The sequence below is a fragment of the Bombus vosnesenskii genome, unplaced genomic scaffold (assembly GCF_011952255.1).
Source record: "Bombus vosnesenskii isolate JDL3184/JDL3185 unplaced genomic scaffold, Bvos_JDL3184-5_v1.1 scf7180000014056, whole genome shotgun sequence".
Taxonomy (NCBI): Eukaryota; Metazoa; Arthropoda; class Insecta; order Hymenoptera; family Apidae; genus Bombus; species Bombus vosnesenskii.
Genome location: NW_022883345.1, coordinates 48,866 through 188,853, shown reverse-complemented (window position 1 = coordinate 188,853; position 139,988 = coordinate 48,866). Strand labels below are relative to the sequence as shown.

At 35.2% G+C, this 139,988-nt stretch overlaps 18 protein-coding genes across 46 annotated transcripts; 9 read left to right on the top strand and 9 right to left on the bottom strand.

Annotated features, from left to right (window-relative positions):
* The first annotated feature begins 29,181 nt into the window (after positions 1-29,181).
* Positions 29,182-32,531, top strand: LOC117239483 (reticulon-4-interacting protein 1 homolog, mitochondrial-like). Of its 3 annotated transcripts, none has more exons than XM_033505078.1 (9): positions 29,182-29,322; positions 30,005-30,130; positions 30,316-30,556; positions 30,637-30,782; positions 30,910-31,059; positions 31,130-31,419; positions 31,765-31,950; positions 32,022-32,199; positions 32,269-32,531. In XM_033505078.1, the coding sequence occupies exons 2-9, from the start codon at positions 30,083-30,085 to the stop codon at positions 32,470-32,472; spliced, it is 1,443 nt and encodes a 480-aa protein (XP_033360969.1). In that variant the 5' UTR covers positions 29,182-29,322; positions 30,005-30,082; the 3' UTR covers positions 32,473-32,531. The 3 variants fall into 3 exon arrangements, with proteins under 3 accessions (XP_033360969.1, XP_033360968.1, XP_033360967.1); XM_033505077.1 differs by having other exon boundaries at positions 29,914-30,130; XM_033505076.1 differs by lacking the exon at positions 29,182-29,322 and having other exon boundaries at positions 29,631-30,130.
* A 126-nt stretch (positions 32,532-32,657) lies between these two features.
* LOC117239484 (flap endonuclease 1) lies at positions 32,658-35,410 on the bottom strand. Of its 2 annotated transcripts, none has more exons than XM_033505080.1 (8): positions 35,219-35,410; positions 35,020-35,068; positions 34,783-34,949; positions 33,952-34,061; positions 33,693-33,896; positions 33,380-33,598; positions 33,118-33,300; positions 32,658-33,044 (listed from the first exon to the last, which is right to left on the bottom strand). In XM_033505080.1, the coding sequence occupies exons 1-8, from the start codon at positions 35,298-35,300 to the stop codon at positions 32,967-32,969; spliced, it is 1,092 nt and encodes a 363-aa protein (XP_033360971.1). In that variant the 5' UTR covers positions 35,301-35,410; the 3' UTR covers positions 32,658-32,966. The 2 variants fall into 2 exon arrangements, with proteins under 2 accessions (XP_033360971.1, XP_033360970.1); XM_033505079.1 differs by having other exon boundaries at positions 35,020-35,122; positions 35,219-35,408.
* A 443-nt stretch (positions 35,411-35,853) lies between these two features.
* On the top strand, positions 35,854-39,361 carry LOC117239491 (probable ATP-dependent RNA helicase DDX27). Its single transcript, XM_033505093.1, has 13 exons — positions 35,854-36,020; positions 36,141-36,329; positions 36,436-36,526; positions 36,590-36,735; positions 36,840-37,145; positions 37,240-37,367; positions 37,454-37,651; positions 37,742-37,886; positions 37,991-38,172; positions 38,255-38,586; positions 38,689-38,934; positions 39,032-39,113; positions 39,224-39,361. The coding sequence occupies exons 1-13, from the start codon at positions 35,934-35,936 to the stop codon at positions 39,315-39,317; spliced, it is 2,226 nt and encodes a 741-aa protein (XP_033360984.1). The 5' UTR covers positions 35,854-35,933; the 3' UTR covers positions 39,318-39,361.
* A 1,611-nt stretch (positions 39,362-40,972) lies between these two features.
* Positions 40,973-48,117, bottom strand: LOC117239489 (sister chromatid cohesion protein PDS5 homolog B). 4 transcript variants are annotated; one of them, XM_033505087.1, is made up of 17 exons: positions 47,821-48,117; positions 46,948-47,099; positions 46,657-46,851; positions 46,353-46,543; positions 46,061-46,268; positions 45,452-45,958; positions 45,079-45,377; positions 44,654-44,996; positions 44,477-44,581; positions 43,963-44,382; positions 43,518-43,880; positions 43,151-43,397; positions 42,800-43,047; positions 42,433-42,729; positions 41,923-41,958; positions 41,751-41,801; positions 40,973-41,692 (listed from the first exon to the last, which is right to left on the bottom strand). In XM_033505087.1, the coding sequence occupies exons 2-17, from the start codon at positions 47,026-47,028 to the stop codon at positions 41,636-41,638; spliced, it is 3,648 nt and encodes a 1,215-aa protein (XP_033360978.1). In that variant the 5' UTR covers positions 47,029-47,099; positions 47,821-48,117; the 3' UTR covers positions 40,973-41,635. The 4 variants fall into 4 exon arrangements, with proteins under 4 accessions (XP_033360978.1, XP_033360979.1, XP_033360980.1 ...); XM_033505088.1 differs by having other exon boundaries at positions 43,166-43,397; positions 47,821-48,116; XM_033505089.1 differs by lacking the exon at positions 41,923-41,958 and having other exon boundaries at positions 47,821-48,116.
* Positions 48,118-48,632: 515 nt separating this feature from the next.
* On the top strand, positions 48,633-49,458 carry LOC117239493 (40S ribosomal protein S20). Its single transcript, XM_033505097.1, has 3 exons — positions 48,633-48,771; positions 48,954-49,059; positions 49,149-49,458. The coding sequence occupies exons 1-3, from the start codon at positions 48,769-48,771 to the stop codon at positions 49,403-49,405; spliced, it is 366 nt and encodes a 121-aa protein (XP_033360988.1). The 5' UTR covers positions 48,633-48,768; the 3' UTR covers positions 49,406-49,458.
* Positions 49,459-49,618: 160 nt separating this feature from the next.
* LOC117239492 (eukaryotic translation initiation factor 2 subunit 1) lies at positions 49,619-51,541 on the bottom strand. 3 transcript variants are annotated; one of them, XM_033505096.1, is made up of 6 exons: positions 51,386-51,541; positions 50,906-51,151; positions 50,586-50,817; positions 50,272-50,504; positions 50,082-50,197; positions 49,619-50,002 (listed from the first exon to the last, which is right to left on the bottom strand). In XM_033505096.1, exons 2-6 carry the CDS (start codon positions 51,141-51,143, stop codon positions 49,817-49,819), a joined length of 1,005 nt encoding a protein of 334 aa, XP_033360987.1. In that variant the 5' UTR covers positions 51,144-51,151; positions 51,386-51,541; the 3' UTR covers positions 49,619-49,816. The 3 variants fall into 3 exon arrangements, with proteins under 3 accessions (XP_033360987.1, XP_033360986.1, XP_033360985.1); XM_033505095.1 differs by having other exon boundaries at positions 51,339-51,537; XM_033505094.1 differs by having other exon boundaries at positions 51,352-51,536.
* A 186-nt stretch (positions 51,542-51,727) lies between these two features.
* LOC117239490 (ubiquitin carboxyl-terminal hydrolase 20) lies at positions 51,728-56,155 on the top strand. Its single transcript, XM_033505092.1, has 4 exons — positions 51,728-52,451; positions 52,580-54,337; positions 54,416-54,687; positions 54,765-56,155. Exons 1-4 carry the CDS (start codon positions 52,033-52,035, stop codon positions 55,064-55,066), a joined length of 2,751 nt encoding a protein of 916 aa, XP_033360983.1. The 5' UTR covers positions 51,728-52,032; the 3' UTR covers positions 55,067-56,155.
* Positions 56,156-57,080: 925 nt separating this feature from the next.
* Positions 57,081-60,695, top strand: LOC117239487 (vesicular inhibitory amino acid transporter). The gene is made up of 4 exons (XM_033505084.1): positions 57,081-57,460; positions 58,305-58,608; positions 58,747-58,879; positions 58,954-60,695. Exons 2-4 carry the CDS (start codon positions 58,322-58,324, stop codon positions 60,136-60,138), a joined length of 1,605 nt encoding a protein of 534 aa, XP_033360975.1. The 5' UTR covers positions 57,081-57,460; positions 58,305-58,321; the 3' UTR covers positions 60,139-60,695.
* A 4,428-nt stretch (positions 60,696-65,123) lies between these two features.
* Positions 65,124-66,024, bottom strand: LOC117239486. The gene is made up of 2 exons (XM_033505082.1): positions 65,920-66,024; positions 65,124-65,372 (listed from the first exon to the last, which is right to left on the bottom strand). The coding sequence occupies exons 1-2, from the start codon at positions 66,007-66,009 to the stop codon at positions 65,211-65,213; spliced, it is 252 nt and encodes an 83-aa protein (XP_033360973.1). The 5' UTR covers positions 66,010-66,024; the 3' UTR covers positions 65,124-65,210.
* A 1,161-nt stretch (positions 66,025-67,185) lies between these two features.
* Positions 67,186-69,854, bottom strand: LOC117239485 (ER degradation-enhancing alpha-mannosidase-like protein 2). Its single transcript, XM_033505081.1, is given in 2 exon segments — positions 67,186-67,659; positions 67,661-69,854. Coding segments are annotated over 2 exon segments (2,025 nt in total). The 5' UTR covers positions 69,647-69,854; the 3' UTR covers positions 67,186-67,620.
* A 694-nt stretch (positions 69,855-70,548) lies between these two features.
* LOC117239488 (putative homeodomain transcription factor) lies at positions 70,549-74,954 on the top strand. 2 transcript variants are annotated; one of them, XM_033505085.1, is made up of 16 exons: positions 70,549-70,865; positions 70,944-71,083; positions 71,198-71,409; positions 71,497-71,683; positions 71,775-71,911; positions 71,989-72,091; positions 72,184-72,396; positions 72,588-72,652; positions 72,794-72,963; positions 73,099-73,235; positions 73,339-73,648; positions 73,783-74,011; positions 74,143-74,238; positions 74,329-74,472; positions 74,596-74,691; positions 74,771-74,954. In XM_033505085.1, exons 1-16 carry the CDS (start codon positions 70,840-70,842, stop codon positions 74,918-74,920), a joined length of 2,415 nt encoding a protein of 804 aa, XP_033360976.1. In that variant the 5' UTR covers positions 70,549-70,839; the 3' UTR covers positions 74,921-74,954. The 2 variants fall into 2 exon arrangements, with proteins under 2 accessions (XP_033360976.1, XP_033360977.1); XM_033505086.1 differs by lacking the exons at positions 74,596-74,691; positions 74,771-74,954 and having other exon boundaries at positions 74,143-74,266; positions 74,329-74,456.
* Positions 74,955-76,095: 1,141 nt separating this feature from the next.
* LOC117239481 (microprocessor complex subunit DGCR8) lies at positions 76,096-80,118 on the top strand. Of its 3 annotated transcripts, none has more exons than XM_033505068.1 (7): positions 76,096-76,281; positions 77,257-77,688; positions 78,003-78,086; positions 78,218-78,602; positions 78,702-78,979; positions 79,047-79,483; positions 79,663-80,118. In XM_033505068.1, exons 2-7 carry the CDS (start codon positions 77,286-77,288, stop codon positions 79,993-79,995), a joined length of 1,920 nt encoding a protein of 639 aa, XP_033360959.1. In that variant the 5' UTR covers positions 76,096-76,281; positions 77,257-77,285; the 3' UTR covers positions 79,996-80,118. The 3 variants fall into 3 exon arrangements, with proteins under 3 accessions (XP_033360959.1, XP_033360960.1, XP_033360961.1); XM_033505069.1 differs by lacking the exon at positions 76,096-76,281 and adding an exon at positions 76,708-77,150; XM_033505070.1 differs by lacking the exon at positions 76,096-76,281 and having other exon boundaries at positions 77,489-77,688; positions 77,951-78,086.
* A 2,874-nt stretch (positions 80,119-82,992) lies between these two features.
* On the bottom strand, positions 82,993-85,696 carry LOC117239482 (RILP-like protein homolog). Of its 4 annotated transcripts, none has more exons than XM_033505073.1 (7): positions 85,678-85,696; positions 84,538-84,888; positions 84,269-84,410; positions 84,055-84,182; positions 83,507-83,877; positions 83,288-83,386; positions 82,993-83,223 (listed from the first exon to the last, which is right to left on the bottom strand). In XM_033505073.1, the coding sequence occupies exons 2-7, from the start codon at positions 84,847-84,849 to the stop codon at positions 83,100-83,102; spliced, it is 1,176 nt and encodes a 391-aa protein (XP_033360964.1). In that variant the 5' UTR covers positions 84,850-84,888; positions 85,678-85,696; the 3' UTR covers positions 82,993-83,099. The 4 variants fall into 4 exon arrangements, with proteins under 4 accessions (XP_033360964.1, XP_033360962.1, XP_033360966.1 ...); XM_033505071.1 differs by lacking the exon at positions 85,678-85,696 and adding an exon at positions 85,327-85,657; XM_033505075.1 differs by lacking the exon at positions 85,678-85,696 and adding an exon at positions 85,327-85,657 and having other exon boundaries at positions 84,290-84,410.
* A 1,844-nt stretch (positions 85,697-87,540) lies between these two features.
* On the bottom strand, positions 87,541-94,566 carry LOC117239478 (UPF0518 protein AAEL005291-like). Of its 5 annotated transcripts, XM_033505047.1 has the most exons (13): positions 94,175-94,566; positions 93,805-94,016; positions 93,436-93,687; positions 93,197-93,347; positions 92,775-93,020; positions 92,025-92,072; positions 91,042-91,209; positions 89,654-90,931; positions 89,371-89,569; positions 89,239-89,250; positions 89,002-89,158; positions 88,698-88,863; positions 87,541-88,620 (listed from the first exon to the last, which is right to left on the bottom strand). In XM_033505047.1, the coding sequence occupies exons 1-12, from the start codon at positions 94,322-94,324 to the stop codon at positions 88,701-88,703; spliced, it is 3,036 nt and encodes a 1,011-aa protein (XP_033360938.1). In that variant the 5' UTR covers positions 94,325-94,566; the 3' UTR covers positions 87,541-88,620; positions 88,698-88,700. The 5 variants fall into 5 exon arrangements, with proteins under 5 accessions (XP_033360938.1, XP_033360937.1, XP_033360940.1 ...); XM_033505046.1 differs by lacking the exon at positions 87,541-88,620 and having other exon boundaries at positions 88,654-88,863; XM_033505049.1 differs by lacking the exons at positions 87,541-88,620; positions 89,239-89,250 and having other exon boundaries at positions 88,654-88,863.
* Positions 94,567-94,625: 59 nt separating this feature from the next.
* On the top strand, positions 94,626-96,482 carry LOC117239479. 8 transcript variants are annotated; one of them, XM_033505058.1, is made up of 4 exons: positions 94,626-94,755; positions 95,578-95,623; positions 95,715-96,123; positions 96,269-96,482. In XM_033505058.1, the coding sequence occupies exons 2-4, from the start codon at positions 95,592-95,594 to the stop codon at positions 96,410-96,412; spliced, it is 585 nt and encodes a 194-aa protein (XP_033360949.1). In that variant the 5' UTR covers positions 94,626-94,755; positions 95,578-95,591; the 3' UTR covers positions 96,413-96,482. The 8 variants fall into 8 exon arrangements, with proteins under 8 accessions (XP_033360949.1, XP_033360950.1, XP_033360946.1 ...); XM_033505059.1 differs by lacking the exon at positions 94,626-94,755 and adding an exon at positions 94,944-95,072; XM_033505057.1 differs by lacking the exon at positions 94,626-94,755 and adding an exon at positions 95,090-95,372.
* A 2,492-nt stretch (positions 96,483-98,974) lies between these two features.
* LOC117239475 (spondin-1) lies at positions 98,975-126,946 on the bottom strand. Of its 3 annotated transcripts, none has more exons than XM_033505039.1 (18): positions 126,432-126,946; positions 125,517-125,785; positions 117,697-117,898; positions 107,672-107,915; positions 106,814-107,000; positions 105,759-105,923; positions 105,409-105,532; positions 105,103-105,233; positions 104,047-104,245; positions 103,730-103,892; positions 103,227-103,566; positions 101,938-102,142; positions 101,169-101,336; positions 100,704-100,826; positions 100,272-100,420; positions 100,049-100,127; positions 99,895-99,963; positions 98,975-99,760 (listed from the first exon to the last, which is right to left on the bottom strand). In XM_033505039.1, the coding sequence occupies exons 2-18, from the start codon at positions 125,517-125,519 to the stop codon at positions 99,585-99,587; spliced, it is 2,727 nt and encodes a 908-aa protein (XP_033360930.1). In that variant the 5' UTR covers positions 125,520-125,785; positions 126,432-126,946; the 3' UTR covers positions 98,975-99,584. The 3 variants fall into 3 exon arrangements, with proteins under 3 accessions (XP_033360930.1, XP_033360931.1, XP_033360932.1); XM_033505040.1 differs by having other exon boundaries at positions 103,341-103,566; XM_033505041.1 differs by lacking the exon at positions 100,704-100,826.
* LOC117239476 (interaptin-like) lies at positions 126,936-132,654 on the top strand. Of its 2 annotated transcripts, none has more exons than XM_033505043.1 (11): positions 126,936-127,321; positions 127,868-127,989; positions 128,173-128,391; positions 128,574-129,430; positions 129,492-129,611; positions 129,714-129,826; positions 130,020-130,159; positions 130,312-130,430; positions 130,543-130,891; positions 131,110-131,300; positions 132,525-132,654. In XM_033505043.1, exons 1-11 carry the CDS (start codon positions 127,288-127,290, stop codon positions 132,547-132,549), a joined length of 2,289 nt encoding a protein of 762 aa, XP_033360934.1. In that variant the 5' UTR covers positions 126,936-127,287; the 3' UTR covers positions 132,550-132,654. The 2 variants fall into 2 exon arrangements, with proteins under 2 accessions (XP_033360934.1, XP_033360933.1); XM_033505042.1 differs by having other exon boundaries at positions 131,098-131,300.
* On the bottom strand, positions 131,767-134,327 carry LOC117239477 (splicing factor YJU2). Its single transcript, XM_033505045.1, has 3 exons — positions 134,163-134,327; positions 133,321-134,037; positions 131,767-133,216 (listed from the first exon to the last, which is right to left on the bottom strand). The coding sequence occupies exons 1-3, from the start codon at positions 134,184-134,186 to the stop codon at positions 132,893-132,895; spliced, it is 1,065 nt and encodes a 354-aa protein (XP_033360936.1). The 5' UTR covers positions 134,187-134,327; the 3' UTR covers positions 131,767-132,892.
* Positions 134,328-139,988: the final 5,661 nt, after the last annotated feature.

The window sequence follows — 139,988 nt, the reverse complement described above, 5'->3', positions numbered from 1 at the left end:
AGGACGAGGCGAAACAGAAACGGGCGAAACAGAAAGAGAGGGTGTGCAGAGGGGTTGGAGAGGGCCACCGCGCCACCGGTGGTGAAACAGAACGGGGCAAAAAGAACGCCGAGAACGAGCTGGCTGGCTGGCTGGCTGGTTGGTTGGCGCGGGGCGGCAAGACGCCGGGAAACGAAAGAGCGAGAGAGGGTGGTAGTGGTAGCCGTATAGCTGGAACACGCTCGAGGGAGCCAGGCTAACGGAGGAGCAGGAGGAACAGCAGCGGCAATGGCAGCACGAGGAAGAGGCTAGAGAGGAGAGAGAAGAGAAGAGAGGAGAGGAGAGGAGAGGAGAGGAGAGGAGAGGAGAGAGGGCACCGACGAAACGAGAGGAAACGAAATGCACGGGGATATATATCGAGGGTACGAGGGACGTTGAACGAGGCCAGGGGAGAGGGGCCAGGAATTCTGACTGTGGATGCGAAAGAGCCGGTACCGCTCTCTCTGTGGTGTGCAAAACTTCCTTGCGATGCACCGAGACCGAGAGCAGCACGGTTGAACGAGAGAGCGAGTGAACGATGAAAAAGGGAAAGAGGAAGAGAGGCGCACTGAGAAAAAGAGGGAAACCGAAAGAGAGAGACGAGACCCGACCGAGAGAGTCAGGAACGGGAACGGAACGGTGGATGGGGTGGACGTGGGAAAGGGGTTGAGGAGGATAGGAGGGAGGGTGTCGAGTATCAGGCAAAGAGGGAGCGAAAGCAAGAGAGAGAGAGAGAGAGAGAGAGAGAGAGAAAGCAAAGGACGGTGAAAGGAGACGGAAGATGAAATCGTAACCTGGCTCTGGATGAGAGCCAGCATGAAACCCATGGTGTGTGCGAAACTCCCCGTGAGAGAATGGGGGGAAAAGACAGCCGCGCCGGCCGAGATAGCCCACGCACGCAGTCAGAAAAGAAAGAAATCGGTGAAACCAACAGACGAGAGGAAGAGAGAACGAACGAGAAGAGACGCTTGTTTGCCGGTATCGTAATCAATGGGTTAGGAGGATTTCAGCGAGCAGCAACCTCTAGTCTCGCGAACAAACCAGCTATCGTTGTGTCTCTTTCCCATCATGGACCAGGCCGTTCGTCCGTCTTTGTCGGAGAGCATCGGTTTTGGTACATGGGACGTCCCGTTATTGGGTAGCCCAGCCCGCAACGCCGGATTTATTTTGTTTATTTATTTATTGATTTATTTGGAATGATTTCGCCGGTCATTACCGGTCGATTGCAGGATATTATCTGCATGATAATGGGCCGTGCAAACGTTCCGGACGGTGGGCTTCATTTATCCGGCCGATAATGAGCAAGGAATCTGCGGTTTGAAATCGTATTAACCCCCCTTTCGAACGTGTCGAGCCCATTTTTCCCGTAGTTCCAATGTAGCCGAGTATTATATTGTAATATATCGAAATTGTCTTGGTGAATTGAATAGAATTAATCGAGAAAGTACTCGCGGTTCCAGTGAAATCTGTTCGCGAACGACGCCACGCTTGCCTGTATTTGGAAAAATATATATTTTAGTATTACCCCAACTTGGGCGAATGTGACTAAGATTATCTTCGAAATCCTCGAAAGCTACAGGGACGAGTCGTATCTTTGAAAATTTTGTATCCTTACTTTCGACAACTTTAACTCTCCGATCGGAGATAGAAGACGGCTCTTCTGAAATTACGATAGTAATCTGTTCCTTCATTGAAACCTAGTTAAGATCTCTGACGCGACGTTATATGGTCGACGTCATCCACGTACATAATACATATATATCTGCAGCCGAACGGATTAGATAGCTGTGGAACGGAAGTTTGTTAATTAGTCAGGAGTTTTCAACGGAAATCATGGCAGACGCGAATAAGATAAATGTATTTGTCGAAAGATGTAAATTGCAAGAATATAAAATACGAAGAAATTCGAGTGGAATTTTCTAATCCACCCGTACATTTGTTAGAATTAGATCAATTTTGATTCTTTTCCATTTCACGATTTCCTAAGGATCCAAAATCAACCTGCTCGATTTGCAAACTCTCTGTTCGTTAACGAGCTTGCATTCGGTCGGCGTTCACTTTTACGGGAAAGGGTTGAAAGGGAACTCCGTCCAGGCTCTGGTACAAAAGGGTGAGGAGTCGGCCAAGGAACGATGTAAATTTAAGCAGGCGAAAAGCGATACGCGCGCAATGGTGTGACATTCAAACGTTCGATGCTCCAGCGACCTTAAAGCGTAATGGTTTTACGGTACGTCAAAGCTGGAAGAGTACCGGAACTGTCCGGGGTGAAAATGGGGGTGGCTACAGAGAATCGAGGTTGCTCGTAGGGGGTTTTCGCTCTGACGGGGCCATTACACCCTTGATTTCATTACGGCAGCCTTGCTAGTCAACTGCAATCTCTCCTTCTGCCGCGCTCACACCCTCGTCTTTTCGTTCCATCCCCGATATTTCTCTTGGCTCCGCTGCTCCCTCGTTCTACCCCTTTTCGCTCGCCATTCTTGATTTCGCCGTTTTTCTCTCGTAACGTTGCCCTTTTGCCCTTTTTCCTTCTCTTCCAGCCGATTCCTCGTCCGTTTCTTTTCCCTTTACTCGACGTTCTTACTCGTTACTTCTCCCACTATGATTCTTCTCCTCTTCTTTTTATTTTTAATAATTTATATCACTCACTTACCCGCCACATCCTCTTCCCTCGTATCTTTTCACATTTCCAACCTATCGTTAACTTGTACTTCTATTCGACCTACATCCGTCTCCCATTCTTTTATCCCCTTTTTTTATCGGTCAAACTCTTTAACTTCTCTTCGACTTTTCCACCTCTTCCGCCCGTTTCATTCACCACACATTCTAGCCATCTATATATCCCCCATTCTACACTTTCGCCCTTCCCGTTTCATCCCTCTTTCTCCAACCCTTCCTCCGCCATACCGTCATCCACCGCCTACACCCACCCTCTCTTGATATTCCACGCCTCGAGTCATCCAGCCGCCTCATCGTTATTCTTCGCTCGCTCGCTTCTTCTTCTTATTCCTCGCCACCTCCTCTCCCCGACCTGTCTTCTCATCCTTTTCCCAGTCTCCTTCTCCCTCTACCCTCTGCTCGTCCTATCCGCCGTCCATATCGGGTCTCCGTTACGAAATTCGTTTACCGAGCGGCTAAGATCACCGCGCGATTTTCCGCCACCGTTCTCTTCTTCGCTTCTCCGCCCTTCTTTCCCCTCGTCCCTCCAACCAGTTCCAGGGGCGCAAATTGGACGATGAAGTTTTTACGAGGAGTGTTGACAGTTCGCCCGGGCGCGGGCGTCGCTCAGCCCGGCTCGAAGCGAGACGGCTTAATTGTAAACCTCGACCGGAGTCCCGTCGCCATCGACGCCGAGGGAACGATCGGAAATTGGATGGCCTCCGTTGGAGGGAGCCGTCCCACAGCCCACGGCTAGATTGAAATCATAGGCCACCCCGGTTCGCGTCGCGCTATCGGCGTCGGGTTAATCCGTCGAGCTCCGCCGATATTTATCTTGTCGAGTTCGCCCCGACAACTTGGAGCGCGCGCACGATCGCTTGATTGACTGCAGCCGAGTCGTGCGTCGGGCCTCGCAGCCAATTTGCATGAGTATTAGGAGATAATTGATAGAGAGGGCCGGATGAAGCGTGAAACGAACGCGAGACCTGCTGCTCCTCGCCGCTCGCACCGGATATGGCTGTGATTGCCAAGATTTCGAGGCTAATTAAATCGTTGACTACAGGCATGTCCGTGGTATTACGGAAAACACTGTTGTGGTCGAGAAGTTTTTTACGATCGCGAGTCGACGTACGTCGAAGCAAAGTGTACGCGATACGTCATTTTTAGAAATATTCCGATATAGTTGCCAAGATAATTTTTAATTATAATAAGTCAATAAGGGCAAGTACGGCGTTGACAATTCGATAAATACGATTGAAGGTAAGACGTCGAAAGGTTTGCTATCGAGAAATCGGACGATGCAAGAAGAATATGAACGAAGAAAAGAAAGATTTCCGGTAAAATATATTTTCATTTTTTCCATCCGCGGTTTAGTTGGCACTTGCGATCGTAATGCTGTCTTGCGATAGCCTTAAAAGCTAAAATAAACTATTCGGGCACTTAAAACTTTTCACGCCGTATCCTAGTGATATTTACATCCTTTCCTATCAAAAACATCCTTTTTTATCTTTACGGCATTTACGTCGTTTATCGTTTCAACTCTTGACTCGTGCTCGGAAACTTCCAAAGAGTACATAATCCTATCTTTATTGGTCGTGCTTGAAAAAGGACATCAAATATCGTAATTATTTCTCTCGAACGTAAGGATATACGCATTACGCGCGCACCGATGCGTGCAAAGAGTAGCGATTCTTTTATCTAATTCATTATTCGATCAACCATTTCGTTGGAACGTTGATTTCTAGACCGCAATAGCGGTTCATAGAACGTTACCGTGAATTTCACTAGCTTTTGCCGCAGCAATAACTGCATCATTTCAGCTCGCAAATTCGCGGACAATTGCCACGGTGAACGCGAATTTCTGTAATCGGCATTTTAAACGATCGTAAAAGGCAGACCCCGGTTTAATTGCGAACAACGATACGCTTTGCGTGAACGTCGAATTAATTATTTATTTCGCCCCGTTTAAAACGAGTCCTTGAAAAACTCTAATTAACTACTTAATGCCCCGTGACAACTCCACTAAAAGCGAGCTCGCAGCGCGCGGTATGCTCCGAGATCGGGGTGTGGAGGTTGAACAAAAAAAAAAAAAAGTCGCCATTAATTATCGCAAATTGAATTTCGGCAATCACCGAAAATGCAATTAACATTTTACCCCCAGCTCGCTCTTTTATCGGAAAGGTATCAAGGAGATATTGTACGCAGTAATATAAATTTGACGAAATATTAACGAAATATTGTTACTCGTGTAACGTTGTAGAACTCGAAGACGCGTTAATTATTGCTATTATTATTACCATCGATATGGCGGCTTCGCTACGCAAGTTGATTGGTTTCGTTATTTTCTGGATGAGTGGACTGATTCAAATAGTTCACGTCTCGTTTCGAGCTGCAACACTGTCTTTTAATTTCTCGAAGACATCTTCAGATCTTTAAAGAAGGAGAAACGAGATGTAAATGTATTCAAAATTTAATAAATATAAGATGTATTTAACTGTTTCCAAAATTCATTTTTGGCGCTGATGTTCTCTTTGCATCCGTGTTAGATGCTTAAAATGCATAGCGCGAATGAAAGGAAATTAAAATTAATTCGACAATGAGTTATTTTGATCGCGATCCGAGAAAAGACCGAAGCTAGATGGGACACGGATAAAACGTAGAACCCTTATCAAGTCCTTCTCCCCTTGCCAGTGTTCAGCGATTGACCTTCGACCCTCGCAACCACCCTTACCCCTGTGTCTCTGCTGCGACCACAGTTTGTGGGTGACCGCAAGTGGCTGAAAATCGCCGCCACGAGATTGATCGTCTCCCAGTGATTGCCGCTCCGTCTTCTAACGGAGAAATCTCGGTTCCTCGATTGATCTACCGCCTCTAACGATTTACGAGCCAACGTACTCTCCTTGTTCCCTTTCGTTTAACAGAGTATCCTCTTCTCACATACTTTGTTCAAAAGTAGCGTAATTGCGAAGCATACTACCATCGTATCTGGCGTACGCAAGATACCAACGTATACGAGAAAACTAAAGCACGCAGGAAAATTTTGAACACGAAACTTCACCGGCAGCCAAGCAACGAATGAAGATCGGCTAACTGAGCGACGATCGTCTTAGCAAACCGAAGTCTGCGCGCAAAGCTAATCTTGCGATCGATCGGCGCTTCCCACTGGCATTGCCTTCCTCCCCCCAAAAAAAAAAAAAGAAGAAGAAGAAAAGAAGAAAAAGGAGACACGAGCGTCAACAAGCCCGAGCGGAGGACAGTCCTCGAAAGGCCGCTGGCCACTTGTTGTCCACCCCCGACTTCCTCGAGTCGCGCATTTCCCAGAGGGTGGAACCGAGGCCGGTCGGTTGCATGTCGACCACTTCCTTCTCCGCGGCCAGGAATTATATTCCGTCCGGCAACAGGAACCCATCCTCCCTTCCTTTTCGTCCATCCTTTGGTTTCTCTCTTTCTCAGCCTGCAGCCATCGCCGCTCGTTTCCAGGGGAAATCTTCCCGGACGTTGACAGGGGGAAGGGGGTTCGTCGGATCCGGAATGAGTTGAACGACGACTCGGCAAGTAGTCCGGGACGAGGTGAAACGGGTGAGCAATCACATTACCGGGGGAGCCCACCCTAGCCCTATTTCGATATCCCCGTGTCGCCTGTCTGCACCGAACCTTCGACCCTCCTCCCGCTTCGATCCACCCCCTTCGCCGATGTTCACCCTCTTTCTCCGTTCCCTGGCCACGCTCGTTCAGCCTGGTTTCTCGTCCCGCTTAGCAGCGTGCGCGCTGGAATCGAGCCGTACTCGCCGGATTATCAATCGAGAGCCACTTTCGGCCGGTCGTGAATAACTCCAGGGCGAATCGAGTCCGCGGGGATGGAGCGGGGGTTGGTTTGCAGCCTCCGCTGGTTCCGCGGCGGGCCGAGGCAAGGAAATCGCATCGAGGGAAAAATGCGGCCGGAAGCTCTGGTCGATTTCGAGAGACGGTTTTCCGCTCGAAGTGCCGCGAGGATTTCGATGGCCGCATGCATGGTAAATGGGATATGAGTGTCCTTTTTTCGACGGAGGACATCAAGAGATCGTGCACGAAATGTTTCGAACGAAACTGCTTTATTTTTCTTCGAGCGTTTAAAATGCAGGTTTCGTGGATTTTTTGGAACATCGGATTTCGAGACCGAAACGATGGAAACGAAGAAACGTGGCGAGGTGTGGCCTTTGGAAATAATCGACAAAGTCTTATTTTTGCGAGTGATGCGTGCTATCGACTTAGAGATTGGATTTAAGATGGAATTATCGACATTTTCTTTTACCGTTGCTTTCACCGATGTCTCGTGAAAAGAATTGATGAGAACGCGATGTAGAAAATATTTAAAAATATTAATCTTGTTAGAAATAATACACGATATAGCTACGTGAACCTTCCTATCGATCGACAATACAAATTATTAACAATTCGATTAAATTAATTAACTCGATTAGCGTAGAAATTATTTCTTTTGCAAATTCATCTTCGACGCAATTCGTCGCTCGATTGTCGCTTAAATTGGTCGTTGCTCTCTATTTAGGCTTATTCCATCTTTAGTCGACTGCTCGGTCGACCGTAGAGTAGAAAAGTTCAAAGAAGCTTTGGCTTCAGCAGGTTCGATAGCTCGTAAATCGAGGTCGCGAGATCAAAAAAGCCCACGGAGTAGCTGTCAGGGATTAAGGAGTGGAAAGCGCATTCACGTAGCCGCTTACGAAGGCGAGAGAAGGTATTTCTTTGAGTTCTTCACCGTGCTTCGCCAAGGAACGTCGAGATTGCCGTAGAAAACTGGTTGCGCTTTTTCCAGCGGTGAAAGCACCTTGCTCAAAATAATTAGGCGTTCGAGTGGCCGGACAGTTCTGATGAATGGATCAGGTATGGAGGATAAAGAAAAGATACGCAGTCCAATACGATAAAACGTCGAACAAGCGTTCAACAAACGTTTCTAGTAAGCAAGTAATATTAGAAATTAAAATATATATGTATTGTATGTTAGTTTTAATTCACCGAGCAGTGTTTTCCACTCTAGTTGAGCAATGCTATTTGATCGACCTTATTTTGGTGCATTCAAAAGCACGCTTGTCTTGAAAAAGACAAAGAAATTTCAGAATATCGCTAATCAGCTGCAAATGACGTCAAACTTATTTTAGAATAACTATCTTAAAATTAGAAAGGATTGTGTCTCGATTTTTCATTAGCACGATCCATCGTTCAATTCGATCGTCATCTCCAACGTTAACCATCTATGAAACGCACTCGTATCTACCAACACCTGTGAATAGATCGACTAATCTTAGATCGGGGCAAAACTTGAATGTTCTAAAATCGCGGTCGACAACATACGCCCCATCGCCCAATTTCTAAAAGCGGAAAGATGTCGCATAAAAATTACAAAGTTTCTATTTCGAAGGTGGGAAACAGAAACTGCAAGATTCCGTATGAATTATGCGAAAAATGTTATCTAACCTCTGGCACCTCCTCCGCTCGTCGACAGTCCCCGAAGAAGCAAACAGACCGTCGCGTCTAGCAAACTCTCCGTACCGGGGATCCGTGGGCGCGATAAACATGCCTCGTGTCCGGCGGACGTCCACGAGGCAAACGCGGCACGGTCGAAAGCATAAGGTATTGGACGTGGTGCACGTCAGTGCAGTACGGTGAAAGCGGAACGTCGCACACAGGGTGGCGCGCACACACGCGCCAGGGCAGCGCGCGCGCCAGGACGGTGTCAGTTTGAAAGTGCGAGCAGGCATCGGCCCGCGGCGCGACGCATCGATCCCACTTTCCATCTCTCACCCTCTCCGAGCGTCATATCCTCTACCGGTGGCTCTCCTCCACCTCCACCTCCGCGCCACTTCCACCGACTCTGACAGCCCTCTCTCGCCCTCATGCCGAGCCTGGTTTTCCATCCTATATCCCGACCTCGCTCTCGCACCGACCATTTATACACCACCTCCGCTCCTCTTCGCCCCCGTGCTCTGCATCCAACGCCCCACACCCGCTACGTACAACGGCTAACCATGATACAGATACCAGAAATCCACTTCCACCATCTCGTGCGGGAATGAACGAACGAACGAACGCGTGGGCGTGGGTGCGCGTTTACACGCGGCCACGTTACCCGCGTGTTACACACGCCGCGTCCCATTCCACCCTTCCCTATTCCCATCCCATCCTCCCACGACTTGCCTCCGCGTCACCCCGTCTCTCTACCCTCCCTGGTCGGTCTGCACACGGTTCCTGTGTACCTGGCGCCGCTGCAACACGGCCCGCCATCATTTTAATGAAGATGTAATTACGGCCGTTTCGGCGCCGGAATCAGCAACGCGACCGCGCCGCGCCGCGCCACGACACATCGACTCGCATTATTGGCTGCCTTATTAACCGGCGCCGCGTGCACACACGCGCTACCTGGCTCGGCAGGTGCTCGCCGCGTCGTCCCCCAGGGGATGAACAACACAGAGACGCGCCAAGCTGTATGGAGCGCAGGTGGAGAGATAGGAAGAACAGGCGAACGAGCAGTGGAAGCGGCGGCCTCGAGAAGCGCTACAGGAAATTGAGCGAAGCGACTGGCCTCGGCAAGAGCTTCCATTTGAATTCATAGGGAAAATTGGGGAAACTTTGAATTGGGTTAAGTGGCAGGGGTAAAGAAACGGCGCTGTTTGCCTTCCGATCGAACGATCGCAGATAGATGGAAACTGGGGCCTTTCGAGGGGTTGGGTCCGTCCATGAATTTCAGAGGTTCCATAGCTGGATACGATCGGAGAAATTTGAACGGAAATTAGTAACGAGTGTAATTAGGAGACCATGCTGAAAAATTAGGTGACTGTAAGTTTTGAAAACGGTTAGGCCTCCGCAGAACGCGATAGCGAGTCCAAGGGGGAAATTGGGAGAAGTTGGAATTGGATAAGCCAACGGGGCCTAGAAAGCAGTTTCGTTACAGTCCATGGGGGAAATTGGAAGAAGTTGGAATTGGTTAAAGTGGTGGATTTCATACAGCGTGGCCGTTTCCGTCCACGGGGAAAAACGGTTGAATGCAATTGAAAAAAGAGTTGGATCTTCGGAATCGGATGTTTCTACGTTCGCATGGAGAATTTGGAGAAGTTCGAATTGCACGAGGTTACCGTACATAAGAATGGCATCTGTTATAGTTATCGGAAAAGTTGGCACTTCCAACAATTAAATATGCCAATAACGTTCGAGACATTTCAATTTCTTACCGTAGGCGATTCGAAGCCTCTACTTATAAAATTAGAAGAAAACAAGGTAATAAAATTTCAAATTTTGCAAATGTGCTATACCACGATAAAAATATGATAATAATCAGATATAGTAAATCGTTTAAAACATATCTATACTTTATACATATACAACGACCGAAATATCCAAAGTTGTACAAATATATTTTCAAAGATATTCTAAAAACCAAAAGCACCAAAGTATTAGACATACGTCATGTCCGATTTGCGGCAAAATCGGCGAAAACCTCGATTCTTCTACCCGTACGCCATCCGGGAAAGTGCAACGCATGGTTTTTCATCTGAGACGCGTGATGAATGTCCCCAATGTTTCTGTTTCCGTAAAAGTGGAAGCCGGATCATCGATATATACGGGTCGACGGACATTTGTCATCATCGGGACGAAGATGTAATTACGGATTTTGGCATCGGGACCGCCATCGCGCCTCCGGGTGCGACATATCAGTCGCATTATTGGCTGCTTTATTAAGCGCTGCCACGCGCACGTCGCCTGTCACTCGATTATACATTCCAATATACATACGTCGGGTATTTCGGTGTAGAAAACTGCGAAGAAAGAACGATCATCGGGACCGAAATAATTACCTCTTCGGAGTCGTTCTTCGCTAACCACTCTCATCGTTTAGGTTTTCCCTCTTCCCTTGCCTATTATGGTCGTAATTAATCAGACGCGTTTTTTTACGCGTTTTCTCCGTTTTATCACCTCGAAGAAGCTAAAAAGGAAAGAAATTTTTTAATTAATAGTATTCGTTAGACTGACAAATACGAACTACTCGTAATTAAAATTCTTTTGCATTTTTTAGAGAACGCCATGCTCTAGTTTCCATGGCTTTCGAAATGTCGTTTTATCGAATTGTTTGGAATAATATGTAGCAATCGTAGTAATATATAAGTGAAATAGAAAAAATCTTTAAAATCATCTTTAGAATTTAGCGGGGAACTTTTATCAGCCATGTATATAAATGCCGGCTCTCTTTGTAAACGATATCTGATAAATTAAACATTCCTTTGCCTGCACATTGCACAAACTAACCACAGGCACCACTTGCTACTCCTCTCATACGAGCTAAGAACCAGGAGGACTAAACAATAAAGATAATCCACCTTTGTACAGCGTTATCAAACCCGTTACACCGACCGTTCTCTTATTCCATTCTCTTGCTTCAAAAATGGCGATCAAGGATGCGTAGATAAAACGAAGTACATCGGGACGCAAGTTGTAAAATTTCTAGAATCCTTGAAACCTAAAATAAAGAAGAGTCGGTAATAATAAATCAGAAACATATACGTACCTCGAATCTCAATTATCCGGTGCTTTTGCGACGATTCGAGTATTTACAAAATTTCTGCGATCCTAACGTCTCTTGACAACGATTTGTCAAACCATCGAAATTCCTCGTCTCGAAATAAAATTCCTTCGGCTCTCCAAACTCAAATTTTCTAACTCTCTGGCAAAAATAATAATTCAAGGTACTACTGGTGAAAGGGAAAAGAGACAAAGAGAGAGGAGAGAGGAGGTAGCGACACGCTTCTCACCAGCAGCGAGTTAATTTGCCTGCGACCGAAACTGTCAAGCCATGCATAATTGCAGCGACTCCTCGGAGATAAATCGACCGGTCCATTCCAAGGTATAATTTGAAATCAGATCTTAAATCCCCGAGGCGGCGGCCTCCTGCAGCCCTCCACCAACACCGGAGACCGAAAGCCAATCGAATACCGGAGCCAGTCGTATCCGTGTGGATACAAGCGAATTGGGGTGAACATGGACAGGGATAGGGAGTTGAAAGGCGTGTGTGCGCGCGCGAGCACGCTGTGTACCGGGTAGGATTGCATAGCAACGCCAAAACCTCGCGCGCACGTTCTGTAATCCCGTTAGGGGGTCGAATCAGGCAAAGCACATTAACCACCGTGAAGGGGATAGTTGCCCTTAACTGCTCTAATTAATATAAGGGTTTCCTCCCGGTCATTCTAGTATCGAAAGCATACGTGCGTTGCCTGCCGTGTTAAGCTATTATAAACTAAACCGTGGCAGGGATATCGCTGGCGGCGTTTCAAGTTTTTACTTTTCTTTCCGATTCTCGTGTTTCCCGACGATTTCGGTAGCATGCTTCTGGAACACAGAGATACCGGTAACTGCAGTAATCTTTCGCGACGATTTCGAGTAACTGCGAGTTACAGTTTTAGAGGTTTTACTTTTTCTTATTTATTCGCTTGAGCCTGAAAACCCTTTGATATCTAAATGTAACGCAAAAGAAAGACCAACCACCGAATTATAAGTACGGTCGTTTATTCGATGGAATAATTCTCTATACTCTGACCAACCTCGCGAGCGAGAAGTTAAAGCTGTAAAAGATACGTATGCGTTAGTCTTGTGTTTGCTTTTTAAATAATTTCGAAAGAAGAGCGGTTCCACTTTCTTGACAGAGGCAACCTCGGAACAATTTTTGAAAAATTCACCACTGTAAGCTCCTCACCGTCGCCGAGTCTCCTGCACGAGCAGCGTACAACCCTTCAAAATACTTGCACGATGGCTCTCTTCGAGAACTCTAATGACGCTCTCACCACCTAGCACGAGTACCGTAGCCCACAGAATTAGGATTCCATGATCTCTTTCGTCATCTTCATTCCTTGTTTAACTACACCGAGACTATTACTGGGCATCGGATCGTATTATACAACTGTTTACGTTCATTCATACAGATCGATGTTGTATTCGAAATTATTGGAAATAATTTTCGAAATTATTTCTCGGAATATTTCGCAGAACAATCTTTATACGTAAATTGAATCCTGTTTTAATAAACGATACATGATATTTTTTAGTAATAAAACTACGCCTCTTAGTTCCTCTCATTTTTTAAAAGAAGCGCGTCCTTCTATCCTCCAACGTGATACTTTCAAAAGATAAGTGATGAATTATAGACGTCGTCTAATGCATACCATACACAGTTTCTTAGATCTCGTGCTTTAGTATTCACAAAAATACTTATCCTCTGGAAAAAATACAAGTAACGTTAAAGGGATGATATTATAGTATCATAGCTGCATTTACTTTTTACGCAGTAAACATCATTAATAATCTTAAATATTTTGAAGAACAAAATGCAGTACAAAATGAAAGTAAATATTCTAAAATTAAACATCGGAACCCAATGTGTCGCGATTATGACGCACGATACCAATTGGTGGTTTGATACAATATTTATGATTCAAACTGTTCTTCTAAGGCTTACATTGATAATTGCTACAAACATATAGGACAATCTGATATAATTTGAACAAAAGCTTAAACCTAAGACTGGAGTGTAATCCCAGTTACTACCAAGCGAGTGGTCTCTGCATCATAAAATCACTAGAAATGTAAATTTCTCGTTCTTCTCCTTATTTTCTTCTTCTCCCTTTTCTCTTTAATCTCTTCGATAATACGAGAAACGTCAAATTCCGACATTGAAACGTGCGATCATTGACGAAACTTCGATCGGATGAAATACATGGACAATCTTCTAATCGCTAAAATCTTCGCATTAAAGGAGATCATCGCATCCGACGGGCATTGTCACTGCTCGACCTTTAATAAAAAAGACAGCTCCCATTACTCTCCAGAGATTTCATCCCTCGTATCCGAATCCAAAGGGTGGGAACGGTGACCCTACTGATGAAAACTACCCCATCCAGTTCGGGGATGCTGCGTGGTCCAGCACGAGTAACCGAATCTTGATTTCGCAACCAAGGTCAATAGATCATCAACGAACTTTTTCCAACGGTTACGGGCCATCTTGCCTCCCGTAGAAGTTCTCAAAGGCTCTGAAACGAAAGTCGTACGTCGTATTGTAAACTGGGAGCACGTCGGATTAATTTCGAGCTCGGATTGCAACATTAAAAAGAATTTGAGAATGCGAATCTCAGTGAGTAAATGTATAAAGTTCGGCTTAATTTTGTTAAAAAAAAAAAAAAGAAAAAATGACACAATTTAACAATTTCAATTCTCGTGTATTCCTCGTTTGCCAAATCGACACAGTGGCCTGATGCGATGAAATGCCCACGAGGCAACAACTTGGCAAGTTCTTTCATCAAAAATATAAGGTGGATCGTCTGTAAACAAGAAAAAATACATGAGCCTCGTGGCTGGACACGAAGGATCCAAAAATTTTTGCGTATCACGCGCGGGAGTTGCGGGTGGATTCGCTCGATGAGAGTACCCTTTGAATTTTGAATGATCCCCGAGACTACTGCAGTCACCATCGGAATCGGCACCCACGGCTCTGTCCGCCTACACATTCCCTATTCACGACCTATTCGACCCATCAACCATCGCCGCGTTTCCTACACACGCTCTCCTCTTTCCTTCCTTTAATCTAAACTTCTAAAAAAAAAAACTGTAGCTTCCTCGCAAATTTGTAATAATATTTAGAGTATTCCGCGGACCCGAACAATTTTTTAGAAACCAAATTCACAGTGATATTTAAATTTCTCGGAAAATTCAGATTCCGCTGTTAACATACGAACTTTTACAGAATAAATAACATTTCGGTGTACGCTAATATTTTAAGGTATAATCTGGTATTTTTCTTTGCCGTAATCACACCTCGACAATTTATCGGTACTTAACACACTCGTCTACAAATCTTTCGTGGAAACTACTCGTTTATACACCCAAGCGCAATTTCCATGATTCTTCTCGGAAAATTTCCTTTTTCACGCAACCGGTAGAAAAACCGGCAAAGGTGACAAACAAATAAGTTTGAACGTAGTCCACGAAAAAAAAGCAGCTTGACGGAGCATAGCGACACGAACGGAGCAGCTTTGTTCGTAATTCGGTAGTTCACAGCGTGGCTAATTGCACCGCGTTCCATGGCTGGGGCTCGTAGATCCCGTGGAGCCGTCGCGCTAATTTCCACAGGATCGGGGAATTTTCCGGCGACGGAACGATCGCGATTAATTATTAAACGCGTCGACGATAGCTGGCTGGCTGGCTGGCTGGCTGGCGCACGGTGATTAGCAATCGTAAAAGACAAAACGACCGATGCATCGTCATTGATTTTCAACGGTCGACCGAGGTGCCAGTTTGGCGCGCGTTCAGCCAGGTATGATTATCGATTATCGCGTCTAACCGGGTCGAGCGGCCGTGACGTTTTCGTCCGCCGATCACGCCGGATAATTCGAATTGTAAAACCGTATTTCAGTCGTTCACGCGATACCAGTTTTTTGGCCCGTTCACGCCTTCGTTTGATAGCGTTCTGGAGAATCGTTCGATGCTGGTACCGCTAATTTCGTTTGAATCGTTTGTGTTGGAAACGTTCGTGGAACATCGATGGACAGTGATTATGTGTGTTTAACAGAGAACCAGATAGAAGTGTGGCAAACACGACGCAAGTGATTACACTGTATCTGTATTATTGCGTTCGATTTCATGGAGGTTGTAGGTCGATTCTTTTCGTAAGAAAAAACAAACTACTCGCATCCATGAGTTCATTTATTACGAAAAAACTGACATAAGTGATTGAAGATTGCAAGGTGAGTTTAAAAAATAGCGATCGCAACATTATCACTTTTTCTGCCGCTTATCAGCGTACGAAGTTGATCAATGCGGTTTCTGAATGGCTCGATTATCGTTTTGTACCTAAGTTGGACGCAAAAGTTGGACGAACTGCTGCAATAGGCAGTCAACTCCGCTTTCCTTCCTAGTGGACCTAACCTTAATCTTGAAGTAACGCAACAAAAATTAACGTCTTCCGAATCTTTGATATCGCGATAAATTTCAAATACTAAACAGCATGTACCTGAAAGAAAATGGAGGATGGAGAGAAAATGGAACTATACATATCGACAACGCTTAACGGCGACGGTCGGGTATCTGCTGCGAGCAGCTTCCGGCCGCAGCGGCAGAAATTAATTAGCAGAGCGCAACGGATCGCACGTCGCGCGTAGTAATTGGCAGCGCGACGACGCCCTTGTAGGGAGCATAAACTGCGGAAGGGATGCACTGGAGGGGCACTATCCAAGTGCATCGACGAGGGGAACGCGGATAAAGGGGCCGAGCGACAGGAATGAAAAAGAAGAAAAGAGGATCGATGTAATCTACCATCTGCTAATAATAGAGGCTTTACGCCGTCCATTCATCCGCGGCGCGGACCAACGCCGCGTGTTTACGCTTTCAACCGGTGCATCACGGCCATAATTTCCAACGATTCCGTCATAGACGCGTCGCGACGTCCTTTAAAAGTCTAGCTGCCGCTCGAATTACGTAATTTCGAAGCTCCGTGGCGCGTAATGCTGACACAAAAAGGACCGTCGAGAATACGGTTATCGCACGAGAGGGCGGCAACGATGAAATATTGAAATAAGTGGCATCGATTCGTCCACGGTGGCCCGAGTGATAAGCGGACTTGCCCGGGAAAACTGGCGAGCTTTTATTCCACGAAACTTTCCTCCCCGAAGCGAGTTAATTAGAATTAAAAAAAAACCATAGGCGGAGTTGGCAGGAATCGTCGCGTCGCGTCACCGTCATTTTTTAGTTTAGATATTTGATGATTTTGGTGATAAAAATTCACCGCTCGTAGCAGAGTATGTCTCTCTTCTTAAAGATAGAGAAACGAAACTGCTTTTATTTTTTCAAACGATATTATACGCGTATGACGTTTCGATCGCACAAATAAAGCAATGAAAAGACTGGGAGAGTTTCGTTTAGTCGCAATTGCGTTTCGAAGAATATCGTTTTATTTGCAACAAAATGTTTAAGAGACTGGCGTTTTTAATTACTGCGGCTAACAAATCCGGAATTTCAGTTGATGTTTATTGTTCAAGATACGTCCCGTGTACTTAACGGGATGGTATATTTTATGCAGATTTTTGGTTATCAGATTGAAACTGAACGCGCTGCGCATTTGTCCCACAAGTTTATTAACAGAGTCACGCGGATGGAAGGAAATATTTTTTGATATCATGATTTTCGTTCGTGCGGATAATTAGTATAAATTTTATCCATCTTCTCGCGATTCTTCGTTTCTTCGTTTATAAAAACATAGTGGCGAGGTGCAGTAAACAAATTCACACAGAGATGAAGTTATTAATCGATTACGCTCCGCTACGATTCCAGCGAAATCTGCGAACGCAAGAAGTCACTGCAACCAATCCCGTTACATTCCTCGTTAAATCGTTTCTCATGTCAGGAAATACGTTAACCAAAGTCAGGTATTCGGAAGTGGCGGTGGGTGCGGCGTCTTATCGGCTTTCAAATGGCTTTGATAAGCGTTAATGGAATTTTTGTCGTTCTCCGAATTTCGTCGAAAATAACAAATAGCCTTGAATGTGGGTGGTCAGAGATTCGGTGATTCGTATCTACAAGTTTTTACCAGTCTGTACGCATCTTCCGGAATCGTTTCAGTGTCCCTCCTATCCGGCAAACAAATATTCCCTTGACGCGAAGAGGAACCGTTTGTCGACAAAATCGATACGAAGATGCTTCTCTTATCTTTTCCGGCGTCATCGATCGTCGTTTAAATTAATTCCTCTCGTCTTAATCAGGTCTCATTCGATGTTTTAAAGCGTACGATATCGTGTCGAGTTTTTTAACGAAACGTTAAACACGCGTCACTCGATTATATAATAATTGTTTCGACTCTTGCGTATTACCCGTACGATTATTATATCGGATCACGTAAGATCGCGAAAGTGTATTAATCGCTGATTTTCTTCGCAATTTGATTTCGCTAGCTTCTTGACGTTATTTCGGGGAAAACGATGCACTTGCGTCGTCAAATTCTTCAGATAATTACACAAACACGGTAGAAAGCGACACAGGGCAGGTAGGAAGCAGGCGTCGCCGTGAGTTCCATATCACAAATCGATCTCCCGACTGCTCCTTCTTGGGCCTTCGACTGCCACCATTGCTCGTTTTCCAAACGAGATACGCACCGTACTACCGAATCGGCCGGTTTCAGAAACACGCATCGCGTGTCCCGAAAAAGGCTTAATTCTAGGCATTCCGCGGGTTGGGTCGGGTCGGGTCGGGTGACTCGACTCAGGGAAGATAGTCGGCACGATAACAGGATTCCGAGAGAGCCACGAGGAAGAAGGAGAGACCGCCGGGACGGGACCAGTCCTCTGGTGGAACTCGCCCGACCGGACGTCTATCCCCGAGGTAATTCTTCGAGGGGAGCGACAGTTATATGTATGGTCGGGTAGAGCGTACGCGCGCAAGAGGGACGAGGAGGTACGATGGAGTCACGAAAGGCCGAAGAAGAGACCCGAGGGGATCGAGGAAAGAACGACGAGGACAAGGAGGAGCTCGACCGAAGAAGAAAGCTGTGGGAGTCGAGGCTGAAGCAAAGGGAAGGGAAAGGAACGGGCGAAAGAGGGCCCTGAAAAGGAGCAAAAGAAGCGGAGGATTAAAAAAGGAATATCAATGGGGGAGGGGGGACGGGGGACGAGAAAGACGGGCTCGAGTGGGACCAAAGAAGGAGCGAGAAGACGATCCAGGAAGGCTAAGACGGTGGCGGGGATGAAATAAGGCCCGAAGAGAAAGCAGAAAAAAGATGAGTGGCGAAGGGAAGTTGACTGGAGGAGGTGAAAGAGAAGAGACCGAGCGATGCTTAAGAACTCTCACTGACGTTAATAGTGTACGAATGTTGGTCCGCGAGCAAGTGTTTTTTAATAAAATAAAACAGTTATTCTTTTCCAATCGTAATTATGGGAGCCTTCGAATACTATTTTTTCGCAAATTATCGTTAGCTCTTCTATCAGACCGATGCATGGTAATCGATAATCGTAATTTATCTTTCTGACAAGAACAAAGAAAAATCCGGTTGTACAGGGTTAAACGAGGAACGATACGAAGAACGCGAAGGAAAAAGACGAACCGCCGTACGGTATAGTAGCAGAGGGTACACCCATGGGAGTAGGAAAGGGGATATCTTTAATTCGCGGCCGAACGATTCGACGAGCCCGATTCCCGAACGGTTCGTTTGCATCGCGGAGCCTTTTCGTGGTATTTAGCCGAACGAGTAACGATTTCAGCCGTGATACTCTCGCAGGACCCATGCCGCCGATACGGAGGATCGGGAAACGAGCCAGCCCAAGAGAGAGGAGACGGGGGCGGCCGTGGGGCAGGAAACAGGGTGAGGAGGCGGGAAGAGGGAATTTCGAACGAGAGACCTTCAGCGAAGCGCGAATTAATTCAACGCACAGCTCTCTGTTCCTCCGCTTTCCGCCTCATCCCCCTCGACTCTCTCACACGAACACGATACACGCTCACGCCAGCGAGCCACCCTCTTTCCTCGTAAATTTGCCCTCGCCGCACCACGAAGGGCTTCGGGGAAAAAGAGAGAGAAAGGACGAGAGATGGGGCGGAATGACAGACGCCCAGGGATCCAGGCAGAGCGCGTGCAACGATACAAAAAAAAATGCCAAGAGATAGGGGGACGCTAGCGGCGGGATACCGTATGTTGGCGGAGGGCACCGAGGGGAACCAAACGATCAAGTGGACGGTCGACCCGGGCTATGGACAGGGGTCCGAAACTCGGGGCCCCTCTCGTGTTCCATGTACACGTGTTTTTCCTGGCTCGCCAAAGAAAAAAAAAAAGGAAACGCAATTTTCGACAGCCAAACGAAGCGAAGGGGAAAATTGGTCCGGTCGCGCGGCTTCGGTTCGGTTCGAAGATAAATAAATGGCGCGTGGTCTGTTGCAAACGGCTGAAAATTTGATATCGCCCGGTTAACTGTACTCGGCTTGCGTCCGTTTTTTCATATTCTTGCTCTCCTTTCACGAAGAACGTTAAGTTGTAAGTTTGTACGTTGTTAACGAAATTGGACATATGCCGTGTGGATATTTTGCGGGTCTTCTCTTTGTAACAGAACGTTACGTTATTTTTTGTAGATTCGTGTCCCTCCCCGGTGCTAAACGTTAACGTTGAATTGGATAAACGATGTGTAAATTATCTGGTATAATGTTTAGTATATTACGAATGACTGGCATTTCACATACCGCCGCACGAGCTGCGAAATCTACCGCTACGTAAAAATAAATTAATTTGACTAGCCAATCGATGTCAAACGCTGATATCGATGAAAAACGAAAAATTAAAGATAAACGCTTCCTAAAACCAGGTATAACTCCGTTATTTTAAGCCAATTCGATATCCTTCTAAACGATTCCGATATCCCAATAACCGAAAACCCGTCGCTATAAACAGGCTAACTACCCCATAAACGGGCCCCGTATCTCGAGGTCTCGCCACATGCGAGGGAGAAGTCCCCCTGCCGGCTGACAAAAAGAGGAAAATTCCCCATAAATTGCAATCTGCCTGCGGCCCGGTTCCGCTATCGACGGCACAGTGGAAAAGGCGTCGAATAAGAGAAACGACGTGCTAATCGGCTCGTTTACAGTCACGTGCACGCCCACCGTCCGCCTGTGACGTTCGATTTGCATCGGCCACTTAACGGGTGTACATAATATATGTATCGCGGCTGCGGCGACCGCAATTCCGATGTCTCGCCGCTTGGACCCTCGTCGATCCGTCTCTCCGTGCCGCGCTCTGTCTCTCTTCTTCGCTCTCCTAGCCATGTCGTTCCTCTCTATCGCCCACCGTTCCCCTCTATTTTTCTCACCCACGTTTTTCTCCTCGTCGCACGCGCCCCACCATCCATTTCTTTCCTCGTCCCTCGTTCCATCTTTCCCGATGGCTGTTTCACCCTGCCTGTCTCGCTCTCGCGACGAGCAGGCTGCGTCTCACCCTTGGCACGTTTCTATCCTCTCTCTGTCTGCGCCTCACCCTCTTTCGCCGGCTTCCAGCCGCACTCGAGAAAGCATTTCCACCCTCCCGCCGCGCCGGCGAGAGTAAAGTGAGTTGGCCCGGAGAAGCAAGTACGTGGGGGTGGGTCGTGGCGCGAGTGCCAGAGGGCAGGGGCAAGCCACCCCTACCTTAACAAGCAACAAGGGTGGAGAATTAATGAGAGAGGGCGCTCCGGCAGACACTTGTGGCTACCGCCCAACCCTAGCCATCAAACCGAGCACCGATCCACAGAAAACCCTCGAACTTAACGCACCACGCCCGCCGCTTTTCGATCGCGTGCCCGCCAGCGCAGCGCACCACGGCAAGGAAACTCGCTCGCCTGTTCTACACATACGGATACCTATATACAGGGGCGGGGGGAGGAGAGATAGATAGATAGATAGATAGATAGAGAGAGAGAGAACCTGAACGTACACACATGGATTCCAGGATGCGTTGGATTTTTGCTCTCTGCCTTTCTGGATATCTCCGCGTAAGTGTGGATATCTGCCAGTGTGCGCGCGTATAGTTTTTTTCGTCGACGTTTTCTGCCTCGTTTTGTTTTCACCGGTCAGGCAGAGGGTATTGGATTTTTTGGAGGAAGTTAGAACGGCACGTGGGAGGAGGGCCGTGGAGGGTCGCGAGGAGAGGAAGGTGAATTATGGCCGGAGGAAAATTAGTGGGACTTGTAGTTGTGAAAAATTGGTGCGAGTTGCGGTCGACGATAGTTCTTCGTTCTCTTTTTTCGGAACAGGTTCGTTTTTATATTTTTTCTTCTCGGGGGCACAGGCACTGCTGGCTTAGCTTTTCGAAACGCGGCTGTCAATACTCCACGATGCTCCACGATGTAATTCGTTAAGAGAAACGTTTCTGACACGATGGTCGTAGGATGTACGTACGCTCCGATTAAAACGTACGGTCGAAAGTGCTACCTACGGTTCTACTATTAGAAGGATTTCTACTTTGTACGGATTATCAGACGTCTTCGAACGACGATCAACGATTGCTTTTGTCTCCATGACGGTTCATCGTACAAATAGATCGAGCGATATCAAACGGTAATATTAAACGATATAGAAACCATCGAACCGCCAAAAGACAAACCAACCGTTCGTAAAATTTTCCACGCGCAAGAAACTCCAGAACGAAATCCACGATCCCTTCCGACGATCGCGTTTCCTCCACAGCCCCCGACCTTCGATACCGATCTTCTCGAAAGAAATCGATCGGTCGTCGCGACCCTTCCGAATAAAAAAATACCCTTTAAAAAAGAAATCTGGCGAAAGGCAGACGCGATATTCGAGAGGAGCGGTAATCTAACGAGGAGCGCTAATTAAAAGAAAGGCCGGAGCAGAAATTAGCGTGACGCTTTTCGCGGATTCCGCGTACCGTGGCTCTGGCAAAATGGCGAGTGAAACAGCGGGTTGCGGGGGTGGAGAGCGGACAACCAGATGTCCAGGCTTTCGTTGTCGGTCGCGTGACACATCGCTGTCGCGTTTTTGAGCACGAGCAGAGCCATGAATGCGACGCGCGCTGGTTAATGCGACTACCTATGGACGCATGCTTAATTGCTTTAATTAAAATTCACGCTGCGCGTCGGGACATCGGTCTCGCGAGGCAGGAGGGAGGCGAGCGATGGGTAGGGGATTGACCAAAGGGAGGGGAGGGATGCGTAGGCACGTTTATTCGAATGCGGCCAGTGTACGTTCGCGAAAGGAAACGGTACCGCTCTTTCTGCCTGGCCACGACTTCAGGCCACCGGACTGAAAAAAGGAACAAGGCGAAACCGGCGTTCGTTGGTCTCTCGGCCGCGGCCGGTTCTCTCTTGGCTGCTTCCGGTAACAGATTTTTTCACCGACGCGGTTTTCCCCGAAATTCGGAAAAGTCGAACGAACCGTGCCCGCTATGATCGACTTTGACCTTTTCACGTTACCGTAAGTTTTTAACCAGTTTGCATCAGTTTCGACGAAATGGCTGTTATCGATGGTTCGGTTACGTAACCGATAGAACATCGATAGACATATCCAACCCGAGAGAAAGTAACTTTACAAATCAGATACACATCTAGTCGCAAAGCCGAACAACACACTTTTCGTAACGTGGAATCGCCGATGCAGAGCGTTTTCAACTTTAAAATTGTTTCTCTATAAAAAAAAAAAAAAAAAAAAAAGAACGGAGAATGTGAGTTACAATGTTTTCCCCCTGTGGTCTCCGTATTCAGAAATTCCCGAACAACCGACCCAACTTCGCCTCGATAACCAGCCAACTACGATCACGCTACCGTCGATATCGTATCGTTAATACTTGACCTGTTAACCACGGTAAAACGAGTTAACCCGTTTAGTTAACGACGTCCGATATGTACAAATATTTAGAAGGTAATGATCTATTCGTTCGGATACGATTTTGGCCGATGCGCTCCTAGGTTTCAAGATATACGACGCGCAAGGATCGATTTAAAAAAGTTGATTAAGAAACAACAGATATCTCCGTGTTATTTAGGACGGCCACGAACGATTCGAGCGATAGCGAGGGATAGACAAGTTTCCTTGTCCGCCTGTTTGGTTATTTCAGTGAGCGCTGGAAGAGTTAATTCCATGACCGAAGAAGCTTCTGGTCGGGAAAACGGTCTAACCAACAGGTTAATCAACCTTATCGAAGTACCGCGATCCTACGATCAACGAAACGCAAATTTCTCTCGTGCGTCGTGCAAACGAAAGGGAAGAGAAAAAGAATCGTGCGAAGAAGCTGCGAAAGCAGGAAACGGGAACGAAAGGCAGAAGGAAGGACGAGAAAGCGTGCGAGAAAAGGACAAAAAGCGGTCGGGTTCTCGCCATATGGCAGCTGTCCCCGTGTCCCCTCGGCGGACCGTCTAATTCGTGGTCTCTTCCGAAGGGACGAAAACTGCGAGGGCGGCGAACGAGCGCCGGCTGGATCAACTGGATATGCAAAACAAGACGATTTGCGCGAGGACGAGGGCAACCGACACGCGGAGTTACCCCCCGGGGTCCCAGGAACACGATACCGAGAGGCTGTACACTTCGTGCTCGTGCCCGGCAGCACAGATATCGTATGTTCCCGGTATCGCCATTTTTCTAGCTTCCCATCGTCGTAACTTAATTCCTCGATCAGGTGGAGGAAACGACGATGGGGAGAGGGGTGGCACGGCGAGGCGGAATAGAGAATCGCGGGGGGGGGGGGAAGAGAAACGAAGATGGAAGAGGAAAAAGGAGAAAGCGAGCGAGAAAGAAGGAGAAGGGAGAAAAAAGAAGAAGAAGAGGAGCGATTCGAGCGGAATCAGGAAGGGAGTAGGATGTAAAAACGGTGGCTGGTACAAGGGACGGTACGATCCTGCTGCCTTTTCCCCGCACTTTTCGCTCTTTCCGTCCGTGTGGCTGTGCTGTACTCTCGCGTCTCGTATCGTAAAAATCGAATATTTCCACGAGCGTAGGCGAGCGCACACCGGCACACGCTAGAACCACCTTTGTATCTGTGGACGTGACTCCTGTGCCGCCGCGCCGCCACCGCTGCCTCTAGAAATATATGGTGCCGTAACGGTCGCTGGTGCGAGAGCTCGTGCATGGGCCGAGGGAGAGACAACGGCGAGCACGAGAAGGAGGGGATGCGAGAGAGGAGGAGGAGGCGAACTCGAAGCCAAAAGAGAAAGGGAGACAGCCTTATACGCCTTCCTGTCCGTTGACCCACGGGACCCTCCTGGCTCTGGCAACCCTCGCGACCCTGTTATTTGCATACGCTGACCTCCTTTGCCGATTTCCATGGACAAACACAGACATCCCGCGGAATCTCTGGCAACCTCCACCTCCGCCTTCTGTCTCTTCCTCCTCCGCCACCTCCGCCTCTTCGCGTCTTCGCCTCGTGCATCTCCTTTCGCCGCCGTTTTCACAGCCCGTGAAGCGTCGCTCGACCGTGGAAAGTCTGCCGCGCGTTCGAACGCTCGCTCACCGCGAGTTAGCGGAGCTTCTAGTCATTTCGGAGATTCGACGCACCGAGGACAAAGATCAAAGGACTCGGCGAAAGCGACGAATAGCTGGCGAGGAAAATTTCGCGTCGAAAAGAGTGGAACATGGGCATGATGAATGTTAATGGCGAAAACGTTACGTCGAACGAGCAGTGATTTGCGTACGATCGCAAAAGTGCGCGTCTGTCGTACGCGCGTACGAAAATTCGATTCCGGAAAGCATCGTTCGGACAGATTACAAGCTCGCATCGATATAGCATTTACGAAAATTTATCGAATCCGGCGGTATCTGACGAAAAGAATCAGCGAGAAAATCGTATCTCGACGGCGTAGAACAGCGCGATTTTCCAGTTCCGTTCGTCGAATAATTTCCTGATTTCGTTTGGAGAACGCGATCTGACGGAGACGCCAAGAAGTTTCGGAAAAGGATTTGGCGATTTGAAAAACTGCTAAAGTACGGTATCCACGGGCCGCGTAATGCGCAATTTGTATACGCGATAAGAAAAACAACAAGCGGACAATCCGTTCTTAGGATATCGCCGGAATCGTATGCCTCGTCTAAAATATACAAGGCGTATATTCTATACGTAACAAGGAAACATCCTATACGTACACATATTCGTATCGTCTTCCGCGAACAAAGAAAATATATCGCTTTCGTTTTTCGCTCGAGCCCGAGCTGCGATCGACTCGCCGATCAAAAGATCCAAGAAACGCCAGCTGCTGGATGGGAAACGCTATCGCGACAAATTTTTTATCGGATTCGATCGCTTCGCTATTTTTTAAATAAATAAGTATCGCGTCTACGAGGAGGAAAACGTAATTCGCGTTAAAAAAAAAAAAAAAAAGAAACTCGCATACACGACGCGTTCCTCGAGAGTATTTCGCACCGACGCAGGCGCGCCTTCCCAAACGGTCACTTTACACCCACTGTAAGCTGCCTGTCCCCGGAGAACTGGAAACTTTCTACCCAGCATGTACGTATCGGCGTGTCGTCAGCTTTTTGGCAGTGGCGCGATACCTCGTCAGCCCCTTTGTCACCCCGAAAGTCGTCGCTAGGCTGAATGCACTCGACCGCGAAACAGTGTGCGTATAATAAACCTCGTGTACGTGTGCAACACGCGCGCTACCCGACGCCATTGCTTCGCGTATCGCACAATAGACCTCGTGCACATTTACGCCATCGCTTTCCCCCGTCTCTTCAACGTCCACGAGTTTGGTCTCCGTCTTCCGCCACCTCTCCGATGTCCCTTTCCCTCGGTTCCTTCCCGTACCCTGTTCTTCCGTCGCGTTATTCACCGTTCCCCGTCCCTTTCCGTTCCGAGCCATCCAATCCTCCTCCTCGTTGGAAATACCTTTCTTTCTTCTCTCTATCTCGCCCGGTTCGTCGACTTCGTTACTCTTGATTTCTGCGTCTCGTAAGGTCTACCTTTGCTCGACGACTTCGTCGCGAGACCTTCCTTTATCGCAAATTCGCAAATCTCACGCCCTGTTTCGCCGCACTGTCTTTCTTTCGCAGTCACCGCTTCGATCGCCGTTTCCTTTTCTCGGTTTGCCCGCGCGGTTCTTCTTCCCCGATGCACCCTTTTGTCCGCGATCTTTCTCTCTCCCTTTTACCAATCCCTTGTTCCTTTCTCTCGCGGATCTTCTTTCTTTCTTTCTTCCTTTTCTTTTTTCTTTTTTTCTTTTTTTCTTTGCTACTCTGATCTCCTTGTAAAATGTTCCACTTTGGCGAAAATTACTTCCGGCCAAGTCGATTTCACGGAGTTTTCGTTCTCTCGATACACCGTTTCTTTCGACGAAGCCTTTCTGGACCGAGACGCTGCCTCGAACGTACGTACGCGGTGTCTGGAGATTCCCTGTTATAAGATTTCCCTTTCCCCGGCTTCTCTCTTTTCCGAAACGTTTCTGCCTACGGAATTTTCCGATCCGCGTAGCTTTCGAAAATTCCCACTTTTTCAAATCTGCCCAGTTTCGAGCGGTTTCCCGTCGGAGATTCTCGCGCCATCCGGCAAATTTGTTTGTTCCAATCTCGCACACCGGAGATTTCCATTTGCGAAACTTTTATTTATACATTCTTATTTCCGAAGAATTCGAGGATTCGCAATAGCGAAAGCCTCGTTCGCCGAGCGTTCTCTCGTTGCTCCTTCGCCCGAGTCACCCCTTCCTACTGCAGCCTCCTCCCCTTCTAGTTCTGCAACATCCGGCCGTTTCCAACCTAACCCCATCCTCGGATTGCCACGTTTGGCCGAAACTTTCGTCGGCGAAAAAGTGCCGCGAGATTTCCCACTTCCGGGACCTTGGCGCGTTCCCCCTGCCGAACGCGCAGACACGGTGACACCCGGCCGTAAAAGGGTGAACCGATTCCTGGAAGCAGGCCAAGGAGGCAGGAAGCGACGCGCGAGAGAAACGTGGCCCGTGTCGAGGCCGGGACGCTTGTCTCTCTCTCTCTCTCTCTCTCTTCCTCTCTTTCTCATTTTCTCTCTTTCTCATTTTCTCTCTGTTCTTAGCACGTGAAACACCTCGAAGAACGGCGGTCGCGAGCGAAACCGCGCGCCAACCTCCGAAGCAGCGACGCGTAACAGAGAGCGATCCTGACGCGAGTTTACGACTGGCCGTGGACAACTGTTCCCGGGCGCAGCTGTTTCGCAAATACGATGCAATTTTCGCGGTTACGACCGGTAGGCCTTCGACGACCAACCTTCGGCGTCGCGGCCGATGATCGACGCTTGTCAACGAGCAAATACGGGCTTCGCTCGCTGAAACTCGAAGCCGCGCGACCTCTAAAATCGCGCGAACGGTTTTTTAAAAGCGCTTTACTTTTACTTAGATTTGTTTGGAATAACGCGACAGCCCGATCGTCGGTTACGATCGTATCGCGCTCGAATGTGACGTATTTTCGATGATAACGGACCATACCGAGGGTTTTCGCGAAATGCCATTGCGTGTACTAAGCAGCTATTCTTGTCCGAGAATTTATGAAAATCGATCTAGTCTTATGTTTGGAAATAGATTGCAGGAGAACTTGGACAGAACGAAGGTAGTCAAAGCAGGTAATCGTTAGCGCTTGAATAAAAAAAAAAGTGATTTATTCTTCTAAAAAAAAAAAGTGAATTATTCTAGCAGAAATTTACTATCTAACATCGTCAGTGATACGAATAAGACCTGGCGTGGAAAACTTCCAACTATTATTCGATGACTCGATGTAACGCGTATCTCCTTTTGTCGTATGTCATCGACAAAATGTCGAACGAGAAATTTTAAGTAATTCAAAAATTCGACGAATGAAAATCGGAATAACGGATAAAGATGTGTGTAGCGAGAATAGATTTTAAAATTGCGGAAAAATCTCGACGTCCCTGGTAGTTAGTCGCGCCAGCAAAATGGTACTCTGGCGCAATTTTCGTAGATAATCGCGGAGGAATTCGATGCACTTGCCGCAACTACCGGCGATAATCCCCGACAAGAAGCGGCGTCGACGGTCCTACTTGGACGGTTCGACGAGTTTCAGTAGCCGGCCACCGTGATATCCCGTAAAAGGATAGGTTGCTCGCTGGAAAGCGGCCAGGACTCATTCAGAAGGACGTGCCTGGACGGCTACCAACTTGCTAATGTGCCACGAGCCTTGAACTCACCGTGTGAAACACACGTAGAACGCGTAGGTACATGTCGAAAACGATCTTTGGAAACGTTCGAGAACCCGCTCCTTCCGCCCGAACGATCGAACGATTTCGCACGATTCGATCAGCATTTTACAATGCGTAATATAACATTCGAATATTAACGTGTTCGGTATTTCTGCGTATATATGAACACATTGTTGAGATAAAAGAGACATAAAACATTTTTCTTGCCGAATTGTTAATTTTTTCGTACAAAGAATAAGGAAGATTCGAGGGACAAAGAGATTGCGTAATTACGCGGATAACGATTACGGAAATGAAACGCGTAAAAAAAAGTAAAATAAAGAAAAAAATAGAAAAATATAGAAATATAGCTATAATTGGTGAAAGTATATTTTTAGTCTTTCGATTAACGTTCGTACGTTATACGAGCAGTATTAAATTACAAATCTGCTTTTTTGGTATCTTTTAAAATATCTAGTTTCCTATACAGTTAGAGTAATGATTACTTTTTACGTTCCAACCGGGATTATATAAATTCTGTGCAAACAATTCTATACAAAACTAAAATATTGCCATCTAATGAACAATTTAAAAATGCCTTAAAAATACACGTAACTACTTTACCAACCGCAGCTTCATCCATACCACCGACTCCATGGTACCGACTGTGCCATTGACTCAGGACTCGATACAGTGCCCTACCATACTAATCGTTGATCTTACCGCGATTCGACTTTATCAATGAACGATAAAACACGACTATATCGATAACTATACTGATAATATTATCGACTGAGCTTTGATCTAAAATTTACTGATCGATAAAGTATGTCACTTTAAAGATATTTAAAATACCTATGCGCTGATCTGTGTCATGCCATGATCTGTGTCAGAAGTAACGAGTAATTGCGAGAACATGTATGATACGTACTGATCGCACGATCGTTGTTCATTCAACAACCATAAAAAAATGTGTTGTGAAAAATATGCGAATTAGTAACTGAAACTTTAACAAGGTATGATATACGCACACATATACGATATAATTGTATAACATATTCAAACTGTTTCTCTTTAAAAGTCAACTTTATAATCTGTAAAATACATTATATAAAATCAAAACATAAATAATTTCCTTACAAACAAATATTTGATGCTTTAGAAAATTGTGTCAAAACATTAATGTTACACAATCAACTAGTATAAATAAATCTTTTATCATACGTGTATATATGAATACCAAAATTTTCGTTTTAAAATAATCTTTGTTTATCGCGTTACTTTTTATCCTGTTGACAAAAATAAAACCATTTTTTAGCAATAAACTGCGAGATTTCGCTAGCATTAAGCACTCTCGTGCTTTTATCTCACGTGACAAAATTTCATAACAATCGTCGTACGAGTTATATCACACAGAAAACAAACGAATTTGCGTTAAATTTATGCGACTCGAGTTAACCTATCTCGTTCGACAGCAAACGGCGTTTCGTCAATTGTTATCATTCCTTATAAAATCCCTTTCCAAGTCGCCTCGTGATCGAGGCGACGACGTTTACATAATGCATAACGTAGCGATTTGAAAACTATAACTTCCAATGTTTTCGCAGTCACACTTTGAAATAGAAACTTGGTATCTATTTTGAGTTATACGAAATGTGTTAATCGTTTATTTATATAACTACTGTGCTGCATCTTCAGCTAACCGGTCGTTGTAACAGTGTGCAATATAAAATGATTTATTAGATCTGAACTGTCAAACCAGTTGTTTACAAAATCATGGATGAAATTTGGTTTCATCTATCGAATCAGGTCGAGACACTTCAGGTAATTGTAATTTTTCATCAAAATTATCAGCTGTTTTATCTTCCTTTTTCTTTTAATTTATAAATAAATTAAAAGATATATCACTATCGATTATTTGTCATATCAGTTTCCAAAGAAATGAAATATAATTGACGTTCGGCTCTTCATCTTCGATATTATATGTTAAATTTTTTGTTGGCGAGAAGATTCAAACATCGTTATTTGCACAACAAGGACAACAATGGGTCATAACATGGTTGACTCAAGCACGTCAAATTTTTTACGAATTATATGAGAACCAAACGATGCAAAATGTCAAAGACATTGTACAACATATACTTATTTGGATTGAAAATGCTTGGGAACAATTACAACATCGATACTATAATACACATTTTAATGTCAGAATACTTTACAGACAAATAAAAAGCTTATATACTAACGGAGGTAGCAAAATAAATTTTAACGTTTCGTTATTTAATATCAATATTAATTGGAAAAAAATGAAAATATAATTCTTCTTCTAGCGTCCAAAAGGGAACTTGCATTTAGTCTGACAGGTTTAGTTGTCGGTACTTTACTTGGTTATTATGCTGGAGTTAATTGGGGACACGTATCTCATCATATGCATCGTATAAAAGCTATAATATGTCACCATTACATTGGTATCGAGGTATTATATTAAGTTACATTGACGCGTAAAAAAATATATAATCTTAAGTTGATGCGACTAACTAATGTAAGTATATAACTGAAGCAATATTACTAAAGCAAATATATTTTTATTATAAACAATATAGGGTGTGTCCATGATAGATGATGCTGAAATGCCTATGATCGAAAGATCTAACGAATTATTAGTACAAGTTAAAGCAGCTTCTGTCAATGTTGTTGACACAAAAATTTGTTATGGTTATTCCAAAATTTACAGAAGACTCCTCAATTCCGGCGTACGTAAATTAAAATGCTCCATTTTATCGTATTACTTATATTTAAGTTGCGTTACTTATTCATTTTCAGAAACACAAAGAACTCCCAGTAACATTGGGCAGAGATTGTACTGGAATAGTGATAGGTATAGGACAAAGTGTTATTAATTTTGACATTGGAGATGAAGTGCTCTTAGCTGTACCTTCGTGGGCTCCTGGTACAATGGCAGAATACATAGTTGTCCCAGAAACTCAAGTAGTTAAACGACCGAAACTTTTTACCTTCGAAGCATCTGCGAGTCTTCCCTACAATGGATGTTTAGCCTGGGATGCTTTAGTTAATAGATCTGCGATCCAGGAAGGCAATGCGAAAGGGAAACGGTATAAATAATTGCGGTAGGACCCCCTATAAAGCGAGATATATTTCCGTGTTATACGGACTACGCGTTATTCGAATCCAAGAACGCAAGAAACTATAACTAAATAAATCTGTAGTCTTTTTTTAATATGAAAAAATAACATACGTTCCACGATACACACTGTAAACAACCCCTTCTTATCGCTCAACAGTATTAACTATTTTTGCATTTTCAACTCTTAATCACATTGTACGGGGACAGTGGTATTATTTTTAGTCCGCGTTATAGGGGGTCCGACTGCAGATAAACAAATAGTTTTATTATTATATGTATATAGAAATTACTTTTTAAAGTAAATATCCTATAGAGTACTTATATATGGTGGAAATACACCTGTTGGTTGTATTTTAACTCAATTAGTTAAGCTATGGGGTGGACATGTAGTTACAATGTGTAAACAGAATGCAATTCCTGTATCAAAAGCTTTAGGAGCAGACAATGTTATACCATTAGACAATTCAGATATAGAAAAAGAGTTACAATTACACGATAAGTACGTTCAATATAACAATTATTTAACGATATATTAAATTTACTTGTGTTAAGCGATCAATAAATTTTTAGATTTGATACTATATTTTATACCGGGGGTCAACCAATTAATGAACGTATACTAAAGCAGCACTTAGCATCTTATGGCTTTTATGTCTCTACAGTTCCCGAACAATTAACGTCTGACTCGTTAGGTCTTGTATTTGGAAGCATATTTGCTGGATGTGTACGAATAAAGTTACTAATACAGGTAAATGAAATTATATACGTAGTATTTTTCTATTATTCAATTTGATTTCAAATTCGATATTTATTCTAGTACGTGCTTGGATTTAATATGCATCAATGGAAAGAAGGTTCAAAGATTAACGCAACATACTTACAAGCACTATGCGATTTAGTTGATGCTGATCAATTACAGATGGTTGTAGACAGAGTGTATGGACCTCATAATATTGAACAAGCATTGTATCATATATTAGATCCCAATGCTATCGGAAGTACTATAATAACATTTCAGTGACAACTGAATATTATATGTATAAAAGTTTTCAGTTATATAAATATCGCAGTTTCTTTTATCAATACATACTATAAACAACATCCCTATCTCCTATCACTGCCAAATACCGTCCAACATTAAAATAATCTCTATACACCTAATAAAACTGTACAATAAATACACATGGTGCAAAAACCAAGACTGAATAAATATTGTAATAAAATTTACTTTATATACGTAATTACATAATTCATATAGTTCCAAATTGTAATTTACTAGAATACATAAATGAAAAGGAATTATGTAACAGGGTGTACAAGTTAAGCCATAAATATTGGACGATATATGTAAAATGAAAAATATTACTCGAATGTCTATAATTTATTTTATGAAATAAATATGAAATTATCTAAATGCATTCAGAATTATTTATAATGACTTTATATGTTGAATATTATAAATGATTCAGTATATAACACTCATAAAAATGAAAAAAGTATGAGTACTTCGAACAATTATTTTGGCTGCCTTCCACGTGGTTTTCCTGTTGTTCCTTTCTTATTTTTTTTAGCAGCTCCCTTTGTGTCTTCTGCCTGTTTTAAAATATCATAAATTTAGTAGATTAAAAAAAAATGTGTAATCTTAAAAACCGTTATTTATATTTACTTTACGCTTTGGAGGATTTGGATTTGGTAATACTTTAAAGAATGTATCTAGCCTTCCTTGAGTGGAAGTATTTCGTGCTTTATATAATTTTTTTGCACCATTCCTTACTCTTTCCTCATTAAATTGCTTATCGCCACATAAATATTTTACTAACCCTTCCTCATTTGGTTCTGTCCATTTCAGCTTATGCAAAAATTAAAATGCTTATAAATATTTCCAATCATTTACAAATGTTATACTATACATAGAATGTTATACTTACATCAATTGTTTCAGGATCTGTTACTTCAGGTTCTTGAAATAATAATCGAGCTTCTTTATAATTCCAGTCTTCAGGAATGGAAAACTTCTTAGTATCCAAGTTTTCAATAATTTTTTCAAGTGACCTATGTGTTTTAATTAACTCTATAGCTCTTTTTGGTCCAACTCCTTTAATGCTACTTGTATAATCACAACCTAACATTATACAAAGATCAATGAACTGTAAATAAGCAGAAATAACAAGTTATTAATGGCCAGAAAATAAATATTTTTATTTGTATCTTGCATACAATAAAGGTATCGATCTTACATACTTCATCATGATTTAATCCAAGGTCTTCTAATACTTTATCAAAATGAAATTCTTGTACAGGCATCTTTCTTGCTTCGCTAAATGTTAATCGCCTGAGTAAAACATTGCATCCAAAAGTAAGCGCATCCATATCTTCTGTAGCGGTTGCAAAGACCTTACCAGCCTTTACCAAAGCAGCACATTGAGCTTCTGCTTCACACGGAGCCTATAAAATCAATATATGTATTACAGTAAAATTTATAACGCCTTGTTTTACCTACATCAATGTAAGGAATGCCCATTAATTGCAATAACTGTTTAGCCTCTTCTGCATGCTCTTTTGTAACTTTTACTAATCTTCTGTTAAATTTCTCTATATCCTCTGCATTTCCTAGAAAATGACAAAAGTTTTTATTATGATATATAAATTGACGTAATTATCATATACAGGGTGTTCTGCAACTGGTGGTACAATCCAAAACTGTGACCTAAGAAGACCCTGATTATAAGAAGTCATTATACGTGAAAAAATAAGTTGATAGTACACAATAAAATTTTTTCATATAACGCTTTGTTTCCGAGGAAGTCAAGCTTGAAATTTTGTTGAGTATACTTGAATTTCACTAAGTATCAACTAAGTATGAATAAATAATCAGTAGCAGGTTACTCTACATGCGAAAATAAGGCAAAAATGTGAAATGGAATTTTTCCATTTAAAGGAATATGCCCCATTTACAAGAAAATAAAGTTTGAACATGTTTAGTAAAGAACTGGTCCAGTGCATACACGTGATACATTTTTAAATCTACTTTTCTCAAAAGCAAAGCTATATTTTTGTTTTATTTTTACGTGCAGTTTGACTCTTGTTCAACCTGAAATTAATCCAAGTATACTTGTCAAATTTTCAAACTTGACTTCAAAACTTTCCCAGAAAGAAAGCATCATATGAAAAACATTTATTGTATATTTTCAATTTAGCTTTTAATGTAGAATCACCTTCCATTCAACTGTACTGTGATAACTTATGGTTACCAGACATTCTATATAATAAATCAAATGAAGAAAAAACACAAATCATTTTTAACATGAAATAATCTAATATTTAGAAATACCAGCTTCCTCTGCTGCTTGTAACAACTTCTGTGTTTCGTCTCTTCTTTCAGCACGTTTTGCTAATTCTCCACCTTTTAGGTTCGGTGGTTTTCCATCAAACACGTATACAGGCTTTATTCCTTGCTCTACTAAACGTATTGTTCGATAAAATGTACCCATTAAATGACTATAATATAAAAAATATTAAAGTAATACAAAATATGTATTCATATGTAATTATTTGTCAAAATATATACCTTGTTGTTTCACCATTTACAGATGTAAGCTGAGCTCCTTCGCTCCGTACTGCAATAAGAAATTGATATAAACACATAGACGCATCTATGGCTACTTTACGACCTAGAATGGAAAGTGAAAATGTAAAATATTCCTTTCATAATTAATTTTGATAATTAAATGATTCAAAATTCCGAATTATCCTGATTATCTACATACCAAAATAGTGCTTTAATTCTTGTTCTTTAATAGCACTTGGTGCTATATCTGCTATTAATTTTGATAAACCTAAAATGCCCATGGTAATATCACTCAATCATTCAATCACTCGCGTTAAAGTTAGTCCAATAATGTGCGAAACGTGGAATCGAAAAGAAACGCATAACATAAGAAGAAGTTTCGCGCCAATATTACGCTGTAATAACGCTGTAATAAGAATAAGCATGCTGTTCATCCAATGTGAGAAAATTAAAGTTACTAAAACTGAAATTACTAATACCTGCTAATACCTATTCTAATACAAATTATTTGATACTCAAATTTATCCTATTATTATATAATATTTCAATATCACATATTTTATACATCTTTTTATGTTGAGTATAAGAGCTGAAATGAAATCATAAAATTGCGTATAATAGATTCAACAAATTGAATTCATATGCCATTAGTGTATATTTGAAATTAAGATGCTAATTTAATGAATAATAAGCTATACATATTATACGTATTTCGTTATAATTTGTTTATGATATTATTAGTGGAAACTTATATAATTATAATTTTCTAATTCGTATCGGTATATATCGGTATTATGTATATATACATATAGAGAGATGTTACTACATACTTACATATATACAGTAGATGTTCCACGTGGTTGAAGTATTAGGAATTGTGCATGGTTTTGTAATATGTGTATTTGGTGTTGAAAATGGATACTAATTGTGATTTAATAAAAACAATCGAAGATGATCAGGAAGTGCCAAATTTCTCTGAAGATTCTGATGTCGAAGATGATGTAAGACATAATTTAACAAATTATATTAGGTTAAATAGTACAACTTTACTCAATTAGAAAGATGATTGTTTACTGTATGATTCTTATTTTGGAAAAATAAAAATTTCCGAATTAATGTAGTTTCAGCCTAGGAAACAAAAGAAAAAGGAAAATAAGGATTTCGATAACAATTTTCAATTTGTAAATGATATTTCCGATTACAATAAAGACACATGGAATGACTTAAACAAGTATATTAAACGAAAAGCTAAGACAAAACTTGATGATAAAATTAAAAGAATTAAAAGAGGATCCGAATCTAAAATACAAGTACATATATATACATATATAACTTTGATGTTATTTCTCTTTATATATTTAGTTGTTTCAATTACATATACAACAATTACGTTACATTTATATATTCTTTCTTCAGAATGAAATAGATAACGAATCCAATATAGACTTATCTGAAATTAAAAAAGAAGATGATGAACTATCTTTATCAGAAGACGAGCTTAGAAAAGGTAACAATATTTTTTCCTTTATAATGTAAACTTGATTAAAGAAATATAAATGTTTTATTTTAGATATATTTAAAACTAAAGAAAAGAAAAGCAAAAAGAAAGTGGTTGTTAAAGAAAATGATGAAGAAACAATTAACTTTGAGGAATATTCAAATATAGAAACTCATGCAACATTTTACCAAATGAATTTGTCGCGTCCTTTATTAAAGGTATTGTATATCAATATATTATGTTACATAGATTTTAAGTTAGTATTTGATTATTAATATATATATTAATATAATATCTAATTCATAATACATATTCTTTAAAGGCTATAACAGCCATGAATTTTGTGCATCCAACACCTATACAAGCTGCTACCATCCCTGTTGCATTAATGGGTCGTGATATATGTGGTTGTGCTGCTACAGGTACTGGTAAAACTGCAGCGTATATGTTACCAACACTAGAAAGATTATTATATAGGCCATTAGACGGTCCTTCTATTTCTCGTGTTCTTGTACTTGTTCCAACAAGAGAACTTGGTGTGCAGGTGTATCAAGTTACAAAACAGTTATCTCAATTTACAACAATTGAAGTAGGATTATCTGTTGGTGGTTTAGATGTGAAAGTTCAAGTATGTTGATATATTGTGGAAAACTTAAATATTAGTAAATGAACACTATACTAAGAAATAATCCTTTATTAATTTACTACTACTTTAAAATTAGGAGGCTGTATTAAGGAAGAATCCAGATATAGTAATAGCTACTCCAGGAAGATTAATTGATCATTTAAGAAATACGCCATCGTTTTCATTAGACAGCATTGAAGTGCTTATATTAGATGAGGCAGATAGGTAAATGAAAAAAGAATATTTGCTTTATATTCCTTTTATTAATTTATAATTGGAAGATTATATACATATACTTTTTTATTTATAAGGATGTTAGATGAATACTTTGCAGAACAGATGAAGTACATAGTAAAACAATGTTCAAGAAGCAGACAAACAATTTTATTCTCAGCTACTATGACGGAAGAAGTGAAAGATTTGGCTGCTGTATCTTTAGATAAACCAGTTAAAGTTTTTGTAGATAGCAATCAAGACGTTGCTTTTAATTTACGCCAAGAATTTATTCGGTAAAATTATATCTTATGCAATTAATTGATCATGTTTATGTTCTTGTTTAATGTATGTATATATTCATTTTTTATATACTTTTAATATAGGATACGAAAAGAAAGAGAAGGAGATCGTGAAGCAATTTTGGCAGCCCTAATTTGTAGAACCTTTCATGATCATGTCATGGTCTTTGTGCAAACAAAAAAACAAGCTCATAGATTACACATTTTATTAGGGTTATTAGGCATCAAGGTATTTAAAATATAATTTATTCTAATAAATATTAAAGTATATTGAAGTTTGTAGTAAAAAGTAAAAGGTAATCTTTTAAATCATTATTATATATAATTTGATAGGTAGGAGAACTTCATGGTAATCTTACACAACCACAACGTCTAGAAAATTTAACAAAATTTAAAAATGAAGAAATAGATATTTTATTAGCAACAGATGTTGCTGCAAGAGGTTTAGATATTAGTGGGGTAAAAACCGTAATTAATTTCGTAATGCCAGTTACCATGCAACATTACATTCATAGGTATCAATATTTAATTTGATTGTGAATTTTTACAAGTACCCAATATAAAAAAAATTAATTGCTTTATTTATTTATTTGTTAGAGTTGGGAGAACAGCTAGAGCTGGTCGTGTTGGAGTGTCAGTATCACTAGCTGGAGAACAAGAACGTTCTTTGGTTAAAGAAATTATTAAAAATGCAAAAAATCCAGTAAAGAATCGAATAATACTTCCTGATATAATCGACAAATATTCTAAAAAATTACAGTCTCTTGAAACCGATGTAAATAAAATTTTAGAAGAAGAACGAAATGAAAGGGAATTAGCTAAGATAGAAAATCAAGCAAATCGAGCAGAAAAATTATTAAAAAATGAAAGTAATAAAGGCACTCAAAGAACTTGGTTCCAAACTCAGAAAGAAAGAAAAGAAGAAAAAGGTAATTTTCAATCCATTAATTTTCGTATTTGAAATTGTAGTTATTCAAAATTTCACATGGAATACATGTACACATTATCAAAATAATTTATATCATTTTTAGAGAAATTATCATTGACTGAAAAACTAAACACAAATAAAGGGCAGAAACAAAACAAGGAGCCATCAAACATAATTGAAGAAAAGAAAAAGAGATCTAAAGAACCTAAACAGGAAACAGCAGAGGATAGAGCCAAAAAAGAATTAGAAAAAATTGCAGCATACCAAGCGAGACTAGCTAAGAAAAAGAACAAACAAAATAAAATCCGGACAGTTGTAGAGAATGATAAATTTTCATCTAATAGAAAAGGTAAGTTCTAGTAATTTATTTATCTAGTAAATTATTCATTTTAATTATGAAAGATTGGATCTTATTTTTTTTTTCTATAATCTCAATTCGATTTCAGCATCGCTAAAACGGCAAAAATCTTCATTTGCTGCTGACTTAACAAATACAAGCAAGAAAGCTGTGAAAAAAATGCGTTACGAGTAAGTATATTTTATTAAAGTAAGGTAAAATAAAATATTACATATCATTATATTATATTTAGAAACATACATAATAATGCTTTTATAAGTAACTATTTTATTTATTTTAGGGCAAATGTTAAAAAAAATCAAAGTAAAAGAAAAAGTGCAAAAAGTTTAAACATAGGAAAAAAGGATAGTAGATCAAATTTTAAAAGACGTTAATTTTGATATTTGTAACTATATCTTATTAAATACATACCATTTTACTTAATTTGTTTTATTATAGAACCGTTACAATGCGTCACTTATGTCTCACAGATTGACAGATGAATAGCACTGATTAATTGGTTTTTTTCATCAGAATATGTATATTTTGTAGTCTATAACCTGTTTGAAAAAAATTGCAGTACTATGCAATTAAATACTTATAGAAGCAAATGTTTGATAATAATACTATAAGATAAAATATAATATAATCCAAAACAATTTGAATTTATAAATTATTTCAAGAAATATCAAATTAAATTTCATGAAGCTGAAACAGTAACAATGCACTGCCGATGACTTATGAACAATGCTTTGTACATATATGAAAAATAAAGAATGACCTTTATGAATGTTTAAAAAATTAAAAACTGCAAGATTTGCATTGTACTGTAATTTCAGTGAAGAGGTAATAGGTATGTGTTAATTCTATAATGTTTATATAATAAGATCAAACACACATCACCATTCACAGCCTCATACACAATTCTCATTCTCATCTTAATGTTTAATACAATTTAATGCTTAATACTAAGAATTCTAATGATGACAAAGGAAATTTTATAAAACCTAGGCCCATTTTAAATTATTTTAATGCTATTCAAATTTGTATCCAATTTCCTAATTTTTTAACAACAAAAAGGTATGAGATTATTTATTTTTAACTCTAAATATTAAGTAAATTCTATAGAATTTTACACTTAATCTATATTTATTCAAAAGTTTCATTTATTTTTGTTTACTGTAGTTATGAAATAAAATATATTTTTAAATGAATACATTATGTTTAAAGCAATTGGTAATATGTGAAATTACTATTATATAAATATTTATAAATGCAGTGAATGTTTTTCAACATCTTATAAAATACGAAATAAAAATATAAGTATTTAAACCATTCAAAGTATGTATACAATTCCTTGAGATATCGGAATAATACATTTACTATATTGTTTGTACAAATATATGTTCTGGATACAAATTTGAATTAAAGTGATACGAAAGTAAGTTTATAATACATATACAATAATGACAGCGATGGAAGAATAACTGTCACATTCGATGATGATAAACTTCAATTGATTATTGAATTAGTGGTGCATTGTCGATACTTTTGTATAACAAAAATTTTTACGTTTATTTTTTATGTTAATGCGCACTATCCGTTGAAAATATTTATATGTATACATTTATTAGATACTATTGAAGTATTTATAAGCACAGCTTGTCTGAAATAAATTAATAATTAGTGGCCGTGCGCTGACCAAATCTCATTTACATTAATTTTTGGGTTAAAATATAAAGAGATAATTTTATAAGAAAATACATATTTTCTCAGGAAATAATGGTTATCAAAATTGTCATTCTTTCAATAAAATAATTATAGCATTAAGGCAATAATCTTAATTATAATATAATATAATAATAATGATAATCAGATTAATAGAATCAAACAACTTTGGATCACAAAGCCAATTGACACACACCCTTCTGTTTAGTACATGATGTTCACAGAAATCCAACAACGTTATGTTGTTCTCTTCTGCGTGTAAAGATTTAATGAAGTGTATTATTTCGATGTATTTCATGTAATAAATGTGGTTTTCGATTACTTTTTTCTGAAAACTACAATTAAGTTTGATGATATCGTGTAAGGATTTTACTATTTGGAATAGTTTGTTACAAAAATTTTGTATACAATCTCATTAATCTATGAAGAAAAATGCACATGAAATAGTATATATAAACATTTGTATTCGTCAATGCAAAAGTGAACAATACAACAATTGTCAGATGTTTCACAAGAAAGAAAGGGAAATATTTTCGAAGATTTATGTAAAAAAGATGATGGTTAAACAGTTATTAATTATACAAAGGATTGTATTTTTTATCAATGAATGTGCCATTGTTTTTTTTAACGTGTAGAGAAATTAGAACCAAACCAAGTTTATGTTTTTTTTTTTCTTTACAATTGAAAGAAAAATATTTTCTATATGATCAGTTAGTAAATTTTTAATTTCCTTATGAAGCGATGCAACTTCATGAAGTTTCTTGACTTGTAAGCTTATATGTATCAATTATTTGACGTTAATGTATCATTATCTTAACATCTTACTGTCTAGACATACGCGAACGACAGGTTTATTAATTGTTGTACATAATCAAAATATTCTGTTTTCTAATTTGTAAAGTATTTTTAGATTCTTTAATTCTTATGATGATCACGGTCTTTCCCCTATTCCTAACATCCCTTTGAATACAGTTCATTCACTTAATTATTTATTTACTTTGTCTGATTCTCTTAATGCCCTCTTTGCTGGTGGTTCTTCAATCTGAAAAATCATATCTTTACTATATATCAAATTACAATCATAAATATGTTTTTCTTACTTCTTCCTCTAAACCAGGTAATTGAATTCTAGTTTCCGATGCTTCCGCTGGCTGTAAGTAAATATAATATATTAAATATAATACATATACTTTATATTTTTGAAATATGAAGTATAATATACTACAAAAGAGAAATAGATGTTGAATATAAATGTATTAAAAATAATTTTACCTGCGCATCAATACATTCCACTTCTCCAATTTGCAGCTTGAAATTACATATACTCATAGACTTTTTAAGACTATTATTTAGATATATATATATATATATATATATCGTTCATATAAAAATTACAAACGTAATTGAGATGAAAGGACATCGGGACCTTTCTTTAGAATGTTCGGAAAAACCCAATACCCCAATCCAGATGTTTACGACAACGACATTTAAAAAATAAGCGAAGAAATAGTTATGCGGTCACTTAAGGTTTATGACGATGGGTTTGGGCTCGAGGTGACATAATGAGTCACCGAACTGCCCTTATATAGTCCTTTTCCCACTCCTCGGGTCAATCTCTGTTTTTTAGGAGAACTCATTATGTCACCTCGAGCCCAAACCCATCGTCATAAACCTTAAGTGCTTAAGGTTCCGATGTCCTTTCACCTCCGACATATATATAAGAATCTACTCTAAATCATGCTGTGTCTAAAATTATCCTATACATTATTTTAGTTGTCTTACCCTTGCATCAGTTTCGTTCGGCCCAATGCCCACTTCCTTCTGTTGTTTTGACTTAGCCCTACGTTGTGGTCTTTCACTGACAGAATGTGTATTATGAAGAGAACCCTTTCCTTTAGGACTCGACATGTTTATCTGCATTTCAGCAGGTAAGTAATTCCTAGTGTTAGTCAATAATTCGTCCGCTCGTTTGAAGTACATGGTGGGAATTCGTGTTTCACTTGGAAATTCTTTCATATCAAAATTTGTCGTTTTTGTATATATCACATTCATAGCCAAATCGCAAACAGCCCACAATTTCTGCAAGTACATAGTAAATATAAGCTTTTTATAACTGATTCATAAATAATAAATAATTTGTTATAATTACATAATTCATGTTATTATCCTCAGGTTTTAAAGCATCCTTATGACTCTTCATTCGTTCTATGAGATTTTTATAAAAACCATAACAATAATATTCATTTTTCGTTATAAGGGGTTCTAATATAAACCACAAACATTGTTGTATCACTTTCAACTGATTAACCATCAAATGACTTGTAAATTCAGGATCATGTGCAAGAATAGGGACTGCAAATACTAGCATATAATCAGGAAGAATGTGAGGCAGTTGACCTGTAATAACAATTGAATAAAATATTTTATATTTATCTTTCTCTAATAATACGTGTTTAATAATAAAAGAATAATATTAAACAATATTTCGATAATGCCTTACTATTTAGTTTCTTACCCATGGCCCGTTCCACTGTACCCAATGACAATGTCTTAACATAATCTCTCCTTTTATTTATATCAGTTTGCATATAAGTTTTTAAAACACATTTTAATCTTTTGTCCTGTTCTTTACCAGCAAGTGCATAATAACCCATAAAGTCTAGTGGCAAACACTTATTTGGAATTCCTCTTCCAAGTCCTTTATGTAATTTGCTACCAAAAGCTTCCCTCACTTGTGGAACTTCATCCTATGAAAAAAATACATTTTCACAATATTGTTAATCAATTTTCTTTCTCTATTTACATAAAAATATGCAAAATTTATTTTTAAGAAATAAATCAATAAATCATAGTTTGGAGAAACGTACCACCATGAGCTGAGATAAATTATAGAATTGTTCTGCTGTAAACTGATCACCAACGCCTTTTTGTTCGCAGATCTTCAACATTGAACAACCAGCTTGTAAGCGCAACCAACTCATTTCTGCTTTACTTAAACGACCCTGCTGCAAAAGATCTCCTTTGTTTACTACAAATGCATTCAGCATTCTAAACGTTTTTTGTGCAGAGAGCACATCAGTCTTCAATCCTAGTAACCAGCGTGCCATGCACTTCAATCCTTCTAATCTACAACGTGTTTCTTCAGGTAATTGATCTTCCCTGCACCAGTCTCCTTCAATGGTATCAGCAGTTTGTTCACTGCTTTCTTTCACTAATAACTCCTTGACTATCTATAAATTCAGCACACTTAATCTGAACTAAATCACATTATCATAAGTTTGAAATAATAATATAATATTTAGCAGAACTTACCTTCCTAGACACCATATTTTTTATTTGTACTTGATACTTTTCTGGTAAATTATAAGCTATGTGACCTAATGTAACTATAGATGTTCGATAATATTCTGAAGTTGGTGTAAGACTATTTTTAATTCTTTCAATAATTTCAGGGAAGATAGTATCATGAATATTGGTCATATTAACAAATAAACACCTGACAGCTTGTTTTGCTTGTTTTGGTGTTCCTGTTTCTGCAAAATTTTTACATATTGGAACCATAAGGTTCATAATATCCGGTGCAACATCACATAAAGGTTTATATTTCCCTAAAAATGTGAAAATCGAAAGAACCAACGGTGCTACCATTTCATCTTCCAATTCCAAAAGATGAACAAGTTGCATCAAAATATCATTATGAAGAAAATGTGGACCAAATACAAATGAAAGCATCTAGAAGAAAAACATTTTATATACATATAAAAATGAATTAGCAACATGAAAAGCAAAGATCATATGTCTTTGTACAATAAAATTATAGACTTACCACAAGTAACCTTAAACCCTTTTCACCTGCATTGTTCGGATTAAGTCCAACTTCTTCTATTACATTGCCACCTTTTAAACAATCTAATACATATCCAATTAAGACCTGTTAAAACATAATTGATATAAAGATATGAATATAAAGACATGCAAAAATATAGCCACATGCATTACTTACCCTAATTGCTTCTTCATCAATCATTACAGAACTGACTCTTTCCAATAGCATTTTTATTGTGTTGTAATACAAATTCGTCATGACAGGTTGACCCAATTTTTTAAGAACCATACTTATTGTATCTGCACACTCTTTACAAGAAACGTTTGGTTGAACTATTGTTTCCATTCCTTGTAATAAAGCCGAATCTTTTCTCATGTGAGCACTGAACTTCTGTATAAATTCTTGAACTTTCATAGGATCTGGTAGAAAGCGAGATATCTGATGAATCTTAGCTACAAGTTCAACCATGGCGTCTGGCTTTTTTACAATTTCTAACCATTCAACCACTGCTCTTCGTACACTGAAATATAAAATTTTATATAAAAGTACAAAATGAATATATATAAGATAATAATAAAAAAAAAAGTTAAGAGTGTACTTACGCAAGCTGGTGCTTTTGTAATTCTACAAATGCTTTAGATGCATGATCATCAATTGTACCTAATAAATGATACAACTTTTTCATTCTTTCACCAGCTGGTAGTTGGTAAGGTACTAAACAAGTGTTTAGTAATCTTTCTACTAGTAATCTATCTTCCATTCCTGCCATGTAATAACCATGTAATATTTTATCTTTTATCCAAGTAACAGCCTTTTTCGTAGCTTGTGGTACATCTGCATCATTCAAATGTTTTTTATATATCATTGCTAATCCTGCCATTGCTTCTTTCCTGATTTTAAACTGAAAATTGAAACAAATATTAATATTTTTTTCATACTCATAGTTTACATATTTTCATGTAAAAAATAACATACCTTTTTATCTAATGTTCTTTCTTTAACAAATTCTAACAAATCTTCACTGTCTGACACCACTTCGAAATCCCTTCTAGCAGTGGTCACTATAGCCATCACAACTTCATATCGTACACTTTCATCTGCATCATGTTGTCTTAACTTTAACGTATCAGTAATATCCTTTCTCAGTTCAGGATGGTTTAATAAAAAATGCATTGAATACTGCACACATTTGATACGAATTGATACACTGATGTCATTAAATCTTCCTAAAAATGCACGCCACAATTGTGTGTGTTGCACAGCTAACTGAGATCCTTTCTCAGAAAACATTCTTGCTAATAATGCTACAGCACCCAATCTTTCAGATTCAGAGGAAGATTTTAGTTTACATTCTAATTGTGGTAGGACGGACAGCAAGACGCTTGGACATATGTGATTTAACTCATAAATTAAATCATACACTTTCTTGCAAATTTGTAAGCTCTTCTCCTCTTTGCCCAAGATCAGTACATGGTTAAAGAACTATGAATTTTAAAATATAAAAAGGTTTGGTATTATTAACTTTTACCTTCTTGTGTTATAGATTTACAAACAAAAAAAAAGTGTTTCTTTTATTCTACTCACTGCTTGAATATATGGTTCTAATGTATCACTACATTTGATCACCAATTCCTTTGCAAGTAAATATGCATTCTTCTTTTGTGTTTTGTTTGGTTCTACAATGTTCATAAGTATGATATCTAGAAGTTCATTGCTAACAATGTCAGATTCTGTAATAAGTGGACATAATACATCTAACATAAAGCTTTTGACTTTCCCAGAATGTTCATCGCTGAAATCATTAGAATTACAAGCAATTAATTAACTATTCATATATATATTGTATTTATGTACTGTATAATCATGTTAAACATACTTTACTATCCTAAACATAAGAGAAAAAAGTGCGCAAAAGATTTCTTGGCAGTCCTCTAATTCAAAACACATATTAAATGATTTCACATATGCTAAATTTTCCAGAAGATAAAAATATCTTTTAAAAGCGGGATCTTTTGGATCTTTTAGTCCAGCTAGTTGTTTAATCAGAAACAAGAATATTGTTTTAACCTATAACAGATAAGGGTATTAATTTATTATTAAATCCTTAAATTTCCAAAAAGAATTAGAAACATTTATATAAAATATTCTATGAAATGTTATAATTAATTAACTTATATTACCTGCTCTGCATCTTTATATGGAGCTTCTGGAGCATAAACCCTCAAAACGTCAGCAATACAACATGCAATCAAAAGTTGTACATCTTTACTCTGATGCATTAAAAAATGTTCTTCTGCCAAATGTAATGCAAGTGGTATATATTGTTGATACATCCCTTCATCTTGGCCCATTGCTTGTAATGTATGAGCTAATGTCTATTTGATAAATTTTGATATCAGTTATCTTTAATTGTTTTATCTACTGTCTCTTTTATATTTTATATAAGATATAAATCATTTTATCAGATATACCTTTAATCTTCTAATAAGTTCATCTGGACCCAGATCTTCTGTGACAGATCTGCACCCTTGCGGGTAAACTATTTCCGACATGTTTACTAAATGATTTAACCAAATATGAGAAACTTTATATCCTTAAAATAATCTAGAACACCGTCCAAATTCTGAAATATTATATGTCTCATTAGTTATTGTTCTGCCTTAAAATGTTATTTTTAATGATTTAAGTAATAAAGTCATTTTATTAAAATAACAATGTTTGTTACAACTATACAATGCAACTCTTCCAACTTCACATATATTTTGATATTTTATAATATAATTTATAATTCAATGTACAGAATGATATATTGTAATAATTTACAATATAATAATGATTTTTGTATAATGCTTAATCAATTATATAACTGAATAAGAAAATATAAAGTGTATAGTGTTAAAATGATAAAAATAAACATAAAATCAACAAATTAAAAGAGATTACATGAGTTAAAAATAAAAATAAACATGAATATTTATGTTATTATCAAACTAGTAGCTTTTATCCTCACATGCCATTATAGTTTTGATATCAACACAAATAGTAAGTAGAAGCTTCTACATACGTACAACAAATACAAATCATATAGCAAAAGTATGACTTAAATAAATTAATAAAAAGATAATATAACATGCTAATATATGTTTACTTGTATAAAATATAATACTAGTACTTTAAAACAAATTATAATGGAGCATCATAGGTTATGTCTATGATTTGTGCATAAATATAAGAAAACAATGTAAACAGTAATACTATTTAGCACACTTATAAAGCTAAAGAATTTCAAAATACATTGTTATACAAAAGATGTTGGATATTACATCCAATGGAGAATGTATTACCTCAAGATATGCATAGGCACCACAAGGCCTGTGACACTCAAAATATCAATAAAGCAAATATATGTGATGGATACACGGCACTATTTTAGTTTTTGGAGTTCACACACTTTCACGTTGTAATTATTACTAAGTGCGAATATATCGCGTTCGACGTAACTTCCTGAATTTTTTGTAAATATCTGGCATGGTAAAACGATCAAAATGTCAGCAAAAGTGTAGCGAAATCGTTTTCGTAAACGGTTAAGCGTGTCAAAGGACGCGACAGCGCATTCGATCACTTGAAGTCATCCACATTTAACTTTATTGGAGAATACTTCAGATTCAAGTAGTTAAACAACACTAACATAAAAGTACTGAAGGGAATGTAACAGTAATGCTATTGGTTAGAATATACGAAAAAACATACTGCACCAATAATGTAATGTTCTGTTATGTACATCTGGACGAAGTAGTCATAAAGAATTCTAATGAAAACAACATTTAAGCATATGCAATTAGCGGTAGAATTTAGAACAAATAATATGTACAGCTAAAAGTTTGTAATTAACCAGATAATACATATCATAAAAATAAAAATACAGATTAAATTTTTTAAACATATAATTTATTAATAATTTAATTGTATAAATGATTATAATCTGATAACGAATAAGATTAATTTTTGGAATTAATTATGGAAATTGTCTTTGATTTTGTAAATATAAATTAATATAAAATTTATTAGTATGTAATATTATTTATGTATAAAGTGAATTTCATTAAAAAAATGTATTTACTAATGCATTTTCACTAGAAATTATTAGAATATTTGAATCAAACCTAACCGGAAATCATGGTGTTTCCTATCTCTTTCAGTTTAGCACATGCAACGTGTGCCTGCATTGGTTCAGCGCTGATCAGTTTGTTTAAAAAGAAATTGATCATCTCGACCAGGAAAGCAATTAAACAATGGTGTGTGATTATGTTGTTAATTTTCACTGAAAATAAGATTTTCAATTAAATTGGTTTAACGAATTATAAGTCTTTTTATATAAGTTCTATTTGTTAGGTTAATTGTATGCCCAAACACGCGGTTTACAGCTGTATGTTTTCATTTAATAATATTAATTGTGGTTTATTCAATAATATTTTAGGCAAGTACAAAAGTTGACAACCCTGAAAAACCAGGACAAGAAGTAACTCCTATTCACAGAATTAGGATTACGCTAACTTCACGAAATGTACGCTCTCTCGAAAAAGGTAAATTGTTTTTTGTATGTGTTATCTTTAGACAATATTATTTTATATTATTATTGCATACATTTTCTTAATTGTACATGTTGTTTTAGTGTGCTCGGAATTGATAAATGGAGCAAATAAACAAAAACTTAAGGTGAAGGGTCCAGTTCGTATGCCCACGAAAATCTTAAGGATAACCACACGTAAAACACCGTGTGGTGAAGGATCAAAAACGTGGGATCGTTTCCAGATGCGCATTCACAAGAGAGTTATTGACTTGTATTCACCATCAGAAATTGTAAAGCAAATTACAAGCATTTCCATTGAACCTGGTGTTGAAGTGGAAGTCACGATTGCAAATGAATAAGCAATTTAAATGAAACTGTATAAAGTTTTAATAAAAGTATGAAAATACAAATATCTGTGTAAAATTTGTATTCTAATAAGATCAAATACATAAGTATTTTGCAATTGACATATATCGTAAACATGTAAAAGATTAAAGGATTAGAATTTAAATTTATTAAGTAAAAAATTGGAAATATATTGCCAATATGAAAAAAGATAATTTTTCTATTAGTAATTTAGACATTATTGATCTGTTTATTTCATGAAGTTCATAAAAAATTATTTATAAATTATAATACATTGATTTTTGTGTACATATTTGAAATATTCTGCATAATGTCCAACAAGGCAGTACTTATAAAAGTACAATTGTAATTTAGAAACAACTGTTAGTTAATGAAACGTGATAATTTGTTAATTTATTCTATGTTTATTCTTCTTCTTGAGAATCGTTTTCGGGTTTTTTATCTTCCTCTGCACCTTCACCGCCACTAAATCCATCCATTCCTTCCACTTCTTCTTCATCATCATCACCAGCAACCTCAGCATTTTCAAGTTCAGCTCGTTCCATTTGTCTTGCTAATTCTGCTTCATCAGTTGCAGTAACAACTTTTGGCTATAAATTAAAAAATTATTGTCATATACATAAAAGGTTCGAATATGTATAAGTTTCTAATAATAATGACAAAACATACAGCCATTTGAACATTAAATACACCTCCCAATGATGTTATTTTATTTTGTATAGCGTCAATGGCATCATTTAATGCCTTTAAACCATCTTGTTTTTCTGGTGTAGATGTTGTTATAACTAAAATAAAATAAAATTTTTAAGTTTTTATCCAGAGATGAAGATTATGCAAAAACATAAAAGTAGAGACATACCATACAGTGGTGGTGCAATTAAGTTAATTTTAATTGGAAGTTCATCAATGGAAAGAGCTAAACCAGCTTTTAAAGCAGCTTTCACTGCATCAATTCCTTCATAACCATAACAAGCTACTTCTACGTCTGCTCTAATTTTTACTGCTTGAGAAGTTAATTTTCGTTTAATATTATTTAATAATACTTCTTTTGTATGTTCATCAAGTCCACACTCTGCTAAAATAGATGGATCCCTAAAGTGACAATGTTTTATCAATCATTACTATACAAAACTAACAATATTTCATTTCACACGTTTTATTCCTTGTACTCACAAAACTGATTGCTTAAAAAAATCATATGCAGAAGCCTTTTGTTTCTTATATTTTTCTTCAAAATGCCATGCAGTTTTTTGATATAATTCCTCTAGCTGATCGTCACTATCATAATGTAATAATTCTGCAACATGTCTTAATATTGAGTTTACAGCCTTTGCTTTTGCATATCTCTCTGTGCATTTTTCTACATCTTCAGCTGATACACGACGTTTACTAAGATCAATATAACCTATATTGAATCATTTAATGAACTATTAGGTGAAATGATTAAAATAATTTTAGGATTATTTCATGCGTAAAGCTTTTATATACTTTACCTTTCTCTTTGTCAACCCTAATAACAACAACTGGTTCAGTTTTTCCTACTCTAATAAGTTTATTAATAGATCTAATACGTCTTCTAGACAATTCAGAAAGGAGGATCATACCCTCAATATTATTATATTCTAATAAATGTACATATGCTCCCATTTCAGCTATGCTACGTACATTCACCATGACTACATCTTCCACTTCAGGATACTTTTCTTTATAAAATCGACACGACAACACCATTTTTCCTACTATAAAAGGAAAAATATTACGATTTGTTTTAATCAAAATAAAAACGAAATTCATTTTTTTTCAGTGATAAATATCTCTCTTTGCGTCAAAGAACATTTAAGTCTATCAAATATTTTAGTAAATAAAAAACAGAAGGTTAGCATATAGGTTAATTTCAAGAATTTTACGAAATGTGTGATAATATACTTTTTATAGTTACCAGTATGAATATATTTGCACAAAAAATAACCAACCGTTTATCTATACTATCGAAATATGCTTAAAATGTTAAAAACTTATTGATGTGTATTAATAATCCATGTGCACTTTGCTCTCGATTTACAGTCAAGTTATTAAGAGAAATACACAGCGGTAGCCAACCTGAGGTTTGTTCACTGACAACATTTTGTCTAACAACGCGACATCTATCGCAATGGATTTAGATAAGTATTGTGATTAATATTACTATACATATAAATTATAAATTTTGGGGGCATAAATACATATTAGAAATAAAAAATTATAATAATTATTATGCGAATGTTAATTATTCAACATAAATTTAATATGAATCACGAAAACATGACAATGTGTTTATTCTAAATGGTTTCAATTCGATTATCGATTGTAACATGCACACCAACCTGTATTCTTTCTGTTACATTGGCTATCTGATTATAATACCTAATTTTCTCAACACAACTATCTCCAATGACAATCGTTTTCGTGGATAATGTTCGATCACCAAGAACGACATGACCCAGTCAGGTTAGAAAATGATTATAATATTATTCGAGTCGCGTGTAAACCAAATTTTAGACGAATGTGAAAAACTAAAGTGTACACGCGATTTCACGTCCTACGATCAATAATAATCGACAGGACGAATATCAAAATCCAAATGCCTCTGATTTCGAGGAATTGTCCTCATATCGCCAATCGCGGTGATCTCGCGTTTATTGAGATTGTTGTGTCGCAAAAGGAAAAGTTTAAAAAATGTAGTGAATGTGATACGGATGGACCTAACTTATGGTTATGCTTATTCCCTGATTGTCGTTGGGTCGGGTGTCCAGAAACACATTTGGATCATAGCATTGTACACAACCAAAAATTTCCTAATCATTGTGCTCATATGAATCTTTCCACAAATCGTATATGGTGTTACTCTTGTAAAAGAGAAGTTATAACTAGGCATGTACCATCACCACCAGTGTCACCTACTCAAGTAGATATAAAACCACAAAGTAACAAGTTTGCTGGTGATGCACCTATTAATATAGATTGTAAAACAGATGATCTTAATCGACTTATATTGGATAAGTAAGTATTTTATTTATTCTTCTTATATAATTCTCATTTATACTATATTCTTAAAAAAATAAATACTGAAAACTTTTGAGGCATACGTATTTACCAAATAAATATATTTTCTTTTTTATAAACAATAGGTTTTATGGTGAGCTTATAAATAGAGTGAATTATGAGAAAGATGGATTATTTAATGAAAAATCTGGTGATTCACCAGATAGTACAGACTCGGATGAAAGCAAAGACTTTTCTGGAAAACCAAGAGGTCTTGTTGGTCTTCAAAACATTGGTAATACATGTTACATGAATGCAGCACTTCAAGCTTTATCAAATGTACCTCCTTTGACACAGTTCTTTTTGGATTGTGGTCATATGGTTAGCTATATGTCCAAAGATAGAAAACCTGGTTTAAGCTTAAGCTATTTAAACCTTATTAGAGATATGTGGAATAAGAAAACCAGAGGATATGTTGTACCACATGGAATATTATCTGGTATTCGAACAGTCCATCCAATGTTTAGAGGATATCATCAACATGATACTCAAGAATTTTTGAGATGTTTTATGGATCAGTTACATGAAGAATTAAAAGAACATATTGAAGATGATCGCGACAATGTGTTGAGATTAAAGGGACTAGGAGAACAGTCTTCAGATGAAGATGAAACTGAAATTGATGGCAATGGTTCTAGCCAATCAGATGCCGAATATGAAACTTGTGATTCTGGAGTAAGTGAACAAAGTTCTCTTAGTGATGAAGGTGAACGTGGTACAAAAAGAAGATATTCTAGAGTATCTCAATCAGAAAAACTAAGAAGCAAATTCACGAATAGAAATATCAAAAAGTCAACTGTAGAAAGTCAACCATTTTCTCAACAACAAAGATCAACACAAAATTCACCTGTGAAATACAGGACTAAGAAACAAATGAAAACACGAAGTATCATTAGTGATATATTTGATGGAAAACTTTTAAGTAGCGTACAATGTTTAACTTGTGATAGAATTTCAACAAGAGTAGAAACTTTTCAAGATTTGTCATTACCCATTCCAAGTAGAGATCATATTGATATGTTACATCAAGGACCTTTAACTCCGCAAAAGGCAGGACCATGTTCAGATGTTGTGTATGTAACTAATCAGTCTGGTTGGCTGTCATGGTTCTTACAATGGATGCGTTCTTGGTTTTGGGGGCCAGTTGTTAGTCTTCATGACTGTCTTTCTGCATTTTTTAGTGCAGATGAACTTAAAGGAGATAATATGTACAGTTGTGAAAAGTGTAACAAACTGCGAAATGGAATTAAATTTTCAAAAGTTTTAGAACTACCTGAGATACTATGTGTCCATTTAAAAAGGTTTCGTCATGAATTAATGTTTAGTTCAAAAATAGCAAATTATGTTTCATTTCCATTAGAAGGATTAGATATGCGACCATATTTGCATAAAGAGTGTGTATCCAAAGTAACCATGTATGATTTAATATCAGTTATTTGTCATCATGGTACAGCTGGTGGTGGTCATTATACTTGTTATGCATTAAATCCTATTGTGAATAAATGGTTTGAATTTGATGATCAATGTGTCACAGAAGTCTCGCCAGAAACTGTAAAGCATTGTGAGGCTTATGTGTTATTTTATAAAAAGTGGTCACCAGAAATGTTGCAGTTACGCGACAAAACAATGGAATTGATGGAAATTTCTTCCAGAGAATTGTCTGATCTGAACTTTTTTGTATCGCGGCAATGGATAAATCGTTTTAATACATTTTCGGAACCAGGACCTATAGATAATTCTGATTTTCTTTGTCCACATGGTGGTGTTAATCCTGTTAGAGCACAATTTGTAGATAAACTTAGCATGCCTATTCCACAAGCAGTTTGGGAATATTTATATAATACGTAAGTATTACATAAATTATGTTTCAAAATTATTCCTTTAATTTAGAACTTAAATTATTGACTAAAATAATGTTTCAGATTTGGAGGGGGTCCAGCGTGTACACATTTATATGAATGTCCAAGTTGTGAAGAGAAATATGAATCATTACAAAAAAGGAGACAGTATGAGATGGAGGTATTTCAACAGCTAAACCATAACACTGACAATCCTACTGCCATATATGGATTGGCTATGGCTTGGTTACGTCAATGGCAAAGTTTTGTACGGGGTAAAGAGACTCAACCACCAGGACCAATTGATAACAATTCTATTATAATAAATAAGAATGGTCAGAATATCCTCAAAGTTGGTAAGTTTCAAATTATAGTATGTTAAAGTCTTTGTAATAAGTTTATATGTGTATCTTAATATAAAACTTATATATAGGTTCAGATTATGGACAAATACCAGAAGAACTCTGGCAATTCTTCTTAACTACATATGGTGGAGGACCAGAATTAATGTTGCATTCATGTCAAAGACCAGTTTCTGCTCAGTCTAATATATCATTACATTCCACTTCAAATTCAAATCTAGATCAGAATTTTAAATCCAGTCGTACAGAAGTTAAATCTAATAAACTCTGTATGACTAGGAGTTCTGAAACAATTTCACAACCAGATAGTGCTATTGAAAGTTTAACTTCGGATAGTGACTCACAAAAGACACAAAGGGATGTTAATGAGTAAATTAATTACTTCAACATATAAAATATAAATTAATACTTCCACATGGACATTAAAGTTATAATTGATATCCTCATATAAAAGAATTAATTTCTAACTGTCATGTCGTATAACATAGTTATGTTATAGATTATTGTTGGATCTGTAAAACAAAAGTACCTTCGATAAAACTACTTGCTACACAGTACTTCTTATACAATATTTGAACATTGTGAAACATTATATAAAAATTTTAAGAAATGTCTGTATATCTCATGGCGTTTGCTTGTGTGTCTTTTGTTTGTCACTATGTGCAATTTAATGTAAATTTGTGGGTATTAAGTGTATTTGGTGGGCAATTAGTTAGTACAAAATTTGGTATCTACGACTGTATTATTTAAAGACAAATATTTAGCTGTATTCTTAGACTAAGCTGGTGACATATTATTAGTCCTCCAACTTTGATGTTAAATTTAACATTTTTCCTCTTTGTACATTTACTATAATATCTGTGTGTCATTCCTGCATATACAAAATACCCAAAATTACATATTTTCTGGTTTATATGCATTCATTTAAAAAATGTATACACTATATACATATAAGTGGAAGACTGAAAAATAAATCGATTTAATTTAGCAAAAATTTTTAGTTAACCCTGGTAAAATATACCAAGAGTAATATATAAAACCACAACAGAATGATAGTAACAGAAGCTTCGTACTGTAGAAAATTAGTAGAAAATGTCAAATTTCTGCTGTAGTCACACACACACACACACATACAAACACACTCTTCTACTGCAGTTTAAGTTATAAATTCATTGATATGTATATCTTTAGAGTAGAAGTTAGAAGCATTTTTTGTTGTGATCTCACGGCCTTATATTGTTACCAGAGTTATTAAATTCAATAATTAGCGGTTATTTTGTATACAATATATTATAGTAAAGTATTCATATTATATGCGTGAATTGCTTGTTTGGATGTTAATGTTATAATTTGAATTACAAAACGCAGGGACACAAATGATTGTAAAGTTAATATCAATTATCAATTATCATTACGAAAAGTAACATATCTAAGATGAATAATAAACAAGTTGATTTCTTTATTTATTAAAAATTATTGGTTTTTCCCTCTTATAATACCTTTAATATTGTATCATAGTAAATAATAAAATAACATCTTATTATATACATTTATATACAAAATAATAAAATTATTGTTATTTTCAAATGTTATCTACATTACAAAATGTTTTTTAGTAAATAATTAACGCTATGTAAATAATTACGCTATGCTGTCATCTTTAATATTTATAATATATATTAATATTTCACTTTAAAGTAGGACATCATGATTAAAATTGTCATTATTATTAATATATGTAACATAACTCTCTTTGGGAAAATTCGGAAGATCCATATGTCCGTTGCTCTCATTGTTCATTAGTACTTACAAGTATTTAAAAAATGTATAATGTGAAATATGAAATATGATATTGTATTGGATGTTGTTTTTGACAATGCATAGCTTTCACAAAAAATATTCATTATTAAAAAAATGATACTAACGGTCAAAGAAGAAATCGGCAGGTACGCAGAAAAATACAAGGAAAGGCTAATAAAATAAAAACAGATTAAGGATCATTAATTGTTTACACATTTAATAAATATTTAAAAAATAAAAACAGCTCAATCTTTAAAATTCAAGCCTAATTAAAAAAGCGCTCGTTTAAATCGCGACCTCCTCTTACAAATTTCAATACCAGTCTCGTCTTGTCAAGTGACCTTTTAAGATATCAACAGGAAATACATCTTTTCTAATATGAGGAGCTCCTAATAGCAATAAAGCGACATTAGGTGCCTCAAGAAACACCTAATCGACTCAGATATTGCAATACTAGATAAGATACGCATAGTGAGTCAGTCTTTGCAATCATTCTCTTTTAATTCGTTTCAAGTGGGGAGACGTGACTTTTAAATACAGTACTGACATGTCGAGAGATGTCTCATGGACCACATCGATCGAGGCTTGCGCGTTCGAGGGATGCTGGCCATATTCTTCGGATCTTCCAACCCCTGATACGCCATCCCCGTAGTCTATGTCGCGATTAAGGGCTCGCGATTAGGGACTCGACGATCGCGGTAGACCGTAGACGACCATGCGGTGTCGTAGCCCACGTAGTTAGACGGTTTCGACCCTTTATTTTCAAGTATTTCCGTTCTTCGGACTTGCTGCTGCTGGACCCTTTTTTAATTCAAGCCTTTCGTTACGCCTGGCAAGGAAATTGGAAAAATAAAAAAAAGAGAACGGGACGAGACTCGCGCTGGAGGAAGTTGCGTCTGTCGTCGCACTGTTCAAACGCCGCTAAGTTTCCCTGAATATTTGCGGGACGAATTTTATTCGTCATTCGGTAAGTGAAGCAAGAAATCGAGACTCCGGTCGATATTTAAGAGTACAAGAAATCAGGGGCAAACATTCATAGGAGAGACATCAGATACGTATATGAAAAGTTTGGAAGCGTACATGGAAAAACGATTAAATCGATTAAGAGCTTACGGAACACAATGAGGGATTGTCATTTAAACACGGGGTTCAATTACACGTGTACAAAGTATTTCCTCGTTAATCGAATGGAATTGTGTCGCTCTATATACTCAACCATTCTTCTCATTCAAGCGATTAAAATGACCTGTATATCGTGTGTTGCATCTGTTACTCTAATTATTTTTTATAAACTGGCAGAGTTGGTTGAGTTACTCTAAAAAGAATCATTAAAAAATGCCCATAACTAATGCAAATGTCTTATTAAATTTTTTGAATACTAAAGTAATTGAATATTATAGAATTTCATTGCTCATTTCTATCCTTCATTTTATTATTTATTGCAAGATATGAACATTTATATATTTATATTACATTGATATTTCTCTATATTGAAATTTTACCAATTTTCGTAGAACATATGTATAATTCGTATAAATTGAAAGGATTCTCTAAGTATATCTGATATATAATATTTAGTATACTTAAAAACTGATAATGCTAATTGCCGAGTTACACCGAACAACATTACTCATCCGCAACAGTTGACAGTCATATTATATATGTTATATTACAAATGATATCATAATATTTGTTAATATACAATTTAAATTTTGTAAATATAATGCAAATAACTAGCAACAATCGAGTATATTGCTTACTAAGATTTTCAAATGAGGGAATGCACAATTACTAATAATGCCTACTTTCAGAAGCAACGAATTAAATAATGGCCAATTTTCGCGGATTCTACATACCATCCTTTGGGGCAACGATAAACGTTGCTTGGGAAACATTGAAAGCTAAATGGCCAGAGAATAGTCCGTGTATGGAACTTATTCGCGGTCCAGGTCCAGGTCAACGACAAACTCCAGGACAAAGTGGACATGCACAGTTCAAATCGTTGGACGAAGGTCATGATAACACGGAAATGATAACTATGAATGGAGATCAAGCATATCGGGAGCAGAATAATGTAGGCATCGCTGAGGACTCTTTCAGCTATCAACGAAACGGGTAAATGAACGTTTTCGCGTATGTATAGTAATAGATAAAAAGGACTATTATAAAGCTATTGTAAATTCGTTCTTCGGTATTCGATCGAAGAAAGATTCTTATGTAGAAAGAGCTCATACATGCGATTTAATTTCATAGGGACAAAATTAGAACAGGAAGTGTCAGTAGCGGTGAATTTAGCGAATACGACGAAGGTGGTGGCGAATTTGGTGGCTCAGGAGTAAAAATTAATGAATGGCAAGCAGCATGGAACGTTACAAATGCAATACAGGTATTGTTTATTCAACGACAGATTCTGGTATTTATACGATACCGCAAGATTAGATTTATTTATTCGATTTGCAGGGTATGTTCATCGTATCGTTGCCATTCGCCGTATTACGAGGTGGCTATTGGGCTATTGCTGCGATGATCGGTATAGCTCATATCTGTTGCTATACTGGCAAGATACTCGTTGAATGTTTATATGAATTGGATACCACGACTGGCCAACGCGTACGCGTACGGGATTCATATGTAGCCATTGCGAAAGAATGTTTCGGACCAACGTGGGGTGCTAGAGCGGTGAATATCGCTCAGATCATCGAATTACTTATGACTTGTATTTTATACGTGGTCGTCTGTGGTGATCTGATGATAGGCACGTTCCCCGAAGGTGCAATCGATACTAGGAGTTGGATGATGTTGATCGGGATATTTTTACTACCTCTCGGTTTTCTCAAATCCCTACAGCATGTCTCAGTCCTTAGTTTTTGGTGCACGATGTCTCACTTGTTCATAAACGCTATCATCGTCGGCTACTGTCTTTTAGAAATCGGTGATTGGGGTTGGTCCAAAGTAAAATGGATGCCCGATCTAAAGAATTTTCCAATCTCTCTTGGTGTGATCGTATTCAGCTATACCTCGCAGATATTTTTACCTACGTTGGAGGGCAATCTGATCGATCGATCCAAGTTCGATTGGATGCTAAACTGGAGCCACATCGCGGCCGCCGCGTTCAAATCGCTCTTTGGTTGGATCTGTTTTTTAACTTTCCAGAATGACACACAGCAGGTGATCACGAATAATTTACACTCGCCCAGTTTTAAGGGTCTGGTAAATTTTTGCCTGGTCATAAAAGCCGCACTCTCCTATCCTTTGCCGTATTACGCTGCCTGCGAACTTCTCGAGAGAGCGTTCTTTAGAGGCAGACCCAAAACGATCTTCCCAACCATATGGACTGTAGATCGCGAGTTGAAAGTCTGGGGTCTGGCGTGGCGAGTTGGTGTGATCGTTTTCACCATTCTTATGGCGATCTTCATTCCCCACTTCAGTATTCTTATGGGGTTCATAGGCTCCTTTACCGGAACAATGTTATCATTTATATGGCCGTGTTATTTTCATTTAAAGCTAAAGAGAAACTCCATGGAATGGAGTGCAGTCGCGTACGATTGTTTCGTGATCTTTCTCGGTGTACTCTTCGGTGTAATCGGAGTATACGATTCAGGCTCTGCCTTGATTAATGCCTTTGAAATCGGTCTGCCGTTTTGAACAATCACACGTGTGATTAAGCTCCCTCGATCTCCGTTTGTTTCTCCAACGGAAATAAAAACATGTAAGACGAAGAAGTACGTGTAGATATACTGCTCAAGGGAATCAAATTTTATGACACATGTATCGAATATGCACTGTACGATAATATTCGTATCGCTTTTAACGACTGCAGTGCAATCCGCTTACGTATTCCCTTGAGAACATAACGGCGTCTATATTTTTGCTGGTTTCGAACGTTTTTTAACGTTAATCGTACGAAATAATAAAGAAAAAGATTCTAGTTGTGTGTCATCGACTAGGGAGATTCTATGAAAAAGAAAAATGTATATCTCTTCGATTGTTTGAATAGATATAACATACAGATTTGTTTAATCGAAAAGGTTCGAGACATTTTGAGATTGTATATTTATATTCAACCAGAACTCACACATATCTAGCAGATGATCTATTTAAGGCGAAAAAATCTAGTAGAGAAGAAAAAATGAATTTATTCGCGTATACATTTTGGCTTCGACATGTGTCCTATCATCTTCGTTTGGGTTTATGTCTTCCTTCTCCTTGACAAAAATCGTCGACATTCAGGGGCTTTCTAGGCAACATTTAGACTATTTAGAGTGCAGTAAACGTAACAATATATTGCTGGTTGTAAGTGATCGATGTCTTCCACAATACGTTTACAAGCGAAACACACGGTGAATATTGTACGTACAAGTTAACTACTGTTACGCAGATTTCGGGATTTTATAATTACATTGCGGATCTTGTAATTTCTATCTACACGTTGACTACGCGCCGCGCCGAGGAGGCGTTGTTCGTTGTTAAATTTACAATTAGAGATATTTAGTCGGCGGAACGTGTAAAACCGAGAATAACAACGTTTCTCATTACGATTACTTCAGGATCTTAGCTGCCAACACGTTAACAACAAATTAGTCTATTCTAACGTCTCCTCGTCGTGCAAGCGAATGCAAATATGTAACCAGTTATGTACGGATGAGTACAATTAGTTATAATAATCCAATGTCTTCCGAGGCCTTTGCAGGCCGCATAGATCACACTTAATTTAAGCAATACGAATGTAGCTAATGCAGTAGTTCGGTGCTGCGAGATGTTCTTCAATTCAATTGTATCGTTAAATTCACTCAAATATTAGGTACTTAGCTTCCGAGATCTATACAATTATTACTGTTTGAGCTGCCTCTCCGAATGTCCGCCAGCAATTTTGTCCGAACGTTTCGCTAGTATTATAATTAGCTTCTTAATAAGTGTACCAGTTGATCCCTGAGGAAAAGGTTAATTTAGGGATTATCTAATTCACTTATATTCATCTAGAAGCCACATACAGCGATAATTGTTATATGCATCTTAGTGCAATCTTAGTTTTTACTACGTGAAAATATTTTATGTTTCTCGACTTCATTCTTGGTTAATGTTATAACTACACTTGTTCGTAATGAATGTGTATGGCAATTGTTGGAAATATTGCGCGGTTATAATTAAGAGACTATAAGATACAGATAAAGATTGGGCTTTTATTATTGAGTAGATTTTTTACGACCAAAGGAAACAGGTTGAATGAAATGAAAGGTAAAGCCGCCTACCGCTAATCGCACTTCCATATAATCACCACCTTAAAAGGAATAAAAGATATCAGAATAATATTAATATCATTATGACATGATCAGCTATCGTAAAAATAATATTAATGTTGTTATTTAGGAAGATTAACAGTTCTACTCAGTATTCTGTAACTTGTTATTTTTTTAATCTAGATATCAAATCTAAGGGGAAAAGGGGTAGGAGCATCTCGCAGTCACAATACGTTATTTAAATGAGATACGATAATATTCATGAAACGAGTCTTCCAATGATGTCTTCCAAGATGATAATAATAATTAATGTAATACGATCTATTGATCGAACGAAACCTTTGTCAATGATATTAAACGTTATATTGTGAGTTATAGAAGTTAAGCGTTAATTATTAAGGCTATGATCAAATTTAATGTATAAGTGAAATCATCTGCAAATTATTTCAACTAGTATTTTCCTTTCTTCAAGAATCGTTCCCTTCTTTACATCATCAACGTAGACAAATGGTAAAAAAAGTCAACGCAAGATTGATAAATTACATATGATATTGCCTTGTTATTTAAAAAAAGAGATATTGGTATCGTATATATATATATATAATGTATATGTATACATAGTATCGATCTTTTATTTTAAGAAGTATAACAAAGCTTTGATTATAATTGTCGACCAAAAAAAATAGACATTAAATAAAATTAGACAGAATGTCGTGCATGAAGATTACAATGATTACAAAAGGAAGTTTCTATTTCAAAGACTATAGTTAAAAAGAGGTTTGAATAATTATTATTCACCTTTGTGAGTACAATATTTTCAAAGAATAATACATACGTTATAAAGAATAATAAACAAAATTACACATGTTTCAATGTAATCGATGAATTTTTTTCCAACGGACCTTTAATTGATACAGTCCTTAAACAGACAATAGATATACATGTACTTATGATACAGTATTGTTTATCAATCTTACATATGCATTAATATTATTTGAATCTGGCTCGATTTATGGAACTCGATTCAAAATGATATAAAGATGTTGGATTGTAATGTACGAAATGTTCGTTTCTAAGTTGAAATAAAAGCGCTTCTTTTTGACAATATAATTTTATTAATAAACAGTATTCATCAATAACAATATATAATATTCATGTGCAGTATTTATTTTTATTTCCATTTTTTATACAGAATTCTTTTTAAGTACCATGACATTCAAAAATGTCAAGCTCCTTTTGTGTGACATTGAAATTCCCGTAACATTCTTTGCAAAACTTTAATCAACACTATGGAAACTAACAGTGCATGCATAAAAATATATAATACATTTTTTATTCCCAGAGATTACGTTCGTGTATAAATTTGTAAATTTATAACGATCACAATATTTTATCAAGAAATAATAACCAAGATTTAAAAAGTATTCACATGTTTTGGCTCGATTCATAATTTATGTACCTACATATTCTACTAAAAAAAAATTCTTTTGTTTTATTCTACAATAAAGTATATACATATGTATGCATCCGTATTTCATACGAAAAATAAACCATAAGCTTTTATGCGCTCAATAATTACGAAGTGATATTTAACGTGCCTTCATTTCATTGTAGCTGGTTGTTTAATCCAAAATCCCCATGTAGAAAACTGCTCTCCATTTTGTTCTTCATTTGAACCTCGAAATACTTTTATTTTTACACGTGGTACATCCCCTGGAAGAAAAGAAATCTAGTCCCAAAAAGTGAATTAATATGAACACTGGTGTTACGCCGGGCGACTCTCTGCTTGGCCCAGCTCACACACCGCGGGCCAGACGGACACCAGATGCCCGCTCTTCCGTACGGCGTACCCTCAATAGCCTTAAGCACTCGTCATAAGCCCGAGTCACTTGCCTGCTAAGGTCCTTCAGACCCAACAAATGTCTTTTCTTTTTTTTTTTTTTTTATTTATTTATTTGTGGAAATTACAATCAATTCTCGCGTTGAGAATTTTCAGTAATTTTTCTGGCGTGACGCAGTGACATGGCTGTTTATTTACAATAAGTTAATACTTATTATAGATAAGTATAATTTATAAGTATTATAAGTAAGTACATATGCTTAATTTGGATAACTAAATGAATCTAGCGTTTAGGTCTAGCGAGTAGTGCCTCTTCAGCCTGCGAATCTGGCCTGACCTAAAATGGCATGAACAAACCCGATGGTCCCGTGCGCTAGGCACACCCATCGCTAGCTTTCCTCCGACACAGCATCGTCACTCAACTTCACTTCTTCTACATCGTTGGAAAAGTCAACTACTAACTCTAAAGCTAACGCCTAACATGGCAGTCTAAGCATAACGCGAGAGTCGGACTCCCGTTGACGTCTCTCCTCGCGACTGCGTCTCCCCGCGATTGGTCGAGCAAACAACTGGCACTTAGAAAGATTCGAATAAACTATTTTATAGAAACATAATTCGAACAGTGGAATTCTATATCTACAACGTATAATGTAATATGCAAAAATAAGTCCTATTTCAATCAATTTATAAATTATTGTTTGAAAAGTACATGGTATAAAAGATTATATTTTTAATCTTACCAATTTCCATAGCATCACTCTGCATAGTTGTTTTTCCTCTATTACCGTTTACATTCACAAATATTATTAAAGTGAGAAAACAAAGTAAGCTGACAATTTTCTAAAATAATACACAGACATTTTCACTTATAATAAAAATCATAATACATATTACCAATATTAATGATATGCAACCTACCAACGATTTCATGGCGATAGATGAACATACAATGATATTTTCAGGTAGAATGAATCCTTTATGTAGTGATAAATAGTATTTGGAGCGTAACCGAATCAGATCTGTATGGTTTTCAGATACTTTCTGCTACAGAGAAAGTTACTTTTTAACAAATAAGAATAAAAACCTCGAAACATTAAAATAGATACTTCTTACACGTTACAATGCAGACAATAAAATTTGCGGTTAATTCTTCTTATTTCACAAAAATTAATCTTTTTATCTAAAATTTTTTTTAAATAGAAATCTAAGAATATAAGAACAGGAATCACTGAAATTTTCGTATTAAATTTAACAATTCATAAATTTCAATTTTCGTCCGTGAATTGGAAAACAATCTATCGACAATATACAGAAAGTAATTTTTATCTAATTTTGATCTAATTTTATCTATTTTATCTATTTTATTTTTATCTATTTTATCTAAGTGGCGAAACGTGAATTACAAAAAGAATAATTACATCTATTTACAGTTGCTAGGTATTACACATATACTCTTACGTACAATACGTTTTATATAATTTTTTGAACAGAATAGCTCGCAGTTTTCGTGCAGATGTTTGTTTTGAAAGGAATCACAATAAATGTAACCAAAAGTTATTGTATTAATGTGTATTTGTTGCATCACTGAAATACATTATTTTTCTATTATAATTGCATTTTACTTATACAATGCAATTAATTCAATTTTTGTACAATGGATTATTAGGATTCTTCTGATTGGAATGGTTATCCAAATCTGCCTTTGTCCCTGATCCATGATATCCTGCTTGATGTCCTGGACCAGTAGGTGTATGAGTTGGATTACATTGTTTTGCTCTATTATCCTGCGATGCTTTGTCCATCTATTGAAAAAGAAGAAAAATACAAAAATATAATTTGTTAGGCGCACATACAGAATACATGGATAGATTTTATTATGTTACTATAAATTGATGTTATGTGATATTATTCCTTTCACTGTTGAATTATATTCCAAGACAAGATGCTCAATGACAAATCAATTTTACAATCATTTGATTACACAATATACGGAACGGATTTCACCGAATATTAGGGTTTCAGCAGAGGAGGAATTAAATAAAGTAAAGTAAAATTTGTGACTTTTTTCTAGTTTACCCAAAAATATTAAAGTCAACAAATCATCACAATCATCGTTACATAATCAACTAAATCTATATAATAAAAAAAGTAATTGGCAGTTGACTAAAAATATAAGTATTCTTACAGACAAAACATACGAATTTATATTGACTTTACTAATCTAAATAATTTATTTTATATTCGTAAGAAAAATTCTAGCAACATACAAGAAGAGGAAGAAAAGAATAAGAAGAAATATATAAAATAATTATAAAAATGGTTTAAGATAAAAAAATACACTTCACTTACCTTAGAATTGCGTAGTTTATAGATATGAGTGAAATGTCTTAAAGACGCTCTTGTGTCTTCAAGTAGGTTCGATGCTTTATATATGCACATGCAATTGGGAAAGAGGGGATATGGGTTTCCCCTGAATCCTCACAGGGACTTTTACAAATTTTTATCAGAGAGGAAATGACGTTCTCATGCTTATAGTTTTTATTATTTCACAGTACAGGTGCTCCATCATGCGGCCAAATGCTGAAGGTGGTTCACACTAGCATATACAAGAACCTATAACTTTAGTGATCTGCTCTGTTTGGTTGATCATAGTTCTATACTACAAGAACCTGTTTAATTGTACGGTTCTACAAAAAAGTTCATACCTACTTTTCTATTTACTTTTCTATTGCATCATTCCACTCATCCATTATCGTTTGAAAGGGAATACTCTCTTTTTTTCTATAAAGAAATACAGTAAAGAATTAATTTCTCTTTCTTAGGCAACTTACAATTAATTTAATTTTTGCGCGATTTTGTTATTCTCATACTTATCTATTTCGGATAGAAAAGTAGATATGAACTTTCTCGTAGAACCGTACAATTAAATAGGTTCTTGTATCGTGGAACTAAATAGGTTCTTGTCTATACTAGTGTGCAACTAAACAGAGCAGATCTCTAACTTCATAGGATTTTGTATATACTAGCATGGATCACCTTCCAGTATTGCCTGCGTGGCACAGCACTTCCTCTCTGCTTTTATATCGGGGAATTTTAATTGTAGTAGCAACTGCTAAATGAGAAGTACACCAGCTTTGTACGTTATTGGGATTCCCCATTTAGCGATTGATATACCGGATGATATTTTGCCATTTAACATAGCAAATTTTAATAATTACGATGCTTTGAATTTACAATCTTTAAATTCAAAACATTTATCCGTGAAATATATATTTACTTTTAATTTAATTTATGATTTAACATAAAATTTATATTTATACAGAGCCTGCACATATAAAACATAAATTTTATATTTGTATAGTTGTTAAGTTGTTTATATACTATAAATTATAGCAGAGAGGAAATTTCCTCTTTGATCACAGATAAATAATTATTACAATTGTGTTACTTTGTAAAATATGTTTCAATTATTACAATTTGTTTACTTTGCTTCTCTCTTTTATTTAAACATATACCAAGCTATTATGTCTTATAAATATAGTATACTAACGAGCATATATAATATTGCTACCTACTGAGTAGTTATGTAAAGATTTATTTTGTGTAGATTACTCATTGTGTAGGTTAGCTTTACTCATCAGAATGCATGAAAGTTCAAGGTCACTGTTACGATATACAATAAAATTTTTATTCCAAATTTAATTAACTTATGCCATTGATTGCTAAAAATACGAAAATATAAGAATCGAAAATTCTTTCTTTTTTCAAACTGCTTCTTACGATCTATAATAACTAAAAATTTGATATTGTTAATTGTTAGTTCAATTTACGACAACTAATATTTCGCTTAGACATGTATTTGCAAATGATATGTCACAACTTCGTCGTTAAAAAGTAATTAAAATATATTCATATTTAAGGCAAAAGATTAACAGAAAATATACACATATACACTTGTATATACAATTGATATATAAAATTAAAAAAATTCTCCTATAATTGATATACGTTGTAGGAATGATTGAGATTGGCAAGATAAAAGCTGATAATTTATTTTTGCAGAATTATTTGTTGGATATAAATTCTTTTTTCGAATGTTCTCAAGCAATATTTGTGGTTCAAATCTCGATTTTATACTGTTTTGTTTGATAAACGATTCTGTGTTATTTTTCGTAGCAGAAGTAGGATAATGCCCATCAGAAGTAGTATAGGTTTCATAAGTATCAATATTTTCACTGTCATCAGCTTTATAAATTCCTGAAGGAGGCGCAGCAACTTGTACTTTCAAAGATTCTGGTTCTTCCTGACAAAGACTTCCGGACAAAGCTTCAGGATTGTTTGTGTTTATTTTACTTTCTTCTTCTATTGCTATCACTTCATCTACTTTGCCATTTATAAGTGGCAAAGGATTGATTAAATTTTTGTTATTATTATTCTCTACATTATTTACAGAAGTGTGCCTCATTTCAGATAATTTTACAATTTCAATTGGTTTATCATCGTTTGTATCTTTTATATCTTTTGGATACAAGGCATGCTCTATATTTTCCTTTTCTTTCATATCATTTACAGGAATGAATTTCCATAACGTCGCTTTTTGGTCTGAAAATAAATTCTGACTTCTATGACAACAGTACAATGCTCCAGGATCTATGGGATGTGCTTCTGTATTAAAAATATATCCTCCTGCATCTACAATACATTGACCCCATTGTGTTTCTATAATTTCTCCTTTCTGACCAGAATTATGAATAAAATTATCAGGATCAAAAAGGAGATAAAGATATTTAGTTGTTTCTGCCAAGAAAAAAGACTCCATTCTATCAGCCTTTCGGTGGTCCCTAACATCATTGATAGTTGCATAGCCACACGTAGTTTTAGCACTATGCTGCAAACTTCTTAATATATCTATTCCTACCTGTATAAGGTAAGGATCTCCTGTAGCTCTATATAAGTACATAACTGATTCTATGAGTTCTGGTCTTAACGGGTAACCTTCCCTGTTAGTACCTGCTTCTGCTTGTGGTATGTTATAAAATTCTGGTGTGAATCCAAATTGTTTCCAAACTCGATGATAATTGTGCAATGATTTCATTGCATCTCCAATTTCACCAAATAAACTCAGTACTCCGGGCCAATAGGCATCCAAAGACTGAAACACTGGCAAAGTTACTTGACCTTTTGTCATAGAAACCCATAAATGCCAATCCTCTCGTCGAATATATTTCTCAATAGCAGCTTTGTGCTCATGAAAAATTGTCGCTAGTAGTGGATCTTGGAATAATAAAGTGCCTTTTGCTAAATATTCAAAATAAGAGTCAACACCTGCACCAATTCCAGAATCCTGAGCTGTCCAATGACCTGTTAGTACGTCTATATGATTACCCACTAATCCAATATTTGATTTATAATAGTGCAATGCTTTAATAGCATTCATAGCTACTTCTTCATACAATGGATCTCCAGTTAATCTAGACAAAGTTCCAAATTCTAATAGAAATGTTCCAATCCCAGCAGTACATGTGATACTTGTTTCACCTTCAGGTACTCCATATTTCAAATTAACAGTGCCGTATGGCATTCCTGTTGGAGTGTCAAAGGCTGCAATTAAACGTTTTGCCATATCTTCTGCAAGGCGTAATAATGGACCATTACAAGGCCACCCTGGCTCTAAATTAATGCCTGCTTTACGTGATAGAAGATGAGCACTAAGTAATCCCCCCACTACTCTTATATTAGTTTCAAATACAGATACATTGATATTAGCCTCAAAATCTGCTCTAGCACTTATAATTTCTGCTACACGTCGAAATTCAGAAAAATTACCCATTACAGCGAGGGTATCCAAAGCATCGATAAGTGTCAATGAAAAACTGCCCCATGTATCAAATCCATCACAACTCAATGATCGTAGTTCGTCATAGGGATAAGCGTATGTTAAATAGCTCGAATAAGCATGATCAAACATAGATCGTACTTCTTCCCTTAGAGTAATCAAATCTTTTTTATCGTATTCACGTAGCCCATTTACCAAAGATAAAAAACCAAAACATAACCATGTATCAAAAAGATGCATCTTGATAATCAGTCCGTGAATGTTTATATCTCTTTATTAATTGAAATTTTATTACTCACAGTATATGTAAATGCATTAAAATAAAATGATCTTTTTAAACGTGGCATTACTTAACGAAGATGTTAAAAATTGTTAGAAACCGGCTTTTGTCTGATATGATATATGATACATGACTTATTCTTAAGTAATTTCTAGCTTGTTTTATTGCATGAAGTATGTTGCCTAAACTCATTAAGGGGAGGGGGGAGGATACATAATATTTATATACATAAATGTTAAGTATGTATATTTATCTAGTAATAAAAACATCCAAATACATATAAATAAACAGATTAAAGAATTATTTTACATTCTATGTAGTTTTCATTACTGTATCATACTTTATTAATATACACTTATGCATATTAGCTTTTATTTTCATACATCTAAGTATATTGTAAAATTGATTAAATTAAGTATTTAGTAAAATATTCAAATCTTTCACAATTCAATTTTTATTGTAGTTTAAAAAGGCTATTATGAATGAGTGATAATAAAATAGGGATATTTAAGTTTAATAACAAAATGAAGATAGAGATATTTAATTTTGCTATCCAAATTTTAAGGATATAATATGAATTACAAATTCAGATGAATTAGTTTTTAAAAAATATCTACAAAATTAATTTAAACAACATAATCAGTAAGTTTGATAATCAAAAGAAGTTACTGTTTTATGTATATTATTATAAGATTGGTAGCTACATTGTATTTCGCAACGCTGTTTAAAACGAAATATTATAAACGTGTGACAGTTTCAACAGCGAACGGATAAAAAATATTACATGCGTAATTATTTTTTCGCACAAGACTTTATTAGTATACATTTATAAATTAGAATTGAAAATAATCTTCTTATTAACTGTCACAGTTATTGCTAGGAATCTAGAACATTTTGTTTCTAGATAATGGCGTAAAATTATTGAATGTATTGTAAATATTCGCATTTTATATGTCTCATCTGTCGGTATATCCTGACTGAAAATATTATTTGTAAATAACGCTTGTTATATATTATGGGAGCAACATTTTCTTTAAACATACTAACAAAAGTATACGGAAAATCATCTTCCGTTCGCTCAAATATTGTCGATTATTGGTTAAGATTAAAAATTAACAGTCATTCTGTACGATTACGATAGCGATCGACAAAAATGAAATTAAACGAGCTTGTTTATTGGTAAGAAATTTATGTTTTCATCACATTTCGATCAAGATTATATGGCTGTTTGTACATTTAAAACAATTCACGGTTTAGGTATCAGAAGAAAATTGGTACTTATGATAAGCAACAATGGGAAAAAACCGTGGAGCAACATATTCTTGAAGGATTTACACATGTTCCAATGAGAACTGCAAAACTAAAAACGGAACTTATTGATGTAGATCTTGTAAGAGGTAACAATAAACTAAAAAATTATAATCAAAATTTAACTATTAAGCTATTCAATATTACGATATTTATATTTATAATCAATTAATATTCTATTTATATAATATTAATGCATATAGGTTCTTCTTTCCCAAAAGCCAAGCCAAAGCATGGATTGTCAACTGTAGCTTGCTTGGCACTTCAGCGTTTATTGCTTCTTCCTTTATATAGAAAATGGTGGATACAGCAAACTAGTTTAACAATTTTTACTTTATTTTTATTATTGTATAGTTTACAACTGATCAATATGGGTATATATTTTTGTCAAATGGCAAAGGACAATGAAAGTGATGTATGAAATGTTTATTAGTATTACAAATATACATACATCCATATATGTATGTATTTATAGATATATGTATAAGATATACATTTACAGATTATATCAACTTCAGAGGTATTAATACCTGCTATTATGATGTTGACATTATGCGTTGTTCATTCCCATATTGTGTCAACTCATTCAGGACCAACAATAGGTGATGGACAAAATAAGCAAAAAATAGTTAGACGTTTAAGACACACTAGATGTCGAATGGGTAAATCCAGGACAAGACAAAACTTGCGTAAGTTTCTTATTATATACTGTAGAATTATTTTATATAATTATCAAGTATGTGGATTTCTATTTTAGTTTATATTTACTATATCCTGTAGGTTTGCATAAAGATTCTAAATCATCTCAAGATACAGCATCTGAAAAAGCTAGCACAGTAAGTGATGAAGTATTAACATCTGTGCGATTTGCTAAAAAGGTTGTAATTGAAAATTCTTTGACTGTTAGTCGGTCACAGGTAATTATAATTTATTATTTGAAATATGTAAAAACAGATTTTTAAAAAACTTTATGCATAGTAGTTCACTTTTATAGGAATTTCTGACAGCTCAAGCATCTTGTGATAATGAGCCAATGAATGTGGCTGTGAACCATCCCTTACCCATAAATGAGGCTTCAGCTAGTCATACTCAATCAAGTTAATACATTATATACTGTACTAAAACTTTCTGTCTTATTGTTAGTTACATGCTTTTGTTTAAATGCAAAGTATACTTCTTTTTGTTATAGATGAAGTTCCAGATCCAAATATAAAAAATATACATCAGGATGATGATGGATTTGAAAGCTTAAATGGAAATGTGTCCAGTGATAATGATAAAAGTGCTGCACGAGTACCAGAGAAATTTAAACATAGACGGGAATTACTTAAAAATAACGAGGAACGCATTCTTTGGTTAGAAGATTCTACTAGTCAACAAGTTTTGCAATCAAAATTTTCAGGTTTGATTTTTGACAAATTTTATTTAAACATTTCATATAGTAACATTATGCAATACATGATACAAAGTGCTAGTATCAGTTTAAAATAATATATTTTCATATTTTAGACATATATTTATTTATTAAATCTCTCTAGCAATTTATCTAATATCTTTATTAGCTAAAATGATTGTTTTCCACTTTCCATGCAGCACCTGAATTATTAAAGTCACAGGAAAATTCCTCAAATAGCGAAGCAGAAACTTCTAACAAGATGGTAAATAGTCTAATCTTGTTTTTAACTTCCATAGTTTATTTTTCATATTGTTAATTTTTCTGTAATGTATTTCATTATATTAGATAATTATGTGAGTTACTTAAATATAAACATATTAAAATTTTAAGTTATTATTTAAAGGATAAAGATCAATGTCTAATGGGAATAGGATCAAGGGAAGGACGACAGCAATGCGAAAGTGAAGAAGAAGGAGAGTGTGAAGAAACAGTTACAAATCATTTAACAGAAGCTACAACATCTGCTACAGAATGGATGGGAGTAACAACAAATAGTGATGAATGTAGCTATAGGTGAACAATTTTTTAGAATCTGAAATGTTATTTAATTAGGTCTAAATTAATTAGACTGATATTCAGTAAAAGAGATCATCTTACCATTTATATCTTTATACTAAATTGGCTTTTTAAATTTAAATCCTTTTACAGTTCAGAACTTGAAGAATCTGATCTCCATAATGAAACCAACAAAAATTATGGGGAATTTGTTGAACATCCTTTTTCTTGGGAATTTGAATTACCACCCTCCATAATGCTTATTTCTAATTGTGCTTCATACGATCGTGGTAACATAAATTAAATTATAATAATATAGATAAAATTTAGTACTTAATTATAATTTTAGATGTATTTTCTATTATAATCTATTAAAATTTTGCTATATTTTAGTTTCCTGTACTATATGGACACGACGTGATATAAAAAAGGCTGAATTGTCGGTGCTGGATATCAGCTCGGCTATTATTGCTAGAGTAGAATCAATGCCTGAGAACATGAATTACTTTTATGGAGGCTTAATCCTTAGTGTGGTATTAGCTTTAATACCATCTATTAAGCGATTGAGTGATCATGTTGGGATGGACAACAGTAGCAATGTAACGAGTTCCTTAATACCAAATGACTTGACTTATGTCAATTTAGAAACATATAGTGATATTTTAGCTAAAGTTATAGATTTGACTTTCGGGACAACTCTCTGGTATGTACACAATATAAATCATTACATAATAAATATCTTAATGAAATAAAAACTATTTTACTATGTAATAAAATGTAGTATTGTTGGAAAAATATCTGTAGGAAAAAATTAATGAATGTTATTATTTATTTCAGGGAACGTATAGTAGTGCTTATATCAGCATTTGAAAGACTTATATTATCCTCTTTATTATTCTTTTTATTAGCAGTTGCAGAACGTACTTATAAACAAAGACTTTTATATGCAAAATTATTTTCACATTTAACATCGTCAAGACGTGCTAGAAAATCTGATTTACCACATTTTCGGTTAAATAAAGTACGCAATATAAAATTGTGGTTAAGTGTCAGATCTTATTTGAAGGTAAAATAAAAAAAAATTATATATATATATATATGAATGTATGTGTAGTTCTAAGCATATTCTTAATATATTTGTAATATTTCAATCTTTTAAGCAGTAATAATTCATTTCCAATGTATCATATATTATAGAGAAGAGGACCGCAACGTTCTGTAGATGTAATAGTATCAGCAGTATTCATTGTTACTTTATTATTGTTATCATTTGTGAGCTTGGAGTTAATTAAGGTAAAAAGATGAGTATAAAAATGTTACAGTGAGAATATACATATATATATATAACACTCTATAAGTATAATATTAATATTTGTGATATAGGACCTTGAGAGTTTACATTCCCGATATAACGTTGAAGCATTGTTTTGGAGTTTTTCTCTTGGAATATTTATATTACGTTTTATGACATTGGGTACGAAAATTAATAAAAAATACAGAAATCTTTCTGTGTTAATAACTGAACAGGTAATTAAAATAAAATAATTAAAATAAATTAAAAACGATATATATAACGTATTTAATACGTATACAAAATGTTATCCATATTTATATTTTAATTTGAAGTATTTGATATTGTTTTGTTTTTAGATCAATTTGTATTTACAAATAGAGCAAAAGCCACATAAAAAAGAAGAACTTATGGTAGCAAATAATGTACTCAAATTAGCAGCAGATTTGATAAAGGTAGTATGAAAACGCATGTCCTTGTTATTACATTTATAAAACAACTGATTCAATCAAATAATTAGTATATATTTTGCAGGAACTTGAATGTCCATTTAAAATATCTGGTTTATCAGCTAATCCCTATTTATACACAATTACAAAAGTAGTACTATTATCTGCTCTTTCGGGAGTGCTTTCTGAATTACTTGGATTTAAGCTTAAGTTACATAAGATAAAAATTAAATAAAAAGAGGGATATTATATTAAATATTTATTTCCATATAGCTACCTCATGATGTTGAATCATTAACGAAAATAACTTTGTTATTGATATTCTATAGTATTGTTTTAAATATTGAAAGAAAATATTTCATTTTCTAATTTCTTAGTTTACGTATATTACGTATCATTGTTATTTTATGATATTGTTAGGAATTCTGTTTTATAGCGACGAATTAAATCACTAAATTGTTTTTATTTGTTATAATAAAAGGTAATAAAAGTTCTGCTCATAATTATCATAGTAAACTATATCGAAATATTCTATAAAAATGTCAGAAGTAAATATTTATTTTTTTAAATTAACCGTTATTTTACAACCTATATGCAACCCGTATATATTACAATCTGTTATGCTCATAGCAAAATTTAGATATAATCAGAGAGGAAATTTCCAAATATAATTGTTCGTTTAATGCATAACAAACGATTTAAATATATATTTATTGATGCTTTATATACATATATAGAATATCTAAGTATCATGTACATATAATATTGTAAATACTGCTACAAACAATGCTTTAAGTGGAATATAAAAAATATGAAATAAAACAACTAAGTCATGTATATGTATGTATTGTATGTATATATACACATATACTCTTGCAATTATAAATACTGTGACTTAAATGTAAATTATGTGAATTTTACCGTATTCGATCTTTTTGGCGAATCTGTTTTTTAAAAAATAAAATTATATGCAATATAATCTTGATTTTCGTTTAAATACCTATATTTTTTGTCTATAATACTTATAATAATTATAATTATTATAAAATAATACTTATAATAATTATTATTTATCTATAATACATAGAAATAATAAGTAAAATTGTACACATGTAAAATTCAAATCTCAGTAATTAGTAATAAATTTAAAAATACATATAACCAAAATCAAATGATACCACCGACGAGGTAAGTACAGGTATGTCTTAGGTCCTTAATCAATAGTCAATGCCAGTCAATGGCGATCTATGGGTGAGATACTTTCATTGGCTGAGTATAGCTTTCTCAATATAACGAAAGAGAGCGTTGGAACACTAAAGTTTCTATTCTATTGTATTATTACATGAGATATAGCTAAAATTTCAAACAAAATAGATATAAATTTATCTTAAATAACTAAGTGCTGATTTAAAAATAATTTGTGTCCTAAATAAAACTGATACAGCAGTTTTTCTTTTAAATCATAAATATTAAAAAAGTGTCAGTAAACATTGAGTATCTAAGATAAACTGTACCTAACCCAACATTGTTAAATGGTCGGTGAATTAGCGTTTATAATTTTCGGAAATATACGATATTGTGATATAATAAATAAAGGTATTATTACGAAGCTATATGAAATTAATAACGATGTATTATAATATTGATTTACATTACTTGCTAAACACGAAAATCATATGCTTTCACTATCAACTTATATAAAAAGGCAGAAAGTAAATTTTTTACTATTACAATAATATAATTATCCGTATGATTATTTTATCTATCACTCAATTTGTGTGTATAGAACAAGCCTTTTTAAAAATAAAATACGTTTATTTAATGTACATGAATTAGAAAATTGAGAATTATAGTAAAAAAGTTTGTCTATTTTATATGTGTCTCAGATAAACAAGGGAGGATTTCATTATACTGTAATATATACAATTCCATTGATTCAAAACTTTTTTGTGATATATTTTTATACTTTATACATATTTTCTAAATATATTACATTTTACTAGTGTATATAGATATAAAAATATTAAACTTGCATGTAATTTATATTAGCTTACAACGGGAGCATTTGATATATTATTTAAATAAATCTAATTTTCATATCATTAGTGCATTATTCGGACTAGCAACAGGTTCAATTTTTCAATGTTGTCCCTGTCTAGTTTCGGAGCCAAGCAAGTGTGTCAACTACATTCTACAATATTCTGACAATATAATGTATTATTTGTGCAATATGTACTCATGGATATATAATAGGCCCCAAACTGCTAACACTAATGCAAATGTCCAATTTTCGTTGCCATTTTTAAAGTGGTTTCAAATTGATTGGACTTTGGCCTCATTGGTGAAAGTGGTGTGGCCATGCGACGTGCTTGATATTATTTAATCCACGGGTTATTATATACAGAGTTTGTGTTTAAGTTTATGTAACAAATTTTGCTACAAAGATAATTAAAAATTATTTGCTTGTTAGTATATGAATGTGTTAAATATTTAATCAACTATAAAAATTATAAGACATAAAATATCCTCTAAATTGAAATTTGATATGTTATTGATAATTAGATCTTACAGTATTTTAGCAGATCCTTGTTATACATATAATGGAGATTGATAAAGAAGTTCCTGAAGAAATCCCTAAATCAAATATGGCTTCTCAAAATGAAAACACTAATGAAACAATTTTGGATAATCAACAAAGCACGTTGGAAATAAATACTGATAATCAAGGTGGAATGTCAGACAGAAGCAATTGTAGTGATATAATGGAAGAAGAAACTATATCTGTTGATGATACAAATGCATACAATGGTTCTACTACCGAAGACTGTATTATGGAATCTAACACAGATAGCATTGCAGCTACAGATGATTTAAGACAGTTTGATGTTTTGGATGATTTAGAACGCCATCCAGATCAGAACTGCTGTGATATGGATTCTGATACCAATGAAAGTATGGATTCTGATGTACCTGATGAAGAAATTGAAGCCATGCTTGAAGAAGGTAAATCTTACTATTTCAAAACAATTTTAAATTCAAAATAAATATTGCAATAAATTTTATTGCTGTTTTGTAAGGTAAAGTATACAAGGTACTGAGAGAGAAAGAGAGATAATAGTTTATAGTAAGCATAACTTATATTAATATGAAAGAAACTTATAAGAATAGGCTAAATTGGAAAACTTATATGTGTCTAAAACAAAATCATAAAAAGAAGACAGAATGATAAGATCATTTGTTATTTCCTTTTATACTTCTTATATAGATCATGCAGCTGCAGAGTATTTTTTTAGTTAAGTATTATATGCTACTATTAGGTTTACCAGAAGAATTTAAAGGCAAAAGAAAAGACAAGAAGGATAGTGTACCATATGAAGAGAAAGTGAAACTCGTCTTGGATGGTGAGTATTTAAATATTTAATATATAAAAAGATTCCAATATTGTATAAAAACTATAGCTATAGTTACTTGAAATTATCAAGAAGTTATATGTAAAGTGTAACATATAAGAATATAACATTTTTTTTTACAGAAATTGGACATAATCACTTTGATGTTTTACCGGAAGGCTGGGTGCAGGTAACACATAATAGTGGAATGCCTTTATATTTGCATAAACAAAGTAGGGTTTGTACTCTTGCAAAACCATATTTCCTTGGACCTGGTAGTGTGAGAAAACACGAAGTGCCTGTTAGTGCAATACCTTGTCTTCAATACAAAAGAGCTCTTCATGAAGAAGAAGAAGAAAGAAAGAAGCAGAAAGAACGTGATCCAAATACAGAAGTGTGTAGCCTCCCTAGTGCAAAAATTGAAACAATTCAAGAAAATCGAGCGGCTCATTCATTAGATAGTAAACAATTAAGAAATTATTGCCAATCGCTATTTCGCTTTAAAGCTATTAAAGTAATGAGATTTCAGTAAGTATATATTAAATAATATTAAAGAAACAATAGTACTCATATAATGGAATAAAACTAGTTAACGAATTTTAATAAACACGCTCCATTATCATTTAGATCATGGTCAGCAAGGAGAAAATTTACAAAAAATAAAAAACATCGTAAACAACTTGAACGTCCTACTTTACCGGATGGAACAAAACTAATAACGTTTCCAGTTAGTAGTTCTGGACTAGCAGGAAGTAGCAGTGGTAATGTCGGAGATGATAGTACTGGACAAAGACCACCAAAACATTGGATAATGAATCCCTCAGGCAAAAGTTATGTTTGCATACTTCATGAATATGTACAACATGCACTTAAAAAGCAACCAACTTACAAGTTTAAAGAATTAGGTAAGTTGCATAAAAAATAATTCTTTAGCTAGTATATATTAAATTAATCTATTTCTTGCATTTTTAGAAAATGCAGCAACTCCATATTCTGCCGTTGTTTGTATAAATGATATGGAGTATGGAAGCGGTTTCGGTAGTAGCAAAAAACAAGCAAAAGCTAATGCTGCGCGGAAAACTCTTGAAATTTTAATTCCTCAAATGAGAGATAAAATTTCTGGTGATAATGGAGGAGATACAGTTTCTGGTAATAACAGTCGAATGATTAAAGCATCAAGGACAAATTCTGATGCAGATTTATCATTCTTTGATGAAATATCGATCACCGATCCACGAGTCGCAGAATTTTGCGCAAAGACAACTGAACCGTCACCGCATGCTATTTTAATCACCTGCCTCCAACGAAATTATGGTCTTGGTGATATGCATATTAATTACTCTGTAAACACATTAAAACATCAACGCAATGAATTTACAATGCGTGTCGGCAAACATGAAGCCACTGTTGTAAGTAAAATTATAATCTATTAAATTATAATTAATTCAAATTTATATAGTCCCATATTTTATCTATTTCTCTTAAAAAAGAATATGCAACATTATAAATGTGTTCTTTTTATTTTAGTTCGCTTTATTTCTCTCATAAAGTACCTTTTAATTGTAACATATATTTGAAATAATTTTAGGTATGTCGTAATAAGAAAGATGGTAAACAACGAGCAGCCCAAGCTATCCTGCAGCTTATGCATCCTCATATCCAGTCTTGGGGATCCTTACTAAGACTTTATGGATCTCGAAGCGTAAAATCTTTTAAAGAAAAGAAACAGCTAGAACAAGAAATCACGTTGTTACAAGGTAAAGCTGCTGTCAATCAACCAAATCACGCTATTCTAAGTAAACTTAGACAAGAAATGCGTAAACTGGCAGAACAGAGACAGGCAATACAACCTATCGGTAAGTTTGTACCGCCGGATTTACCAACTGGATCTGCAGCTAATTTGAACAATGTGGATTTATAACATACTAGTCAACTACTGTGTATCCTATAAATATTAGTTTATTTTGTAAGTTTTGTAAGAAAGTAAACGTTTTTGATTTACTTTATATTTTATGTTTTGAAAACAAGAGTGAAACATTTTATAATATAGTAATTTAAAAAGAAAATGGTGCTGATGCTTATCCATATTTAATATTTTGATATTTTTATTTTTTATGTATCTCGAAATCAATTTTTATAATCAATTAATACAATGATTAAGAGTATAATAAAATGCGAATGTTGGTTAAAAATATTTGGAGATTGTTTTTAAGATTTGGATTTCAAGAACAGTTTTGATATCGAGATATTACAGAATGCTACCTCAATCACATTAGTTTTCTTGCACTGTAAATTGTTAAATGTATTTGACAATATTATTTTTTAAAATCACTATTGTTTCTATACATAAAGGGAATTTAATATTACATGTAAATGATTATTAATTGTATGTTATTTTATATAGAATTACCAAACACATAACGATTCATAAAACATAATCATTTATTTTTAAAGAACTGATTACAGTAAAGTATATTTCAGTTCTATAAACATTAAGGCATCAATCTTGCATATTAATAATGGTTACAATATATTGAAAAGTATTGTAATTGTCCTAATAAATTTGCTAATAGAATTAATAGAATATAAATAAATTATCAAATAGTGCATAAAACATTTACATCACTTATCTTCTTTGGCACTTTTGTATGATTTTTTTTCTATATCACTATTATTCTTATTCTGCATTTATGTGGTATTTTACTAATTATTTAACGATACCACTGTAAAATTAATAACACAAGTATTGGAATTTATTTCAAAGTTTAAGCTTTCGTCGGAAATATTACAATGTATGTATTTCTAAATTCAATAAAAAGGTATTTTCATTCTTTCACCTTAGTATCATGATATTTCTGTAGAAAATACAAACATCAATCTTCATTATTTGTGTATTATAAATTATGGATTTCTTTTGTGTTACCTATGTGTAAATGAAATTTTTGTTTACTTAATTACAATACAATATGTTACATATAAAAATTACTATATAGATAGAAAAATTATGTATTATACTATAATATGGTGACAGTAAGTAATATGATTAATATAATATTCTAATATTCTGTTTAAAACATTGTGAAACTATGTGGAATAGATAAATTTTGTTTGGTATGTGTGTGTGAGTGAGTGCATGCGTGTTTGGTTCTTTTTATAATATAAAAATTGTTACTTTTTGAGATAATATTGTTTAAAAATATTAGATTTACTGATTGTATAGTATACAAAAGCATCGTGTAATAAACAAAATCTTAAACTTTTTATCAGCTGTTTTAAAAACCTTGTTAAATTAATGCAAGATAAATGCATTTACATATATAATAGGCATACGTAACAGGACTAGAATTATAATAATTGTAATAAATTATTTTTAAACGCGCACATGCGTGTGAAACATATTTTTATTATAAAATAAATATGTATATATCATATCCTTTATTTCAAAACATAACTTAAGTTACAGATATGTTTTATAGCTATTTGTAACTTAAGCTACAATATATCCTTGTTTTTTCTAATTTCATTTTATAGACGTTGTTAAATTGAAGCAGTTTTATTGAATACATGTATGTATACTGGTCTAAAAATACATATTTAACAAATATTAAATTTTTTATTTTATGTCATAGGATTTGAAAAGTATAAAACTTTCCTATATAAAATTTTAGAAACTTTTAATCAATTTAAAAAATTGCAATTAAAAAACAATTGTTATTTTACAATTAAATTAATAATTATATTTTCATATGACAATATACATACTGGTGTAGAAATTTTAAATTTTAAACTCAGAATATTTATAAATAATATTTTTACAGGTTTCTCCTGAGATTATTGAAATTGGGAGTGAGAACTATATTTTTATATCTTTTTTATAATTTTAATTTATATATCAATTTAACAAGAATGACTATTATCAATATATTTTATTGGTTGAATGTGAACTTCATTTTACGTGACTGCATATTTTCACATTAACACTACTATTATTATTTCTTGTGTAATTTTATATATATATATAATTAATATCTTTATATATATTATATTAAATATATCTACGTTTATGATTTTCAAATAGTATTTACAATCTATATAAGTATAATATTTGCCTTTATTTTCACACTGACATTTAATGGCACACAAATTATAAAAAATGTAAACACATTATAATATCCAAATTCTTACTAAAACTATAGAAAAAATATATATACTTGTTTATATGTAGCCAAATTTTAGTTAAAAGAATACTTATTTTAATTTAATATTTTAAATTATACTCGGACATAAATATTTTTGAAAAAAAACGAAGATATACAAATATAAATACTTTAAAAAACAATAATTATTTTTTATGTAATTATACAATTTTTATATTTATTATAACGTTAGATAGCCTATATTGATAAAGATATATCAGTACTTTTGGAATTTCATGTACTTGTAACTATTATGTATTAAATGCAAAAGAAATTATCATATTCTAACAAGATAAAACTGAATCTTTTTGTATCTAAAAACATTTGTTTTGTGTTAACTATAAATATATAATAAAGAAAAATGCTATTGCATGATTTTTATACAAGTTAAAGAGATTGTATAACTTTGTCTAGAATATTATATTTTATATCGTTACTTATATTATATGAAATATAATACCAATAGAAATAATAATATCTACCATATGCATCATTATCAACATTTTTAACTTTGGAGGCACGTCAATTCAATTGTTAACATATATTTAAATATAGTTCGTTTTAGATTATTTTAATAATTGATAAATGCAATGTTGCACATATATGAATAATCGTGCTTTTGTCTAATTCTTTTTAATCACATATAATTAAATCTTCTTAGTTATTTAATAGTTGTAATTAATAACTCAAAAAAAATGAGTTACATACTTTTAATTCATTAAACCAATTTAGATACCATTATTAGAATATAAAATACTATGAATAAACACAAAGACATTATGTTCAATAAATCTTCGTAGGATTTTAAAAATTATTCGTTGAAAAACCATTATATAGATTCATCATATGTACTGTTTCCAGAGAGAGCCATTTTTGATAAACTAGAAAGACTTCGACGTGGGCTACTACCAACTAAAAAACTACTGCTAGACTCTGAGAAAATTTTCCGGAAACTGGAAAGTAGACATTGTTATTAAAAATTAGAATTCTTAAGTTTTTCATGTATGAGTTACTTACAATTTACGAATCCCAGATTCAGATGTCTTTTTCCATGGTGCATCATCTGGTTCATAGGGAAGGGGGCCTTGAACAGGAGCATCTTTATCATCCTCAACCCTATAATAATATCAAAGACAATATAATTTCTTAAATATTGTAATATTAAATTGTACTGAAAAAATCTTATTATAATTTACGGAGCAAGGCAAATTATTATTGTATATATGTGAAACGTACGTTTCAGGCTTTGGTCGATATAATTCTAGTTCATCTTCTAAATCTGATACTCTAGCTTTCAATTCATTTCGTTCATGTAAAATTTCTTTCAACTCGGCGGTAGTAAACCTTGGTCTGTCAGGATCATCCAGATCATATATAGCCTTATTTGTTAAATCTGGGCAACCCTGTAATTTACTTAGGTCTTCATTTTCTTTTTTTGCTAAACCAAGGCGGGCACGAAGATTTATCAATTCACGATTTTGATCTTGCAATTGGGCTAAGAAGTCTGCTCGTTCCTCTACTAAACCACGTGCTTGCATTTGGGCCTGACGCTGTTTCCGCTTTAATTCTCGACCGACAACTCCGAGTTTTTCAACCTGTGCTGTCAGCTGTATAAAACGGAACAATAATTTACAATAAAATATATATTATTAGTATCTAAAAAAAAAGCAGAACAGATAATTAAGGAAATTATAAAGTATCAAACATATTACATTTACAAAAACATTACTTAATCACAATTTATATTAGTCACAAATTACATACGAACATAAGTACCAATTTACATTTTCTATTTCTGTATTTTTTTGCAGCAGCTCTTTGTCTCTTCCTCGAATTTGGTCTCTTTGTTTGTCTATCATAGATCTTAAGTGCTGCAATACTGCAATATCAACTTCTTGACTAGCTGTAAAAGCTGGAAATATATTCATGTAACTAATAAGACATATATACAATAGAACATTTATAGCATCGTGTTAGTAGGAATAAGGTTGTTAGTACTTTGTTTACTGCTGTACTGACTATCACTACGTGATTCTTGCAGAGCCTCTGATAATCGTCTATTTTCTTCTTGTAACCTTGTAACCATTTCTACTAGGTCACGAGATTCTTGACGCCAATGTTCTTCAATTTGTTCCAGTTCCTATATAATAAATAAATGTTTCTGAATAAATAAGAAAACGAGCAAGTTCTAAATATTCATCTATCAAATACCTATGCATATGCATCTGTATATATGTGGAATTTATGAATTTTTTAAAATAAAATACCTTTTCAAATCTTTGCCTATCTTCAGCTTTTTCAATTTTATCACTTTCTAGTTGTGAAATCTTTGCTTGTAATTCTTGAACTGTAGTATTTTCACGTTCATTTTTGGTTGCAAGATTTTCCAATAATTCTAATGCATGTATTACTTTTGGCATAAGATTGGTCACAGAGTCTACTCCATATGAATCTATGAGTTTTTCACATTCTTTTCCTATTTCCGATGCAATATCATAAACATCTACAACGGATATGTCGGATACTAGACCATATTCCTCCATATTATGGGTTGTATAATTTCCCAAACAAAAAGGCATGAATACTTTTTATATCAAAGTATATTATATGTGAAGCTGCTGAAATATACAATAATATATTCTAACAGAAATTATGTCAATTACTAACTAATATTAGTTTTAATATATTAATACAATGATTAATTAATTTCAATATTACAATTATTTGTAAAAATTTCAATACCTCGAAATGTGTTACGATCAATTAGTGAAATTAAAAAAGATACAATGGAACGTAACAAAATATTAATATTAATATTAATTTAATATTATCATAATTTGCGTTCAATATAACACACTTTTATATTAATTTAGGCCTGGCGTTAAGAAATTTAAATAATATTCGTTATACAAAAATATAAACGATTAGAACATATACATCGATAACAATTAATGTGTCTGAAAGTACGAGATCATGTCGATTAAGCACAGTTGCAATCAGATTCTATTTAGCGCTATATGGCAGTACTGCAGAGGTTCCACTTTTAATATACGTACATGTACATATAGACGATTTTCATCACAAGCACCGTATGTATCTTTTCGAAGTAATAAATTGAAATAGAAGAAAAAATTAAAGAAGTTTGAAATCGACAATCTAGTGATTCTGGATTAAGCCTAGTCTTCTTTTTGGTACAGCGATTTTCGCAAACTGTATCTATCGGCGAGTGTTAATCAAAGCGATACAATGATTGGACATTTCCAATCGAACGCAACAGAATCGCTCAGTAGTTAAACATTTTCATAATAATATTTTCCCGAGAAACTATAACTCAAAAGTATTTACTTATATGTATTTTTGTATTATATTCAATGTAAAGCAAAATATCGATTAATTCCTTACCTTACATGTAAACTACATTGTTAATTTTGGATGCTCTGTTCTAAAAAAATAGTAGGATACTTGTATACATAACTATGTCAACAACAACAATATATATATATATGTATATATGTTGAAATTTATAAGAATTTAAAAATTGTTTATAAAAAATTCCATATAAAATATTGAATGAATTGATTTTTATTACTCATCTTATTCTTCTTGCGATCTAATAATGATTAAGTATTTAAAAGATAGTTAAAACACAAAGTCATTTTTATTTACACTAAATACATGTATGTATGACAATTCATTTATTATTTAAAATAATAAAGTTAATTTTAAAATGTATTTATTCTTATATTATGTACTTTTAATGGGAGCATTTTATCATTATTGAATAAATATTAGTAATAGATAATAATAGTAACAATAATTAAAAACGAAAATTCTTGTTTTTATAGATTATTCAAAGATCTATTATTTCATATCCATTTTATCTTTTCAACGTTTTAAAAATATACGTATGTACGTATGTATATGAGAATTCTGTTTCATAGAAATTGTGCTATATATTTATATATGTATATTTAATCTTTTGGTATCAGTTTTTATTAAAACATTTTCTATGTAATACAATAATATATATATATTTTATTTTATATTACAATTTCAGTGTACAGTCGTTGTGTAATAAAGATATTAAATTTTTAAAATTTGAACATATGTATATTAAGTTTTGTATAGCATATAAATTCTGACATTAGTAATATCTATCTTACTAAGCAAAAATCAATATATAACAAATGAAAGTTTTCTTGGTGACCACTATAAACTTGTAAATTATACAATTTATTATAACAAATTGTTTGTAACAACATATAACATCTTCAGTTAAACGGGGATGCAAAAATATAAATTCAAATTGATTTTATCTATTTATAAAATAACTATAAAATATAGTTAAATTATTGTCATAATTTTTTTTATTAATATACTTTTAATATTAGCAACATAATTAAAAATGCAAAGATAAAGAATATTATAAACTTAAATATTTAAAATTATGCTATTGAAGTTATATATGCAATTCTGAATTATGAAAATTCTTGAATGATTATTATAAACTACTTTATTACGTAAATTTATTAACAAATTTAAACATAACAATGAACTAAATGATAAAATATTAAAAATATTACATTATATTATTTGCAATATGTTGGCAAGCATATAACATTGTTTGAAAATACTGCATGTTTTCAATAAAGGTACATAAGGTATGCTAATAATGAAATTTGCATTTAAACATTTCTTATGTAAGAAATTATTAAATTATTAATTTACTAATATTACAATGCTACAAATTCGATATTACTTGTAGTCATATAAAATAATATTATTCTACCATGCATTACATGCAAACATTTGAAGCACATTTGTTTGAACTGTTAATAATTCTTTATTAAATTAATATTCATTTAAATATTTGAAACAAAAATAAAACTAGAATACTTTAATAAAGTTCCAATAATCTAGTTTAATATCACATTGCAGTAAATATTTTATACTAAATATGAATTTTAAAATAATCAAAAAACATGTTAATTTTTAGTAATGAATAAAATACACATATAATAATATTTTAATCAGTGATCATGTTGCAATTTCATTGTCATTTAACTGTTTCTTAACTACCATAATTTTTTAATAATTGCACTCATATATTAATACTAATTTTAATGCTTGTTAACAAAAATTGAGCTGGAATAATTTTTGTATTTTAATAATTGAATTTTGATATGCTATTTATATGTAAGCAAATATTTTATAGTCATGCAGTAATATCGCATTATTGCCAAGTATCAATAGTTCTTCAGTTATTAACATACATATTGTACTAATGTTTCACTTTAAATATTGCAAAAAATTTGATATTTGTATATTTTAATTAATACAAAACTACATAATAAAATACTTTTTACTTTATATTTAACATTACGTTAGTGAAGTTAAAATATAGGATAAAATTATTACAAGATAGATGAATTGTTAATTTCAGTTAGTGTTCAATTTACGCACAGTTTCATCTAGCAATATTTAAAAATTCATAATTTAAAATATATAAATTTCTATGTATATAATATTTTGTGCTACTAAACTTTCAAATCATATTTGTGGATATATATTACTCAGTAATTATGATTTTATAACTATATATTAAGTTAAGTACAATAAAAACAGGCTATGTAATTATTACATGTTGTTAGTCAATGTAAAATTCATAAGTATGCAAATATATTTTCCTTGTTGTTAAAATAAATTTGTCATAACAGTAATTTGATTGTTAAATTTTAAATACATTTGGAACAATTTCCAAAGTGTTGATTATATTATGTAGCGTATTAAAATAATAACTTGGCACTTTCCTTTGTTTATGTAAATATTTTTAACTATTTATGATCTTGGATTAATATACATATATTTAAATATAATTTCAAATAAATTGATTCGGTTTGTAGCATATGCAATAAAAAGTTATTAAATAGTTTAATAATGTAATATGTGTATATTGTATAGGAAATTGCTCTAAATGTCAGTCTTTATAATAAGATTCGGCCGATTTTGTTTAAATATTAATAATTAATATTCACGAAGGGCCTATTTTGAATAAAACTTTCTATATATTTTCTCTTAACACAATTTTCATATAACTAGTGATTAAAACGGATAACTTCAACAAAAATGTATAAATCTATAACTTTTTAAGCTAATCCCTAATTTGCCTATCTACATTTATAAAATGAAAAAGATACTATTATTTTCATATTTATAGCAATATTCTGTATAATATTTTTACATTCTCTTCAATAACTTTACATAAACATTTTAAATTCTATAATATGATGTATTATGTATAAGTCTAGCAGCGTGTGTATATGTATATCACATATTACTTTATTAAAACCCTGTAAGAAGGAAAGAATATTTTCAATAGTTACTATATTATTAACTGAATTTTAATTTGTGTGTTCAGTCGTCTTACATATTAAACTTTAAACTCCAGATTATTTGTAAGAGATATAATGGCATGTTCTTGTGTAATCGCAGCTAACTCTTTTAGCCACTCGTCTAATACAACTGCGCATAACACCACATTTTGTACTGGACTTACTTCATTTGGAGATTCCCAGGACGTTTTTGTATAATACCTAATCGATGAAAAATTTTATAGTATTATTATAATCTTTATAAAAGAAAGTTTGTATAATATTAGTTAAATTTGTAACATATCTTTTTAACAATTTTAACTAGTGAATCTATCAATGATATGATAATAAAATATTTACCGATATCCAGAACCATGTCCAATAGCTTCTAATTGATTTTCAGATATACCAGTTGATTGATTAACAGTATTGTTTAAACTACTTGGACCAGAACTGCCACTTGATCTTCTAAGCATTTGTGTAAAAGATGATGTTAAACTCCATCTCTTATTTTCACCTAAAACGTAATTTGTTTGAATATAATAGAGAAATAATATTTATATATTATTTATATTTGTAAGCAATTATTATACCTACATCGTTTGAACACTTCCGAGAGTGCATGGCAATTATAAGCAATAATATAATATTTATGTATACTTATATATTGCATCAATAAAATATATTAGTGAAGTATAAATAATATTTGAATAATCAGAAAAATTATACCTCTTGAAAATGGTTCCCCACTCAAAGAATTTCTTTTAGTGGATACAGAATGAGCAGCAGCTTCTAATGCATTTTTTCTTGCATTTACTAATTTATCCTCGCGGTTAATTAAAAAGAGTCGTGCTTGTTCGACCAATATATCTATACTATTGTGTTGTGAAAGAAATTGATCTATTTTATGTTTTAAAGATGCAAGTACCTGATGAAAGATGAAGTTTTTTTTATAATCTTATACACTATTTGTGAATATGTACATAATAAAAATATGTATATAATTACAAACCTGAAAAAGTGATCTAATACTAGGTTGAAATACTAGAGAATGATTTAAGAGAAATGATTGTAACAAAGGCTGTGGATATATTGCTAATCTGCTGATAAGACCAGTTAGGTGTAAATTAACATATAAATTATTACTTGTCATACATTCGAGTTTTCGTAAAAGAACATCCAAAAATATACCGACATTCGGTTGTCCATTAAATACATCTTGACGGTAATTTTCTTTACTTTGTTTATTCGCTGTTAATTCTTCTGGTGCAATTGAACTTGATTCTATGATGCTATGAAGAGATAATATACCTTGTTCTTTGTTTGATTCAATTTCTATTTCGTCGTGTTCGCTTATTCGATCTTCGCTAGGCTCATTATCTGGAGTTGACTGCGATGAACCTTTAAATGCGAAGCTTTCATAGCCGCTACTTTCCCCTAACGATAAAAGTGAATTCATGGTGGTGTTTGAATCGTCATTACTGCTATCAAATTCCTTTTTATCTATTAATGACATTTCTTTAACAGAATCTGATATTCCAATATCTTCGTTTAACAATTCAGCAATATCTGCATCTAATTTTGCTTGTTCTTCTAATGATAACTCTATACCTGTTGCCACAAGGGATTCTATTTTTAACTCTTTCTCTATTGTATTTAAATCCTTCCCATCTAGCAAAGATATGTTAACTAGCATGTTATCTATTGATGAGGTTTCAATAATTTCATTAAAAACCGTTGGTTGCTTTGCTATCTCTAATGATAAAGCTTTATTTGTTTCAATTTTCTTCTGAGATTGATCTAATAATGTATTGTCATCTATTAAAGTAGTCGCACTGCTTGTAGTACTATCTTTTGGTAATTCTCCATTGTATTGATATGACCAAGTAGAACAAGCAATTCGGCAAGCTCTTATTTTTTGTCGAGCGTCACATAAATAAGCATGATAATTTCCATAAAGGCTGTCTGATAATCTGACGCCATAATTTATAGATGCTGGCAATGACTTCAAAGATTCAGATGTAGCATTTGAATATTTTTCATATGTTGTATTGTTAGGTAAAGAATTGAATTGAGAATTTATAGATGCAAATGGCGAGCAACAACTTGGTGTCAAAGACAAAAACTTTTCAGCTGCACGTCCAAAAGGATCTATATCTCTTAATCTTCTACGTTGGGAAAGCATTACATGAGAACAAGGACTTAATGCACCCAGACATAATTCTAGCATAATGTCTTCACAATTTAAATTAACCAAAGTTTCAAATAGTCCCAATGTTACTATACATAACTAAAACAAGGAATTGAAAAATTTTTATGATCTTTTATTACTTATTATACTTACTAAAAGTTATTAACATTGTCATCTTTTGTAATATGTAATAAAAATAAAATATATACCCGTGACCTAGAAGATATCCTTTGAATAAGGCTATCCAGTATTCTGCATTCATCATAATTATCTTCAAGTAAAAATCTAACAAACGAACGTAAGAGACCAGGTTCAGTTACAGAACGAAGAAATAAATCAAAATAAGCTGTGGCTGCAACTAATTCATCCACTGTTGTCTGTAATATTAGAAAATTACTTACCTATAATTTTGCATATATATATATATATATATATATATACTTTATCATAATTTAACTAAAAATTAAATAATAATTTTAAACAATTAACGATTAATAATTTTTAAGAACTTTTTAAAATGTGTGTGTCATTAAGAATTTATAATTCATGAATAAGCAATTATTAATAAAACTGCTACAATTCTATTTGATATGTCTAGATTTTAATATTCAAATTTTATTTTGTGGTAAAAGAAGGATATTAGCATTTATAGATAAACATTATCTAAAACACACAAAAACTTCAAAAATAGTTAAACAAACTCACACTAATATTAATTTAAAATAGTTTCAAACTACATATTTTTATTAGGAAAACAAATAAAGCATAAAGCATAAAACATGAAACAAAGACAGAAAACAAAAGCATAAAAAGCATAATATATTTAAATTTGAGAAATTTAATCACTGTAATTTGGAAAATTTATGTATAAAAAATATAAATTTTATGAATAAGATATATTTCAAGTATTTTATGTAAAGTCATTAAACATAAGGTTTTAGGTATACTTTATAATATAATTCATATGGTTTATAAGTCGTTTATAAAAGCTTTATATATTAAATGTTTATTGTAACTATTTGTAAGTATAGAATGTCAGTAAAAGCTTAAGCCTGCACTAATATTATATTATTATTTATATAATAAAAATCACATAATATTAAGAAGGTATTAAAACTTTCTAGAAGTATTAAAACTAATATTAAGAAAATTGAACAAGTTTACTACACTAACTGCAGTGTTTTGTACTAACCCAATGTTCTTGTGCATCTAGCTGTTTTATGGTCAAACCAACAGAATCCTGAGCACCATAAACATGTCACCGGATAGCCACCAACAACCATATCATAACATAAATGATTTGAACTTTATATTAGCATTATTATTAATACTTAATTAGTATTAGGTATTAATATTTACATTTACCATCACCACATTGACAATGTTATATGCATTTAATAACATATCTATATGTACCTATAAGAATCTATTAAACAGGAAATATTAATAAACTTTACGTACAATTCCAATTACCAATTATTATGCATTTAATGTTTTTAAATAACTAAGCAGGATATTAAAATAAGATGAAATAATTGAAATCATTATAAAATTGAGTAAAACCAGGAAAAAGTCATGTCATTAGCATATTTCAATATTTAAAAAAAATTAATTTATGAAAAAGAGAGAGGAAGTATTGTATATATGTATGTTTAATAATAACAATTTACTAACCATATTCTATTTTCAAATAAACAAGTTGCAAGTACCTTCTTTCACCACACATACATGTAAAGTAAGAAAGATATTGCAATGTATTATAAACAAAAAAGGTATGTAATAATTATCTATTATAATCATAAAATAAATACACATATTTAAATTTCTAATATAAGTTTATAAGCCATTTGCAGAATGATGCATTTCATCTAAATTAAAACGTAAGCAGATGTTTTCATTTTAAATAAATAATAAGATATATATGTGTGTATATTATATTCACCTGTAACAAAGCTGGTCCCATTACAGGTACCAAAAAGCCATGATATAAAAATTCAAGTAACTGTTTTTGTACCAAAGGATGTGCAACTTGTGCAACAGCATTACAAAAGTCTAAAGAATTCATTAAGTGCATCAATGCTGGTAAATCATTAACATCATCTGGTGTTAACCGATGCCAATCATCTGTTTCAATATCTAATTTCCTTGGTAACAATGAATATAGCCCGCTTAAACCTGTAGCTAATACCTAATTATTAAATAAATAAAAACTTCATTAGTACTTAGGTACATAACAATGTAGCATATGAATACATAATAATTATAAATTATGTTTATGTGAAACTTGTCGCAATTAGTACTATCTCTTATTAGTCATTATTTTCTTTTTTTACATAAATTTAATTTATTACAAAGATTACATACAGGACATATATTAGAATGATCAGCAATGTAGACGCCAACTTCATCATTTTTTTTTGAGAGAGACATACAGAGTAACATGGAATCACGTGCTTGTTGTCCTACTCCACCTTCTCTGTGCACATATGGTATCAGTAATGTAAAAATAATAAATCTAGAAAAATTAACGTATATCATTAAATATACATTATGCAATATACGCATAATGTTGTGTAGAAATATGTTTGAAATATTCTACTAACTTGTTTTTTCCTATTGCTGTTGGATGAAAAAATAAGTCAAGTAATGCCATGTTTTGCATCAAAGCAACACATAATTGATTTAATAACACTACTAATTTTTCTTCTACTTCTAATGGCATAATATCATTTGCACAATCTTCAAGTAATCGTAACAATGGTCTGGCAACTGGTTCATGGGCAAGAAGAGTACCACTATGTGATACTAAAAGTTCATATAGTTTTAATTGTTCTAAACGAACAGCATTATTAAATCTGCAAAATTACATATGATACAACATACAATACATATATTATAACATACAATATTATTTGTATATTAAATAATGTGAAAACACAAATTTTTATTATTTTTAATCAAAGGACTTCTACCTTCCACTATGTTTATTCCAATCGTAAAGTTTAACAAGGAGGTTTTCACTTAATAAATGCTCCAAACAAGGAGAGTGTGTTGCTGTTGTAGATTGTCGATAGTTATTGTAAAAGTTAAAATCACGTAATTCTAAAACTAAAAGAGTTACCATCTGATCTACATGATTAACAACTCCAAGAACATCATCTTGATTACATATTCCTTTCGGCGGCTGTACAAATATAATAAAAAACTTAATTACAATCCTTTCTAATTTATTATCATAATATCAAAAAGCGGAAAATACTACAGTTACAAAAATCGTTTGAAAAACTTTCGAATCTTTACTTTTTTTTACTATAAATGCTATGCTTTAAAAATTGAACTTACAGATGTGCGTAAAATGATTTCGTACGCTTGTTGCCAATGTTTACAAAAACTGTCATAGCATGCTGACGGGTCAGCATCTTTTGGCGGAGAATCTCTTGAACGTTGCTTAGTGAAACTAGTTCTCAAGGGGCTACTTCGTAACCAGCTCATTTTTTCGGTCTATATTTTATTTACTTCCACGTTCATCAGAAACCTGATTTCACGCATCCTTTCTCTTCGAAATCTCTCATATTACTAACTGGCATAAAAATAAAGTATTCGTCTATCTTCCTCAGTTTCGACTAACCAAGTTTTTCTGTCAAAATTGTCCTACTTATTGAGATAATCGCCCATCTACGCAGCAAGGACACAGTGATAATACAAACTGCATATTTATTGTGCGACTTGCGCATTACAAATACTTTGCTAACGCGTGTCAGCGTTATATTATGTCAAATATTTTGTATGTTTGATAACCAGCAACTAATCACTCCTGTATTATTATGTTAGCCCATTAAGAAATCGCCATATTTATTCAACTAAGGTTTAGAGATTAATTTTAACTTTTTTTCATTTTTCCTATTTTTCCACATTCATTTGAGGTACGTCCATGTTTATACTTCGCAATGCAATGCGTTTTGTCCAGTTTGCATTTTAGAATCATTTCGAAAATTTGTATTATATAAAAAGAAATCAGGAATCTTTATGTATCTCCCCAAGATAGTGATTTTCATTATAAAATCTTATAAAATATAATAAAAAATTTCTATTCGACTTATATATTATACAACGATTAAAATATAGATATTAATTAAAATAAAATGATGTACTTACATATTTAAGCTTTATTAAGTATAAAGAATTAAACCTCGAACATAGTACTATGACAGATGTGTGTAAATAAATATATGTAAATAAGGTATTGTTTAATTTAACCAAAGAAGATAGTATATTCATTTTACATTATGACAAAGAAATGCAATATATTAATATTCACAGTTTCTACTCTGTATTAGAATGATATATGGTCAATTTAATGTTATAGCTGTCACGAATTTTAAATGTTAATATGCATAGAATCTGGATATATTAAAAAATATGAAAATAATTAAAGTATGAAGTAAAATATGAAATTAATTTTATTAAAAAGAAACAAAAATTCTCGAAAATTTAAAAAACAATATGGTCACATAACTATATCACAATCACAATGAAAACCGTAGGCATTGTATATTTAAAAGATTAACAGTTTTATGACTTAAAAAGCTTTAATTTTATTATCTCCGATATAAAGGAATAAAACTGAAAAATAAACGAGATGTTAGAATTATTTTGTTAATTATTCTATAGTTAGCATGTTACTTAAATTTAACTGTTTTTGTACGTTAATTGTAACTTAACCTCAATCTTTTATTCTGTTTCAGTACTGAATAACTTTATGTCTGTCTTATTTGTAAGGAATATTGCTAAGTATATCGTCAGAAATGTCCAAATTTCTATTTAAATCAATTAGATTGTTTTTAATTAAGAATAACAGTAACGTAAATCAGTATGTTCAAAGTTTTAGCAAAAGTTATATGGATGATGCAGATGGGAAGGAAAAGAAAAGAAAGACTCAAAGGATTCCCAAAATTACACTTATACATACAGATAAATCTATTTCTGTTATTTCATTAGAGGACGCAGAAAAATTAGCTAAAAGGCGAAATCTTGGGTTAATACATGTATCAAATGCATCTAAAAGTGGTAGAAGTGTTTATGAACTTGAAAATTCTTCAAAGATTGACAAGATTACAAGCGATGTAGCAGAAACACATAAAAATGAACAGAAGACAAAGTCTGTTAAGCTATTTACTATAAAACAGAATATTAAGGATTATGATTTAAATGTAAAAATTAATAATATTAACAAAACTTTAAAAAGAAATTATAAGGCTAAAATATTTTTTTCCCACCCTAAGGGGCTTCAAGTAAGGAAAGCATTAATTGCAACTATCTTTGTTGTTTATAAGAGCTTGTATTCAAAATATTTGAATTATTAATAATAAGTTAAATTGTATTAATTTAAAAAATTAATTGGTATTCGGCTTTAGTACAATATCATTAATTTTATAGGAAGAGGTGATAGAAGAAATGAAACAAAAGATACAGGGAATTATCTCAGGAACACAGAAGAGAAAAGATAGTACTATACTTGTATATACTCCTTTATTAACAGATGAAAATATTTCTTCAAAGGAAGATGTTAATGATAAGTAATGTACTGAAAAAGTAGGAAAATTAATAAAAACCTTCATAACTTTATATGACAGTATATTCTAATAAATGATAAATTAAAAATTATTGTATCATATATGGATTTGTCTTGTAAAATATAAATTTGTCTTGTAAAATATTGTAACATAAATGAATATTATGTACATAGGACAAGTTAAAATATATAATATAGTAATTCTCAATTATGCAGTTCAAAGTATTGGACAATAAATTTATGTATAGAATTAGAATATTTTACATTTTTAATACTAAAATGAGATTCAAAACAACTGATTTTCAAATCAAAGTGGTTTCTTACATATATATATTACACTATATATTATATATATAGTAAAACATACTGTAACAGTACTTAACTATTCAATAAAATAAAATATTATGCTTATAGTAAAATTATTATTAACATCATAATTATGCTGCCTAAGAAACCAGAACTTTCTCGAATTTAGGATATTTATTAGGTGATCCTTTTAGATTATACAGAGAGTCTCATTTCAAATACGAATCCAGAAGAAGAAGAAAGCGGGATTGTTTTGTCACTTTCAGTATTTTAAGAACACGAGTTTTTGCAAGAATTTGATTAAAAGTGATGAAAACTATATCGATATCTTATCTCACTTATATTAATATCATATCGATATAAAAGTTATTAAATTTAGTAGTTTTAAATGATTGGGTATTATCATTGAACTTTAGGAAGATATACACGGTATTTTGCCGCCAAACGGCTATTGCTTGCCTAACTCGTCGATATCGCAGCTATATGTAATCGTATCGGTACATAATATTGTCTGAGAAGTTCTTTATAATTTTGCTATTATATAGTGTCTAAGAATACATACATATATGAAAAAAATCGAACATTTTGCGTATAAAAAGTGAATTCATCGGATCAGTGCAAGCAAATGAGCAATGGCGCCATGGGGTGGAAAATCGTGTGTTTCGTCGCAACAAAAACTTGCACTTTTTAAAAGTTTGAGGGCGACATAGCAATTCTACTTCCGAATTCGTTTTAAAATAGAATAGTTTGATCATCTAGTGGATATGACAGATCATAATTCAGTGTTGAACAATGTTATTAATATATTGGTAACTATATTCATATTATATAGGAGAGAACAGTTTTGAATTTCATTTAATACTACATTATATACATGTCGGAGTGTCATCGGGTGTAAGGTTGGGGGCGGCCGAGGTATTTCCTCGGGAATTAGCCATGGATGCGGTACGACACGGGTGCGATTTATTGTGATAAGGTGGTTGTTACACTCAGCGCGGCTACTCACGACGATTAGGTACTCCCGACGCAAATGACGATGGCTCCAGATTTGTTGACGAATCCACGGCACACGGGATGGCAAGTATCAGTGTAATAATCGGGTCGGGTAACTTCTCGATAACTCGGTCCGCACTTCGTACAGCGACTCACTAACAAACGCTCTCTCCATCCTAATGAGACTGTCCTTATATATTCCTGTCCCCACTTCTGGGGTTAATCCTTGTTTTTAAGGAGAGTCATATAATCATTCCGTACCTCTGTCAGGTACGCGTCCCTCCCGTGCCCGTGGCTACGTCCAGTGACCCGTTAGGTCACCCTAAACCCGAACCCGTCGTCATAAAGCCCGGTTGGAACATTAAAAGTTATTTTCTTATTTTTATTGCTTAAACATACAAATCTTGATTATGGTATTGGGGGTGTTCCCAGCATTCCCGACGGCAATCCCGCTGTCCTTCCATCTCCGACATATATATAGTATCATTAGTATCATTATTGTCAGATATACATTGTAAGTGAATATAGTAACTTGACTGTGTCTTGTTTAATAATGACTTATTACTATCTAGCGATATGTGACATATATACTCTTATCCTTAAGATTAATTACAGTATGCTAAGATGAGAAAGAAAGGAAAAGATTACGATTAACAAATTGTGTAAAATCAATAAAAATTGACTAACTACTACGATTATTTGAAATATAAATATTATGTATTACATTTACTTTACTTGGAAATAATATTGGATTAAGCTTTTGAATAATAGCATATATGTAAAAATTATTATTACACTCCTCATTTATAAATATTTTCTCCATGTTGATAGTATTTGCCCAATTAGTTTTACTTACATCTTAAACATATAATTTTAATAAACACTAATTGAAATTTTCGACCTTAAACTGAGATCTATATTTTCTTAAATATTATATGATAAATGCCACAAATATATATTTTATAATAATACTTGTACAGATAAACATATTTATTGCTACTATACATAGATTGGCTTTTAAAATATTTGAAAAACGGTACATTTTTTAATAATAATTTAAATATCGATTTACTACATATTTTTTCGCATAAATTGTATTTTTTCTTTTTATATTTGTTTCTTTGAACATATTTTTTATGAATAATTGGAATGCGGTTTTTTTGACTGAAAGAATTACTTACTATATGTAAACTCATATGCAATATATGTGTAATTATATATTACAATTACTCATATCACATATGCATAATATATGAAGTATTCCATATATGTAGTTTATAGCGATTTGTTATTATTTTTCAATATTGAATAACTGAAAAGAATTAAAACAAAAGGTAGACAAGAATTGTAGCACGATATTTTGTGCGTTGCATTACAATAATTTGATTTTAAAATTTATCATAAATATTTTCTATTTATCAATAAATAAAGGAATTTTTTCAATGCATATTTGATTTACTGCTAATTCATATATACCTTCCAACATGTTTATCAGAATATAATTTCGGTTTTGAACACTTTTTTATTTTAAATCTTGCGATAAAAGCGATAAAAAATTAAACAAATTCGATTTTAAAATATTATGTATCAATGCATCAAGCATCCTCAAAACTAATATTGTAACATATAATATAATCAGGTGATATCTAATAGGTATTGATTGTCAGTTCTTATTTATAGTACCATAAATTTTTGGAAAATATATCACGTCAAGAGATTGTAATATTTTATTATGTATTATAATTGCAAAAACTCTGTTTCATGTCAAATCTCTATTATGCTTGATTTAATGATACATAAATAAAATTTCAGATTCAAATGCATTTAAAGACAAAGAAATAAAATAAAAAATGGATATGTAAAAAGTATGGATGAACATTATTATGGACATTTCCCTGTATAACATTTTCTGTACTCTACCAGAGAAGGGCAAAGTTTGCCTCTTGGACCGAAAGGTTGAACTTTGACCATTCTTGTCCTGTGTTGTGCTGTTTCTCCACAAGTGGCTGTACAACGTGACCATCTAGACCACTGTGTCGTTTTACAGTCAACTGAAACTAATTTCATCAATAATCGCATTAAGATTTAAAAATTTTCTCAGAGATAGTAGTTGTGTCTGGTAACCGTATCATTAATTCTACGACCTTAACAATGGAATATTAAAAAAATATGTTTATTAATCAAAACTCACTTTGATTTTCTTCTACCTTCAAACTTTGGTCACGGTATATACGTCGCCTTGGAACATCAGCTTGCAAGGCTACGGATTTTACTTTTATTTAAACAGTTTCTGTAGTTAGTACATGTTAAATTAGATTAAATTATTTTATCTTCATTGTACTTACAACACAATGGATCTTTACGACATTTTCTTTTACGATGTAATTTTGTTGGACATCGTTTACCTTTACCTCTATGTGGTACCTGTATTATTCAAATTAAACGAAGTTACGTACGCTTTTGAAACTGTTGGAGATGGAAAACATTGATTTGTACGAATTTTTCATCGAATAAAGTAAAAAGAACATTTAACTTTCATTTTCCTTCTGATTATAAACATTTATTTACCTTAATTTCTCTCGTACTATTTTTATATCCACGACATCCTGCACACTTAGACCAACTACTCCATTCGGATACCTGACAGTCGACATCTTCCGCGTTATAAGACGATTTCATTTGACTGTCTGCTTCTATACCTCTGAACTTTAATTTCTCTGCAAGTAGATATTGCATATTGTTTACTACATTGCAAAAAACATTTATAAACCAAGCAGGTTAAACGTAGAATGTCACTAAATTGCGTTAATGTTTATACTGATAATAAGCGAGCAATTAACTGCTTAACAACATATCGAGCAAAAAATATTGAATTTCAATCAAATTACGCAACATAATTATGGCTTTCTTTTTTTTGTTGATAATATTCGAAATTGGGGCCAAAGGGATTCGTAATTCGATTTGCAAGACGAAGTAATGCAATTTGTTAGGTAGCATCACCATGGTGTGCTCGCTTTGTCTTCGTACTGCGTTGCCCCTGTGCAGGTATGTGATAGCTGAGAACGCTGCTGAGGGATACCTTATAGTTTTTCGCCATAGTCGATAAGTTAGTCCTTAAATCTTCTATATTTTTTTGATAAGCAAGCGTGCACAGAATAATAATGGAGATTTTGTTAAAAAACGTAAGCCACAAAACTTGAATTATTAAATTTGCTATATTTGATAATCATCAGAAGCTCTAAACGAGTTCGTTCGAACAGTACATATAGTTTTCTTTCCTTAAAGGAACTAAAAATCAATGAATTTTGTTAGAGTTGAGTTATTGTTACTTTTATGATACAAAAGTATGTCAATAGTATCAAAATTACTTTATCTTATCATCCGAACAACTTTTACTTCCATCGTCGATGTATTTTTGAATAAAAAAAGATGTAGGAGATGGCTGAATTACGAAGGGAAACTTACTCTGATAGCTATCGCAAACTTTTTTGCAATCTTGTTCAGTTGGAAAATTATTTTCATTTCCATCGCAGCCGGAATACTTGAACGATTTACATCCCTTCTCTTTGTCGAAATACCAACGAATGATGTTGCCGTTGCATCGTCCTTCTTCCTTCGGTTTCTTGCAAAATTCTGCAATCAGTCCAACATTCTCTTAACAATTTTCTGTTTCTTTATTTTTGAAATCATTTTTATTACGATTTACCCTTTAATCTTTTCTCACTAGCTTCTTCTATAAATAACGAAAATTTGCATGATTAATTGCTTCTCTTTGTTTCTGTTTTACGCGCTTCTGCTGCTTGTGTTGCTTCGATTTACAATTTGTATCTTTGTTTATAAAAATGCCGCATGCCATGAAAGTGTAAAGGGAAAATTTGATACAGTTCTGTGAGAATTAAGAGGGTTTTATATCTTGGTTTTTCCTTTCAACAAGCGAAGCTTTGTAATTGTCGAGAAAATAAGTTACGTTCTAATCCGTGGGTCTTGTTATTGGGAAATTATAAGAACATCCTATACTAGGCATCTACGAGATTTTTCGAAATATTTTAAAATATCAACGAGTTAAATATTAGAGGACTTACATTCTACAGCGATATGTATTAATAGGATATCATTAGACTTTTAGCGTCTCTCAAAGCTAATATAGAATGAACGCGCAAAGATTTGTATCGATTTTGTCATGTATGAAAATTGATTTTGCTCCTGGTTAGAATAGAAAATCGTTCAGTCTTACCTTCTGCCTCTTCTTTCGTGAAGTTACATGATGCAATCTTAGCTTGACAAGGAACCGCCTCGTGCCTACATTCTGTAGGATCCACGTCATCATGGCGTTTCCAATTCTCATGGGTCATTCTAAATCTCGTTTGGGTACCGCTACCGCAGCTAGAACTGCAGGGTGACCACAGGGACCATTGCATGTAACGCTCTTCGATGCATTTCTAATTAGAAAATCAATACCATGGATGAATTGGATCTTTGATTCAATTACTAAGATTTCTGTCATTTAACCATGTAGACTTATTTAACTTTCTTCGTAAATCTCATGGTTCAAAAGATTTTGACATCCCAGTAATTAATTGAATTTGATTTTTAAATATGTCCATTAACAAACAATTCTAATCTTTTATGTTCTATTAATTCTTAATAGAAAAAGTTCTAGAAATAAAACTTAATTTATTATTAGCATCTAAGATCCTTTTTTTAAACTGTTACGGCGAAAGAAGAAAAAGCTAGTCACTTTGTAACATCAAGAAAGAACGTATGTATAAACTAGATGATGTCGCATATAGTGAACGTTAGTCGATTGCATTTATTAAAAGTCGAATGTCAGTGCGTAACCATAATTCTATATGCGTGACAAAGTACATTTAACAAATGACGTTATTAAATGAAATATGAAGTGACAAATAAAATGAATAATCTAGCACTGTGAGCAAGCAGAAGAGAAATGGTCATTATTTTATAAAGAAGGCAAAAGCAATTTTGTTTCGTTGAAATATCGATTATCCAGCTTTCTTATTCATTTCATCCATTGCTTCTGACTTACTCTGTAAACGGAGAGTTAACTGATCGTTGATTTTTCACTTTTCTCCTGATTAAATCGCTTGACTTACGTGAGGATGCCAGTGGATGGTTCAGCGAGAAATGGTGCAGGTATGGTTTATAGTTACTCGCGCGTGGAACGATTATTCTGAATAATTCGAAATTCGTTAGTAATGATTCGTATATATACAGAGTGTCCTGCATAACATAGCACTAGCATAGATACTACGTTATGCGGGACAGCTTGTATATGTAATGATCTTTAAATGTAATTATTATTATTTCTGTGATGACCAAGTTCGATAATTTGTTAATAATAACATAAACAAGCGCAACTGTCAAACGGTAGTTTGTTCTACGTCTTATTTTCACGCGCTCGATGAGACAATAGCCAGAAAGTTACGTGCACGCGTTTTGCGAGGTTTCTGCCAGTTAGCTTGCAATTAGTAAATTTTCGTAAACTATCACTGGATTCTGTACTTGCGACCATTCCTCGATTCCACCCAACGTTGCTTCGTCTTCCTCGTAATCTTCTTTGTTATCATTGTCCTCATTGTTATCATTCTCCTCCTTTTGGATAGACATCTCGCTTACCTCCTCTCCATTCTTTTCATCGCACTCAGAATTCGTGCAATGGTCGGTTTGTTGAAGTTGTTGGTCGCTATAGAAGGCTTTGCACTGTTTATATTTCTTGTTCTTGAAAGCCCTTGTTCTGGTCCTGATTCCGCGGCCGCAGGTCGTCGAGCATTCACTCCAGTCACTCCATTCGTGTAGTACTTCGGACTCGCTGCATCCTTTCACCGATCTTCGCTCTCCATTGCTATATTTAACGTTATTCAATTTTATTTCCTTGCGATAGAGATAATCCGAAACGAATTTGTTACAAGTTTCTAAACCTTCTTGAATACCTATAGCAACGTGTTTCAATATTCCGAATCATATAGATTTCTCTGGCAGAGTTTTCATAAAATCATGTTAATTACCAATCGTGTCCAAGACATTGACGCCTGTCACTTAGCGAGACGTTGCACTTGTTCGCCACCGCTGCAGCTTCGTTCTCGTAATATCTTTGTCTGAGTTGAGTGCCACGACCGCACGCTGTCGAACATGCAGTCCAGTTGCGCCATGCTGTCACTTTGCAGGCTCCTGTATACGTTATAAATTATATTTTTATTAAACTTTCCTTAACTAAGGTCGTTAACTTTAAACGTTAAAACGACCACCTCGAGCAGGAAATAAAAAAAGCTAATAAAAAGAGATATTCTCTATGTTCGTGTTTATTTAAACTACTGTTAGTTACCCGTATCTGTGGACGATGGCGCATCTTCTGACGCATTCTTGCAGGCTTTCTCGTAAAGCCTCTGTCTGTTCAAGTAAAGCCTGGCAAGCGGTTTCATATCTAAACCGGAAGGATCGTAAAACGGGGACTTGGAGTCGTTTGGGTAGCTCGAAGTTATCCTACGGATGGGTTCTTGAGGCTCAGTTGGCGAATCCGGTGACTGCAAACGCAACAAATCTCTTTCATTTTACCGCCTACATAAAACGCAATTGCAGTATAAAGTAATTAAGTTACGCCTATCAAGAAATATCAAATAACGACGATATCGACAATTAAGCACGAGACATTTATCAACCTCCAAACAATTCTCGTCCTCTTCAACTTATTCATTTTATCATTATAAATCTGCTTGTTTTATGAATTTCTTTTATTATTATCGTTCGTTTCCTTTGAAATTAATGAATTATTTTTGCCTCTCTATTATTGCTCAAGATATTTGTATGCGTTTAAATTTGTGTTTCGCGAGGAATCACGAGGACATCGTTGAACGATAGATTTCGAATGATCGAAAGGCGGAAATGTTACGACGCGACGAGGAAAGTCGTTGGTCGGCCGGAAAAGCGTCGCAGGCACGATTACTTTGACGCCGTCAGCGATTTTCACGCGATCCGCAACCCTATTGTCGATTGTTAGGCCCGAGACCTGCGCTTGAATTTATTATGCGATTTTCTGCGATCGACAGCTGACATTGATTTCGTCCTCCTAAACGAATCTTTTCCGCTGGGCATCGAAAACTGCTGAAACGTCTGGGCTTTTCTCCGCCCAAAGGGGAAACCATTTTCCATCGTAAACGAAAACCTATTCGTCTTTACCTGTCATTTGCAATTTTTCATTACGCTTCGTAATTTGTTTTTTATCGGCAGCTGCTTTTCGTTTTTACTCGTTGGCAACGATCGAACTGAACCGAATGCAGCCGGAAATGAGCCAAGAGAACGTTTGGAGGATGTCTTTGCGAAAATAACTATATATCGGACGAAAGTAAAATTTAGATCGTTTGAGAAAGGAGTTTTTTTTTACCAAATACGTGATTCCATTATCAGTGCCCGCATCGTAAGGGTACAAATTCAGTTCTTTGTGTTCGATCCAAGTGCAACTATCCAAGCACAATTCCAAACCTGAAACTCCGACGATCCAGTCCGGCGAAGGATCTACAAAATCATTTTTCACATTTCATATGTTGATTGAAATTCAGTAAACTTCGATCGATCCATCGTAATTTCTAGAATCTCGCAGTGGAACTCGTAAAGCATTTCTAAGTTTCAAGAATCGTCACGTTGTCTAAGTATAAATCGGGAGAATTATTTTTCTCCAAAATGTCCTTACCGATCATCGACACCAAAGACATCAGGTGATGTTCCCGATCAACACGGAATACTGCAAAAGTTTTCCCAGTCACATTGGGATAACTTATTCCTCTGGCTTTAATTATAGTTCTGATCTTTTTACTCTGTGAAAAAATAAACCATTCGTAGATCGATATTTACAGTCGATATTAATACGAAAAGAAATTTACGCAAAACTAAAATCGAATTCTTATAATTCAAAACAAAGAACTTATTTTGATTAGAAAGTGACTGTAACTCTCCTTATTCCCTGCTACAGTTAACTTTTCATGATAGACAAAAAGCGAATTTAAAAAAATGATATAATGTTCTTGTTTTAAGAATATTTACTTGACTCTTTAATTCGGATTCTAATTTCCTGGTCGATCCAAGTTCAGCCAGTTGTTGCAACCCAGGACTAGCTAGACCATCGTATTTCCAAAATCTATAATCAACCGTATGCGATGCTCCAATTACGTCTGAAAATCGAATGAGCCATCCTTTACTAGGAAAGTCCTGGAAAAATGAAAAAAGTTCGATTAAAAATTATTTTCCCATTAAAAAATCTTATTAAAGAGAGAAAACATATTGCATAGCTCGTACAAAACTGTTGGAGTGTATGTTTTTAGTTTCAATTTTTCGATAATCACCAGCTCAATGCACGAATCTGATCACAATAGTGACTCTCATTTCAATTTGACCGAATATCGAAAATCGTTGAAACGAATGCACACGGATGCGATTCCGTATTTATGGGTAACGTTTTCCTATAACGTTGTTATATACCCGAGCCACACATGGTCGCAAGTTAAAAGAAAGTTTTGTCCAACTTTCTTTCGACCCATTTTCACGTCGTAAAGTAACTCGGTCCCCCGCAACATCGATAAAACGGCATCCAGTCTCCTTATTTAGCACGAAGAATTCCAATTGGAATTGAAATAATTCCTCTGCAATTTCAACTTGTTTCGATACTCTTCGTAATTTATCAACGTACATTCTTTATTTTAGTACAACGGTTTCGCACAAAATTAATTCGTAGTCGAATTTTATATACTCGAATTGTTCAAAATAAGTAATTTGTTTCTTACACGGTGTAACGTACGTCTAAATGTCCACGAACTAATCCTTTTTCCTTTCACCAAGACGATAATTTCATTTATACGAATTTTCCAAGAATCTTATTTCAATCGATCAGTACACTTAATTCGCATCGCATCGATTTCAATGAAAAGAAGTTTCGACGAAAAAGAGGAAGGTCGAAATAAAAGGAAAAGGAGTTGCTTCGCTTTCGTTACTCGTTCGAAGGAGTTTCTCATCGAAGAGACACGTCGATGCTTAAACAAGAAGATCGATAGCGATTCTATGCATTTCTGTTTGTCGATTTTATTTGACAAGCTCTCACGTGCCTTAGGATGAGTATTTCTAGACCAAAGTCCCTCGAAAGTAACTTCGTACTTCGCCTCGTCGCAGGCGCAGCACTTTTTCAGAACCTGCCCCTGGTCGTCCGCCTCGGCTCTCGAGTCTTGACATATCTTTAGCACTAAGTTCTGATCATCCATGTACCATGTATCTGGCGTCTCCAATATCGTTGCCCTATGAGAAAAACAAGTGGAAGAACACGTGTTACCGGGCCCACGTTCCCGAGATTCCATTAATTCGAGATGTCAGCGTTTACCGAAATGGGCCAAGCTTTGCGTTTAAATGCATGCTATTCGATGCGAAGTAGAAAGACAGATTTATTTTTCGGTCGTTTTGCCAAATCGTGCAAAAAAAAATAGCGAAATATCGTTCTATCCTTGCTATTCTAGCGGTATCGTGTAACATTTAATTCTGTTAAATTTTAGGATAAACTCCGAAATTGATAAATTGAAACATTTATCTTTGGAATTTTGTTGTATTTTAGAATTCTTGTTTTCCGATTGATCGTGAAAAAAGAAAAAAATACTTCTCCACTGAATAAGAACGAATTTTGACGAAGGAAGAATTTTCGTTACATAAAATTGAAAGATAAAATGTTCGTTAAATCGTGTATTTATTAAATTACGCGCGATATTTCCTTTCCTAACGTTGATTAAAAGATCCGTATATACAAAACAGACCAATATCTCGTTGATTTTCATTTTACAAATTCGAATAAATTACAGGATACGTAAACGACGAAAGAGGAGATAGATACAAATTTATCGATATGATTAAATTCATTACTATTTGCATGCAAAAATACGTTATCATTTTCCATGCTTGTTATTAAAATGTCCCTTCACCTGATAAATATGCAACCGCTACCTTCGGAAGGGCTGGTCCAGGCCACAGAAATCTCTTCTTTGGACATCTTCGAGGTCTCCACCACGGCGTTCGGACAACTTTCCGAGTATGTTGTCAACAACTCGTCTTGCAAATCGAAGATGCCACTCTCTGCCGCGTCGTCTTCTTTTTCGGCCTCGGCGGATATCAAAAACCTAGTGAATTTTCTTGGCATGATATCCGTACTGTCTGCTTGCAATGTCACTGAAACAAAAAATTGTATTTCATCCTCTTGCTTCTTCGTTCTTAACTCTTTCGCGCAAAGAGATTTTTTTTATTTTAGTCAACGATTCGTATCACGTCGATTACAATTACTTTTCTTCCCCCTTTTAACAAACTTCAGGAAATCGTGAGTCTTTTCGTTCTCTAAAAATCTTTAAGATTCAAAGTGACCATCCTTTGCTGACATACGTTTCTTCGAATGGTCCGACTATTCATCTAACTATGGATATTGGCACTGTCTTCGCACAAATTGTTATTTACGCATCGGTATCGTAACGTGATTTACGGCAAGTCTCGTCTTCCGAAGTAGTTCGTAGACGATAATCGAGGGGATTAAGATCGTGACTTTCTAATGAACAATTTTCTGCCACGATGAATGCAGATAAATTCGTTTCCAGCTAATGTCGTTCTGACTTTGCGGACAGGATGGAATCTTGCTCGAATATCCGTTTGTCAGCAAACAAAATACAATAACGAACCAGCGATCTTCAAAATATTTATTTTGGATATCGTTGTTGCAAAATATATTATCGTTTATTTTTCTATTCCTAATCGAGCATCCGCACGTCTCTGTTACAAGGCGGGAATGTACGTTAGTTACCTCGTCGAAAATATTTACTTTATTGCACGTGTCACAACAACGTTGTAACGCACCGCCGAATTCTAGCTGCATATATTTTTTATTGCTACGTTAAATTCTCTGTCTCGTGTAAATTTCTGTAGAGCGTATTAAATTCTCACGGTTTGCACACTCTCGCGACTCGGCCGATTATTTTGTACAAATCTTTTCCGATACAAAATTCTTCCCGCTGTTTCACCGAAACAATTGTTCGTTTTTTTTTGCGACAGACGAGGTAATATCGTTGCAAACGTTCGAGTAATTTAGAAAAAGAAATCGAAAAGGGATCAATGAACGTTTAATTTTGTAAATAATTATGACTCATTGCTAGATCGATTATTGGGTAATAACTATTTTTCTTCAGATGGATAAACATTAATAAAAATTGGAAAATTATTAAGTGGCGTTACGAAATTTCATTCTATTTGTTCAATACTATCGATTAGTGGAAAATGTTCGATTCGTCGATCTGGCAATGTGTTTTACCGGAAGGATGAGTATGAAGAGAACAGAATCATATATTTTCTTTACAAAAGCCTCGAAAATAACGAATTAATACAAATTTCGATCAAGCGCTTTTAGATAATTAAACGTTGACGAACATTTGTTGGGAATGGAAAATTAATGCCTTCGATCCAGCATCCAGGGAAATTAAATTGGTTGCAGGCATCGTGGTAGTGAAGCAATTGCACTGGTTTTCTTTGACTCATTCGCGCAAATTACTCACGGAACCTTTACTCAACAGTCTGTATTTTGTGCAACACAGGCGTCAAACAGTCGTGCAATAACGTTGTATAGTAGGTGTGTATACGATGTGATTCGGTTAGCGCGACGAACAGATTGATCGTAAGCTATTGAAACGAAAAACTCGTTTGGGTAAAAATTACGGAACTTCGAAGCTTCTAATTTTACATGCTTGAATTTTTATCGAAATATAATTCGCGCGTGGACATTGAAAATGTTATCGAACGATAAACGATAAAACGCTGTGATAGTGAAGTCTACGGTTAACCGCGTGGAAGTGATGATTTAACGAAACGGTAAAATAAAATGTTTCAGCTACAAAATACGAATTATAAAATGTAAATTATTGTCGTAGCAACTACCGTCGATAAATCGTTTCGATAAAAATGATCAAAGGATTTTGTGTTAATAAAAAATAAGTAACTAATTTTGTCTAAAGTAAAGATAATAATATCGTTTTAAATCTCTTCGTAAAGAGATGTATGAGAGTTACGTTAATCGACAGGTATTACAAAGATTATATCGTCAGTGGCAACTTTTAGCATGTAAATCGACGACCATAGCGAGTTTACAACGAGACAACCAACTTGCCGAGTTCTCGGTTCCGTATGAATTTCAACGACTTTGCAAGCACCCTGTAGACACACAAAACTATCTTTTCCCTTCCAGTCGATTTTACTTCGTCCCGTGCGTATACATCAGAGACGTAACACGCAGATGTTTAGAGCATTTATGGCTTCCGGTATTACGGGTCTTCACAAACTGCGTCTAGTTCACTGAATAACTCAGTCGTCACTTAAACGTTGATCACAAATATTTTTCACGCAATGCCGTGCACGTATCTTCCTCGTCGTATTTTGCTCGTTTAAAACGATCTTGATCGAGGTTTAGTCACCTTTGAAACAGAATTACACGAAGTAAAATAAATTTTTGGTATTTCCATTATTCTATTTTGACTTATGAAGGATGTACGTGTACACGTTTCCATTTAAAAGAATAGCGTAATTGCGGGCAAAAAATTATACTGCGTGCGACGATATGTAACGTTATTGCACAAATATCTATTGTAATATTTTTAATTGCAAAATATGTACGTGCAATTGTAAATAATTCTCATTTTGGAAAAGTGACTGCCCGCGGAATAGCGTGCGCGACAGAAATTCCAAGAACCTTTTAGTATTCGCGTCATCAGCATGAAACTTGTTATCTACATTTCTGAGTACGCCAAATTTAGCTCTTAGGAAATTTCAGGTTAAATAATTAGCTTCAATTTTTCAGTCAGAATATTTTTCAGTACCAATTACAGTACACGATTAGGAAAGTAATTACATACGCGTTTAATTATTCTCGATATCGACTTAAACCTTAAACGAATGAAAATTTTTCAAACTGTTAGAAACGAGAAATCTGGAAACTTTGGAATCGCAAAAATTACGAAACATTCGAGAATCGAAATGTCTTTAAAATATCGGAATTTTTAGATGCTCCGAAAATTTAAACCAGCTGCACGATCTTAGAAAATTTTAAAAGTGTACAAGGTTCGTAAGTCCCGATAATAACTATGGCGAACGAGGTACCGAATGATTACTTTCAACAATTTAATACAATTTAATCTGATTATAGTCTGTCTGCTATAAGCAGGTCTGGGTTAGGTCTAGGTTGCGCCTGCGTTAGTCTTTGTATATACCGATTGTCATTACCGCATTACAAAACAATTCCAATTATGAAACTCTTCTAACTTTTTTTTTAATCGTTCTAATTGTACAGCTTCGTATCAGACATTACATCTTGATAAATTCACGCAGAATTCTTTTTTTTACGAACTACTCATTTCCCATAAAATAACGTTGAATCTGCAAAATTCTAACGCGACGTTTAATAGTTGAAAAAGGTGGTATACCGTGAGAGAGTTGAATAAATTCTTCTTGAACACTGTCTAGACGCAATGACGTTAGATAAATCCAGTCTCGAAACTGAAAGTTGCGCCAGCAAGCAGTGACACATGACTCTCACGATCATTCTCATAACCCTGAATTAGAAGAATTAACTGGGAAAAAGGGGGGAAAACAGAGTTAAATGAAACCTTCGTCGGTGTATCGTGTTTCCCACGCTGACACGCAGAAACAAAAGGAAAGAAACTTGCTCGATTTTGCAATTGCGCGTGGAAAAAATCTCGCCTAAGGTGCTACTCTATAATCTGTTAACGTGATTAGCGGCAACACTTCTAAGGTGCTGTCTTTCCATGAACGTTACACTCGGTTTCTTAGCTTTGTCATCATTGTTCCTCTACATTTTTAGGGATATTAATTTTCAAAATTACAGCTATGCGCCTATCTCTTTCAATTTCGTCCTGTATAACTTATCTGCTAACTTTAATCCGTTAAAGTAACAATCGTCGATATTTAATACCACATAGTTACGTACGTTATCGTGATAACTGTCGTAAGCGAAAGAAAAATACCGAAGAAAAAAAAAATAAACGGCAGATTACCTTTGCGAGTAATTTTCAAACCAGCGGAGCGTGCAATCTATTCAATGTCTCGAGAATTTAGTTGTCACGCTGCTTTATTGCTTCTCCGTTTACGTCTTTAGAAACCCTTCGAACGTAAATCGAGGAGATTTGTTGTCTGCGCGACAAGGTTTAATCGAATTCCCGATAATGTGAGTCCGCTTCATTATTTTTTTCCTTCTCTCCAGGCTGTCTTTTCTTCTGCTGTTTTACAATTCTTTTTTCTATGCGATCGATTAAAACCTCTTCAATGTGAATTCTACGATTCTTCCGCATCCTGTTTCTCCGTACAAAAATTGTCTTTGTGAGGTGACTGTCTTGATATACTGTTGTATACATCCGCTATTGTATCATTTAAGAAACTGAACGATTCTCTAAAAGGAATCGATACATTTTATCCATCTTTTATCCCGTATACATATTATAAAATAATAATTAAACATAAGGTAACATCGCAAAGAAGCAACTTCGTTTAAAACATCCAATTTCTCACACCTTTTAAATTTACGATTCTCCAGCAGCTTCCATTGAATTAACCAGTAAGTTTCATTAATCGCGTCAGTTTTATCCAAGCAGATCAACATCGGGTAAGCTCTTTAATGACTGGGGGAAGAATAATAGCAGCACGAAGACGTAATCGCAAATAACTTTTCTCGATGACCGTATAATCTAACGAAACGATCGCTCTCTATCATTTTACCGTATTTAAAGTTTAATTAAACGGTTGAAGGCTTTCCCCCTGTCCGACAGCGTGTAATTAGATTTAGCCGTGGCAGTTAAATTACAAGCAAGCTTTCGTTATTATTTATGACTCCTTCACTTACGACGTGCAATAAAGAAAGCAATATAGAGGATATGAATAAACAAAATAAGTATATGCGAAGCTTTACGCGCCGATATATAATAAAAATAACTTTTTCTCTGTTTTATGATTCGATAGAATTTCTGCACGATGTATGTAAGAACCTGTTGGTTGGTTGGCATAAGTTTGCGAGTTAAGCGTTCGTTCAAGCACAAGCTACTATTTGTAGTTTGTAGAGTACGGCGTTAATTAACGGAACAATTTCAGCTTTGATTAAATTTTTAAAGTTTCTTTGATCGTGAATAATTTGGAAGTGACGCGTGCGAAACCCTACTGTTAAGCGAGTGAACGCTTAATATTTTGCAAACGAAATAGAAAGAGTGGAAGGTTTTAATTGCGGTATGGAAGGACTTTGCACTGCGTCCTTATTATTCGTTAGTCTTTTTGTCGGCGGAGAAACACAGAAACTGAATTCGAGAGATGACCATAAAACACATTCGCCGCTTTCTGTACACTATTGTCTTTTCCTACTAAATTGAAATTGCTGCGAGGTTGAAAAAGGAAACGGAACCTCTTTCCGCAAATTCGCAGCATCCTGAACTCGGTTAAATATTCTCAACGTTACGATCGTTTGTTATACTTTTCAAATTTTTTTAGTAACGCGATAGTCTTTTTTAATGATATTGTTCGTAGCTTTTGAAACACAAAGAGAGAGAGAGAGAGAGAAAGAATAGTTATTAAATCATCAAAACAAAATGGCGAGATGCACGTGTTTGATTAAAAAACAATTGATATTCGAAAACGACTATTTACAGGTATGAAAAATGGTAGGAGAATTTTATTTATCAACGCGTTTTTCTACCGTTTTAATAAAAAAAAAACATATTCTCCTGCAAAAAACGGCAATGCATGGTTTATGGCAGAGGTGTGCAAAAAAATCGAATTCTGGCTACGTGAATTTTTTCAAAGTGGAGACTAAAACATTTAATGAACGAAGGATAAATAAGTTACACCATTTTTTTCAAAGATTAAAAATATTTGCACGTATCAATCAATTATACCATTGGGGAGCGTAAATGTAGTATAGATATATATAAAGGAAAGATAGGATATTCTATATAACTGCGGAAAGAAATACTTTGTTTCAGACGTATATCTTGAATTTTGCCTGACATAAATTTAGAAACCTAAAATCGTACTACGATTCATGGTATTATAACAAATGATTCAAACATAGTGGACGAACTAGCTCCTATTTCATTTAAGTAGATCAAAAGATCAAATAGTAGGTAATAATTCACGAGCGTAACTTAAAATTTATCGTAAGAACGCGAGCTTACAATTTGATAATCCTATATCGTATGTTTAAAAATACTTTGTAAAACAATTTTTTTTCTTATCAAATATTGCCAATAAATGTCTTTCGAATTAAACGAAGAAGCAGAGCAACCTTTAGAGCGAGATGCGTATCACTGAGCGATCTGTAGAAATGCCAAAGAAGTTTTGGATAGCGGCGACGTGTAAGTACGTGTCAGAGTGTGATAATTTCAGAGAAGAGTGAGCTAAATCGAGCTTTGTCAGAGTCGGACAGTTGTGAACTATAAATCGCCAACGATTGCCTCGAGCACGTTTCCGAGGAAATTCGAATTTTTCACAGCGAGGATATTCCATTAAAAGCTATCATTGTCCATCGTCGAACTTTCCTTATTCGAATCACCACCGATCCATCGAACAAGTTCGCGAATGTTAAAACGAAACGTTTGGAAGAAAACATAGTACGTAATAGACGTGGAAACTTTAATTCGACAAATTCGATAAAGCGAAAGTTTAAAAACAGAAAACCCTGGATATTTTCAAACGTTTTACTATGCACACTCCATGGTAAAGACCGATAAATTTATGACAAAATATCTAGATCTCATATATCGCTGGAATCGTTTCTAAAAAGAGATTCACTTGCACCACTTTTCCATGAAGACCTTTATATACTCCCGATGCCGATTTCCACGATACATTTACAGCTACGAGTCACGAACTCTGATAGAATGCTTGCGCAAGCGGAGGAAAACACTCGATAAATCTGAAGGGAATTCACGCGCGATTCTCTTCTCAACGATCCGTCTCCGATTCCACGGCGCCATTATAGTTGATTCGATGTGACTCCATTCGCATTCGCGATTCCGACCTGTGCACCGGTTGCACCCGGTGCATTCGTCGAACTGCATCCACGAGCGTGTACTTGGCACCTGGCTCGCGGCCAAACTGTTACGTAATGCATTAATTCACCGACTCGTAGGATTTGCATGCGTTAGTAACCGTGGGGCGTCTACGGTCCACGTTCACCGGTTTAGTTTTCGATAATTGCATCCAGTGTTCCGCTCGATGACTGAGACAAACTGGATTACCGCTACAGCTATCGGACTGCTTGATGTTAGAAATTTTGTACCGAGTCGCTTTACGTCTCCGCAGATTCTAATAATTTTTGTCCAAATACACGAACGAAGGCTCGTTTCTATATCTTTTTTATATACATCTTTCGTTCCGATTTTACGTTTCTTTGCATACAAGTCTTATATTTTAATGAATGGTAGTTGCCGTGTTAATGACGCTGTGTACGCGAACATTAGGTCCCGCTATTAAAAATATAAAGACTGATGCGGGCGAGCGATGTGACGTTGTTTGCGATAACGCTGTGCTATTCGACGGGTTAACATTTTTAATGATGCAACGCACACGAGCGTGTGATCCGGCCATTAGAGATATAAAGCAGTCAAATTGCACGGCGTTACCAGTGCGAACGACGGAAAAATTGCGAATTAGTCACTCTGACTAGTTTGTTAATTACATTGTTCGAAATATAATCCTGTCCGGTATAAATGTGTACAGCGTTACTGGTGCGAATAACACGGCGGAGAAACTTTGCCAGAAACCATTCGAATACTCGAAAAACTCACCGCTGAAAAACAATAGAAATTGTATAATAATTCGCCGATTCTTTATTTCGCCTACTTTGCTAATTCGAACGTACAGAAAATAGTCCTGTCAAATCGTAAAGCGTCATTGCCGAGCGATCGCTACTAAATACGATGCCACGCCAGCGATTAATCACAGAGGAGACACGCGAACACGGTTCGCGATCGATCGTATGTAATTGACGGCGAACCTCGCGGACATGGCCACTGCGAATGAAGAATGGATTGAAACGTGTCGATGTATTTCATATTCGGTTGATTTTTTGGGAGAGGCGCGGTGATAGAAAGCCGGCGTTTCTAGTCGACGGATGTAACGGATGAGAATATGCAGAAAGCGAGGTATAATTGCGATTGGTGAGAGATTGAATGGAACACAGATGTGGTCGGAGAGGCGAACAGGGATAGCTGGAGGGATGGAAGAGAGAGAATGGGGTGGAGTTTATGGGAGAAAAGGGACGCGAAGGTGAGTTTGTAGGGGAGGATGGTTTTACCGAGTTTGTGAGTGTTGGGTGATATAGAGATTTCGGTTGTAGAATAACGCAGAACTGGAGTTCTAGCGAGGAACGAGGCTCCAGTTAATGATCATGGACCGTGGATCTGTTTACGAAAACTTATATTTATGGAACAGAACTAAAGTATAGAATTTTTACTCAAGAGAAATCCGTTTCCCTGTTAAACGAAGATAGCAGGAGGGAAATACGATAAGCACGTTTCTTTTGGTATATAAGCACTCTTCTTTGTTTTAATTTTAATGTCACTTTATAACTAAACAGAAGAATTTTAATATGACATAATCCAGAACGAAAAAATCGATCGACGATGAATTTCCTTGAATTTTAAAACTGCTTTCACGCAAAAGATAGGTAATGTGACTTATCGTGTCTCCGCCTGTGGTCGGCAAATATAATATTTTCTATTCGCCAAGCTCTCGACTAAATCCCTGTAATTTCCTGACGGAAGCAGCCCGAATTTGATGTCAAATTTAAAAAACGGGGACATCCGCATCTTGCAGAAGTTACACACCCGTTTTTTATCTTATGGAAGATAGTTCTCGACGAGCGTTGAATCGCCAGTGTGCCCCGAGTCCGCCGGTATCCCGCATAAGGTGACGATACGTCCTAGGTTCCTGGGTTTTTTCAATAATTGCCGTCATTATGGTCGAAGGAAGCAGTTCGAGAGAAATTTCTTTCCTTTATTCTCGAAGGTCTATTCAGACGTTGAACGGAGTACTCTTGCTCGAGATATATCGAATGGTAGGACTAGACGATTGATAGCTCACGGTGAACGAGACTACGGCGAGTATTAAATTTTCACTGAAATCGCGTTGTTGGCATTATTTATCGCCACGAGAGAAAAACGTGCCTTTTTTTAATGGAATTAGTTACGATGATATATTGTAGTTATTACAAGTTGAAAGGTCTCGTTCGCCTTGGAGTTTCGTGGTCGTTAATTGTTCAAAGTATAAACAAATTTCTCCACTTTTCGTTCGTTACCGTTTCCGTTCATACGCTATTTTTATCGCGTGTAACGTAACAAATTCTGGAGGGTTTCGCGTTATCGGAAATTCAATCTTCACGATGCTAAAAATTTGTTCGCAGAGAGTTCACGATATAATTAATTAAACAAAAAATGTACATGTTACCAAATACCATAAAGTGGCATAAAAGAATTTCTCTTTCTCTGCCCGTTAATTACAATATCCAAATAATTATTTTTGAAAATATCGCGCTCGAGTAATCTTCCCGTCGCAATCGTCGAATAAACAGTAATTTGCAAGCTGGTTCTTCGGACCGCGAGCCCATTCAACTATTCAAAGTAGTCGCGAAGAGAATTAAAACTTCGAAGCGACTCGATTCAAGTCCACCTTAACTTCTCACGACAAAGTTCGTTATTTCGATGTCGATTCGCGTTTTGATCAAACTATGCGTGAATGAATTTTTCCCAATTTCCGCGACATTCCAGACGTACATCGCTTAATCGTTTCTTTCAGAACACTGTCGGACAAAACGAACTGAACGATCGAACTCGTTAAAGACGAGCAGTTTGGCTTCCGCGTTGATCAAGTATCGTCGTAGCTTTCTAAAAGTAAAAGTAAAATCACTTAATAAAATACTCACCAGTGTATTTGGTATTTGGCATATAGGAGAAGACCATATCCGATCGATTGAACAAGGTGATAAACAGGTGGTATTTCTCTTCCGCACTGGAACGAGGCATCGTTGTGCCGTCTATGAGTCTGCTACATTTTGTCGCACTTGTGCTCGTTACTGCAGCCAACAGCAACAAAAAGCTGCGGACGTCCCTTAAGCTTTTTATTCCCTGCGAAAATGAAGCGCAAGATTGCTATTAAACTATGAACTTATCTTGACAATTATAAACGACCGCTATTATATTTTGCGCTACGTTTACGAAATTAGCAGTTTAGCGAGCTTTTCGTCTATGTGGAAGCTACGAGCTTCCAAAGAACTTATTTATAATTTTAAGGATCGATGTTTGAAAGCGAATCCAAGCTAAACGTCGAGAGAGACAGATTACGATACTATTAACTGTTTCGTCGTTACTCTAAAGTATGCACAAAGCATCCGGAGTTGCAAGACATATCGTGAATGAAAAGACTGAAATCATAATTTCAAGGCGTTCTATTTCCACTTTCGAGCAAAGTGTTTGGCGCAAGCGAGAAAATTCGTAATAAACGACAGGACTGAAGATGACACCCCGGTTAAAACTTTCTCCCCTAGCTGTTGTTTCGATTAATGGCCATAATGGCGCGTACGATTCGGTTGGAAATTGGCCTAAAACTGGCGTAGTAAATAAGAATGATACGTCATGAGCGGGATTAGGATTGGAAACCGATTGACCTAATTTATCCACCAACACCCACGGACAAATGGTGGCATACGGCGAGTTTTCATTTCACTTGAATCGAAGGGACATCGTCTCTTTCTTCTACCCGCTGGCTATAGTGGAAAAACGAAAAATTCCAACTATCATCTCGCACGTTCTCCGCTCCATTGTATTCTCTACACGTGGCTAAATCTGTATAGAAAAACAATTCACGCTATTTCTTTCCCTGGATATTTCTTTTCTAATGGAAAAGGAAATTTCTTTCCGATGGAAAGGAGAGATATAGCGGCAGAGGATTTAATACCAGTGAAAGTTTCGTGTTTATGTATTCGCCTGCATTTTATATTCAAACTTATCTCTTCTTTGTTAGAATAGATAGTAAATCTTAAGATTGTATTCTTTAAAGTTTGGTCAAATTTCACATCTCGAAATAATATTCTTTTTATTCCATTATGGATCTTAATAAAAATATATATTTTCACGAACAAAATCGAAGAAATGAAATGAAATCTAGAGATTCGTTTCGTCTTTTAAAAATGTTAAAGATACGCGAAAAGTTTTAATTTTTTTGTATACGTTTGAATGCTTTCGCGATCCGCTAGCTTATGTGCTCCATTCAATCGACCGATAACACGATTTTCTCTTACGTAATTCTCAAGGCTCGCAGTATCATTGACGTTCGCCTTCGTGAAGATCTTGGCCGTGGCGATTGCAACGAATCCGTTTACGTGGCCGAGAAAGAATCAATGTCGTAACAACGTTCGATGAATTATAACAGACAATGAGCTACGAAGTAGAAACGCAAAATGTTTTACGAAACATCTCTCGAATACCTACGAACGCTTTCGCAAGATCTTCTGTTCCACCCTTCTCGAATATTACTGTACGATTTTCGATTTAGAGACTCTTAAAAGTTATTAGCTTCGTGTTATTAAATTATTTGAAAAAATATTCCGTCCTAATAAGCTTCTTTAACGTCCTTGATAAATTTTATTAAAGATACTCTGCATATTTGGAAAAAATGTATTATACGTCGAAGGAAGAACGAAGCGTTTGATTTACGTAGCAGCATAGACGAACGTAACAAAAAGGGGGAAGCAAAAGTTTCGAAATTCCTTGTAATTAAGGTCATTTCCTTTGAACCTGCGTTTTCCGATTATTAGAATTTATTATTCTTTTCGCCGCTTTTGCGAATGGAGAATGACTGTGTCAGAATTTAGTTGTAATTATATTTTGGCTGTAGACAAGGAGGAAAGAAAAATTGCCTTTAACTTCGTTAAACGCAACAAATTCGACGCAGGCAGCAATTTTCACATTAACTTGCGTAATGCGGATTAATGGAATGCTTTTCGTAATGCGTTTAGTACATTAGGTGCTGCTACGTCATATTGAAGTAAAAACATAGAAGCCAGGAGAAAAACCTTATTTATCGGACAGATTTACATAATAATATCAACCATATGAATAGTAATTCATGGAAATGTAATACACGCTCGGATTTATTAAAAATCCAAAAATGTTTTCGCTACGTTAATATGCAAATATCAGTTGCATTATTAACGTATTATAAAATGTGGCGGTATAACTATGTCACACGTTATAACCTGTCACCTACGTACTAAAAGATGCGTAAGAAGTATCCTATATTTTAACGAACTAAAGCGATCCGCAAGAAAGGAAAATATCCTACGTCTATCCACGACCGAATAAAAGGAAAAGATCGAAAGAATCCTATTAACGATCAACGACCTGCGTTTTTCCTCGAAATTCCACTAATATACTGCGAAATAATCACGGATGAGACGAATAGATTTACTAATACCAGCGTAAAATAGATTAATAAATAATCCGATTATCGTACTAGCTATTTAACGAAGAACTCGTCGTTTCAATGAAAATAAGAAAATTGGCAATACGCAATACCTTTTCTGGTATCCATTAACGTCAACGACCGTTGCAAAATACACTGGGAAAATGATCACGAAACAACGTATAAAGTTGTAAGCTTAACCAAGATATATTAACCCCGGTAGAACACGGCGACAATTAACCAAATCGATTACTCAACGTTCGCGTAATCGCACGATAAAAGCCGTCGCGACGACGGCATTTCCATTTTGCCAGCGGCGTTACGTCTCGTTAATTACGTAACGACGTCGCATTGTGCAACAATGCAAAATTCAGCGGATCTCGCGGAACGGGCCGCAGCACGAAATGTCACTTTGCCGGATGCCGGCTTCTATTAAATTAGAATACGAATATTCCGCGGCGAAGCACGTGAACGCCGGCCAGCCCGGCGTCTGCCCACACGTGCGAGGAAACGTGTGCCTGTACTACTTCGTCCGGCTATACACGTACACCAGTTACTGGCTGACTCATCTTGGCAAAGATACAGCGCGCCATCAGACCGAACGATTCTTTTCTCTTTTCTTCTCGCGCGTGGCATCATACCAGCGAACAGTCTGTTACATATACGCAAGCTAGAAAATTCGCGCGGTTTCTTCCTCGTGAATTTTTTCCTCCGCGGTTGCTGTTAAAACGATCGATGACGCGGTATCGTGATTTCTTACGAATTAAAAATGATCAACGGTGACGTAGTATCGCGCTTATTAACGAATTGAAAATAATATCTGCCGAGCAAGTGATAAAGTCGTTGCGGAATCAAGGTTAGCTGATCGAGCATGCGTTTTTTGAACATTCCGGTGCTTCCGTAAATTAAAAATGACAGTCGACGAGTTTTACGAGATAAGAAGCATTAGGTTGCCCTTCTTCTTTCAAGTTTTTATCAGAGTTTATATTCTTTTAAAATGACGGTAAGTAGAAAAGAAGATAGAAAGAGCAGAGATAACGGAGTTAGGTGAAAGAGGTATCGAACGCATGTGGTATTAAAATACAGTTTTATGATCTTTTTATTACGCTTATGCATCATAAACATAGGAAAACTAAAACTGTATCGAACCATAAAGAAAGAGAACCTTTTCGGTGTATCGTTGTATGTTTGGAAACTGGCTTTAAAATATCCATCGATAACCACGTTATTTACACGTAAATGCAAATTTGTATTGTGCCGGTACGAACGAATGCGGCAACAAAGATTAATCGTTTCACGTTGCCTTTTAATATTTTCTATCGATTATCTGCCTGATTAGTTATACCGACTATCTCTACCCATTTCTTTTACGAATACCTCGTATAGCGGGTTAATTATCGTTTCTTCCCTCCTTATCCGCTCTCAAACCATCGCCTTATATTGCGCTCTATTTTCCCTTCCACAAAATATTTTTAATTTCAAGATTACGAGTCGTACAAGTCCTTCCAAACATTTTTCATCGTTCGATCGTAGGATTCCAGGGCAATTAAATCTCTGGTGTCTGATAAGGACGAATAACAAGCGTCAACCAACCATAAATTCACCGTGTCTAAATATATTGGCCGAAGACGATACATATAGGGCGGGGTATTTGACTCGATCTGGCATTCTGCCATTCACGCTGCATCCTCGACCGCAGAGTAACGACAGGAATTCAAACAATACCTCGTGTTGAGCCACGACCATGATTTTCCTGCGCGTCGCGTCACTATTCAAAAGTTTACGCAACTCTATTCGCAAATTCAATTGGCGTGTTCGATTCTGGTTTCATTTTTACCAAGCGATTCGAATCGAAAGGTTCGCCCAACAGATTGCTCCACTTTGTTTCACCTTTGTTCCCTGAACTATAGCGGCGGTTATAGCGCTTTTAGCTCTAAATACTAAATACTAAATACTAACTGAAAGCGATTGAGAATAGTTTTGGACGCGCTAAAGGTGGTTTGGCATAGAACTATACACGTCCCTGCGATTTCTTCCGCGAGTCAACTCTAAATACGATATTGGATCGTAATTCGGGCGATAAAATGACAAATGATATAAATTTAATGACTGTTAGCACTAAAAAAGATAGAAATTGGGAAAGAAAGTCGACGTACCTACTGGTAATATTCGATCTTTCTCAGTGGATTCGAGGATAGAACCTATATTATCCCTATTATACGATAGTAGGTGAGGAAATAAGTTTGAAGGGCGAGTGAAGTGGAATAAAAAAAGAGAATAGGAGGAGAAGCTTGGGGGATTGCATCGAGTAGAATGAAACTGCGAAAGACAGATTGCAAAGACCGCCAATACGTCATTCGAATGTCAATAAGTTGGGGGAGGACGTTTTAAACCTCTAGAATGGTAGTAATTTTCGTAGAAATTTCGCTATTAAATTTCAGACCAACGTTTCTGAGTCGAACGAAGTTCCGAAAACGTGAAGCTGATATTTACGAGAGAATAATTTTTCATTTTCAAATAACAAGAGTTATTTGCTGCAGCAAGGACTGTTATACGGTTGTAACAATTTCCTTGCGTCTCTTTTGTGTTTTTTCTAGAACGCTCGTTTTCACAGCCATTGCTAGCAAATAAATATAGACATATAGTACGTTGTAACGAAAAATAGAAATGTCCGTCATATCTGGTGAATACATTCTTTTGTAGAAAAAAGTGGCTACCTCCACACAATGCAATCTATTGTAGCAAACATTCCTATTCGAAAAAAATGCCCTTTCAGTTCTCTATTTCGGTAACGTCAACGATCATAATTTTTATTAGCCCTGCTACATTTATCACAAAAAATTGTAACTCTACGAGTTCAACCGAATCTTTAGTTTCTTTTTTCATTTTATTTCCTACACTTTTGAAACTTTCGTATCTATCGTTGTATTCTCTTCGTATTTTCCTTCTTTTATTTTCATTTCGTTCCGTTTCCTTCCTCTTAAGAACAGACAGTTTCGTTCTGGCGTATGATCCGTAATTTCTATTCGAACAGGCACGCGATTATTTGTTGCTCGTATTGCTATGTATTATTGCTACTTTTGTTGTTAACGAACTAACGGAAGTAGCGCGATTATCGTTACATCGTTACACGTTAATCGCGCAACGATACAATCAAGCGTTGGTACATTTATACACGTCTATCGCTGGAAACGCGCAGCTTTTTCAGATGAAAACGGATATTCCAGCCAGGTCGAATAATACTCTGATTGCGTTTGCTTTTCTTGATGCGGCCTGCGATCGAACGCAGAATTTAAAGAGCGTATGCCCGGTAGAACATGAGAAAGAAAAAGTTGTTGTCGTGGCATTTGGTAAACATTGTTTGATAAAGATTTGAGAATAGAAAGCAATTACGTTGAATTCGTTCGTATTTGTGAATATAACAAATTCCTATTCAAACATATTTTTTAACTACTATCTCTTGCATGGTTTTCTACAAATTTTTTAAATTGTTCTAAATCTAAGGCACGACCAGTTCTTTGTGTAAGCGAAAGTTGTATCATCTTGCGTAACTTTCTCGAAGAGAATCGACAAAACGTACAGGAACACGGTTTCCCTCTAAAATGATTGATGAACGCGATCAAATGGTTCGAGAAAACGAGCAACTCCACCATTTTCTACCATTTTCTACCATTTATTTAGGACGCGGCTTTTAAAGTTTGAAAAAAAGTTTCAGTCACAACGTCGTCATTTCTTTTTACTTCTACTTCTTTAACTCGACTTCCGTCTTCTTCGACGTAGAATTTCTATGAATTCTGACTACTCGAACCTTCCTCGACTTATGGTATCGTACGAGCTGTCTTTGCGGTAAAAAATTATTTTTTAATACTTAATAGCTTTTTACAACAGCTCGTATTTCTTTTTCAACCTTTTACGCAGAATTCCATCCCCATATTGTACGAAACCGTACATCTTCCTCTACGGTATTTCAACAAAGTTTCAACATTCCCTAGTCCGCTCGCTAACTAACATTTCACTTGGGACAAGCGAACAAGTAGAACGAGTCTTTCTTGTTCAATTTTTACAAAACTTTTAGCAACGTAGCGAGATTGTTGATATATTAATTGGAACGCCAATTATATTTGTAAGTATCACGTTGCTTCGATGTAGATACAGTGTTACACAGTTACGAAAGAGCGCACTCCGTTATAGAAAGTATCTCTGTGAGTCATTTCTGGGGTCATTACCAGTTTGCACCCTTGCTGCCCTCGTGACCTTTTCTAGTAGGCACTTGGTAAATCGTGTGCATCGAACGAATCGATATTCGCATAGTGTCTTTGCGCGTGAATGATTCCGTTAAAGCTGATTTCGCAAACGTTCCCGAGATACAATAAATGCGAATAATGTACCATTTGTTTCTGCGAGAAGAAATATTTGAAAACATACCGACGGATTGAAATATTTGCTAACAAGAAGTTGACAAAATAGATATAGAAAGAATAATTGATAAAATAGATATTACATAGAATATAGGAAATGTTTAGATATTTAAATTAGACGAGCAGCAATCTAGTTACCGCAAATTTTCATGTTAATCTGAAATTTCATAAAACTTTGCGACATCTCCGTTTGTCACGTGCTTGAAAACATACAAGCGTAAGATACGAAGACGTACCATCGCATATGTATTTCAATTTAACGCGACAGTGAAATGAAACGAAGAATAGAACTGTTCGTTTCATCGTATTGTATCAACATTCCCCGTTGGCAATATACATAGATCGTACACAAAGGGATTGTGTCGTTTATTACATTCGCTCTTAGTATTATCGTTCGATACATTTTTAGCAACATTTTCACTATTTTATTTGTTTAAGACGAGCTGAATATAGATAAAAATTCTATAAATTTTATCAGCTTGGACGATAGCAAGGTACGCAAATGAATTACACTTTTATCCAATATATCATTATATTTTATTATACATATAAATAACGAGAGAAAGGTATCCTTAGCTATCCCAAAATGACACGAAGTAACGGAAGATTATCATTTCGAAAGAAAAGTTTACTTTGGACTATTTAATTATAGATAAACAGATTAGAAGGAATAGAAATTTTGCTTTCGATAATGCTCGATAACTGCTTTTTGATATTATCTTTGATCTATGCAACGTAACGATATATTTCATAGACCAATCTGTTTATACATAACTGTATTATCATCTTAAGCATTCGTTCAAAAATCGTTCAATTTCTTATATAGATAATTCTACCGTAAAAGGTATAAAAGTTTCGTACTCACCATGATGACAATTGGAATGATTTGTACACGAGCGTAGAGAACACGTGGACCAAACTTAAAACGGTTGGTTTTCGTGCTTCATGTCACGTGCGTTAAACATAATCGAAATAAACATTCGAAAGATCCGTCACGGTCGCGAGTCTCTGGCCAACTGACTGCGTCTGTCGAGGCGCGCTAATAACAACTCACCACTTGCGCAGATTGGCTGCGCAGTGCGTTTCAAAGGAGATTCTTCCGCTAGGGTCAGACAGCACACTCCATATGCGTTCCTGTTATTTCAACGCGGCTGGTTAGAAACTTTTTCTACTTCCGTTTGGATTGATAGGCAAGAAAAGTCAACCAGATTCTTTAACTGTAAGTGACTCAAAATTAACTCGAAACGAAATTTCGTAAAGTACCAAAAGTGCGAAATGATGGAATTTCGAATTTAAAGCTGGATAAAATACGATTCTTTAGTCTGTAATATTTTATTATGCGATACGAGATCGTAATTGCGATATTACAGAGATAATTACAGAGTTTGTTTGCGCGTTCATTCGTTAGGAATAATAAATTAATTTATTGCAAAAGTTTAATAATTACTTATATATGGACGCGATTATTCCGGATTGAATTACCATCGCTATATTTATCTTGAAAATAAATGCAAACCTATCTTGGTTTGAAATAAATGGACCATATATACGCGTATATAGTGAGAAAATTAATACACGAATTAAATTATCTTTATGGCAAGACATGATCGTAGATATTAATTAAATATTTTTATTACGCGTATCGAATTGTTCGTATTTCCTGTTTTAATAAAAAGTACGATAAAGTGATTTCGTTTCGCCAATTTCGAATCATCGAAGGCCGGACTCTGGTTGATCAGCCGCGTGTTCGAAAATAAAACATAGGCGCCACGATAATTACCAAATAATGTTCTCGCAGCGAAACAGACGAAAGAGTTCAATCGAGTGCAAGGTCGGCCTTTATTGAGTAGTTTTTTAAAAGGTCTAGAAACGTCATGAGTTGTTTCAAACCTTTTATTCCCACACGCCGCTGTCTGCTCCGACTTGAACGTTGCTTTGAAATATAAGTAGAAAATAATAACTCGTATTAATAAATTATTTTACATTAAGCGCATGTACATTTTCAAACAAAATAGTAAATTTATTATATTTTCTTGCGATATCGATTACTCTTCTATAACCTATAGCTAATTTATTAATTCATTAGTATTATATCGTCAATTGATAAATTATTGTACGATAGAATACGGAATAAATATTCGTGCAAAAATCGAGCTCTCAATTCCATCTCACGGAACGCTTTCTGAAACTATCAAAATATCGAACGAATCCTTGACAATTGCCTGTCATTAAGGCGTTCGTCGTTGTTCTTTCCCTTCCTTGACGTTTCGGGGGAACCGGTTAAAATCATCGTGTGATATCTCGACGAAAGTCCCAGGGTGGAACGTAACCCGACAACCGAAGCGTCCGGCGTGCCGCGTGTCGATTATGCCAAACGATGGTTTAAACCGCGAGAATTATCTGTAAATCGTACGATCCGCTTGCCAGAGGAAACGTACGGTGACGGTGTTCAATGTCGCGAAGTCGTCGACTGTCTTAAACGAGTGGACGGTCGTGAGACATCGCTGCCTTTCAACCGGCAGGAACATGAAATCGAAACCCGACCACATCTCCGAGAACGCCGCAAATTTGCCCACGTGTCGTAGACATCGAAACCCGGACCGTGTCCAACCGACGCCGAGCCATCGACAACGATAATGAGCCAATCGATTACGTCGCACCAACCGTCAGGTTTCCCACGCGATTTCGTCGTTTCTTAAATCGCGACAAATTTTTCTTCCTTTCCTTCCAGCAAAATATTTTTAGATCTCTTCTTATCACATTCCGTCGTTGATTGCGATCTTTAATATATTTCGTCGTTTTTCCTTCGTTTTCGTTTGATTGTGATAACAGCTTGGTTGGAGAGAAAAGAAGGGATTCGCGCTTGTGTAAATGTGGAACGCTGATAATTAAGCGATTCACGCGGTGAATATTTGAAGGGAATAATTCGACTCGCGATCGAATAAGAGATTCTACGGTTTTGACGTGACCGAATCGCAGTTGCATCGCAACTACGGATAAATGACTGTATTTGTGATGTGCGTCTTCGTTTAAACGGCGGTTAAGATACCTGAGTTACTATAAAATAACTTTTCTACATCCATCCGATTAAGATTCTCGGTTTTCTCTTTTCCTTCAGCGAAAAATAAGTCGACGAATTCGTTCTATCATTGTCTATTGTTATCGTGCCCGTAATTGCAAGTCGCCCGAATTAAAGATGTTTGTTTGAAAATTTAGAAAACGAAGAGTCAAGAGGCGCTATAGAAAAAAGTGCGATGTCAAGCGCAGGGACTAGGTGTAACTCCGCAGCTCAAAAAAATAGAACTCTGACCAGTCAGTCAGGACGTAGTTCGATTGCTGTTCGTATTTACCGCAATTCTACAAATATCTTTAGAAAAATATTGCTTGAGGCAATTCGTTTAACAATGAAATATTGTAGATAATTTTGAAAATTTGTAGTTTAAAGTATCTTAACGACATATTAAACGACAGATTAAAAGTTCAATGTCGACGTATAATGAAAGATATAATTGCAATTTCAGGGAGATTCCACAAGTAATACCACGGAAGATGCTTCCACCAGTAATAAATCGCTCGGTAATTCCGCTCGACGTTCGCCAGGAAAATCATCAGTCAGTCCAATTTCGCACAAGAGGCCCACATCCAGTCTGCCAGCTGGATCGACGCTTAGACCCGAAAATCAATATGCAGTGAAAAAGAAACGTTACTTGCTACTAAAGAAGGAGTTGACTGACAAACAGGTAATTATTTAGAAATGATCTATCACGAATATTCGCGCATTCGAAGCGTGATCCTCTGCTGTTACGAAAAAATCCATATTCTTAAAAATTAGAATGTCTTCGAAATATTCTCTGATCGTATAATCCAGAGACTGTCATAATTTTTCAGTCAAAAGATTTAACGCGAATTGAAATTTCCACAGAAAACCGCGCAAGATCTGTACAACGAGATGTCTCAGCTGCGTGAGAAACTAATCACCAGTGGTGCCAAAGATCCGGGCAAAGTAGAAACTCTGAAACTGGAGGTTGGATCGAGCAAACATTTTCCAGCAACTGAAACAAGTTGCAACGAGGCAGCAAACGTTCACGCCGAGAAACTCTCCGTCGGCAAAGAAATGCTCGAATCCTTGGAGGATCGATTACGGGAGATCCCGAAGAAGTTGCGGAACCTTTGCCAGGAGCTGTTGGACAAACAGTCGATTTTCGTGGCTTTCGTGACGTCGCAACTGATCAAAGCCAGCTCAGAAGGGAACGACCCGGATCACACGAACTCGGAAGTGACCATGCAGCTCGAGATTCACCAAAGAGATTACGACGCTCTTAGGTCGCATATGAACGAAATACAGGAGATCGAGGAGAAGTCGATCGCCGAGTTAACGAGGAACGTGCAGCATCTAATCGACGAGTACGAGCATTCCAGGGCGAAGATAAAGGAGACGAACGCGGCGGAAGCGCAGAGAGAACTGCAAACGCAATTAAATGCTACGATGGAGGAGCTGCAGACGGAAAAAGAGAAGAATAACCAAAACAAAGAACGTCTTCGACAGACCGAGTCGCAATTGCAGAAAGCACGTACGAAGATCAGGGAGATGGAGACGCACATGGCGAACGATAAGGACAAGATTCAGCAGCTGCAGGGCAACGTGAAGACCATAGAAGGTCAAATGAAGCAAAAGGATTTGGCGATAGAGGGTAGAATGAAAGACATGCAGAAGACGATGAGGAACAGCGAAGATCTGGTCGCTAAGGTGGAGAAGCAGAGGGATAGCTTCGAAGCACGGTTGTTTTTCCTGCTTTTCTGAAGTTCCTTTTTCCTCTCTTCTTAACTTGGTCTGCTTTAGGTTGGTGGAGCTTAAAGAGAAGATGAATAGCAAGGAAAACGAAGCGATAAATACGATCAAGGAGCTATCCGAAAGGCTGAAAGCGGTTACTACTGATCTTGGGATCGAAAAGGAGAAAAGGTATAAGAAAAGAACGTTTTTGATTATGAAGAATGCGGTTATTATAACGAGGGTATAGTTTTTTAAGTCCAAATGAATAAAACAATTTGATATTTAAAATAGGCAACAAGTAAAAGACGCGTTCACAGAATTAGAGGATCGATACAAGAATCTCGAGGAGAAGAGCAAACAATTATGCGAGCTTGCGGAGAAGAATAAAGAGTTCGCTATTACAGGTACAAAGACCTGGACATAACAACTTTCCAACAAAAAAAAAAAAAAAAAAAGAAAAATAACAGGAAAATATCCGTGAATTTGCTTTGCTCCGTTAGATTAATATTTAAAAAATATCTCTTAGTCGCATCGAGAGAAAAGTGTAATGTTTGCGTTAAAATAAAATTTTAATGGGTGTTTCGTTCTACTTATCAGAGGGTAGTCATACAGAGAACGAAGTACGCCTGTTCAACGAGTTGCAGGCAACCAGAAACGAATTGGAGGCGCAGAGGCAGATGATGTTGCAGCTGCAGCAGGAGAAAGAGGAAATCATTGCAGTGATGCATCAAGCGGCCGTTAGTTTGCACTACTTTCGGGACATGTCCTCGTATAAGTCCTAAGAACTACTCGATTCAATCTCAATCATTTGTTAGACACTCTTTTACCCTGATCGAAGAGAGGGTGGTAATTTCTAATTGTTTCGCTTTCTTCTGTTCTCGTGAGCTAGTGTCGCGAGGAAGAGGAAGATTCGAGGGAGAAATTGGCTGCGGAATTAGTGTTCAAATCCAACGAAGTCCAGAAGCTGACGATGCAGTATTCGGAACTGAAAAAGGTTGCAAAAAACGCGTAAGTTGTTCTATCGGTAATGCACGAAAGTATCAAGAATCACTTTTCTAAATCCTTATGTACTAAAGCTTTTCGAATAATGCACTTTCCGAATTTTCATGGGGCGATTTAGCCAAGAAAAAAATGGGATCTTAGAAAGGCAGTTGATGGAGATTCAAACGCGGCTGCATTCTCAGTCCATGGAGGGTGGAAAAGCTGGGTTAAGCGCTCATGCGATTGAGCTTCAACAACAGGTCTCCGATCTTCGCAACAATTTAGCAGAAGTAATTCAGCAAAAGGAGGAGCTAGAAACTGTATTGACTCAGAAGCAATTGGAGTTGGAGCAGCGTGACCGTGTGATGCGTGAGCAGAGCAAGTTTCTTAAAGTCAGAGACGAGTTGCTTGATATCTTGAAAGGGAAGGCACAACAGGAGAATGGAGAATTATCGACTAACGATGAGAACAATGAATATCTTGAGCAGGTAACCAAATATCATTCCTATTTAATTCCTTTCCGGATTTATGGTAGATTCGGACTACTCTCTAACACCTTTTAACAGTTAAAGTTTAGAATATACATATTTTTAAATATCGTTATAATCGTCCCAACTCGTAGTTAAAAATTCTTTATATCAGTGTCAGAAGAATAGAACTGTTCGAAGAAACTGACATATTTTTGTCTAACCAGATTCACAAACAGGTAGCTGCCAAAACGGAGGCAATCCAGGGATTGTATACGACTTTGGAAAACAAGCAGTTACAGATTATGCGTCTGGAGAAGATGGTGAAGCTAATGGAGGACCACCAAGATCGAGCTCAAGCTCAACGTACGCGTTTAGAGAATCGTATTGCTCAACTAGAACTGGCTTTGCAAAGGAATAAGGAACAGCGGTACGTTAGGGGACAGTCGTCATCTTGCATAGAGTTTGACATGGAAAATGAACGAGATAGATTATCTACAGATAATCAGGAGAATCTTAGCGACTCTGATCAAATTTTTTCACAAGATTCGTTCAACTTGCATTCTTTCTTGCATCGAAATCAACACAATTTGGTCGATACTAGGTCAGAATTTTTACATGATGCGAGTACTTCGCAAACTGATCATCGACAGTTACACGATTACCGAGACTATATACAGCGACAGACATCCTCCGACGAGGATCAACCTTACATTTGTGAACGTTGTCGCCAAGAAACATCCGCAGAGAACAATCAACTTTGGTCAAACAAAAACGATTCTACTGACAATACTAACGAATGTTTTCGTAACTGGTTGACGAACGTGTCTAGTCACAAAATAACGCAAGATTCGATAAATACTCGCGACTTCCAAAGTGATCGATATTTTTATGACTTACCTTCGATGGATAAAAATAGAAGGTATACTTCCGAGATGTACAATTTGGACGAAGAGTTTGATAATGTGAATGATAGTAGCAGGGAGTCGCAAAATCCTTATCAGAGAGATTATCATCAATATCGTCATCTTCATCATCGTGCTCGGTCGCCGCTGGTAAATAAGACCGTGCCTCATGGTGTCGCCTTGTAAACTACTGTACATAGCTTCCTTTGTTAAGGGACTGTTGATGTTCAACACGTACAATATCTTGTTGCAATTTTGTAGGATGTGTTTCATCAACGTAGGAATAAATGGCTTGGTTTTGTGGTGTTATTAAATCTCACATACGCAATTCTCTTGAATTATTTTATACACAAAACTGATGCAGTAGACAGCTGATGCAAATAATGCATTGAACGTAATTCAATTAAATTTTCTGAAAATATTACAATAAGTTTGTTACTTAATGGCTATAAATACCATTTGTAGTCGTTATTAGTATAAAAAATAAAAATTTCTACTTATGAATAATACAAATTCATATACAACCTTTAATCATAGTTTGACATGGGAACCATTAGTAAAGTACGTTGTAAATAAATTTGTACGTTGTATTAATAAGGTCTGATTTAATAGGCTAGGTACTCCCTGCTACCGAATTTTCAATGTTATATCGTCGATACAAAAGTTCCTTACAGAGTGCCTAGCCTTTGAAACAGACCGATTTCTAATTTCTTCAACTCTCTGACCGATTTTATTTTTCTATGTTTTAGGGGTAAGGGCTTCGGCATCCTGTAAGGAACTTTCTAATCATCGTCAACGTAAATGATCTCCATCTTTGGTCGATCTCTTTGTCAAAGAGATTATTTTATGTTATTAAACATTAAGTCTTTGGTAAGCGGCACTTTACATCGTTTGCAAGATCTTTTTGATTCGATATTCGACACGATTAATAGAATCGTAGATTGTTGGCAATATTTTTGAGAAGAGGCGTGTAAATTGAGTATATGTATTTTGATTTATATTACTGTAATCGACGAGGCTTATTTATATATTTTTCTCTGTACATTTTATATGTATACTTTATTTTATAATAAAATTAATAAAATTAAATTATGTGTACAATTTATCAAACGTTATGTTAATCACTGTCATTATCACTGCTGCCAGAATATGCACCCAGTAAAGACAGACCATTATTGCTCGTCGGCTTATGCATACTTTCAGACGTATTTTTGTTTGGATTTTTACTTTCTTCCATAGAAGCATCAGTTTCTTTTCTTGCCACAGTTTGCGTTTCTTCCTTATCGGTACTAGCAACTACGGCGTTTGAATTTACTTTGGTATTTACTAAATTTGTTTTTCTTTTAACTATGCCTAGCAAACTTTTTCTATTTGACGACGACGGTGTACTTTCAGACCACAATGATGTTTCAGATGGTTTTATTCTTTGAGTTTCCTTAGGCTTCAAAAAAAAAGGAAAAAAATAAAATACGCTTTATAGTTTTTATAAATACTTAAAAACTACAATTAATTAACCAAAGATCAAGAAATAAAGTAAGTATTTACCTTTTCTTCGTCTGTTGTAGATTGAAACTTATTATTTTCAGTTTTACTTTTACTTCTTTTCATTACCTTTTTTGCTGGTTCACTGCTTTCGCTCTCATCTAATTCTACAATTTCTTCTTCTACAACAATTTTTTTACCAAATATCGCTTTAACACACTCTTCGTCATATTCTTCTTGCTCTTTCTCTGTTCTTTGCTTGGCTGCATTTGTATCAAATTGTTCTAACATTTGATCATAATCGATAGTTTGTTGTCTACGATTCAAGTCTTTCAATTCCTCTAAAGATTCTAACAATTCCAATTCTTGTTTCGATTGCAATGTTCTTTTCTCTAAGAGTTTCATCGGATTGGTAGCTTCTTCCTCTTTTTCTTCGTCTTCCTCTCTCTGCGCTTGTTCTTCCGCTAACTTTAAGGCCATAAAATTTCTGGTTGCACCCGCTTCAATCTCATAATCCGTATTCTTGGGATCTGTTTTAAAACTTATTTCTTGCAGGCATCTAGTACATTTTATGTAAAACCTGTAAATTCGTATTCCTAAATAATCATCACCTTCGACATCTTCTTTACGAGCATTAAATTTTTTTCCTTTGTAAATGTATTCACCGCAAGTTTTGCATCTCATATTGAAAGGAGCCATCAAACGAACTGTATATTGTCTATTTCGGGCTAATTTCATACGAGGGATTTTTGACGGATCAAAATCCGGCGGATAATATTTCTAAAATATAAAGATTATGATTAATGCAATAAATTAATGCATGTTAATATATATAATCAATCTACACAATAATATAAACGTATCGTCGTTTAATTTAATGCAATTATTTGTGAAATTTTACTTACGTTTAAAACTTTACGCTCCGACATGTTTCTGGTTTAATGCAATAAGATTATTAACACAAAATATATTATAGGACACAAATAAATAGGTAGTTATACAACATAAATATACTTTAGGTTATCTTTGCTGTCAAAGTAACAACTAAAGTACACTATTCAGTGCTGCCACCCTTGCTTATGGAAGTCTACGCATTCTATATTAGTTTTAATACTCCAACGTTGGTACACGTGATATTTAATTGCTTGCAAATATGAAATATATAAACTGCGCGCGCGATTATTCGTTAATTCCGCCATTGTGTTTTTTGAAGTTTAAGCGTCATTAGTTCTTGTGGTCGAGAGAAGCGTTGAACATAGGTATGTAAGAAAGAATCATTAAGAATCATTAAAAATCATTGCATCAAAGACTCCTATTGCACGTAATAAGAGTTAGCGAACCTTTGAATAGTTCTTACTTCATATTTTTCATGTGATTGACAGGTGTATCACATTATCAGGAAGCGTGTGTTGGAGCTGTATAAAAATGAAGCTACATCGCAGCATCCAAACCTCAACGTTCAACGGATTCTGCTTGGTGAGTGATTTTTTTAGTCTTTTCGTTTACTTGGCTCATAGTCACTACGATCGTTAAATAGAAAAAGTAGAAAAGTTTTCGTAACATTTCAACCTTTAGATCGTAGTTTATACTATTTTTACTATTCCACTTTTGAATATGAAACGAGAACCAAAATGGCGGAAATTCAAATCTCGGTATAACCGTTTCTGGAATGATCGAACTATGAAATTTAGTACGAAGTAGCTAATGTTCAATGAAATCTAATCGTTCCCGTTTTTGCTACTTATAATGTTATTTTATATACAATTTATTACAAAATAAGACATGTAGCCATCTTTATGACAAACTATTACACTAATATCCTACAAAGTACAGCTATCGTTACATGGTCTTATAATCTAAGAACCAAGTACTCGACACCGACTAAATTCCACGTTCACGACGAGCAATAAACGATGACTGGTATCACAGCGATTAGCTGACCATTGTAGAATACTCTAGCTAGCGGAATTCGTTTCACGCGGGACGAATTAAAATCGGCGAGAAGACCTCCTCGGATGTTTCCCTTGGTTTCTTCTCTCTAACGTGAATTTAATATCCGTGAATATAATGCGGGCATTTGACCGAACGATGAAAGCGAGCGTACAGAAGAGACGAGTAGGCCCGTTTTACTTCGTGGAACTGGATTCAATTCGGCATCGTACGCGTATAAAGGTTATTCAGCTAAACGCAAGGTCATGGGTACATGACTTGGGTCATTCGAGCGCGTAAAACGGGCAAACAAGAATCTTTGCGCAAAGGAAACGAGAAAAAAAAAGGGGGGAAAGAAAAAGAAGAACAGTCTTAAAGACACACCACTATCCTGCGTTCCTTTTGTGGGACGGCAAAGGTACGTTTATGAATACATTACCGGGACCACGACGTTTTAAAATCTGTTACGCCTGTGTATACGTGTTCTCCTTTCATGGGACTTTCATGGGGATTCCTCCTGGACTTGACTCTTCATGGTCTACCACGACTTTAGCTACCGAAGTTTTGCGGTTTGCACTTTTGGACTTTTTGTTTTGCCGGCGATATGATCCTTTTTTATCGCCATTCTGAGTACAGAACTGTAGATATTGCCTTGGTATATCTAGAAACTAGATATTTTATCGTTTATTTCTTCATTCATAGCGCTACCATGAACTTTTAAGATAATCGCAGATGATCCTTATATCGCTAGCTTTGCCAGTGGGTATAACCCTTTAGGTATAACCTCGCTACGTACAGAAATTTATATTTTAATCAAAGATTTTAGAATTCTATATATATTTTGTAAATGTAGCTTCGAATGTAAGGTTTAACTGTTGTTTCACGATAAGGTAAATGGATATTGAACTTTCTCTCATAGTATAATTAAGGATTTAAAGTCATAAAAGTTCAGTTTATGCCGAGATATGAAACAGAGGTAACGGCTATCCTTGATCTAGAAATCTAAGACTTTTGGAATTTCGCAACCTTGGAAGTTAGTTTTCGAACAAACAAAAATTATAACTCTTTCGTATGATGCTATAAATTTCTACGATGTTTCAACCTTCGAATCAGTTTAAATGTTTTAACCTACTTTTGTCCCAGAGTTACGCCGACATTTACTAGCTTCTAAAAAAGTAATTAAATATTTCAGTTTCGTATAAAAGATACTGTTCGAAGCAACGTTATGGAAGTTACGCAACAAATGTAGAAGAAAAAAATGGTAGTCAGATTTTAGGAAATAATTCTAAAAATCTATAAATTCGGTTGTGGAATCTTTTCATAAAAAAACGAAACAGGCAACACGGTTTTGTACTTTCACGTTTATATAAAATATTTTAAGGAGAAATCGCGATCTAATGTACAAAGATATCTGTGATCGATCGATCTCTCTCTCTCTCTTTCTTTGGGTGGTCCATAAGTTCGCACATTCTGTATCAAAATTTTTTAACCGCAAACAAATACAGACAATCGTATCGCGAGTACCGATTAATTGGGTACTTCGAAAGTCGGGAAATCTCGTATTCGGTATGTTCGGACTAATTTTTCTTTATAATATTCGTGTCGATGTAACTGAACATTTATCGAGAATCCATTCATAAGGATAACAGCGAAATAACAATACGTTATTTCGTGTTGTTATTCCGTAATTAATTTACCACAGAGGAATAAAATACGAGTAAACCGGATACGAAAGAGAAAATCTACTTGTTGCTTTAAAAATTTATCGAAGCACGAGATAATTATAATCGCGTATGAAGCAAAGAATGCAAAATTGTTGCCGGAACTTTTGTACGTTAGCCCCATGCTATATCTGTACAACGCAGCGAATAGCGTACGTGTTAGAGACGAAACCAAATTAGAATCAGGAAGTTCCATTGTAGGCGTCATTGTCCTTCGTTTTATCATACATCGGTTCGTCGTTATCCAGTCTGGGTTAACATTCGGACGACTGAAACATTAGCTGTTCATAAATCTATTAGAATATATTTCTCAGTTCACGGTAATTTTCTTGATGTTCGCGTTCATAGACGCAAGCTGTAATCCGCTTAGATCAACCGCTTAGAAATTAGTGGTAGGAGGCAACGCGGGGCCAGACAACTTTTATTTCCCTCGGTCACGATGCAACACAATCACCGTAAATTGCATCGCAGCGTTCGTAGCGAAGGGGTTAAAGCGGCTCTGAACCCTAGATTACACGTGTCACGATGATGAATAAGATAGACTAAATAAATGCAACATTTAGGGGCGCGAGTAATTTCCAGCTTAACGAGGGAGAAATCTTAATTAATCGTTTTTCGTGCAACATGTTGCTGGTCATCGTTCCTCTGTGCCTTGGCATCTCGACATTTTTGAGTGGGCTGTACTATTCCTGGAAGCCGTTCCATTCATGGAGTGTAGATGCTGTTAGCAGTCAGCGGTGCTCATTTTATGCACGGTTTCGTACTTTCTCTTATAAAAAGACTTAATAAAGGAACGGGGGGAAAAAACGAAGACGGGAGAAAGAAGATGAGACGAGAAGAATGGCGGGAGACAGTAGCCAGGAGGGTCTCGAGGGAATCGTGTCCGTTGAAACATCGACGAGAAAATATCTATCTGTTTACTTTTTAAAGATGAAACTGTATTTGTAGATGGTTAAGAATATAACGAGGGTACGACGGACTCGCGACTCAAATGGATCGAACTTTAAATTTCGTTATTGGCTTTGGCTAACAGAACGCGTTGAAACGTAGCTGCACGGTATTGTTTTTGAGTCTACGACGTTTCGATTTTACGCGTGATCAAAAAATCAAAGTTTTTTCTTTTTATACACCGTCAAAACCGAAGATGCCCCCATAAACTACGCGGCTATCACGAAGGCCATCGTGTACTATTGTTACGGATTACCGCTACGCACGTTTACTACAACTCGGAATGACGTAATTCCGCGTTGCTTGCTCATTGTCAGTGCAAGAAGCCAACGTATTTTTAATGTCTGATTTTATCACAATGATGTCACGCCTGATGAAATTAAAAGCGAGAATAAATTGCCATAACTCTGCTGCGAAACTAGCAACGTGCGACCATCTTTGAATACAATTTTCGTACAACGTAGATACAATATACTTTCTAAAACATATCGATTACGTTTCAGTATATTACGATATTAGAATAGCGTAATAAATATTTCAAATATTCCGTTTAGTTCATTTTTACGACTTATTAAAAATTTTTGATTTGAATATGCAAATATTAATTTGAAATTGAAATTAGCGAATTTAACCTTAACGTTTCTATTAAAAATGTTGAACTCGATAGGCATTTTTTAGTTTCTTCTACAGTGGTATTCGAAAAGAGAGACGCGCGCATAAAGGACGATGTTCGGCGAATACCAAAACCTAATCTAAATTCGAGTTTCCCCGAATCGAATTGAATCGGTTGTGCGAAGCAACCGCTTGTTTCCCTTTCTCCTTTGTTTTTCCCTTGTCCTTTTTTTTTTTTTTTCTCTCGAGTTCAAACGTCTCACGTTCCGCGTTTCACAAAAACATCCTCGATAAGAAAAGGAGTGGCGTTGCGCTGCCGAAGAAGCTTTGCCAGAATTTTTCTCAGAAGTGTTTTGCACCGCACTTTTATCCCCTCGCAACCGCAAATCGTGGTATGCCGCACATTGTTATGCGCGCCACGATACACCGAGCGCAGCTTTCTTTCAACGGTCGCTGCGAACTTTTCATCGCCAAATTTCTCCTCGTTTTTCTCTGCTTCTTCTTCTTTAATTCAGAACCGATCGAAAGGGACCGATACGATCCTTGGGATGCTCATTGGCTTCCTTTAACGCGATTTTCAAGTTGCGACAGTTTGCCATGGATACGATTTCCGTCAGAAAATTTTTACCATCGCAGACCGGATGCCGTTTAGTGCTTCGTATACAAGGTGTTACGAAACAAAGCTTTAAGATATTTACAGGTTTAGAACGCTTCTTGAGAAGAATAAAAAACGTTTGTTCTATCAGGTTGTAACGCTATTGTATTTGAGACTGAGACTCCTTTCTAGCCACCGGAGAGGCTTGAAAGCGACGAGATTAACGAAAATGAATATGGTGCGACAAAGATCGTATTTTCCATGTTTCCAAATTTAGATTATATCCTCCGTAAGAGAAACTCAGAGTATTGCTGTGCGTGAGAAGTTTCCTTTTCAGGCATGTTATCATCGACGAAATACTTTGAAAGATTAAGTAATACGAGACACCCTGTAGACGCAAGGCAAACACATTTCACGTAGAATCCAGTGTCGCATTCTGGCAAAGTTTCTCCCGGCAGTCGGTTAGTCAAGAAATTTCCTCTCGATCCTCTGGGTCGTTTGTCCGTCGTTGAGCCAATTTCTTAGTCCAGCCAAACATTTCCACGGTTCAAGATCGTGTGTAAACGTTCGAACAGAAATCCTATGTCGATGGATACTTTAAAAGGCAGACGATACAATTTCTTAGAGAAGGCCGGCAACGAATTCTTCGCGATCCTTGCAAGGCATGCGCGCATCCTGTCCTTCTGCGAAGGAACCGTTGACTACTGCCAAATTATAAGGGAACAAAAACGGTCGTCTGCGGGCGCCACCAGACGAGCTCCCCTTTCTCTCTTCTTCCTTGCTTTCTTTTACGTTCGACGCATGATACCGATATTACGCTATCGTTCAACGCGAACAAACGTACGCTGCCCTACTGCTTCAACCCTTTTACCTATATACCTTTATTTATTTTCCACGTTTTCTTAAATCACTATCGCGACTCGTCG

Coding starts and splice junctions, on each gene's coding strand:
- LOC117239484 (XM_033505079.1), bottom strand. CDS start 35,300: ATGGGCATTTTAGGTTTATCAAAATTAATAGCAGATATAGCACCAAGT. Junction 33,897..33,951: donor TGGGCATTCCTTACATTGAT/GTAGGTAAAACA, acceptor TTGATTTTATAG/GCTCCGTGTGAAGCAGAAGC. Junction 33,301..33,379: donor CAGATCCTGAAACAATTGAT/GTAAGTATAACA, acceptor TTTTTGCATAAG/CTGAAATGGACAGAACCAAA.
- LOC117239493 (XM_033505097.1), top strand. Junction 49,060..49,148: donor TGTACGCTCTCTCGAAAAAG/GTAAATTGTTTT, acceptor ATGTTGTTTTAG/TGTGCTCGGAATTGATAAAT.
- LOC117239490 (XM_033505092.1), top strand. CDS start 52,033: ATGCCTCTGATTTCGAGGAATTGTCCTCATATCGCCAATCGCGGTGAT. Junction 52,452..52,579: donor AATCGACTTATATTGGATAA/GTAAGTATTTTA, acceptor TATAAACAATAG/GTTTTATGGTGAGCTTATAA. Junction 54,688..54,764: donor TCAGAATATCCTCAAAGTTG/GTAAGTTTCAAA, acceptor ACTTATATATAG/GTTCAGATTATGGACAAATA.
- LOC117239475 (XM_033505039.1), bottom strand. Junction 100,128..100,271: donor ATAGTACGAGAGAAATTAAG/GTAAATAAATGT, acceptor TGAATAATACAG/GTACCACATAGAGGTAAAGG. Junction 99,761..99,894: donor GAAGGTAGAAGAAAATCAAA/GTGAGTTTTGAT, acceptor TGATGAAATTAG/TTTCAGTTGACTGTAAAACG.
- LOC117239487 (XM_033505084.1), top strand. CDS start 58,322: ATGGCCAATTTTCGCGGATTCTACATACCATCCTTTGGGGCAACGATA. Junction 58,609..58,746: donor TTCAGCTATCAACGAAACGG/GTAAATGAACGT, acceptor TTAATTTCATAG/GGACAAAATTAGAACAGGAA. Junction 58,880..58,953: donor ACGTTACAAATGCAATACAG/GTATTGTTTATT, acceptor TTCGATTTGCAG/GGTATGTTCATCGTATCGTT.
- LOC117239483 (XM_033505078.1), top strand. CDS start 30,083: ATGGATGAAATTTGGTTTCATCTATCGAATCAGGTCGAGACACTTCAG. Junction 30,557..30,636: donor AAGCTTATATACTAACGGAG/GTAGCAAAATAA, acceptor TTCTTCTTCTAG/CGTCCAAAAGGGAACTTGCA. Junction 32,200..32,268: donor GAATAAAGTTACTAATACAG/GTAAATGAAATT, acceptor TATTTATTCTAG/TACGTGCTTGGATTTAATAT.
- LOC117239489 (XM_033505087.1), bottom strand. CDS start 47,028: ATGTCGGAAATAGTTTACCCGCAAGGGTGCAGATCTGTCACAGAAGAT. Junction 44,383..44,476: donor AGGGTTTAAGGTTACTTGTG/GTAAGTCTATAA, acceptor TTTTTCTTCTAG/ATGCTTTCATTTGTATTTGG. Junction 43,398..43,517: donor ATTTATCTCAGCTCATGGTG/GTACGTTTCTCC, acceptor TTTTTTTCATAG/GATGAAGTTCCACAAGTGAG.
- LOC117239477 (XM_033505045.1), bottom strand. CDS start 134,186: ATGTCGGAGCGTAAAGTTTTAAAC. Junction 134,038..134,162: donor CGGAGCGTAAAGTTTTAAAC/GTAAGTAAAATT, acceptor TTTATATTTTAG/AAATATTATCCGCCGGATTT. Junction 133,217..133,320: donor CTACAACAGACGAAGAAAAG/GTAAATACTTAC, acceptor TTTTTTTTGAAG/CCTAAGGAAACTCAAAGAAT.
- LOC117239492 (XM_033505096.1), bottom strand. CDS start 51,143: ATGGTGTTGTCGTGTCGATTTTATAAAGAAAAGTATCCTGAAGTGGAA. Junction 50,818..50,905: donor TAGGGTTGACAAAGAGAAAG/GTAAAGTATATA, acceptor GATTCAATATAG/GTTATATTGATCTTAGTAAA. Junction 50,505..50,585: donor TTTTTTAAGCAATCAGTTTT/GTGAGTACAAGG, acceptor TTGTCACTTTAG/GGATCCATCTATTTTAGCAG.
- LOC117239481 (XM_033505068.1), top strand. CDS start 77,286: ATGGAGATTGATAAAGAAGTTCCTGAAGAAATCCCTAAATCAAATATG. Junction 78,087..78,217: donor AGTGAAACTCGTCTTGGATG/GTGAGTATTTAA, acceptor TTTTTTTTACAG/AAATTGGACATAATCACTTT. Junction 78,980..79,046: donor TTACAAGTTTAAAGAATTAG/GTAAGTTGCATA, acceptor TTGCATTTTTAG/AAAATGCAGCAACTCCATAT.
- LOC117239488 (XM_033505085.1), top strand. CDS start 70,840: ATGAAATTAAACGAGCTTGTTTATTG. Junction 71,410..71,496: donor CAAAGGACAATGAAAGTGAT/GTATGAAATGTT, acceptor ATACATTTACAG/ATTATATCAACTTCAGAGGT. Junction 71,684..71,774: donor CAGGACAAGACAAAACTTGC/GTAAGTTTCTTA, acceptor TATATCCTGTAG/GTTTGCATAAAGATTCTAAA.
- LOC117239476 (XM_033505042.1), top strand. CDS start 127,288: ATGAGCCAATCGATTACGTCGCACCAACCGTCAG. Junction 130,892..131,097: donor ACAATGAATATCTTGAGCAG/GTAACCAAATAT, acceptor TTGTCTAACCAG/ATTCACAAACAGGTAGCTGC. Junction 131,301..132,524: donor CAAAGGAATAAGGAACAGCG/GTACGTTAGGGG, acceptor TCTATGTTTTAG/GGGTAAGGGCTTCGGCATCC.
- LOC117239482 (XM_033505073.1), bottom strand. CDS start 84,849: ATGCCTTTTTGTTTGGGAAATTATACAACCCATAATATGGAGGAATAT. Junction 83,878..84,054: donor AAAATACAGAAATAGAAAAT/GTAAATTGGTAC, acceptor CGTTTTATACAG/CTGACAGCACAGGTTGAAAA. Junction 83,224..83,287: donor GAATCTGGGATTCGTAAATT/GTAAGTAACTCA, acceptor TCTACTTTCCAG/TTTCCGGAAAATTTTCTCAG.
- LOC117239479 (XM_033505055.1), top strand. CDS start 95,638: ATGTCCAAATTTCTATTTAAATCAATTAGATTGTTTTTAATTAAGAAT. Junction 96,124..96,268: donor CCCACCCTAAGGGGCTTCAA/GTAAGGAAAGCA, acceptor TTAATTTTATAG/GAAGAGGTGATAGAAGAAAT.
- LOC117239491 (XM_033505093.1), top strand. CDS start 35,934: ATGGATACTAATTGTGATTTAATAAAAACAATCGAAGATGATCAGGAA. Junction 37,887..37,990: donor TAGGGTTATTAGGCATCAAG/GTATTTAAAATA, acceptor ATAATTTGATAG/GTAGGAGAACTTCATGGTAA. Junction 38,587..38,688: donor AGAAAGAAAAGAAGAAAAAG/GTAATTTTCAAT, acceptor TATCATTTTTAG/AGAAATTATCATTGACTGAA.
- LOC117239486 (XM_033505082.1), bottom strand. CDS start 66,009: ATGTGCATATATAAAGCATCGAACCTACTTGAAGACACAAGAGCGTCT. Junction 65,373..65,919: donor ATAAACTACGCAATTCTAAG/GTAAGTGAAGTG, acceptor CTTTTTCAATAG/ATGGACAAAGCATCGCAGGA.
- LOC117239478 (XM_033505047.1), bottom strand. CDS start 94,324: ATGAGCTGGTTACGAAGTAGCCCCTTGAGAACTAGTTTCACTAAGCAA. Junction 94,017..94,174: donor AAATCATTTTACGCACATCT/GTAAGTTCAATT, acceptor ATATTTGTACAG/CCGCCGAAAGGAATATGTAA. Junction 93,021..93,196: donor ATCATTCTAATATATGTCCT/GTATGTAATCTT, acceptor TTTAATAATTAG/GTATTAGCTACAGGTTTAAG.